We start from the raw sequence: 134,956 nt of genomic DNA on the forward strand, positions 1-134,956 counted from the left end.
CACAGCCAGTGATCAGATGTGTTTCTTTGAAGAGTTATTATATGATTATGACTTTCATAATTTCAGTTACCTATTTGAAGACTTGTGGGAGTGACATGTTGTATCACATGTGGGCTTACTGTAAGTAGGCAGCTGTAATATTGGCCTAATGTTGAGGGAGGCGTTTACAGGGCATCTGGATCTTGTTTGAGCATTTTAGAAGTAGCACACAGCTAAAGTGCAAACAGACATGCGCTACTGTTGATGAAAAACAAAGATAGTAGGCTATCTTTTCTCTAAGAAAATAAGAGCATTTTGGTAATAAAACAACAAATTAGAGAGAAGGAAGGAAGGAGGCCTCAAAATGGGGGGAGCAGAGGAAAGCTAAGAGACACAACTCAAATCATTCATTGTGTGTATTATGTGGCTCTATTTTTACACAGTTGTGTGTGAGTCAGACTTCATCCAGGCTAAAGCGGAACAAAACAAACAAAAAAACCATGAAACTACCAAAGTAGCTTGCTACTGTACCACCTGTCAAACTTACAGCTGAAAACAATGCCCACCTGCTGGCTGTGAGCACCATGCTGAACAACAGTCTCATTAACCAGCCACAAAGTGGCATATTTTTGAAAGCAGCTCATTTTAGTGGCTTTGTGTGTCACTTTATTGTTTTGGCTCTTAGCGTTCAGAACACAATAGTTATGATTAGGGATTAGTTTCCATAGTTTTCAAAATGTATTCCTTTTTCCTGTCATTCTTTTTAGATTATGTGGCCTTGGTTGCCCTGTAAGACAACAAACATCTGATGCATTCATATTATAAGAGCCAAATCCAAAGTTGGAATAATATGGATAATACTTGATAACCTTTCATAGAAATTAAAGAATGTCTATCTATCTATCTATCTATCTATCTATCTATCTATCTATCTATCTATCTATCTATCTATCTATCTATCTATATCTATCTATCTATCTATCTATCTATCTATCTATCTATCTATCTATCTATCTATCTATCTATCTATCTATCTATCTATCTATCTATCTACTAGCTTTCTCAAGCTAACTTAAAAGCTTGTCTAGTTGTATACATCATGCCAGACTCAGAAACATCAGTTTCAATCTCGATAGTATGTCACATATCTGTGTGCTCGTGTGCCTCTTAGTCAGTGCCTCGAAATAACACTGAAAACCAAGTCTGGGTCCTAGACCGGAAACCACTGTCATTCTGAGACCACACCCAGAGGACACTGGGAAGGAAACCCATGCCTTTAAACAGACAGCGTAGGAAGGAAACAAACATACAGTAGTTAAACTGACACAAAACTGTATGCAAATGTAAAACACTAATTATTTATTTTCAAACTAATATTTCTAAAAATCACACTATTCATTTCTCATGTCTCCACATTTTCATCCCAAAATACAGACACATCACTCCACATTATAATCCCACCTCTGTTCCTGTGAGGTTAAACTGGCCTACATCAGTTGCTCTGACACATAATCCTGACTCTACCCAACCTAGTCATCTATTCCTGAGCTCCAGTGAGATCATTTCTGGTGAGAATCAAATGTAATTTTTTACAATAATTTTCAATGTTAGAGCGAAACAATGGAAAGCGAGAAGACCCCCACAGAAGGAGTAGGACAAGCAGTTTGGAGACTATGGATTGATTTCGACATTAATTTTAAACTGGCATTTCTTTGTATTTGATTTAGTGATTGAATGGTATCTTGTTCCATTTTATGAGGAAATTAAAAGACATTGAACTACATAACATAGGGGAGACTGAGCAGTGTTGTGACAAGATGCAAGTCGTAACCAATTAGAAATGAGACAGGAGTAAAATTATTTTTTTCAGACATGACAACCATCCTAATAATTCTATTGAGAAACAATCTGACAAGAAATAATTAAAGTAAATGTTAAGATTGCTTAGCTCTGAATTATCATTCAGAAAATTCAAATTGAAACTGGACTTCTTAAGGACACTTAAAGGCCATTAAACTGCGTCATGAATGGAGATTGAGGTCTCTGCAGAGTAAAAGAGGGCGTTTCTGAATTTGTGGGTGTTTTCAAACTGCTGGGAGTTTCTCAATCATACAAACAAAATGATTCCCTTTACCTAACCCCACCCCTAAACCTACCATCACTATGACGTCAGCCAATCAGGACACATGGTCTAAAAACGCCCCGATCTGGTAACTCCCATTGCTTTGCTGCAGAGACCTATACTTGCATGAATGAGCGAATTCAGTTTCAGAATTTATTGCTAGACGTCTCTTCTCCAATACTTGTGACACAGCGCCATCTAGCGTTCAGCATATGTAACAATCCTGTATTGAATAGTGAATTAAAAAATGTTTAGCATTATAAATTAAAATTCCAATTGAATTTCAAATCATTATGTAGATTCAATAGAAAAAATAACAATCATGTCTGTTAGAATTTTCACTCATTTAATTGTGTAAAATAATTTATTGTGGATCTTTTTCCATTCATGACAAATGTTTACCAGAGAGTGGCTCGCTGACTTTGATAAAGAATTAAACTGAATATTGATGAATATCTGAATATTTATATTATAAAATGTATCAAAATATACTGTGCAAAAAAATCCAGAATATTATATATCCAGATACTATGATTTGCTGTTGGATTTTTTTTTTAAGAATTATAATTATTAATTATTTTTTTTTCAAATTTCAACATTTTGTCTGTCTGTAGGTTATAAACATGACTATTAGGTCTGAATAGTACAGCTAAAAAAAATCAGTTTTCTTTATCAGTTTTAGCATATGCCCTGTTTTCATAACTTACCATTTTATTTCATTTTTATTCTATAATTATAAAAAAATACATTTGTAATATTTAATTTCTTTATTAAAGAATGTGATGTAATAGTCATTTTTCCTTCCCAAACCATCATTCATATGAATAATTGTATTATTTCTCTTTGACAATGTAAAGCAGGGTTGGAATATAAAGTGTCTTGAAACCCATTTAAATGAAGACTGTAGCACTAGAAACATCTGTTTAAAAAAAGCGTCAGGCCTAAGCTAAATTTGTCCACCATAGAGAACATTTATAAGTTAAACATGACTGTTATGACTGAATTTGTGACAGCTAAAATATAATGCAGATTTTTGTTCATTTAAGGTTTGCAGCATCGTCCCTCTTGAACCTTTCAAAAGCTTTTTGTGTATTGTATAGACAACTTGAATTCAAAACCGCTCATAAACACATAGGGAATATTTCGATTTTGACTTTGTTTTGAAATACAATCGAAGCAATAAGGACTTGAGATATGCTGCACCTGCACCTGCTGTTATCTCGTTTTACACCGAACAGGGAAGCAAAGAAGCAGAGCTGAGGAGGGAAGGACACAGAGATAAGAGCAACACGACCCTGACACACATCTGTCACCTCTCACACTCTCCAGCAATAACAAGCTCTTGTTTTGGACGGAGTGTATTACCCACAATTCACGTATAACACTGAAATATTTCAACGAAGTTTACAAGGCTACCAGGGATCCTAATACACAAAAGATGTGCCATATTTTCAAAGTAAACTGTGTATTAATGTTAAGGTTCTTCAATCGTTGTAGTAATTCACGTTATACACTTGAGGGCGTTATACACATAAGGGCTAGTTCTTAGTGAAAAACTATTTATGATCACACTTCCGTGAATATTGCTGTATGTTTTGGGATATTTCAAGATACATTTTCGTTATTATAGTGGACCCAAATCTAACCTTAATCATATAATTTTGCTGTGTTAAGTGTTAACCTCGTTCTAAAATGTCAACAAATGACAGAAAAACAGACACTTATCATTGTTGCTGATAGTGAGAGAACATTAAACTTATTTTATATATATATTTTTTAACAGAAATACTTCACATATTGTTCAATAATTAATATTAGTGGACACTACCACATTTTCTAAGAGGTAACATACATAGAATGTGGAAAATGTTGTGGAGTTGGGTGTAAACTTGCTTTGCTATGAGAAGATTTAGTTTTCAAACCTCTTTGCTTCATAAACCTGTTAACTCAGACACACACACATTAAACATCTTACACCAACTGTCTACTTTTGGCTGAATGGGCTGACTAAACCAAGCCCCATTTTTACACTCCTGTATTTCTTGACCAAAGTTTGTTACCCAGTGTGCTAAACATTTAAGGTGCGGCAAAGTAAAGTATGATGCTAAAACACTAATCAGTCTTAAAGTGCATATTAGAGCTCTTTTTAATGACACTCTTCTCATAGAGAGGGTTTAGTTTAACCATGACAACCTGACTCAAGGGGAAAATCTGCAGAAAGGTGTTAGAGTTTTTAGCCCTATGCTTATGACCCTCGGGTTCTGTCTACTTTTCACAGAGGACTTGGATCTCGAGCAAGCCCTCATCAGTTGGCTCATCGCAAGGTTTTCCAAGTGTTTTTTACTCTGCATTTCTGTGTGAGTTTTATGAACCATATTCTCATACATGTATCATGTGTTCTACACACATATCAGGCACACAGAGGACGGCCCAGATATCATTTACGGTTGCATTCATCATTGAAGTGTTAAAGGCCTCATGTAAGTGTGGTCCTGCTGTCTGCCTTCAACAAATAGACAACATAGTGGAGAATATTCATAGCAAAACCTGCTATAGCTGCAATGAAGGCCTTTGAAAGACACTTATTTTGTCATGTACTGTCACTGACAAATAATAAAATCTCACTTTAAACTTTACAGACTCAGGGAGGATATACTTGATTTTCTTGGATAATGATCATTATCATTACCAAATTTATGCTGGAAATATTCTTTATACATAAGCTAAGCTATTTTTGTTTATGGCTATTAATTTTTGTTTGTTATTCATGTATCTGCTCAGATGTGTAATGTTTTGAATAGTTTTCATTTTAATTGTAGTCAGATTTCTAGTAATCTTGTTGTCTGTCATTTTTATTAGTTGGGGAAGTCGTGGCCTAATGGTTAGAGAGTCGGACTCGTAATCCAAAGGTTGCGGGTTCGAGTCTCAGGCCGGCAGGAATTGTAGGTGAAGGAAGTGAATGTCCAGCGCTCTCTCCACCCTCAATACCACGACTGAGGTGCCCTTGAACAAGGCACCAAACCCCCAACTGCTCCCCGGGCGCTGCAGCATAAATGGCTGCCCACTGCTCTGGGTATGTGTTCACGGTGTGTGTGTGCACTTTGGATGGGTTAAATGCAGAGCACGAATTCTGAGTATGGGTCACTATACTTGGCCATATATCACGTCACTTTTCACTTTAGTTTTTTAAATATATGTCTCTATATAATTTTTATTCATTTTATTTCAGTTTGAGTTATTTTACTACAAGATAATGAAATTGAGAAATGTTGAAATAAAACATGACTTAAAAAGTTTTTAATATTTTATTTTATATAAGTAAACGTTTATTTTATTTAAAGTAATTGATGTTTTTATGGATTAAGTTAAATATAATAACCATTGATGCATTGTTTGTTGTAGGCTACATTTCCAATTTTTGGGAAAAAAATATTCTTGTTTGTCTCATAAAAAACTCAGGTGGTTTGTTGAACTTAAACATGTCTTGCTCTATTTTGAATTGAACCGGACAATGTTGCGCTTTTAAATAAAATGCCATAAAACAGAGCATGAGTTAATTCAATGACTGTCAAGTGAAGATAATCACATTTCGAACGCTGCCTACAAATATAGCAAGCTTTGATACACAACACCAAGTCGTCAATATTTCATCCCTAAAATAGCTACTTCTGAAAAGTGATACCCCAACCTTCTTTTCTCCCAAACATCTGGTAAACTCAAATGAGAAACATTCCTGAAGCGCATACGTACTGGCTCCTCCTCTTTGAAAAATGAGCGATTAGAGTTTATGAAAATTGGGAATGTCTGATTGGTCACGACACCCGTCAATCGGACGCGAGGGGCGGGTTTAGCGGACCTAAGAGGTTGTGCCAGTGTCAGTGGCGTTCCTCATTCTTGACTAACCAAACAACACAGTGAGATGTGGCGAACAACATCCAAACCAGTACCCCGGCGATACATTTGGGGTTGTTTTGATGCTTGATATAATTTGGTGACCCGCAATCCCTTCCGTTCTCCTGCATATCTGTCAGCAAATGTGCATTTTTGCACGTGTTAGATACAGATTGTTTGACGCGCACTGGATCAGTGAGATAAGTTAGAAACCGGCGGTGCTTTTTAACTTGTTGCGCGGTGATGCAAGTGTCCTCTTGCGCAAGAGAATGATTCATGAGCCAGTTTTTATACATATCATATGTTCTTCAAGCTGTGTGACTGGCAAAAGTTGCTTTAGGATGGTTCTCAAGGAACGAGATTATTCTCAATCTGCCGTACTGCCTGCGCAATTAAGTTAAATTGGACTACCGGAGCTACCCACAGACCCTTATCAAGAGTTGGATGTGGATGTTCTTGGGTCCAAATACAGAGTAAAATAATACTGATTTCCTAACCAACTAATTCTGGAGATGTCGGAGTCTTACGAGGACAGGGTGTGCGGGGATGGAGCTCCAGACTTCATCCCACCGCGAGCGATTCGATCAGGCCGGCGGAGTGGACTCAGCGTGCCGCTGGTGGAGCGCGATGAGGCGGCTCTCCTAGAGTCGGTGAAAGCGGCGCCGAGGAGGAGTAGCATCATTAAGGTAAAAGCAGAAACGCACCTGTGAGTTGATAAGAGTTTAGTAGTGTAAATCGTACTCGGTCTTGTCTTTTCAAACTAAAGTATAACTCATTCAGATCGTGGAATAGAGTGCGATAGAGCGCTCACCAAGTAAACAACAGCCTGTGTCTTTGCAGTTCACACAGGTTATGACACATTCAGTTCTCACGGACATGCCTGAGGGTTTGTAACGTGATCAAGGACACAGTTGTGGTACTTTATGGATCCTTGTAACGTTTTACCTACAACCTTTTTAGTTACCAGCCTAGATTACAGGATGCATCAGGGTGTCCACTGGTTTTGCTTCAGGACTCGCTACTCTGTCTATAGTAAAAATGAACAAATATACTTTTTTTACTATAAATTTTTTCTTAAAATCAAACATTGAAACATTTTAATATTATCTTTAGAGATTGAGGGTAGCTGTCCATATGGACATCTGGCCAGATTCTGGTAAACACAAAGCAAAAATTCACAAAAACAATACAGAATTTGATAGCCTATCAACATTTTCTCATCTCTTTTTAGAAGTACTGTGAATTATGATTATTCACATTTTATTATTTGCTTTTTGCATTGTTTTCAGACCTGTGTCCCATTTAAGGTTTAGAGCTTCCGTAGCCTGCATGGTTTGGAACTGATGTAACCATCACTTCAGGATTCTGTTATTCACATTCCTTATGAATTGAAATTATGTTCAGTACATCATATACATAAATAAGCACAACTCTGAGCACACTGGTCTGCATTACAGATCTTTCTGTTGTGCCTTGAATCCTTGAGATTATTTGCTGGATTCATACATGCTCACCTGTGAAATCACCTAAAAGTAGATATTTTTAAAGATGCATTTTTTGGCATTGTTTGCCTTTATTGTGACAGGACAGATTAGAATTAACAGGAAGTGAAGGGTGGGTGGGGGGTCGGGAAAGGTCCTCGAGTTGGGATTCGAACACGGGACGCCCGTAGCGCAATGGCGCTGTATGTCGGCATGCTGCCAACAAGGCTATCGGCGCCGACAGTAATAATTTAATCATAGGAGAAAAGTTTTTGCCTTTAGTGGAATTGTGATCTTGCCAAAAGTTGTCATAGTTTTTCTTATAGACCTTTCTTAATTGAATGAAAGCCAGCAACTACGAGGGGTGTATAGCTATTAGACACCACTCATGTAGAGTTTCTAAGCACAGCACTTGCTAGTGGCTGTTGTTGCAATGTGATGTAAAATGTTAATTGTGCTCATTGTGTTTGCATGGCCGTAATTGAAACCTTTGAGTCTTTTGTTATGTTCTCTTATTTACAGTTCAATTTCTTCTTGTTTAGACATTAGATTTTGCATTTGCGACCATAGGGGCCCCCAGAGAAGTTGGTGCTGTTACTCCTCGCAAGACTGTAATCTGTATTTGGGTGCTGCCCATTACCAAGTTCAGTACTTTCAGTGCTTGAATAGGCTGTCTTAGTTCAGTGAGCAGGAAGTGGCATAGGGTAATTGACAGATGGCAAAGAAGCTGATGATGTCAGTGACAGGCACTGTCGATAGAGCGGAGAGAGGAGGCAGTGTTCATGTGACTCATCCCAGCCTGGGTTCTTGGTTCTATTTGTTTGACATCCAGAATGTGAGTAATGTTTCCTGTCCTCAGCCAAAGTGCGCAGCCCTCCAAGACAATGTTCAGAGCCATCATTGTTTTTAAATGGATGCAGAACTTGTAGCTTATTCTTATTTAATACAGATTTAAGAACTTGTTGCTTGCCTGATATCTACAGAACTCCCTCTGCGCAGTAGTGCATGCACAAGAGCACAGCACATCAGCGTAATAAGCAAATGGAGTTGAACCTGCAGCATCCCTGAGCAGGCAATTACCTAACCTGTCCGCCTGTGACTGTATCATCTTGACTGAGATAATAGTAAAAATAATTGATTTGTGTTCTGGCTGTCCTTGATGAGGGAATGACCTAAAGTTTCCCAGATTAATTTGCTATACATGTGTTCTTGAACTGCTAACACTTGTCGACTTGCTTGTTTGGAAGGTACTTGTGCTCTCATGGTTGAATAAAAGAAATTATAGGCCTATGTACATTTCATTGTATATGGACAGTGGAAAGGTTGTTAATTAGGGCTATGTGTAATGTGTCAATTTTACTCCGTATAGGTCAGAGTATTCAGTCAAAAACATAACTCAGAATACATAAGTGAAGACAAAATGTTTAATTTATTTGTACTTAATTATTTAAAACCAAAATATTTTTGTTAGCTCTAGAAATCAAAGATTTTCCAGAACGTCTGGAGTGTAGATTTAGTTTTATGTAAGTTTAATGTGCAATTATATTTTGAAAAGTACCCTGTTATTCATTGGATTAGATTATTTTAGTAAAATAGAAAAAAAAAAAAGATTTAAGTTATGAAGACCTGTGAATTGTTATTTGTACTCTGAAGATGTAAATTCCATAGATTTTCTTTTTTTTTTTTTTTACAAATATTCAGATTCTGTAATTTAAACAATTCGTAGAAATATATCTTAGATATAGTAAAGTACAGTTACTCAAGTAGTTTATATGTGCGCTGTGTTTTGTTATGATTTAAATGAGGAAATAGGAAACCACTCAAATTTAGTGAGCTTTGACAGTGAGCTTTAGGTTGAGCAGAAAAACAAACTTGGGGAAGCCCGTGCACAGAGCCCTGGGGAACACCTTGCTTGTTTTTTCAGCCTCATGAGCACTTTCTATTTAATCAGTGCTGTCTGACTACAGCTACTATAGTATATCCATTACAATGTTCCACACAATCTCTACCTCACATTTCACCATATTTGCTGTAATCCAAGATACCCTTCCTTTTCTTTCTACTTTGCCATTCTCTGCCAGTCTCTGTCCCACATTTTACTTCCTTTCCCACTCATCTCTTTAGCTGTCCCTCTCCCCTCAGTGTTCTCATGCAAACAAAAACAATATCTAATCTTGCTCATTAAAAATTTGTTCGTTAAAAAATTAAAACTCTCATCACGTCCCCTCATGTTGTTCTAAACCTGTATGACTTTCTTCTAGAACACAAAAGGAGAGGTTTTGAAGAATGTACTAGTCATTCTTTTCAATGTAATTAAAATGAACGAGGAGATGACTGAAGCTTTCAAATTTCAGGGTGAGTAAATTCAGACTTTTTTGGATGTATTGCTGAATGTTATATTTATCATAGCAAAACTGAACCAAAATCCAAATTCTATTATGATATTAAACACTTGCTCTGAAGAAATCCCCAGGTCCTTTCCTAGGATCCATTATTTTTTGTTTTTTACCAGTTTGGTAATATGACATGCTTTTTGATCTTTTTGATCACAGTAAACTTTGTTCTGCAGCGTTGCACTCTGTTCTGGACAGTGATTGTTTAGAATGCGTCACTGGCTGCTGGTCAAAAGCAATAACAATGTAGCTGCTATGACACTGTGTGACTGACTTTGTGGTTAAGTGGGCCTGTGTACAGGGTGTTTATCGGTGTCCTGAAGGCAGACTGGGACCTCTGTCCTCTAGTGTCACTCAGCTACTGGTGCCACAATCCTCTGATTGCGTTATCCTTCCTATCTGACACAAGCGCTCATCGAAACCTCTGGGGCCTCACTTTTGATCAGAGGCCTAGTGCGTGTCTGTATGAAGTTGGTTTATGATCCAAATCTGCTTGGGGAAACTAGATGGGTACAGTGACCACTAAAGGTGTTTTATGACTGTCTGTGTGTCAGTGGGGAAGTATACATATTCTTTTATCAGAGGATGCAAATTTGGACATTTTCATAGCCCTTTTCCTGTGCATATTTCATAAAATTTGGCTCTGTTTCCTAGCAGTACCTCAGGTGACTGCATCTTGAAGACGCTTGCCTCATTAACATTGTTTTTCTTAAAATTTTCTTGCTTTTCAGTGCCAGGGGAAAACTGGACAGCAATTTTGCCTCGTTTGGCCACTCCGTGAGAGTCAAAACTTGTGAAGAAAGGGCAAGCTAATGCCAAACTTTCTTTTTAGACAAATTGACAAAAGCTGACTGAAAGACTTTTATAAGGTTCAAACATTAAACCTAAACCTAAACTGTTAAGCTGCCCCTTTGGTTATTCTGTCAGCCTTCAAATAGCATTTTACGGTTATCATCACCCGTTGGTGTGGCGACAGCTGGAATGCAAAGAAACCAGGAGAGATACAGAAAGTGTGAGTGAGAGAATTTCTGAGGTAAAGGAGTGTGATAACCGAAGGAACTGTCTGTGTATAGCTTCCTGTTTAGTAACACCCAACCCACAGCTGATGTTGTTCTTGCACGCTTTTACTTGTGATCATCTACATGAGAAGTACATCTGATATTGGCACTGTAGTGTATGTGCCCATTGCTGTGACAACAGTATTCAAAAAAGGGACTTTAGGGGATGGAGGAAAGGCAGAAGTACTACAGATGTCAGAGTGTGACTCAGAACAGCAGTGACAAGGGAAAGCCATGCGTGCTTTGGAATAGACAGGAAGTACAATACAAAAGATCATATGATAGCATGAAAATATAAGCAAGTTGAATGAGAGGGAACAGTGTTGAATTGGTTGGTAAACTTCATCACTAGAGCACTTTTTATTTCAGGGCGGAGCTCAGCATGTGGCCGCTCAACTGAGAAGGAGCAGAATTAGAACTGCTCCCTTGGTAGCCCACAGCCCAGAGGGAAGTGATCTCTGGTTGTGTGTGTGTGTGTGTGTGGGGGGGGGGGTAGTAGTGTTAGATGTTTGGGGCTAACACACCGAGACATGCTCACAAACACGTCATCTTCGGTGATGCATTGTAAACAAATGATGGATGATATGACTCGAAAAGGATAAGTATCTGCTCAGGTTCTTTGTATTGTTGTGTATGCTCATCTTGGATGAAGTTCTCACCCTGTCAGGGTGAAATTTACTCTGTTATTCCTGTCTGCAGTTTGTCATAGAGGTTTCCCAGCCCTCCCCGGGCCTGGCACACAAGGTACAGGCAAGAGTCTCGGAAAACTGAGACCCTAGAGACAAATGTTCTCAGAATACTGGATGACATGCTCATCAAATGTTCAGTGTTTGTGGCCTTTGAAGCATGAAAGAAATTTGACAAACTAGAATTCAGCAAAAATTACTGTTGCTTTTGCTGTAGTGATAACCACTGTTCTTATTAAGGCTAGAGTTTAAAGGTGTATATTTGTGTTTATTTGATTTTAAATACAGTAATAACAGTAATATTGTGAAAAATCATTATAATTCAAAAGAACTGTTTTCTGTTTGTAATATAGTGTTAATTTATTCCTATGATGACAAAGCTAAATTTTCAGCTGCCATTACACCAGTCTTCAGTGTTACATGAACCTTCAGAAATCATTCTAATATAGTGATTTGGTTTTTCTTATTGTTATTGCTTATTGCTGCTTATTCACATTTTTTCCAGAAATCTTGAAAGAACAGCATTTATTTGAAATGCAAATCTTTCTTCTGTCACTTTTGAATAATATAATATGTCATTATTTAATACAAATATTAATTTATATTATTTATATTATATTGTCTCCTGCATGTATATTGTATGCAAAAGTGGCAGGTTTTATAGGCTTTATATGGTTTTGAATGGGGAAATTGCATACAATAATATCACAATTCTGCTATACCTATTTCGTGTTAACATTTTGTAATTTTTACAGTGACTGTACTTTTGAAACTGTTTATTTTCTGAACATTTGTGCCGTGCAATGGCATGCTGTTATAAATGCTTACAGTAAAATCCTTTTATTTTTGACTTAATTACCGAAATATATATGTGTTATTTTAACAAGACAGTGTATGAAGTTGATGCTGTTGCTTCATTTACCGATTTAAACTGATTGCTGTGTCTAGAGCAGGCGTTGTACAGTCTTTCAGCCAGTTAAGTTAGGAGTCCAAGAAAATAAAGGGCAGGCCAGCAAGATTGCGATCTTGGATTCTGAATTGCGATGATTTCACTCCAGCTCACCATGGAAATCACTGGCGCACAGTTGGGCTACCATGGCAACCGATGGTCCTGACACAATCCACCTTAGTGTTCACTGACATGCAGAAAGCGGTTTTGTAGTCTGGGGTGTGGTCACAACTCTCAGCTGAGGTCTACCCAACATGCACTCATGTTCCTGTTCCCCTCTTTTAAGCACGGCTTGGCGTGTGCCTCTCGTGAATGTCTGTGGGAATGTGATATTTCACTTTGGAAGAATTACAAGAAACACTTAAGGGTTCCGCCGAGTTTCAACCATCTGCACTCCATCAAAAGAGCTGTCCTGTGAATAAGAACAGACAGAGAGATTCTCCATGCACATGCACTAATTTCCTACTGTAAATTCTTATTTTCATTCCTCCTTCCGCAGATAAAAACAGCTTTTGGTCCTTTGACAGTTGTGTGTTTAGGTAGTGTGAAGGAGGCATGCTATGAGAGAGGTGATTCCTAAACGCAGTTTCTATAACAGGATTACATTTCTAATTGCTTCTGTGGGTAGCGGTGAGAGGGGAAATGAGAGGAAACAAAAGTGGACAACTAGAGGCAGACATTAGAGCATTTGAAAAATAATATTCCAGGTTAAATACAATTTAAATCTTATTGACAGGATCCTTGGCATGCTGTGGACTTATGCAAAAATATGCAAACATGGTGTGTACAGTAATGAACTTACAATGTATTACACGGCATAGAAAAAAAATTCCTGATCAGCCCATTTGACCTTGATAATGATGTGATATCAGTATTTCACTACATGATATTATTGCAATGTATGGAAATTCTGAAAATATGAAACTATCAGTCAAATATACTAACACCCTGTTTTTATTTTGTCAAAAAAGTGTTTGAAGCTAATTTTGTATCACATAACATTTCAAAGTGAACAGAAATTCACAAAAACTCAAAAGTTTATGTACTTGGGCTGAGAAAGATTTTCTGGATTATGAATCAAAATGCACACTATTGTGATGGACCCCCCCCCCCCCCCCCCCCCCCACAAAACGGTGTGTTTTCCTTGTTTTTATCTAACTACACAAGTTTATACAATATATATTTTTTTTAGCTTTATTTTAAATATTCTGAATGAATCTGTGGCGATGTTGTTTTGAGCATAACCCTTGCATTGAGGGCCTTTGGATCTCGACCATTAAATTAAACATCCACTACCTTAGTTTTATGTTGGGTTAAGGCCACTAATTTTGGGTTAAGTTTTGTTTCATACTTGCAAACAAGGCTGTGAAAATTAATCTGCATTGTTAATCCTTTTGATCTTTAATAAAAAAAAATCACAAATCTAACATGTCATCGGATAATAATTTAAAATGGGGGGAAATATCATTATGAAATAAATGTTTTTTTTTTCTCAAATGCATGTTGGACATAATTATTGGCACCCCTAGAAATTCTTATGATTAAAATATATCTGAAATATATTCCCATTCATATTCACAATTTTGAGCACTCTAGGGTGATTGTGAACATGAAATTTTCCAGCCATGGCTTCCTGTTTCACGGAAATATAAATAAGAGGGAAAACAAAGCCCAAATTCCCTTAATCCATCACAATGAGAAAAACCATCCAAGCAAAGCTCATACAAAAACAAACTCCAGCATGTTCAGTTATCAGACACGACTGGAACTTCAAATGGGACTGGCTTCTATGGTCAGATGAAACTAAAAAAATATCTTTTTAGCAGCAAACACTCAAGATGGGTTTGGTTAACACAGGGATAAGAAGTACCCCATGTTGTGGGCCTATATTTCTGCTGGAGGTCCTGGACATCTTGTTTAGACACATGGCATCATGGATTCTATCAAATACCAACAGATAAAAAATCAATAAGTGACTGACTCTGTTAGAAATCTTATAATGGGCCATGTTTGGATCTTCCAACCGGACAATAATCCAAACACAAACCTCAAAAACAACACAAAAATGGGTCACTGAGCACAAAACCAAGCTTCTGCGATGGCCATTCCAGTCCTCTGACCTGAACCCTATAGAAAATGAGTGAGGTGAACTGAAGAGAAGAAGCACCAACATGGAGCTGGGAATCTAAAGGGTCTGGAGTGATACTGGATGAAGGAATAATGATATTTCTCCCCATTTTTTAAATTCTTATTAACCAATGAAAGGTTAGATTTTTGTGAATTTTTTTTTTAAATAAAAGATCAAAAGAATTAACAATGCAGATTAATTTTCACAGCCGCCTTTGATCATATTTACAAAGGGTGCCGATATCTTTGGCCATGACTGTAAGTGCTTTTAATCTTTGAGTATGAAGCCAATCTCAATGTTGCCAAAGCTAAAAAAAAAAAATGCTTAAATATCAAGCATTATTTTACTGAAAATGTTAAGTGTTTAGCAAAATCATGAGCTGCGCATTTGTCTTTTGAACCCACCTGGCCTGTCTGTCCATGTTCCATTATAAGTGCATTACTGTAAACCAATTTTCTGTTTATATAAACACATGAAGGGTGAGTTGAAATTATTTTCTGTGGTAATCAACTGCAGGCCACAGAATATTTGCATTTATCCTGGAATATTCCTTTTAAGGTGAGCCGATCGAGGGAACAGGTTGTTGTTAAATGTGAAAATTTTGTTTCAGTTTGAGAATTTAAAACTAGCCATTGTCTTTATAGCCAGGGGAACTGACAATATAATAAATGACAGTAAAACAGATGGAAAAATTGGGTAGACAAAAGTACAAGCACTTATGCTTGAATACTGAAAGTGTATTTTTTGGTCAAATTTTTTTCCATGTCTTTCCAGACTGCCTCAGTTCGAAACCTCAAACCGAACCCTGTTACAAATCAGTTCTTGTATCCAAAACAAAACTTTGTTGACTATTATATCTGATTACCCATAATTCCACTATCCACATGCATGTCTGATTTTGGCATAAACCTTTTAATTGGCAGTTTTTAGTCTTGAGGCAGTTGTTCTCCCCTCATTTTTCCATTATTTGTTGTTTTGGCTGAAATTAATTTGTTCACTTTCACACTTCTCCATCTCTATCACTGATGCTTGGCAGTCACAGAATAGACACTTCTTGTGCCGCACCAGGAATTACAGCTTTTAAGCTTTATCCGTCTCTCCCTTTAAGTCTTTTTGACTCTGTTGCCTTATTTCCATCTTTGCACACTCCCTGCTGTCCAAGAACACTCCTATGAGAACCGCAGTTCGACACGTTACAAATCGCCGCTGCCAAGAACACAGGCTTATCTCTTTTCATCTCTCTCTTTTGGCCTCCATTTCTCCATCTCTCACTCTGATTTTCTGTCTGTTTTTTTTATCCCTATAGGTTTTTTTTTTTCAGGAGGACATAGACAAATGAACAAACAGGATGAGACCAAAACAGAAATGGCAGAGAGGATCAGGCCTGCAGACAGGCAGAGACTTATCAGATAAACTAGAGAGAGAGGGAGAAAGACAAATGATTGAGGCAGACAGTTTGCCAGTAAGGACATCTTTAAAGAAAGTGAACATTCAAAATCAATACAATCTATTAGATATAGATAAGTTTATTTTATTCAGATATCCATCTACCTCTCTGTCTGTCTGGCATATTGACGACTTTGCATTCTGAGTGAGTGATGATATTATTTAGTTTTTCTTGGTTTTCAAAGGATATGATACAGGTACATCTCAGAAAATTAGAATACCATGAAAAAGGTCAATATTTTTTGTCACTCATTTCAGAAAGTGAAACCCATATATTATATAGATTCATTACACATTGTGTGAAATATTTCAAGCTTTTTTCTTGAAATTTTGATGATTATGGCTTACAGATAATGAAAACCCAAAATTCAGTGTCTCATAAAATTAGAATATTACATAAGATCAATAAAAAAAGGATATTTTAAACAGAAATGTCAGGCTTCTGAAAAGTATCTTAATTTCTATGCACTTAATACTTGGTTGGGCCTCCTTTTGCATGAATTACTGCATCAATGCGGCGTGGCATGGAGTCAATCAGCCTGTGGCACTGCTCAGGTGTAATGGAAGCCCAGGTTGCTTTGATAGTGGCCTTCAGGTCATCTGCATTGTTGGGTCTGGTGTCGCTCATCTTCCTCTTGACAATACCTCATAGATTCTCTATGGGGTTCAGGTCAGGCGAGTTTGCTGGCCAATCAAGCACAATAACACCATGGTCATTGAACCAGCTTTTGGTACCTTTGGCAGTGTGGGCAGGTGTCAAGTACTGCTGGAAAATGAAATCAGAATCTCCATAAAGCTTGCCAGCAAAAGGAAGCATGAAGTGCTCTAAAATTTCCTGGTAGATGGCTGCGTTGACTGTGGACTTCAGAAAACACAGTGGACCAACACCAGCAGATGACACGGCAGCCCAAATCATCACTGACTGTGGAAACTTCACACTGGACTTCAAGCAACATGGATTCTGTGCCTCTCCACTCTTCCTTCAGACTCTGGGAACTTGATTTCCAAATGAAATGCAAAACTTACTTTAATCTGAAAAGAGGACTTTGGACCACTGAGCAACAGTCCAATTCATTTTCTCCACAGCCCAGGTAAAACGCTTCTGACGTTGTCTCGGGTTCAGAAGTGGCTTGGTAGCCCTTTTCCTGAAGACGTCTGAGCGTGCTGACTCTTGATGCACTGACTCCAGCTTCAGTTCACTCCTTGTGAAGCTCTCCCAAGTGTTTGAATCAGCTTTACTTGACCGTATTCTCAAGCTTGCGGTCATCCCTGTTGCATGTGCACCTTTTCCTACCCAAATTCTTCCTTCCAGTCAACTTTGCATTTAATATGCTTTGATACAGCACTCTGTAAACAGCCACACCTTTCAGTAATGACCCTCTGTGACTTGCCCTCTTAGTGGAGGGCATCAATGTTCGTCTTCTGGATCATTTGCAAGTCAGTCAGCTTTATCTTAAATATTCTGAATGAATCTGTGGCGATGTTGTTTTGAGCATAACCCTTCCATTGAGGGCCTTTGGATCTCGACCATTAAATTAAACATCCACTACCTTAGTTTGATGTTGGGTTAAGGCCACTAATTTTGGGTTAAGTTTTGTTTCATACTTGCAAACAAGGCTGTGAAAAATTAATCTGCATTGTTAATCCTTTTGATCTTTAATTAAAAAAAAAATCACAAAAATCTATAGGATATCTATAGGAAATCTATAAAGTGGATCGCCATTCAGGTCGACATTCTACTACACATGTCTGACCGCCTACTTCATTCATTCCATTGGTAAAGTGTACAGATAGGCTTGTGCGCATTTGTGAGTGAAGGCAGTGGAATGACAGTCTCAAAATAATCTGCAAATACAAAAGCACATATTTATAGACATTCTTAAGGCAGAACACTAATTCAAAGGTCTCGCAATTTGAAATAACGGGTACAGATACAATATGAGGATCATTCTGTGAGCAAAGAAACAATAATGCACTTGCCTTTGCCTGGATTGCCGTGTGCGCGCATGTGGATCTCTCCCATGCATTTGTGGATTGCCCTGTGTGTGGATCTTTTGCGTGCATCTCTGGATTGTGTGCGCGCGTGTGGATCTCTCACATGCATTTGTGTACTGTCCGCGAGTGTGGATCTCTCGCGTGTATTTGTGGATCGCCCTGTGGATCTCTCGCGTGCATTTGTGGGAGGATTTGATATTGTTTTCACTGCATATGAAAGACTGTGAATGGGTGCATTGTCACAGGATCAGTACATAAACCTACAGCTGCTGCTTCATTTTTTTTGTACAGTATAGTAATGTCTGTAACAGACTCTGAGCTGCAGGCAAAAACACACATCTATATATACAAAAACAGCACCATACAAATGCCTATACACCACAAAGATGCAGCGAAACAAAACAACTCACGGCCTGCATTCAAATACAAACAGGGACTAATTAAACTAAATAGTGTAAAGAGATCTCTGAAGAGAAGTCAATTTGGTGCTGTGGTTTTACTGCTGTGGCTTTTTTCCTTTGCCCTCAGGCTTCATAGCTTTGTTGGAGTGAGCAAATTATTGTGATCATGGGGATAGAGGTTCACTTCCGGCCTGCTTTCATACCTCTTCACTTCTCTGTATATGCAAAATGCTTATTTAATTTTTTTTTTTAATATTGATATAGATTTCGATTACCAAAACATACACCATACATATGAAGTTGTGGTATACTGTACATATTTCCTGTAGCTCGACTTTTGAGCATGACGCTATAGTGACGACAAGGTAGTTTCTCTGGAATCATTCAAACTGATAAAATGTATACTGTACCTTGAATATACTGTAAATTGCTTTGGATAAATTGTCTACCAGATGATTAAGTATAAATGCATACATTAACATAAAATAAATGTTTATTTCAAAATGGCCTTTTAGTGTAGATTCTTGCTGCTGTCTGCAATTTACCTCCATCAGTGGAATGTAAATGCTTGCTTTTTTTTTTCTCAAGTGAAATCAGGATTTCCATGAATCATGTATTTCCACTAAACAAAACATTTTACATTGAATAATTCAGCAGATGCTTTTAACCAAAGTGATTTACAGATTAGGAATGCACAAGTGATTGTAAAGCAAAAATGTACCAAGTTCAAAAATAACAAATTTGGCCAGAATAGAAAAGGAACACCCCATTATCGTAGCATAGCACTGTAGATTAATCCTGAGCTAATGATGGAATTATAATCTCGTTATTCATAATCCAACCGAAGCACTACAACAAAGAGAGATTAACACCAGCATTCAGCATTAGAGCAAAATGCAGAACAGAGCGCAGTTACAGTTTGAAAATTGCTGTGTGTGTAAATATACACAGTTATATACACATTACACAAGAAAATAAAGTGTCAGTTTATTTTAAGTCTTCATTGAGTTTGATTGTGTATTTATTTATATAGGCTATTTATAAATGCATGCATACATGCATATAATTAAATGATTTGTTTCCAAAAACCCTACAGTTTTATATTTAATAGTTAACATTTGTTTATATTTATATTGCACATTACTCACCAACTGTTTGGTCACACTTGACTGAATTTGTGGTTGTACTTTATTTTACAGGATGTGCACTTTCTTGTACCTGCAGTTCACTTACTTTAGAAAGTAATGGATAATACATGTGTTTGGGGTAGATTCAGGGTTAGTACCTAATTATTACCCAGTTATTGCAACATCAACACTGAATTAAACTGACATTGAACTGACTGGAGCTGAATAATAACATTGCTGCCTTTTGTAGAACTGCGAATTGCTGATTGATGAACATCACACTCTTATTGATCTGAACTAAACCATCTTGAGCGAAATAATTACACTATTGTCTTCTTAGAGCTACTTTACAGTGGAATCCATAGCTGAGTTTCCATGATTGATTCTGCTATTTCCTGTTTATTATTTTGAAAATGCTCTGACAGTCTGTATTGTATAAAACACTTTAGAAATAAAGGTGACTTGATGGAATTTGTTTCTCATAATCTTAAATATTTGCTACAGCTTGTTTATTTGACATTTATTTATATTTATGAACATGCATCATTTGCATCCCAATTTTTCCATAATAACCTTGAAAGAAATCTTGAAAGCAAGCGAGAAAGATGCTTGTAACCATCATCATCAGCACGTTTTCTTTCCTATTTTTCAGTCATGTTCACAGTAGATGAAAAATGTTGTGCTGGAAGTGGCTTTGAGTCAAAGCCAATCACCTTTCACCTGCCCTCCACGATCTCAAATCAGATTAACATTAAAGACTTATATTGATGACTTCCTAATGCACCCACTTCAGTAAACTTCCGGCCTAGTTCAGATGCCAAGTTGTGCAAGTGAGTAGTCCTCCCGGAGAAAATAAATAACAGCAGAAACAAAACTTACACTTACATTTTTATGAACATTTTCAAAGTGTGGCTTACCTGTGCTAAACTGTAGCCATGATATATGGTGTTTTGAGTGTTGCCATGCGGTTCATAAGGTATTCTGAGTGGTCTCTTACTGGCCCAAGTCTTAAGAGCTTCTCATGTCTCTATGAAATTCAGGTCTTTAGTTATAACTCTGAATTGCTTCTTCAATGTAAGTATGTATTTGCATAGGACCCCTTACCCACACATTTCAGTGTTTGTATAGTTACCCAGTATGTCAGTCAAAGTCCCGTACACCGTCGCTGAAAGAGTATCCGCTCTGTATCTATGGTTACCCCAGCTGTCAATCACTCTCTCACTATGAGTCTCCACACGGGTAGAATTGCCGGAAGAGCTCAGGGTAAAAAGTAGGGCAGGTGGTAATATTGGCTCTTCCTGATGGATCTGGTGTGGAGTTTCAGGTTCAGACAGGAGCCTTCTGGAAAGCGTAATCAACCATATGTTGCTCCTGTTATAATTATAAAGTACCTGCAGCCGAGTCTATTATTTGACTCTGTGTGCTTGGTATAATTAAAACGGCATTAATTTGATTGTTATAAAAATGTTCTCATGACATTCATTTACAGTAATTCAACAATGATAATCTTGTGGTAGCCAAAATCAAGAATATTGTAAACTGGTACATTTGCACAAGAAAATGTTTGTAATTTTATGTGTTTGTAGTTATTTTACTGTAGCTTTTAATTTATTTTTATGTTAAATGGACGAGTTGAAGTTTATGGTAAAAGCGAAGCAGCCAAGAAATATTTAGGATACTAGGACACGTGGGAACACCTTCAGTAAATGTTTGTCATATTTATATTTGTGTTTTGATGACTTTATATTTATTCTAAAGCAGGGGTGCCTACTCCTGGCGATCGACTGTCCTGCAAAGTTCAGCTCCAACTCTAATCAAACACACATGAAGCAACTAATTAAGGTCTTCAGGATCGCTTGAAAATTAAAGGCAGGTGTGTTTGATTAGAGTTGGAGCTGAACTTTGCAGGACAGTCGATCGCCAGGAGTAGGATTGGGAGATATATATATATATATAAGAAATAATTTACTCATCTTTTAATTTATCACTAGTGTATTTTTGTGTACATGCTATTTTATGCTTGTTTTGCACAGTTTCTCCCTGAATTATTCTATAGATCCTGAATATTGACACACATTGTATACAATTATATTTTTATCCCTTTTGCCATAGTTAGATGACTTTATCACTGGCTCATGCTCTCTTTCTCTCGGTCTTCCATGATGTCGGCATATCATAAACATTTCAATCATGCTTAGTCACAGTGCAGGCTGATTTATTACATATTCCTGTGTGTCCGCCTGCTCTCTAATCGTCCCGCTCCATCTTAGTCTCTGCCTGTCACTATCTTATTTAATGTGTCTGCACACTCCCTGTCTCTCTCCTTCCCCTTGTTCATCCGTCCTCCTCCTTGCTTCGTCTTATTGCCTGACTGTTGTTTACCGCACTTGATTCATCATCTTTGTGCGTGTGTCCTCGTGTCCCCTCCTTCTTCCAGATCTCCTTCAACATCCGCCCCTCGATTCCATTGAAAACGTTTTGTCACACTTAACTTATGTGTCTTCGATCCTCGAGTGAGTCTGTGTGTTCTCCTGTCATCCATCTCTCTGTCTCTTACACTTTTTCTCTTGTCACCACATCCCATCTGCCATTCCCACTCCTCTATTTTTCTGTGTCCTCTTTGATGTGTCCTTCCTCCTCCTCTTCCTGCTTGCCTCGTTTCATTGAGCCATCTCACACCTGTCCATCCGTCTCCCTCTTTCACTCTCGCTCTCATTTTCTCTTGCTTTCTCTCTCTTTCTCACCCACTCCCACCATTCCTTCCCTCCTTGGCCTCATTTCTTTTCACAGTTTCATCTCTCAGTCATTAATCCTGCTGGTCCCTCTTAGCGAAGTCTGAGAAATTCTCACAAGCTTTTTCAATCTTATAGTTACACAATAGAATAAAACATGAAAGTGAATTGTGCCATTTTTGTGGCATTACAAATAATATTTCTGTCATTTACTCACCCTCATGTCATTTCAAACCTATTACTTTTTTTCTGTGAAGCACAAAAGGACAAATTATCAAGACTCTTTTGTCTAGACTCCAGCCCATACAATTACAATGAATGTTGATTGAAGCTTTCAAGCTTCATAAAGGTCTCCATAAAAGTACAATAAATGCACAATAAAAGTAGTCTATACAACAACTCTATATTGTAAATATATTGAACACCAAATGTATTTTATTTACTCCTCTCTGATGTTAAATGTTTAATTTAGACAACTTTTGTATTTGCATATTTTGTGTGTTGCGTGTATACATATTTAACATCAGTCATTAATAAGTAAATTACACACAAATATGTAAATTTATAGATAATATAGAACAACTTGTGCACTATATTTTAATTATGTAGCACCATATGCATTTATTAACTTGTTGTTAAATATAGTTATGGTTGTTTAGACTACTTTTATATTTATACATTTTATACAGACAGACAGATAGATACAGTTACCATCAAAATTGTAAAAGTCAAACGTCTCTGGGGCCTCATTAAAAGTTAATTTTTGAGCCAGTTTTCCATCCATATTATCAGTTGATATTAGACACACATATTGCCTTTAACAATAATATTAATCATAATGCTAAATGGTAAGTGTTGACGAAGAGCTACTTGAGTCTTAATGATGTGGCTTTGTTGGGACACAAGACAAAAATTTTTAATTATTCAAAGGAATGAAAAATGAATAAAATCTCTCTCTCCTCCTATCTTTTGTCCTAGCTTTGCCCTTGCCCCTCATGCGCTGACTGTGTCTAGACTTCTTATTAATGTCAGTTGGACTGTGCAGCCCACTGTACTAAAATGAGCCTGGAGCATCGGCCAAGAGTAGGTCGTCATTTGTTCTTGGAGGTTCCTTGTAAGTACTTTGTGTACACATGCACACTAAGATTAAGTTCAGGTTAGCTCGTCTTGAATGCAGTCAGCTGAAACCATGACTTTACATGCAGATGCTCATTTGTTTATTTCTATTTGAAAGTATTGTATGAATGCAAAATCAGCGTTAGAGTAACACATTACATGCAGATTGAACTGTCCTCCGTCAGCACATAAATTTCACTGTAATTTGCCATCTGAACCCCTATGACCCTCTGTTTTTCCACTCACGTATGCTTTCAAAAAGAAGTTCAGTTTCACACTTAAATTGTTTGACCTTGTTTACATCTCTGAGAAGATTGTTTTCTATGCAGTAGCTTTGGTTTACTTATTGCAGGGTCAGTCTTCCTTGAGCTTCGACCTTCAGTTGATTGCCTTTCCCATAAGCACAATGGTGAGAGAGGATATCAGTAGTTAATAGATTATCCTACTTAAACTGAAATCTGAACGTTATTTCATCATGTTACATGATCCATAAAACAACTTGCCCAGGAATCACTCCAGAACGTTGCTTCTCATGGTACAAAAGACCATGTCATTTTCCCTTTCTATTTCCCTCTAGATCATTATCTTTTCTATTTCAGATGTTCTTTTTTTCTCAATAAGGGTCCTATCATGTCAGAATGTCCTAAAGCAATCATTCCTTTTCTTCCATTTTTTTTGTCCTTGTTCTCTTCCGTCCTTTTTCAATAATCTGCTGTTTTCAGCCATGGAAGTGCCTCATTGGCTCTCTTCCGAACCCTAGGGAGCTGCCTACCTAGACAGGATTTTAAGTGTCAAGCTCTCCCAAACACTATAGGCAGCAAAATGATGCTCCCCATTTCTGCCAAAAATGATAGCAGCATCTCATGTATCTTTCAAAGATAAGGCAATCCCAGAATGCATTGTGATTAGCTCAGGGAAATTTCATCCAAGATGGTGAGAAGAACAAATAAAATAGTTTTTACAGTCTAATTACAAGTGAACTCGCATGTATGTTCATGAGTATCAAGTTGCTTATGAAATACTAATATCCGACTGACAAAGGGTCTGAATGTTTTGCAAATACCATTAAAATGTTTGGGGTCGGTTAGATTTTTAAAAATCTTTTTGAATGAAGTTTTATGCTCACCGAGGCTGCATTTATCTGATCAAAAACACAGTAAAAACTTTAATAATGTGAAATAATATTATTATAATTTAAAACAGCTGTTTTCTATTTCAATTCATTTTGAGACATAATATATTATTGTGATAGCAAAGCAGCCATTGCTCCCGTCATATAAATATTTCTAATATGCTGAGTTTCTCAAGAAACTTTTCTTATCAAGATTTTTCGTTTCAAGATTTTTTTTGATAAATAGAAGGTTTAAAAGAACAGCGTTTATTTAAAATAGAAATATTTTGCCACATTATAAATATCTTTACATAATTTATTTAACATAATTTAATTAGTATTTTTTAATTATTTCAAACATGCATTAGATTGATAGCTTTGATCGTTGCAGCGTATCTTACGTTTTTTTTTTCAGCCTCTCATTGTTCCATTATGTTCCATTCCCTTTTTTTAATGTAAGAACGTAACGTAACGGTAGCTGCATATTTGAACTGTAAATACGCCTCTCTTGGGGTTTGGAACAGAGCTTTCATTTTCAATCGTCCTGTTGAGTTTGTTTCCTGAGATGATCTAGCACTTTCTCGCCAATTTTGCACCCTGACTGAGAACCTTATTTTCTCTGTATGTCAGACAGTGAGCTGACCTTCACACCTGAGCAGCGGGTCATGGCTGGCTGCTTACGGACTTATCGAGAAAGAGGCATTATGGGACTATTTTTAAGAGGAGCTCGTTGTTCCACCGCCTCCACCACCATCTTCTGCCATCATACAAAAATGATCACTGACAGCAGGTGTATGCAATAATTTGAATTATAAAATTATTGCATAGGCCACGGCAGGTCATCTGTTCACCGGGAGGGTCTTTATTATAAGTTGATAAGCATTTGAAATGGAATAAATTTGCGCTTTGTTTCATTTAGGCCGACCGGAGCATCTGTGCACCCATGTGCCGTGGCCCCCATTGCCATGGTAACCATTACCCAGCAGCACTGATGAAAGCACGTCTCCCGCAGACACCTCTGTAGGTCCTCATTACTTCACCATGTGTGTCTGCCACCGACAGAGAGAGTGTGAGTGAGCATGTTTATGTGCGTAAGAGAGGGAACGAAGTGAAAAGAGAAAAAGATTAGAATATTTATTGCGTTTAGAAGAGCAGAAGGGGAAAGACGGATTTGATTATGGAGCATTATGCCTCCTTAACCTGAGTGCAGGCATATTCCCCAACCCCCTTTTTCTATCTTGCTTATTATTTGTCTTTAAACTGTGTGTACATTGTGTACCGATGTAATTACTCCGCTGTCAATCATTTGATCTTATTTAGTTAAGCTGATAGTGTCCTCATGATCTGTCTGAAATTGTTCATGCCAGGGAAGTATGTTTGAACTTTAACAAAACTGGACAGGAACAGGAAGGAGGAGGACGCAAAGCATTCCTTTCCTCTCTCCCGGTTTGTCTTTAATCATTTCTCTCAAATGACCTCTTTAATTGCCTTGGATGTCACACTGACAGACCACCCATGGAAAGCTCATGTAGCGTCTGTTGCATATTGGTTTAACTATTTTGTTGGAGACAAATAAGCAGGTAAACCTGTTTATTTTTTTTTTAGATTAGATTAGATCTGATTAAATCTGATTGACCGCTGTTATTTTTTATTTATTATTTTTTTTATTTAAAATTGTATTTAATTACATTTTTATTTATTAAATTTGTCCCAGTACCCAAAATCTTACACCTTGTCCTAAGGGTGTTATTGTTAACTAAAATAAAACAGTTAAAAATAGTTTCCATTAATTTAAATAAGGTTGAAATAAAATATAAATATTAGATGAAAAACTTATATTTAACAAACTTAAATGAAAATTAGTAATGTTGGGTTGCAGGTAACTGAAGTAAGTTTAAGTACTAAAATTACTAAAACTAAAACTGAAATAAATTAAAGCTAAATAGATATATTTAAAAAAATAACTGTGATTTAAATTACATTAAATTCCTCAAATTTAAATCAGAATGAAAATCAAAACTGAAAATAGATAAACAAAAAGCTACTGCAAAATATTAATAAATGCTATAATAGTATATAAATAATACTAAAATAAGTGTTTGTCGTCATTTTCTTTCAGGACAGAAAAACTATACGGAAGAGATGAGTGTTTATCACCTGATATTTTGCACTACATAAGAATATGTAGCAATAGTCCATGCAAATAAATCTAACTCCAAGTATAAACACTGTGGTTTGTATGCAAGCAAAGAAAACAGAATTACCATCAGAAATCTTTTACAGAGGACTATTGTGGGATATTTCTGACTGCTTTAGCCTCATGTGGGTTTATGTGCTCCAGTTTCAGGCGTGAGGCAGAGAGACAAGAGTTAATAACACCTGTCAGATTAACACCAGTCTCTATGTGTGTTTTGTGTGTGCTGGCCCAACACCTCTTGTATAGCTGTGAAGATGTCTACATAAGAAATTATTACAAAGCAAAAGCATCAGGAGGTTACTGTTATTATTTGGCACTTTAAAATTCATTACAGTGACATCAATCAATCAATCTCTTCGGCTAACCCCTAAAACCCAACGGAGCCAACAAAATAAACTCAATTCTACCTGCTCTCAGCTCATCCATTGGCCTTTGTGCTCAGTACTTTGTTTTGATACTTGTTTCACCAGCACTGCAGAGACAATGGCTTGTTAGCCAATCATATATCCCGCAGCGACAGTTGTCATCTCGGGTCGATATGGTTACAGTGGTGACCTCACGCTGTGACCATAATCAACAGGACAAACAAGAGATGATTGGACGTTTTTATAAACTCACTGAACAAGAAGCTCTTCAGACTGAATGGTTATTATGAACTTGTCCGATTTGATGTGATTGCACTGGTCTCTGAGGACAGGCGAGTTTATATGTCTGCATGTGTGTGTCTGTATCTTGAATGGTTTCGCTGATCTGGCTGATTGGTCCTGTGGGTGTACTAGCAGGAAACGGCGCAGGAAAACTCCATGCCAGCTGTGTGAACTAGATTCGTTGAGATCATGCTTGGTTGGAGCAGTGAGATCATGTGAAAGAACATAAGAGAGGGAATTGCAGACACAAAGATGCCTGTGCTCAAGATGTGGCTTAGTATGCTGTGGGTTAAATAGGGATTTTGGAGAACTCTAAAATCTTGAAGGGATTCGAAGTTTCACCAAAAAAAGAGGAATCAAAAATCATTGTTTATCTGCTATTGGTATATCTGCTATTCATTTGGCCTGGTTTACTTCATACCTTTCCAACCGTACACAGTTCGTACAACTAAAAAGTTTTCATTCCCATTCCTTTTCTGTTAGATGTGGCATCCCACAAGGTTCTGTCCTAGGTCCTCTGTTGTTCTTAATCTATCTTCTCCCACTTGGTAATATCTTTTCTAAATTTAGTAGGCTTTCTACGAAGCCTGACTCCATTCTTCCAGCTGTCTGCCTTACTAACTGTCAACTTGAAATAAAAACCTGGTTCTCTGCCAATTTTCTTAAACTTAATGGCAGTAAGAATTAAGTATTCCTTATAGGCACTAACTCTATTCTCTCTAGGTCCTGCAGTTTTTCTTTATCTATTGATGGTTCCTCTGTTTCTCCTTCTCACCAGGTTAAGAACTTGGGTCATCTTTGACAGAATCAGAAAGAGCTTTATTGCCAAGTGTGTTTGCACAAAGGAATTTGTCTTGGTGTTATGAGCTTCCAGTACAGAAAGTACAAACATAGTGCAGACAACATATAATTAAGGTGATAAAGAACACTAATGAAGAGAATATACAATAATTAAGAATAACAATAGTAATAAAAATAAAAATATACAGAAAAGAGACATGACCATAGACCGAACTGTGAACGTGCATGTGTCCTATGTACAGATGAAGGTTTGATGGGTTATTTACAGATGTACAGTACCGGGGTGTGTTATGTGTTGTTCAGGTGGGATACGGCCTGGGGGAAAAAACTGTTCTTGTTTCTGGCTGTTCTGGTGCTCAGTGATCTGTAGCGCCAGCCAGAGGGCAACAGTACAAAGAGAGAGTGAGCTGGGTGTGAGGGGTCCAGAGTGACTTTCTTAGCCCTTTTCCTCACTCTGGAGGTGTAAAGTTCTTGGAGGCTGGGCAGAGGGGCACCGATAATTCTCTCAGCAGTCCTAACTGTCCGTTGTAGTCTTCTGATGTCTGTTTTGGTAGCTGAACCAAACCAAACAGTTATAGAAGAACATAGGACAGACTCGATGATTGCAGAGTAGAACTGTTTCAGCAGCTCCTGAGGCAGGTTGAACTTCCTTAGCTGGCGGAGGAAATACAGCCTCTGCTGGGCCTTTTTCGCAATAGAGTCAATGTGATTGTCCCACTTCAGGTCCTGGGAGATGGTGGTTCCCAGGAATCTGAATGACTCTACTGAAGTCACAGTGCTGTTCATGATGGTGAGTGGGGGGAGAGCAGGGGGGTTTCTCCTGAAGTCTACTATCATCTCCACAGTTTTGAGCGTGTTTCATTTGAAGCTCACTTTCATTTGAAGCTCACATTAATAGTATAACCCGGTCTCGTTATGTTCATCTTCGTAATATTGCTCGCCTTCATACATCTCTCACCCCACACAGTATTGCCATTCTTGTTCTCTCACTTGCAGAGGTGGAAAGTGTACGGAAACATTTTACTCAAGTAAAAGTACCATTACATTAATTAAATTTTACTTAAGTACAAGTAAAAGTACCAGTCTAAAAATCTACTCAAGTAAAAGTAAAAAGTAGCTCATTTAAAATTTACTCATTTACTTTTTAACAGTGGGAGGGACGCAAAAATTGGATAGGCCAAGGGTGTCAAACTCAGTTCCTGGAGGGCCACAGTCCTACACAGTATAGGTATAACCCTAATTAAACACACATGATCCAGCTAATCTAATCATTTAGGCTTATTTGAAAACTACATGGTATGTGTGTTGGAACTAAACTCAGCAGGGCTGTGCCTCTCCAGGAACTGAGTTTGACACCCCTGGGATAGGCCTAATCTCAAACTAGTTGTTTTTAATAATAATAATAATAATTCATTACATTTATATAGCGCTTTTCTGCTTTTCTAAGCACTCAAAGCGCTCTACATTGTGAGGGGTGGTGTCTCCTCGTCCACCACCATTAAATTAAATTAAATTCAAGTTTATTTATATAGCACATTTTAATTAAAGGAATCGGTTATTTAGAATAATAAGACATTTGGGCTGTTACAAGGTGTTACGCCCCGTCCAGGGGTAAAGGCGCAACATGAAAGGAGTACGAGAACACAGTAGTTTTGAAAAGCGAATGATCAGTATTTTAATGAGAACAATGGTTTCAACTGTACAATGGGGTAATTTAGCTTCAGGAGCCGACAAGGCCAAAATAACAAACAAAAGCCAACTAATTTTACCCCTCTAAATTCCCTAATTCACAAAACAAAAATAAAATACAGATTACTTACCTAACTCCCTATCCACAAAAATCAACAAAGAAATTCCAACAAAAATAGCATCGGTCTCCCTACCTCCCCAAAATTATTATATACAGTTATTTACAGTGGTTAGCAAACAAGTCCAAACAGGGGCAATCCAGAATCTAGGTCAGAGAACAGGTGGTAGTTAATAGTACAAACAATTGGGCAAAACAAACTAGCAAACAACAACTGAACTCTCTCACGGTCAAACACACACAGATTCTCAGGCTAACTAACCATGTAACTAACTAGCAGAGCAAACAGCAAGCAAGTGCGAAGCTAAACCAGGAAGTGATGACGAAGTCTCTTATAGGCATCCTGGAGTCCGCTGACCAGGCAGGGTGTGGCACCAATTGGACTGCAGGAACCAATCAGACATCCTCCTGCACAGAAACGCACACAAGCACCTCCCAAACAAAAGACAACACACAGAAATAGAACAAAAGGGATGTAACACAAGGCAAATTAAATCAGTATCAACAAAATTCATCTTTGCAATGCAGAGGAAACGGAAGCTTCATCTGAAGTGGAATTTAGATGCATTTACACACTGTTTAATGCAGGACATGAATACATTTAACCTGCAGTTACAAATGCAGATATAATGTTTTGACATATAAGACATAAAATGTTGAATACTCATTTGAAATGATCAATTATTAATTTTATATATATATATATATATCTCAAAAGATACTTTTAAATGTGAAATTAAAACCACCAGTACGTGCCACCAAGTCACTGTTAATAAGTGAGTCATTGCGATTGAACCGAATCATTTAAACAGTTGATTCATTGAGGAACGAAACACCGCCATGTTGCTCAGAGACGCAAAACAGTGCTGTGGCTGTGTTTGGGATTATTTTTGTTGTTGAAATATAGCAAAAACAGGAAATATGGTGTCTAAAACGCAAGTCTCTTATATAACTTCTTGTTTATTGAACTGTTGTAAAACAAATCTATGTTATCATGCTGATTTTTGGAGAAAAACGGCACACTTCGTGTGATATTGAGCTAGTACATGAAATGATATAAATATACATTTTCTGCCCCTATATCTTCAATTTTGTGATAATTTTAAATGCATTTTAACAATCACGCAGTGAAAGAACGCACTCTAAATGCGCGCGCACTAGGCAAGGCAAGTTTATTTATATAGCTCATTTCATACACGGTGGTAATTCAAAGTGCTTTACATAAAATAAAGTGAAATAGACATTAAAAATCAATAAAAACATGGAAATAAAAATAATAAAAACAAGGAATTTTAAAATGATATAGAAATTGATTTAAAATAAATTTAAAGAAAATGATTATACATAAAATTTATTGCAGTCAGTTCGGACATATAGCACAGTGCTCATTCAACAAATGCACAGTTAAACAGATGAGTTTTGAGTCTTGATTTAAATGTGGCTAATGTTTTAGCACATCTGATCTCTTCTGGAAGCTGGTTCCAACTGCGGGCCGCATAATAGCTAAAAGCAGACTCCCCTTGTTTTGTGTGAACCCTTGGTATTTCTAACTGACTCGATCCTAATGATCTGAGTGGTCTGTTCGGTATATATTCAGTGAGCATATCAGCAATATATTTAGGTCCTGGGCCATTGAGTGACTTATAAACAAGTAAAAGTACTTTAAAATCAATCCTAAATGTAACTGGAAGCCAGTGTAAGGACCTGAGGACTGGTGTGATATGCTCAGATTTTCTGGTTCTAGTCAGAATCCTGGCAGCAGCGTTCTGGATGAGCTGCAGCTGTCTAATGGTCTTCTTGGGAAGGCCGGTGAGGAGACTATTACAGTAATCCACCCTGCTGGTGATAAAGGCATGAACAAGTTTCTCCAAGTCTTGACTGGAAACAAAACATCTAATTCTTGCAATGTTTTTGAGATGATAGTATGCTGATTTAGTTACTGCTTTGACATGACTACTGAAACTAAGGTCTGTCTCCAGAATCACCCCAAGATTTCTGACTTGATTTTTAGTTGTTTGACCCCTAGAGTCAAGGTATGCATTCATTAGTCCAATCTACTAGACTTCACGGCACTCTGTAGGAGTGTTTTGTTTGGTTTTTGGCTAAATACTGATAATGTCAAATTGCACATCGTTAAAATAACAATTATGATATTATCGCAGACGATATCGCACACCCTGCACCACTGTCTTTTTGGCTAATTTGTGCAAAACCTTTTGCTAAACTGCTAAAGCTTCATTTTAACCACCAATGCAATGATGCAAGTATTTACCTCTACATGCCTGCGAAGGGTTGATGTCGAGATTTTATAAGCTCCTAGTTTGGTCTCCCTAGGCAAACATGGCTTACACTGCATAATAGAGAGCATAAACATGGCCAGGGGTTCACTTAATTTCCTTCGAGTTCAACTTCAGCAGAATACGACGGGGTTTGGTTTTCAGATGGGTCTGCACCACTAACATCTGTCTTGTCCGTCTGCATCTTTCTTGTGATTTTAGCGCCAGTTTGTTCTCCTGCCCATTATATACTGCAGTAGTTTCCAGGGAGCGATTTTTTATTATTTATTTATTTATTTTTTTTTTTTTTATTTTATTTTTTTTTTTTTTTACAATACGAAGTACAATACTTCAAACAAAATATACTTAAGTAAAAGTAAAATTACAGATTTTAAAAAGTACTTTAAAAAGTAGAAGTACACAAAAAAGCTACTCAATTACAGTAAATGTAATTCGTTACTTTCCACCTCTGCTCACTTGTCACCTCAGGCGTCGACTACTGTAATTCTCCTGTATTTGGTCTACCACACAAGCTTCTCCATAAACTCCAGCTGATTCAGAATTCTGCTGCTCGTATCATAACCCGGACTCCATCTATACAACACATTACTCCTTCTCTTCAACAGCTTCATTGGCTCCCCATCAAATTTTGCATTGAATTTCAAATTCTTCTTCTCACTTATAAAACTGTCCATAACCTCGCTCCAACTTATCTCTCAGATCTCATTCAGCCCTACACTCCTTCTCGAACTCTTCGTTCTTCCTCACTGGGTCTTCTCCATACATCCATGGCTTGTTTAACCACCATGGGTCATAGAGCCTTTGGCCGTGCTGCTTCTCGCCTTTGGAATTCTCTCCCAGCTAACATCCGCAATTTAGACTCGTTATCTCAATTCAAAGCTAAACTCAAAACTCACTATTTCAGAATAGTTTATCCTACATGACTACTGTCTACACTCAAATCCTGTTTTGTTTTGTTTCTCTTTTATGGTTTACTGATATTGCTATTTTTTGCTGTTGTTTTATTTATTGCTCCTGATGTACAGTGACCTTGAGTGATTTGAAAGTATGAAATGTATAAATAAAATGTATTTATTATTATTATTATTATTATTATTATTATAAAAAATTTAACTTAAAATGTGTTTAATTTTGTTGAATTTTTCTCAGTTTAAAATTAAAATGGCACAAAACCACCAGACTAAAAAAGGCAATTACAGTGTAAAAATGTTTCTAATGTTTCTATGACTAAGATGGCGCCGTCACGACTGCTCCGACCAAACTTTGTCTTTTTTTGTTATTTTTTCGTATTGTTAACTATAAACACCGGTTTCTTTTTGTAAGATGGCCATTCTTACATACGACAGGGCCACTCTTATTTCTATTGGTGCACAATGCACTAACCTTTCGCCGATTTTGAACCCGGACCCATCCTGGCCAAGCGAGATCCTGAGGAGGAACAAAGGACGCGACCCGTACCGGCGTCCTCGAGGGAAACGAGCCGGCGTCAGGAACAGGCTGAGGGCTCGCGCACACCGCACTCCCTTACCAAGTGTCCTGCTCGCCAATGTCCAGTCGCTGGATAACAAACTCGATGACCTCAGGGCAAGAGTCAGGTTCCAGAGGGACATTCGGGACTGCAACCTTCTCTGCTTCACCGAGACATGGCTGAACCCAGCGGTACCAGACCACGCCATCCAGCCGGCCGAGTTCTTCTCGGTTTACCGCATGGACAGAACGCTGGACTCGGGGAAGACTAGGGGAGGTGGAGTATGTCTGATGGTGAACAAACACTGGTGCGACAGCGCGAGCATTGTAGCCCTCTCACGCTCCTGCACACCGAATCTTGAACTTCTGACCATCAAATGTCGCCCTTTTTATCTCCCTCTGGAATTTAGCTCGGTCATCGTCAGTGCCGTTTATATTCCACCTCAAGCGGACACGGACACTGCGATATGGGATTTACATGAAACACTACACCTTCACCAGACACAGCACCGGGACGCCGCATTCATTGTTTTGGGAGATTTCAACAGTGCCAACCTCAAGCGTGCACTGCCGAACTTCCATCAGCACATCAGCTGCCCCACCAGGGGCGAAAGGACATTAGATCACTGTTACACCCCATATAAGAACGGCTACAAGGCACAGTCACAACCACCGTTTGGGAAATCGGACCACGCCGCCATCTTCCTCATGCCTGTTTACAAACAGAGGCTGAAACAGGAAGCCCCGGTGCAGAGGGAGGTCCAACGCTGGACGGACCAATCGGTGGCCGCTCTGCAGGACGCGCTAGATGACGCAGACTGGGACATGTTCCGGCGCAGCTCTGATGACGTCAGCTTGTTTACGGAAGCGGTTGTGGGATTTATAGAGAAACTAATGGATGATACGGTGCAGAAAACCATCATCAGGACGTTTCCCAACCAGAAGCCGTGGGTGGATAAAACCATCCGCGACGCCCTGAGATCCCGATCCGCTGCCTACAACACAGGGCTCATCACCGGGAACATGGATGATTACAAGGCTGCATCTTACAGCGTGCGCAGATCGGTGAAGGAGGCGAAGCAGCGCTACGGGAGGAAACTAGAGTCGCAATTCCAACATGGCGACTCTAGGAGCCTGTGGCAGGGACTTAGAACCATCACGGACTATAAAACACCACCCTCCAGATCGGGGAATGCGGACGCCTCTCTGGCTGACGAGCTGAACACTTTTTATGCTCGCTTCGAGGCTGCAGCTAATCACGCTAACGGCGCTAGCAGTGCTAACTGCATGCACGCTGAGGAAGCCGGTGAGGACAACGTATTCACCATCACGGAGCATGACGTGAGGAGGGCATTCAAGAGAGTGAACATCAGGAAGGCAGCAGGACCAGATGGCATCACAGGTCGGGTTCTGAAGGCCTGCGCTGACCAGCTAGCACCGGTGTTCACCGAGATCTTCAACCTCTCCCTGGAACAGTCCATAGTCCCCTCATGCTTTAAGCAGTCCACCATTGTTCCTGTCCCCAAGAAACCGCAGCCCACCTGCCTAAACGACTATCGCCCTGTAGCCCTCACATCAGTGGTGATGAAGTGCTTTGAGAGACTGGTCAGAGACTTCATCATTGCATCACTATCAGACACACTGGATCCACTACAGTTTGCATACAGACATAACCGCTCCACGGAGGATGCCATCTCACACCTCCTCCACACCACAACAAGTCACCTGGACTGCAGAAAAGGGAATTATGTAAAAATGCTGTTTGTGGACTACAGTTCAGCGTTTAACATCATAATTCCCTCCACACTCACCTCCAAGTTGGAGGTCCTTGGTCTCAGCACATCCTTGTGCCAATGGATCTCCAGCTTCCTGAAGGACAGACAGCAAGCCGTACGGATGGGTAAACACACCTCATCCTCCATCACCCTAAGCACTGGAGCCCCTCAAGGTTGTGTTCTGAGCCCCCTGCTGTACTCACTGTACACTTATGACTGCGTGGCCACTTCCAACTCCACCACCATCATCAAGTTTGCTGATGACACTGTTGTGTTGGGCCTGATCTCAGACAACGACGAGACGGCCTACATACAGGAGATTAAGAACCTGGAGAGTTGGTGCCAGGTGAATAGTCTACACCTGAACATCAGCAAAACTAAGGAGCTGATAGTGGACTTCAGTACGAAGCAGGAGCGGTCATACCAGCCGATCACGATCAGCGGGACTCCAGTGGAGAGAGTGGACAGCTTCAGATACCTGGGTGTTCACATCACGCAGGACTTGACTTGGTCCTGTCATACCAGCACCCTGGTGAAGAAGGCCAGGCAGCGTCTGTACCATCTGAGACGCTTAAAGGACTTTAGACTTCCCTCTCGGGTGCTTAAGACTTTTTACACCTGCACCATCGAGAGCGTCCTGACGGGCAGCATCACTTCCTGGTTCGGGAACTGCACTATGCAGGACAGACGAGCCCTCCAGAGGGTGGTGCGTTCAGCGGAACGTACCATTCACACCGAGCTCCCTGACCTGCAGGAGATCTACAGCAAGCGGTGCCTGACCAGGGCCAGGAAGATCGTGAAGGACCTCAGCCATCCCAACAATGGACTCTTTTCTCTGCTGCGTTCAGGGAGACGCTTCCGCTCCATGAAGGCGAACACAGAGAGAATGAGGAGGAGCTTCTTCCCGCAGGCCATTCGGAGTCTTAACCACTCTCCACTATAATCACATCACCCCACACTTCCACTTTGCACATTTTTCAAGTACAATCTGCACTAATTTGTAGAAGGTTACGTAAGGATAAATGAGTGGGACTTACATACCATTTGTCTTTGTCTTTAGTATCCTTTTACTCACTTATACACTTTACTGCACTGCACAGCACAGCACACGGACACTTTATCACTGACATACACTTTACTTTTTATAGAATCTATATAGAATCATATTCTATTTTTTATTCCTCATATCTATTTTTATTCTCATATCTATTTGTTATTTTATTTTATTGCTAGTTTATTTCTGTATATGTTTACTGTACTTTTTCTATTTGTATTTTTGTAAACTTGAGGTTTTTCTTAATTTTGTTGGACAATTTGTTGGACAGTCGTACAATACATTTCACTACATGTCGTACTACGTATGTATATGTATGTGACAAATAAAATTTGAATTTGAATTTGAAAATGTTTCAAAGTTGCAAATAAAACAAATATAATTTGAGTAGATTTTACAAAAAATAAAAAATAAATAACAAATCATAAAAATTAAAAATAAATAGTATTTCTACTTCAGAATCCTAAATTACTTAAATGTTTTACTTGCCATTTTGTTGTAATTATTTGTCAAAATTAGGGGACATTCACACGACACTTTTCAACAGCAACAACAACAAAAAAAAAAACGGAGAACTTTTTTTAATTATTTTTTTTGGCCATTCATTTACAAGAAAACTGTGTTTTGAGGGCCTGAAAATGCGAAGTTTTGAAACTGATTTCACAGTGCAAGAATTTATGTAAACGGTGACGTCTTGCTGTGACATAATTTCTTTGCAGAGTCACATCACCAATTAAGTTCAAGTTTATTTGTATAGCGCTTTTTACGATACAAATCGTTGCAGAGCAACTCTACAGGAAATTAAGTTTCCACAATATATTTATATATTGCAGAACCTTAATATATTTAACTTATGGCAAAATTTGGTCATTCTGTATGTTGTCTGAGCTTTGGCATCCTCTGAGGTCCTCTGAGGGATTGGCATCATCTTTTCTCAGGTGTTCGGTCATCTCAGATCATTTAAGGGTTGGATCCAGACTGAATCCCGTGGCAGAAACAGAGGAACAAATAGAGACATAATTAGCGTAGCTGCTGTTCCATCTAAGCAAAAATGATTTGTTCAACCCAAGCTAAAGAATAATAATAATGTACATTTGATCAGATATAACTGCAGTACAAGATTGTAAGAGGCATTATGTGAATGCGTGGCTGAAGAGATGTGTCTTTAATCTAGATTTAAACAGAGAAAGAGCTGAGCACCGAACGTTATCAGGAAGGCTATTCCAGAGTTTGGGAGCCAAATATGAAAAAGCTCTACCTCCTTTAGTGGACTTTGCCATCCTAGGTACTACCAAAAGTCCAGAGTTTTGCGACCTTAGGAAAATTACTTTGCGACCTTACTTTAATTACTAAGCATTATTTTCATGATTGTGAATTTTTTTTCTTTGAATCGAAGGTGCCAGGACGTCATGCCCAGTTTGACCCCTGTCCGTGACCCATGGTTTTTGAAATTATGCTGACTTGAATGGGGCTTGTGCAGTCTACCCTGAAGCACATGGTCTGTGCGGGTTTGTAGAGCCATCCGGGTTACCGTAGTTTAGTTGACAGTGTGGGAACTCGATGCAGTGTGTCTCCCTCTGCCCTGTTCCCACGTCGATCTCTGAGCACTGCTTCCATAAGCGCGCACACACACACACACACACACACATACACACACACTTGTACTGTAGATACACATCTGGCTTTGGCCCTCAGCTAAACATCGGGCTTTATATATGTGTGCGTGAAAAAGCGTTAGAGGATTTCAGTGCGTGCACAGTATGTTGGTGTGAAGAAGCATATTCATATTTATATTAATAAACTACGGTAATCTGTTAAAATAGGTCATTTTAGCAAATAGCACAGTGTTTAATTACTCAACATGGGCTTACTGTATGTGCATTTATTGTGGAGGTTTGTTTGTGAACTCGCCTTTCACAATATATTAAAAAAACACCATGGTAGTTTTTCGTTAAAGAACCCTGGAATACTATGTTAATAAATAATGGGAAAAAACACTGTACATATACAGTAAATAGCTTTTTAATGCATTACATGAATCATCCAATCTGATTCACTAGAATGAAATGGACTTTTCTGTGCTACAGAGAGAACCAATTGAGATGAACCGATTCACTTGAATGAATCTAGCTAGTCGTTTTTTTGTAAATATGTTCGTTTACAAGATTCATTATGGTTCCATGGGGGGCCTGAATACAATATTTACATTGTTGTGTATTAAACCATTTTGTTTAGATGCGAGTTTGACTACGTGATGGCTGGTGTGTGAGAATAGAATAGTTCATCAGCATCTGTATATATTTGTCTCTGACGGCCCCCCAGAGCTTTTTTGTTGTTCGTTTGTTTGTGTATTTGTGAGGTTTTGTGAATGTCGTGTGCAGAGGAGGTCATCTCTCAGAGGAGCGCGAGGCAGAGCGAACAGGAGCACAGGGTGGGGAAGGATGCTGTGGCTCTTGTATGTTGCATAAGCAGATTATATTATGTAAGAGCTTTTATTCCCCAAAGGGGGACAGACAAATGCTTTTGCTTTCGTTTGTGTGTTGGCTCCTTCCACCATCCTGACTTTCTGCCCCAGTGCCCCCACACACCCTCCAGTTCCCAGAATACATCTGTATAGTGTTGGGGAGTTGCTAACTAAAAGTAGCAATGATGCTAACTTAACTACATTTTTCAGCAGCTTGTCAGTAGCTCAGTTGCTAAAAATAGTTGAGCTTTTACAATAGCGAGCTAGTTTTGACCACAAGTAGCCCTGTGGCGTGACAAAATGCTACATCACTGTTGAATTATTTCAGCTGACTGAGCTGAGCCAGTAATTGAATGTACTGAACTGTTCTCTCTTTGGGAATTTGTTCCTTTTGGTCATTTAGCAGTTAACAAAAATCAATAAAAATTCCATGAAATATATTGTAAATGCTGTTGTTCACCATGTTTTTAGACATTTGCTTGTTTTATTTCATTATTTAATTGGTTAGTTAGTTACTAAACATCTTTTTGACCATAATTAAATAATTATTTTACCATTTAGGCCTAAATACAATACCGTTTATTTTTTTTATGCTTTTGAAAAGGTCTTTCATGCTCACACAAACTCTATTTATTTGACCATTATTATTACAATATTAATTCCTATTATTATTATTATTATTATTATTATTATTACAATATAAAATAACTTTTAAAATAATTTAAATGTATTTTATACGTATGATTGTCACATGATCCTTCAGAAATCATTCTAGTATGCTGATTTGGTGCTCAAGAAACATTTAATATCTTTGTCAATGTTGAAAACACTTGTGCTGCTGAATATTTGTGTGAAAACTATGATATATTTTCAGGATTCTTTGAATAGTATAGAAGAACAGCATTAAGTTTCTTAATTTGTCCTTTATGGCTCTGAAAAAAACCCTTTCCAATAAAGATCTTTAGAGCTTATTTGGATTTTACAAAATTATCTTTGCAATACATCTTGAAAAGAGGATGTTTCTTTTTTCTGCTGAGTTTAGAAATCTTTTGTGCTATTATAAATGACTTTACTGTCACTTTTGCTTTTTTAATTTAAAAAATCGTCTTGTCCCCAAACCTTTTGAACTGTTGTGTATATATATAGTGACTTTATCACTACTTTGTGACTGGTGATTCTAGGCTATTATTTCAGTAGCCTTCCCAACGTTGGTGTTTGTGCTGTCTGTGTGTGAGGTTATATCTGAATACATCTGTATGCTCTGTCAGAAAGCATAGGTTTGAGTTTCACAGCAGGGTACCCCTGCTCTCTGCCGCTCTTGATCTCTTCAATCCTTCCTTGCAGCAATGCTATTCAACATCCACTGTGGACCTGCATGCGTGTGCTATATTGAGCAGCAGAGATATCTGCTTCCGTCCCACTCACACACTCCTCTATACATAGCCCTGGATATTCCACCCTCATGTTCTTCAGTACTCATCCACAGAGTTTCCCTCACCTTTCACTTGCTTTGTTCCCACTGATTGATAAGATACATAAAATACATACATAAAACATAAACAACATAATCCATTTTAGTACAGACTGTTTCAAGAGTTGCAATTAGATGAATATGCTGTGAAGTATGGTACACTTTTAGATGAACTGTTCAGTAGGCTTCACACTCTAAGCTGCACTATGTGTCTTAAAAGATTTTATGATATTTTTTAAATGCATGTGTTGTCTAGTAACTTAATATCATGTAAATAGTGCACTGTGCTATTTCAGCACTCTCAAAGCTCTCCCTCGGCTTTATCTGTAGAAGAGTAAAAAAGTCAAAAAGCCAAAGCAACTCAGTATCAAGATGAAAATTGCCAGTCTCTTAACTTTGGCCACTTTTGTGTCCCAAGTTTGGGGTTGGTAAGATTTTATTTATTTATTTTTTAGTTTTTGAAAAGTGTTTTATGCTCAACAATGCTGCATTTATTCAAAAGTACAGTAAAATACTAGCATTTTAATTTAGCATTTTGCAATTTAATATAACTATTTTCTATTTTAATAGATTTTAATTGTAATTTATTCCTTTAATGGCTGCTGAAAATTCAGCTTTACTCCAGTCTTTTGTGTCACATGATCCTTCAGAAATCATTCTCATATGCTGATTTGGTGTTCAAGAAACATTTGTATTATTATTAGTGCTGTCAAACAATTAATCACAATTAATCACATCCAAAATAAAAGTTTTTGTTTGCATAATATATGCGTGTGTACTGTGTATATTTATATATTTTATGTGTATATATAAAGACACACACATACAGCATATATTTTGAAAATATTTACATCTATTTACATGTGTATATATTTATATTCATATAAATTATATCATATATAAATATATTTAATATATAAAAGTAACATATTTTTCTTAAATATATACATGCATGTGTGTGTATTTTTACAAATACATAATAAATATACACAGTACATGCACATATATTATGTAAACAAAAACTTATTTTGGATGTGATTAATCGACAGCACTAATTATTATCAATGTTGAAAACAGTTGATCTTGTTCTTGTTGATCTTGAGTCGTGATGAATAGAATATTCAAAATATAAGCATTTGTTTGGATTTTTTTCTTTACTGTCACTTTTGAATAGTGTATTAATAAAAGTATTTCTTTAAAATAAAAAAGCACTGACCACAAACGTTTGAACAGCAGTATTTAAATCAACTGTTAATAGACAAATTAATCTAGTAAGAATGTGAAACGTGTGTTTCTGAGTTTGTTTTCTAAACCTTTACAGGACCAAAAGTGCCCATATAGTCACACAAACACCAAGCAGTGAATTGCACGTATGCTCTGAATTAGAATCCATCTGATGAAATCACTGGTATGTTTGAGCGTACAGTGCATATTTCAACACACTGCCCTGTCCTTTTGCATTGCTCTGATGATGATTGTTTCTCTGAACCATGCATGCTTCGCTGACCTCTTCCCTTTGGCAATCTTTCTGCCTCAATTTTCATCTTGATGCTTGCCAAAGCTGGAAAATAATGACATCAGTCATAATCTCTGCCCTTCCCCTCCCTGCTCCATTTCTTTTTTTGTTGTGTTTATGCCTTTGTATATCTGCTTATCAATCAGGGCAACTCCCCTTTCTCTCTTTTGTCCCTTCTCTTGATCTTTTATACCCAAAGTCCTTTTTATAAAGAGTCAGTTCACTCAACGGCCATCTTGGTAACACCCCCAGGCGGTGGTTTCCAGTTATGCGAGTAAAGCTATCGACTTAAACCAAAACCTCGCATTTCAAAAACACGTGACAACTCATCAGTCATTTTCATAAATTTTTTAGCTAACCTTCAGGAAAGAAGATATTCTGTGTCTGTACATTGCTATTTTGAACCCCCAATGAAAAAAAAAAAAAAAGGTTAAAATGTTCTACAACACATCTTGTTTTGTGTTCCACTGAAGAAATTAAAGGGATAGTTCACCAAAAATGTTTAATTGTCATTAATTACTCACCCTCATGTCGTTCCAAACCCGTAAAATTTTCATTCATCTTCGGAACACAAATTAAGATATTCTTGATGAAATCCGAGAGCTTTCTGACCATACATAGAAGGGATATTCAACAATTCTTCTCTTCCGTGTCACCATCCTCCACCATTATCGAGAGCACCACGACGCATGTGCGGAGAAGAATTGTTGAATAAAGTCATTATTTTTATTTTATCTGTGCACAAAAAGTAATCCCGTAGCTTCGTAAAATTACGGTTGAACCATGTCACGTGGAGTATTTTAACAATGTCCTATACTGTTTCTGTGCCAGGGAACATGTCCGTTGCATTGCTGTCTATGCAGGGTCAGAAAGATCTCAGATTTCATCAAAAATATCTTAATTTGTGTTCCGGTGATAACCGAAGGTCTTACATGTTTGCAATGACACGAGGGTGAGTGAGTAATTTAATGAATTTTTGTTTTTGGGTGAACTGTCCCTTTAATTCCATTTCTTCTAGTGTTCCTGAGTCTTTTTAGTCAAACTTGGCTCCACTGGAAGCACAGTTTACCATCCTGGCGCTCTCCATGAGTCATCTTGTTAGCATTTAACCATTTCAGATGTCAACCCCCTTAATGGCCCAGCTCAGCGGAGGCCCACGGTGGTCTTTAGGTGCCCTCCCTCTGGGCTGCCCCAATTCATGCTGGCACCCTGCCATTCACACACAGCTGCCAGTGGCCAGACATTTCCAAACACACAGGCAGAAATAAATACACAGTGTGTGCCCAGTTAAAGTACACATTGACTTTCTCACACACACACACACACACACACACACACACACACACACACACACACACAGAGCTGCGATAGCACAATGTTTTGATGCACAGTATGTATATATCTATTAACACAATGCATCTGTTCGCTATTTGCATAATGCTTTTAATAAACTTCTGTCTGTAGCTATGACTAGTTCCCACTAGGCTTCATGTCTTGCGCCTTTTCCAAGGCCAACTTCTCTTTTCTTTTGGCAAGGTTTGCTCTCCAGACCTCTTGCTTTTCCTTGAGTCCTTTCTTTGTGATTGCCCTCTTCCCCCTGGACTGTTTATTGCTCAGTGTTATTTTTCCCCATTGTTTACGAATAAGCAAAAGATCAATTATGATGCCTGAGAGCTCTTTGTCCCACAGGAGATACTGTGCTCATTGGGGACCAGCCTCCCTTATTGAATGACCTTTCTGTGTGGCTTTCAAGTTGCATTTTAAGTGTCCTTGTTGTACATCTAATTCTCTCTCTTTTATCTGCTTGTCTCTGGTGGTCTTTGCTTTCTTAATTTTAGTTTATGGTTGGCTTAAGGATTAATATGAGGTTAAAAAGCTTTGGCATCATGACCTTTTTTTGACAAATTTAACATGTTTAGGTTGATAATGTATTTATTTGTATGCGTTTTGGCAGTTTAGGGCTGGTCTCTCCATCAACAGGAAAAATTAAGATGTAATGTTTTTTGTTGTTGTTGTTGTACATGCAGTATACATGTATGAATAATTGTATTTGATTGACAGCCCAAAAATAAATGACATTTTACATTGTTAGCAAAAAAATATTTTTCAATAAATGCTGTTCTTTTTAATTTTTCAAGTTAACCAAAAATGCTAAGAAATATATCATGGATATATTTTTTCACAAAAATATGAAGCAGCACAACATTTATCAACATATAATATTAATAAGAAATGTTATTTGAGCATGAAATTTGAATATTAGAATGATTTCTAAAAGAATCTTATCACACTGTAGACTGGAGTCTACAAAATACGTCAAGATGAAGTAATTTTAAAATGTAATAGTATTTCACAAAATTACTGTTTTTGCTGTTTGTGCATTTGTATTATATTTGAATTTCTCAAATTGCAAACCTGAGCTGAAAACATGAAATGCAGACCGAAACTAAAAAAATAAAATGTAAATGTTGACATTAAAAATGACTATATTTCAATGATTAAATCTGTAAAATTTCAAAGACAAACTCTTACATGTGTAAGATTTTTTTTTTAATACTGGCATTCAGTCCTCACTGTTTGCAAAAGCATTTCTTACAAATGATAGGGCTTTGTTCATGGGTGATATTTCAGATGTTTTTGAGACATCTGGGTTTGATGGTCTTGTGGTTTTCATGGATTATGGAAGTTGTATTTTGAGTAGCATATTTCTCCACTCAAGATGTTATTGCTGTGCATAAGATTGAGTCTGAGGTGAAGTCCATTTGAGGTGTCCAGTGGTTTGACTGAACTGTATTAAAAGGTCAGAGGTAAAGAGATGTACTGCAACAAACAAAAGAAGGTACTGCCATGAGGGAAAACACCAGTGTACGTGGTTAAATTGCTTTACACCTCCACAAGTTCATACAGGCCACTTCTGTTTGTTTTGTGTTATGTTGTTTTCACTCCAGCAGTGTGGGTGGCTTTCAAAGAAAGACAAAAAGAACAGACCCGTTGAAAATAAATGGATGATGACCCAAAATAAAGATCCTCAAGAAGTGGGAAAATCAGTTAAGTTTGGAGAAATTTGGCAAGAACAGAGAAATTTGAGAGAGAAAAATTCAAAGGTTTTAAAAAGGATGAGGTTTAGGTCCAGTCATGGAGTGAGAGGGAGAATAAATGAAGTAATTTGATAAACACGGTTTAAAAAAAACAAAAAACAAAATTAAGTTGTCAAAGCAGGAATAAGTTACAATGTAAGAGCACCATGGTGAAAAATAAAATGATAAAAAAGTGTGATAATAATGAAGGTTGAAGATTTTATCTTTGTACTGACTAGGAAATTATTAGCAGTAAATGTTTGTTTTCCATACAAGTGCTTTTTTACATTGCTGGTAGTTATGGATGGAGCCTGAAGTGTCACATTTAGATTTTCATCAACAAATGTCTTCCTCCATACTTCATCTACTCTTCTGCCTCTCTCACACTCCCTTCTGTAGCTTTCACTGTACATCACACTCATAGCCATGATGTGCAGCTGAATTCATAGATCCAAGCGTGCTACTTATGCATGAGTAAGTGCCAGCCAGACAGTTAATTCTCCCCTCTCTCCTCTCTCATTCCCAGCCCCTGGCTTCTCTTTTGCACTTGCTTTGCTGCCTTGTTTGGCATGCTGCGATGGCCCGGATTCGCTCTCTTCACTTTCAGCAGACATAAGATTGCTTCCAGAAAAACAAATCAAACAGGAAATAGGTGTTACCACATTTGGGTGTAAGTTGATTAGAAACAGTCACACAGTCAAACGTATCTCACAGTAGTGTGAACAGTTCTTATTTAAAACTTTCCCTTTTTTATAAGTATGGTAAAACAGTACCTTTTCATTCACTTTATATACAAAAATGCTTAACTTAGAATGATGTAAAATAACACATGTATGTGTATTAAAAAGTGTATGTGTGCATTTATTGAATTTATGCATACATATGCATTTTTTTAGTTCACTCCTTTTTTTATAAAGTATGGGTGATGATGGGACAAAATACAGAAATTAAAAAAAAATTAACGTAAATAGAATTTGATAATTGAAGATTGATTTGGAAGAGATAAAAAACAAACAAACAGTAAATAAATAAATAACCCTACACATGATGTCATTTCCACTTCTATCCACCTTATTTTATATTGCGGAAATAAGCTATTTTCTACTTTTCAACACTATCGAATCATTAACCGTTATAGGTGGATAACTAGAAGAATAACAAACTGAAGTAAAGGGTAAAACTATTTTCACTAGAAACCAATGTGTTCGATTACAATAGTAAAATCTGATAACAAATACCAGTTTACAGTGTGAGGCATAAACTTTTTTTTTTTTTTTCAGGTAAACATAACTGGAACCGAATGACACCAGAAGCCTCTCGTGTTTGAGTTAAGAATGGCCGTACGCACTCTTATGTTAAAAATAAGGTGAATAGCTAAACAAGAAGTGTAAATCCATGGGTTGATCTGTTCTCCAGGCATGGCCTAACCTCTTTCAGCATGTCTGCTGTAATTAACACGAGGGATTGGGACAAGCTTTGCTAATTAACAGCCGGGAACAGCTCTTCAGGGTTTGAGACGCTCAGAGCAATGCTTCTTAGCCACTGAACCACATCTCAGCAAGAAATCTAACAGTTCTTGGGCCGTTCGGGCTGCTAAAACTGCAGCTGCTTGCTAAGACAGGTTTGTGCAATTAAACTTGAATAAACAATGTCAGCCCAGGTGATTGTGAATTTATCATGGAAGGCTTTTTCTACCAAGGTTATGCTGCGGAAAATGCGGTCATTACTTATGTATTATCCAGTTGCATGTCCTTCACCTTGAGTTGCTAGGCAGAAGAGATAAGAGAGTCTAATAGCTATTCTTTTTGTACCGCTAAACATTTTGTCACCATAACTGTCTTGATTTTAATTGTTTAACTGTCTTGTGGCTGAAGAGTCTTTCTCTGATGGACACATTAATGTTTGCCATAGTCAATTATTAAAATTTCCTAGTTCTCTGTCCACAGGGGTGAATAGTAAAAGATTCAGGAACTTGTTTGTACCGTTCCGTCACTCCTACTGTGTTTTGTGCATCCGATGGTTTCCCTCTTTTGTTTTACTACATGGAGAGATGCACCGATTGCAATTTTCTTGGCCAATTCTGATTTATTTTTTATTTTTATTTTTTTTTGGATGTGTGACCTGCCGATACCGATTTTTGTCGATTCCGATTTTCTTTCTAAGAACTATAATTGACAGCATATACAAACAAAAATCTATGCAAATTTCAATGCAAAAAGTTATATAATAAAATAAATTATTGTTATTATATGGACTAAGTTACAGATTTTCTCTCATTTAACTCTCAAAATAAAGTGCTCTGTGACTGGAAAGAGGAAGAAATAGTTAACTTAAAATGAGTTGCTGTATGTAACAAAACAGATGTCATTTCCCACTATGTTTATAAATGGTCATCCCCCCCCCCCAACCTAACCTTATTAAATGTGTCATCTTTCACATCAAATTCTGACTTTGTTTCAATGAATTCAGTTAGCATAATAAGAAACTGTAGAGTTGTTACCATTCAAATGAAATTAGTATTAACAAACTACATCTTTCCACTGCTGAGGAAATCTGAAGTGGCATTAGATGCATTTACACAGACTGTTTGATGAAGCGGAGGTGCCGTAAATGCATTTACGCTGCAAAATTTCAAATGCATAAATAATTTTATAAGATTAATGTTTTGCATATTTTTTTAAACATACAAATAAATGTTGAAAAAATACAATGATACTTTTAAATATGACTAAACCACCAGTAGGTGGCGGCAAGTGTCTGTTTCAATGAGTGAGTCATTTATTCATTCATTCAAATGGCTGATTCATTCAGAAACGAGGCAAGTGACTGTCCTTATGAATGGGCCACTGAATTATTGACTCACTCAATTTGTTCAAAAACATGGATTCATTCAGTAACGAAACACTGCTGTGTGTTACTCGGAGACACACAACAGTTAGCGAAATTGAGCAAAAACAGTCAATATTTTGTCTAAAATCGAAGTCATTTAATTTTAACTTCTTGTTTATTGAAATACTATTGTATAAAATCAGTGTCACATAGCAATCGTTTTGGTATTGATAGGCGGGGAAACATCACGGCCGTATAATGTTGCTTATCTAAATTTGTTTTCTACCGTATGCATCTATAAATTTCTGTGAGTTATTTTGTGTGTGCTGTCTCATCTGGCATGACATAAATACATTATCAGTCGCCGTTTACACTGAATGCGATTAAAATTAGAATCATTCTCAGGCGACTGTGAGTGTGCACGTGGCTGTGACGTCATTGCCTGCGGACTGGCTCGGAATCGGCAAGACATGAGACTGACCGGCTGGTCACCGATCCGGGCCAGTCTTGCGAAAAATCGTCCGATTCCGATCACTGGCCGGTCAATCGGTGCATCTCTAATGGAAAGCCATTCAGATGATCAGGAATTCACAGAGCATGGACGTTGTGGCAGACTCCTTTGCCAGCTTGGAATGGAGCACTAGTTGTTAATAAGGAATGACAGCACTTTTATCCTTTTATTATTAAAGTCTGCTTTCAGCCTGCACTTGCTCTGGGTAAAGACTCTCAGGAGGGTCTAGAAGTGTCTTTGAGGCTCTTTGAATGAATGAAAGAATGAATGAATGATGCATTTACTGTATATAACGCTTTGTGTATTGCTGTACACCCAAAGCGCTTTACAATCATGTGGGGGGGTCTCTCCTCAACCACCACCAGTGTGCAGCATCCACTTGGATAATGCGACGGCAGCCACAGCACAACGGCGCCAGTGCGCTCACCACACACCAGCTACAGGTGGAGAGGAGAGAGAGTCATTAAGCCATTCAAGTGAAGCAGGGTAGCAAGGGGATACAGCAAGTTCAATAGGTGCCTTTTGAATATAAATTAGGATTTATACGCAGAACTGTCATTTTTTTTAAATTAACAATTTTGTAAATGCATAAACAACCGCAGAAGTGTGGTATACCAGCTGAGTAGATGGAAAAGACACTAGGCCAAATATTGTATTAGTATAAGCCATTTTACTAAGCGACAGATGAATGCACTAATACTGTAGTCTGATTGATCCAAGATGATGATTTTTTTTTTTTAGTTTGTATAGGGTAAATATTTATATATAGTATACTTATAGTTAAAATCTGTCAGTAGGTTAGTTGTGTATAGGTTTATTAGTGTATATGTTTATAGTGTTTTTTTATAGGTTTATAGGTTTAAAGTGTTTTTTTACTTCATTGTTGTATGTCTGTATTTATGTAGCACCGTGGTCCTGCGAGGCACGACATTTCATTCCACTGTATGTCCCCACATGTAGCGGAATGACAATAAACCTCAACTTGAACTTGATGTCATCAATAAAAATATAAACATTTTCTTTTCTTTTTGTGAAAAAGTGATAGACATATTTATTTTTACTGTTAGTTAAATTAGCAAAATAATTTAGCTAACTATTAACAACTAACTATTGAATAGTTAGTTGCAGGTTACCTGCAGTTACAGGTTCAGAATGGAACCTGTAAAGCAGCGTAGGCTGATGACTGTGTCGGCTATGTAGGTCGTGAAAAACTTTGATAAGAGGAGCTTGATTGTGGAAATGGCCTTCAATTATTTCAAGTGCTTCACCCTTGATCATGTGAGACCAGCCGTGCTTCATGCCCATCGTCGTGAGCGGCTTTTTTCTACTTCCACAGTTTCTGATTGGCTAGCAGAAAACTCATCTGCTAGATAGAACATAAAATAAAGCAATTTGGATAATAAAACCTGGAAATAACTCTATTGAAACTAAATGTCTTTAAGTAGATATCACAAGGCCAGTGGAGATCACCAAAGTATTGAAGTCAGAGTAAAACAGTTCAAAAGTCAAATTATAAATTGTCAAATAGTGAAAATGACATATCTACACACTTTTACTAGTAGTTATAGTACTTTGAAACAAACACATTTGATAGATTTGATTAAGGCAATGATGCATCTGTGTAGGAATTACTGTAATAAACCTGTTTCTTAATTTCAGGACAGACAGGTATAACAGAAGGTTTAGTGAGTGTAATCATATTAAAGTCCTGTTTAAGTTTTAGAACACACATTTAATTATAAAGCAATTTCCGAGTGATGCATTGAAATCTCCATAGCTGCCAGCTGTTATTAGGCAGGAGTTATTTACATTGTACTGGAACATTTTTCACACTCTGCTGTACTTTATTAAATTATTTTTCAGTATAGCTTTGAAATGTGAAGGGTAACTACTATATGAATTTAATTTGATCCTTAATGCACCACCACCAGTCTTTATACACAGTCTTCTCTATTCTCCTCTATATTTGTCTGTTTTTTGCTCCTGGGAAGAACAGGTGTTTGATAATCTCTCTTTTGCTGTACTCATATTTGCTTTAACAACACATTTCTTCCTTCAAGCTGTTTATAGACAAGCTCAATGTCAGGAGATCAGCTCTGCCTCACATTTTTGCTTGACATAATTCTATTTTGACCCACACATCAGCATTTTCAATTAGTTAGGCGGTAGGATTGATGGCCGGCTAAACTCATTGTCGGTTAATCCATGAGCGTTCCCCTCTAACCCTGCTAAATCACTGGCTCTCCATCCAGCACGGATTACCCTGCAGGTCTCATGGGGTGAGAGCAGCGCGGCGGCACTGATCTACTGCTTTCTCAGAGCTGGGATCATTAGCTAGATTGCAATGCTGTTCCATGGCTTGCCTGGAGGAGGAGTAGATTACGGGCCAGGTGTTGTCCCAGCTGATGAAGTCAGTGGTACGGGGAAGTATTTTGGGGTGTGGTTAGTGGACTCAGTTGTGAGTGGGTTAATGAGCTGATGGACAGAAATGCTGTGTGCTTGAAGGGTTAGTTCACCCAAATATGAAAATTCTGTCATTAATTACTCATCCTCATGTCGTTCCAAAGCCGTAAGACCTTCGTTCATCTTCGGGACACAAATTAAGATATTTTTAATGAAATTTGAGAGCTCTCTGATCCTCCATATACAACAAGAATACTACCACGATCAAGGTCCAAAAATGTAGCAAGGACATTGGTAAAATAGTCCATATGGGACATCAGGGGTTCAACTAACTTTACAAAGCAGTATATTTTTTGTGCGCAAAGAAAACAATAATAACATGATTTACTCAATTCTTCTTGGAGAGTTTCCCAGAATGTAATCAACGTAATTAGCGTTGTATCATGCGCGCACTTTCTACTGAACGTAAACAATGCTGATTACATTGATTACGTTCTGGGGTACTTTACAAAATTCCAAACCTGTATGACTTTTTCTTTTTTCTGGTGAACACAAAAAAAGATTTTTGAAGAACTACTTGCACCCAAGTTACTTTTATTGCATGGACAATTAAAAGGTCTGAGACAGAAAGTTTAAAAATATATATATATTCTTTTGTATTCTGCTGAATAAGTAATATCATATGTTTGAAATGACAGGAGGGAGAGTAAACTATCACAGAATTTCCATTTTTGGGTGAATTAACAATCCCTTTAAACAATCCACTGTGTCTGTCATACTGTTATGAATATCATAATGGCAGTTTTAATTTCTGCAGTGCAGGGTGGCTTGGTTTATTTATTTTTGAAAAAATTATAATCAGCCATTCTTTTTCAGTGTACAGTTACGTTACACTATTACTGTTACTTGGTGGTCTCATAGAAACTTTTTTTCCTCCATGCAAGTCTCAGCAGAATTTCCTCAACATACTGCCATGTGATTAGCTCTTTGTTTGCGTGCCCAGTATTGCTCAAAGCTAATATCTCCTTTCACATAAATACTGTATTTGCAGGCTCGGTTATCCTATGCCCATTTTAATTTAACAGTTTGTTTAGCCTACTAAAACTAGGAATATGCAAAACTACATTTTCTTAAAATGGACAACCAAATACACCCTTCTTATTGTGTTTGGCTGTAAAGATGTTTTTTTTTGTTTTGTTTTTTGAAGAGGGTGAATGTAAATGTGCAGCATTTCCATAAAGCTTTTACTAAACAGTCTAACAGCAACTGTTAACATGCTAATTAAAGAAAAATATTACTGTATATGCAACTGTTCAAATGTTTGGTGTTGATTAGAATTTTTTTCATGTTTTGAAAGTATTTTATGCTCACCATGGCTGCATTTATTTGATCAAAAATATAATACAACTAATATTGTGAATATTTTGCAATGTAAAACTGTTTTATAATATATTTTAAAATGTGATTTATTCATGTTACGGCAAAGCTTAATTTCGCATGGATCTTCAGAAAAATATTGTCTTTTATCACTTTTGTTCTTTTATTCACTTCTAATCAATTTATTACATCCTTGCTAAAGTAGGCCAATTCATTTCTAAACTTTTTACACAAAATCTAGATCTTGCTAGTTGACTTGTTGCTCATCCTTAACTAAGATGCATGTTCTAGCATTTGTCAATATCTGTGAATAAAATATTCTTGCACAGCCTTCAATTTGTGAATTTGCTTTGAGTGATTGTATTGGCTGTAAGCGGATGACAGTAGTAAACACTCTGCTGTGTGAAGGAGTTTAGCCTCAGACAGCATTGAAAAGGTTCAGTGAGGACTCCGTAGTAGAGCCGATGTTGGTTTTAGCTGCCAAATCACTGATGGCTTGAAAATGCCCCTTAAAGGGCAGGGACTCGACTGTTATTAAAACCAGTCAGCTCATGGTAGGAATAGACCAAGGATTATTCCCTCAGTCTGAGCCGTCACCAGTGCCCATACTGGTGCATTTTAGTTCTTATTATATTTTTCCTTGTCACTCTTCATTTTCTCCTCCTTTTCCTCAGTTTCTCCATCCAACCAACCTCCAATTATTATCTCCTCCTTTCTAGTGCCTGTGCTCCCCTTCCATTATCCTCCTCTTTCCCTTGATTAAGTGGAGATGGGAGCATGTCTAAATTTAACCACACTTCATCTCCCAGCTCCCCCCTTGCTGTGTGTGATACTTCTGTTATCCCTCTCTGACTGATGGTGGGAAATTGTTTATAATGTCTGTGTAATTTTATATTATGGAAGAAAGATATGTGTTTTACCTGCCTTCTAGGTTTTCCAGCAGTGTTTGTTTGTGTGTGTGTGTGTGTGTGTTTACACTCATCCCATTCCCTCCATATCATCAACCCTTTTTTCACATTCCTTATCTAACACTCTTATAATCCTTTCCTTTCCTCACTGGTGGACCCTCCATTCTTTGTTCTTTGTTGGAAAAACACAAATAAACCAATCTATGTTTAAAAAAAAAAAGCAAAATGAAGTGCTCTTAGGGGGATTAAGTCTGATAGATGCACTTTTAGGCTAGAATGATACATTAAAAGCTTTGCAGGCTTGTCATCATGGTATCCTGGAGAGCTCTGATTGTTAGGTGGCATAGATGGATGGATGGATGGATGAGCAGCCTGCTTTTCTGCCTCTTTCTCCTGGTGCCCTTGGGCCTCTAACCACTAAAGCTGCGTTTTAGCCTTGCGTGGTCATGCCTGTTAAACTGCGCACTGTACTGCATGGCTCACTGTGATTGCTTTGGCTCCGCTATCACCCAGTCTGCTCAAACACCTGCTGACCTGGATTCACAGCGGCAGGCTGTCGAATCATCAGGCAGGTTCTGATCCAGAAGCACGGCAGCTTTGAGGAATGGAGTCTGCCAGCTGCATAAAAACAGACAAATGAAGACAAATGAACATGTCAGAGTGCTCAGTGGCTGCACACTGTACCCTCTGACCTGACCTCATCCACTGCTTCTGTGGTCTGAATGTCAACTGGGCTTTGCTTGGCTGAGGAATTCCAGAATTGTGGTGTTTTGTGAAAGCTCCAAGTTGTGCTTATTTCGTCCTTGACTCAAAAAGGGTGTGAATTATGATCATAAAGAAGCCGAATGTGAATGTGAAGCTACACTGTTAAAAAAATGAAACCAAACAAGAAAGGCATATTATATCCTGACAATAAAATTACTGTACCAGTATGTATTTTTTTTTTTGGATATTTCTTTCAACCCTAAAACATAACACAATGCAATGTGTATTTCAAAATTCTGGAAAAACATCTGAAAAATCAATATGGAAAATTACCTGACATGGTAAACTGGGCCATATTTAGATTTTTACATTTTCTAAACAAAACATCAGTGGTTCTTCCCTATGACATGATGCCGTGTGTTGTGGATATTTTCAGGGTGAATTCAATAGTGTTGCTAGTTGGTTATTAGGATGTTGGGGGTGGTTGGTATGTAGTTCCTTGCTGGCCACAAAAGCTCACCACCCAAGTTTTTATATGATATTCTGGTCCCTGGACCTATATGAGTCTTTGGAACTTTTTTTCTGCCCATTTTATTGTCTGTCAGGTATAAATTTCATGTCTGATGATTGATTTGAAAAGTTATAGTTATGGCACATGCAGAGAAATTGAAGACTTTCCAATGGGATTATTCATGTCTTGATTGTATAAAGCCCATATTTGATATTTGGTATGTCTGACATTCATTAGCTTCTGCGTGCATACTCTCTGCGTATCTGTTATGTGAGTCAGTCTGATTAGTGCCAAATGGCTTGGGGTGGAAATCCCAGATTACACATTCTAACTACTGCAATGGCATAATGTGTTTCCCTTAGGAGGCTTTGTTGTGGATTCATTTTTAGGTATTAGGACATAGATACTTTAGGCCAGTGCTGCAAGCACATATTTTTAAACCAGCAAAACCAACAGCCCCAACAAACAAACTTTTTATCTCCTTTCCTTTCAGTGGGTCAGACAAGGTGACAGTTAGTTCTGCCATAATTTAACTTTTGCTTTTTTCTGTTAGTCCAAAATGAATTTCATTATCATTTCATCATTCTGCATCTCTGGAGTGAAATGCTTGGAAATGAATGGCTGTTTTTAAAATGTCAATGTGCATGGCTGAATAATTGCTACATAAGCTTTTCAGCAACGTTACTTAATCATTTTATTTGGGAATTCAGCCAAATCTGAATATTTCAAAAGGATTATTTTTTCTTTATGAAGACCAAGATTTTAGGTTTTGCTAGGTAAAATGAACTAGTAGTAATAATTTAAAATTACAAATACAGAATTAAGAATAGCAAAGAAAAAACAGGGATGCTTTAGCAGCTCTGACAATGGCAATACACAGTCCAGTGCTGCTGGTCTGTGATGTAATGTAGGATTGTGTAGTGTACATGTAATGTAATGCTTTCCTGTAGCTCAAATAGTAGATTCGATTCCCAGGGAAAGCAAGAGCTGATAAAATGTAAAAACTGTAACTTAAATGCAATGTAAGGTAAATGTAAATGTAGGATGTGGTTAGTTCATTCTGAATAGGCCAGAGGAAGGGCACCCTAGTTCATTTCCCTTGGATGACATGAAGCTCCATTAATGTCTAAAATGTGCCTGAATGGTTATTTGCAAAAAGTTGTTTCAGGTTGAAACATGTAAACCTACAGACATGCTTGAACACAATTAGCTTTCCGTAATGGATGAGACTATTTCCATCTTGCTTTGTTGCTAAGATGCTTTACTAGAACAGCTTAGAATGACAGAAGTTTTCTTCCTTTGTGGTTCACATAGTGTTTAATTTTTTTCTTCTTTTTTTCTCTCCAAGGATCCCTCAGTGGCCAAGGTCAGTGGTGGGAGAAAGAAAACGGTTTCCTTCAGCAGTATTCCATCAGAAAAGAAGGTGAGCAGTGCTGCAGATTGCCTTGCCTTCATGCAGGGTGGCTGCGAGCTAAAGAAGGTGCGACCCAGCTCACGCATCTACTCGAGATTCTACACTCTGGATCCTGAGCTGGCCTGCCTCCGTTGGGAACCCTCCAAGAAAGATGGTGACCGAGCTCGACTTGACATCTCTGCTATTCGTGAGGTCCGTACAGGGAAAAGCACAGAGACCTTTCTCCACAATGGCCCATCGGATCACCTTGCTGAAGAAGCAGCCTTCTCCATCATTCACGGTGATGACTATCAGTCCTTGGACCTGGTTGCACTCTCTGCCGATGTGGCCAACATCTGGGTGACAGGGTTGCGGTACCTGTTGTCTCACCCTGGTTCCATTGGTGGGGGGGATGGAGGGGTGGGAGAGGGCAGTATTGGAAGCAAGATGAGGCAGAACTGGTTGGCGGCAGAATTTGCTCTCGTTGATGAAGATGGACACGGAATTGTGTCTGAGGACACAGCAGTGGCCACCATCTGTAAACTCTGCCTTGGCATTAGGGAAGCAAAGGTAGGACATTCTTTTATAATACAATTTATTGACCACAAAATCTCGCATTTCATAAGTAAATGGGTTTACTTTAGAAAAAGCCAAGCAATACTGAATGTCTGACTCCCCAAATTGAAAGCAATCAGGAATGCATATACTGCAGCGGTTTTTATGTAGGACGCATAAAATAAGAATCATACTACTGTCCTAGAGCAGTAAGAGATGAAAAACAAACACTAAAAGAGCCATAAATATGAACAGGCAACATTATTGTTGTTCCAGAGATCGTCTCTCTGTATCATTACTTAGCTTGACTTGATAACCAACCCTGCTGAGGCACACAGCAATTGTTTGGTTTTCAATTTGGCAGCTGTGACAGTAGTTTCAACCATGTGTGTTTGTGTGTGGACTGGACAGCTGGGGACAGGAGGAGGACAGACAGAAGCCACAGAGCCAAGTCTCCAAGTCTTTGTGACAGCGGGTGTGAGGCATCTGCTTCATGCGTCTAGAGAGACATGTATAGACAAAAAGGGCAAGCATTGAGGAGCTGACTGTATAGGCATGACTCACTTTGCTCCTGGCTGCATCCTAATCTTGAAAAATGCAGGACATGATCTAGGCCATGTGAAGCGCTGCTGTCCCTAAATTTGTTTGCCTTATGACATTTTGTCTCTCCAGATTCAAAGCACTATCTGCCACAAGCTGCTTATTTGATTTGCCACTGGTTTGTGTAATAGTTTTGTACTGCGATTGCTCATTAAGTTTCAAAGGTCTTTTCAAGGAAGAATATCACCCCCCAGCATTTCTTATTCAAGAAACAAAACCTAAAAACTGATGAGACAGACTTACATTATAAGCAGATGATAATTGCAGTAGACTGCAGAACTCTCAAGGCCTTGGTCATCAATAACCAACCGTCACCTGACCGTAATCCTTATGTTCTTTTGTTTATCATATAGTAAATACTTTAATATCCAAAGCAAGGCATTCCCACTGGAGCAAGTGCCTTGGGCAATAGCACAATGATAATAGTTTGTAGGTTAATCCTCTTCTAATCACGCTTTGAGAAAAAAAGTTTTGCAAGGTTTCTAGCTCAAACTGTTATCCATAAAAGTGCTGCCAACACAAATATGTGTACTAAAAATGTTAATACAACTCTTTATTTTTTATTTTTATCAGGTGCGATTGCGCTTTAAGGAGATTCAGCGGAGCAAAGAGAAGCTAACCTCTCATGTTACGCTGGAAGAATTCCAGGAGGCCTACTGTGAGTTGTGTACGCGACCTGATGTCTATTTCTTGCTAGTGCAACTCTCAAAAGACCGAGAGTGCCTTGACGCCCAAGATCTGCGTCTTTTCCTAGAGAGTGAGCAAGGCCTATCATTGGCCACCACTGAGGGCTGCTTGGAGCTTCTTCACCGCTTTGAGCCCTCTGCAGCTTGTCATGAACGAGGTCTACTGGGCTTGGATGGCTTTACCCGCTACCTACAGTCAGCTGAGTGCCAGTTATTAGACCCTGAGCACCAGAATGTGTGCCAGGACATGAAGATGCCCCTATCTCATTATTTCATCAGTGCCTCCTACCGGTCCTACCTGCTGGATGACCAAGTGCACGGCCGAGCTGATCTTGGGGGTCTCATTCGAGCTCTGCAGGCTGGCTGTCGGTGTCTGGAGCTTGGGGTTACCGATGGGCCAGAAGGGGAGCCACTATTGGGTGTAGACCATGGTACAGATGGAAAGCATCATCACCATCACCACCACCACCACCATCGTGGTTCTGTTACTCTGCGCAGTGCCCTGGAAGTAGTCAACAAGTATGTGTTTCTCACGTCCCAGTATCCTCTGCTGCTGTATCTATGCCAGCGTTGCTCACCCTCCCAGCAACGTACTCTTGCACAACACCTAAAAAAGGTTTTTGGACCCAAACTCTATACCCCTGAATCTCTGCCTGTCAGTCTGGGAGGTCGTGCAACCACTTTGCCCTCTCCAGAGCAGCTGAAGGGAAAGGTGCTTCTTGTCGGAAAGAAGCTGCCCCCCGAAGAGGAAGGTTCTGAAGGAGAGGTATCTGAGGAGGATGAGGAGATTGGTGGTGGTGGTCCTCTGGCTGGCAGAAGGATGACTATCCCTGGGGAAGAGGAACTGGGGGTGGTCCTTGTTGTTCCCCCGCCCCCACAGCCAAGGCGCCTCCGCTTGCGGCGTGAATTGTCTGATCTCGTCGCAGTTGCTCGTACTGGAAGTCGTAACTTTTATGCTCACCGGACGAGTGCACAACCATCCCAACAGCATTCCCCCCCCTCCACTCCATCTACACCAGGTACACCTATGAACCTTGACCCCCCTTACTGGACCTTGTGCTCTCTTGGGGAAGGAGAGGCAGGACGGCTGGCCAGTGAGAGCCCAGAGGAGCTGGTGATCTTTACCAAGCGCAATCTAACTCGTGTGCGGCCCAGCTCTGTTAGGCTAGACTCTAGCAACCCAAACCCACAAGGCTACTGGAAAGGAGGTGTGCAACTGGTGGCACTCAACCAGCAGACGCCAGGTGCCATGCTAGACCTGACCCGTGGCCGTTTTATGCAGAACGGTGGGTGTGGGTATGTTCTTCGTCCAGCGGTCATGCGAGAGGAGGTTTCCTACTTCAGTGCCCAGTCGCAAGGCTGCGTGCCTGGTGTACCACCACAAACACTCAGGGTGAAGGTCATTAGTGCTCATAGTCTACCCAAGCCACAAGGCTCTGGTGCCAAAGGTGAGGTCATTGACCCATATGTGGTGCTGGAGCTGCACGGAGTGCCTGCAGACTGCACAGAGCAGAGAACTCGCACTGCTGCCCAGAACCAGGATGACCCACTGTTTGACGAGACCTTTGAGTTCCAGGTGAGAGAGCGAGAACATCATGAATATAAATCTAATTTATTTCATATGCGATGTTGGAACACTTTATTGAAACTAAAGCCGGCCTTTCCACCATCTATATTTGCATATGGTTTTTGCAATTTGCCCCCTAGTGGCAGTTGCATGTAACTTTCAAATTGGTTGTGAAGTAGCCAGTACTGTAGCCATTACTTTCTACTTTTTAGCATGGTAAAATGAATGAACGATGAATGCACACACAAAAAACAAATGATCACCAGTACATCTAAAAGAAAAATATTTTCTACGTCTACTCAATGTAAATTATTTAACAATTATAAAATCACTGTTTTGGATATAATTATTCATAACTGTCCATTTTAAGGAAATGTTTTTGTATATGACGGTTGACTCTTTGCAAAGACCCGCCCTCCTTAGTTACTGTTGCTATCTCCGACAAACAATGCCGCTCTCAAACTACACAACATGTTCTCACGCAGTAAAAAATACATTGCAGAGTAAAGAGGAAACTGACAACGCACCGACAGACAAGATGGAGCAGGTTACTTTTGGTACAGGTTTTTTCTTCTACATGGGCATGCACACATCAGTATAGTGTAATTTTTTTCACAATGTACAACACAAATGACTGTTTTTGAATTATTGTTTGGGGTTGGGGTAGGTGTAGACGTTAAAAGTGCAGTAGGAGATCTTGGAAAATGTTAACTTTAGCCTGTTATCACTGAAAGAGAACGTCCCACCCTCCCTGCAAATCACCATCCAAAGCCATGCCTTCTGAGCGCATGAACGTGAACAGATCAGACGACCAGAGACATTACTACAATACATCATATGTCATTCACTGGTAAGAAAATTTTATAGTACAGTTAGTTTAAGTACTACAATACAAGGAAGGAAGGTCAGGTTGTTGATGTTTGCCTGCCATTTTCGCTTGCAATGCGTATGTGAACGTGCTGATGACGTATCCTGTCAGCGCGAACTGGGTGCGTAGAGGTATGCAAATACACATTGACAGGCAGGTAGGAAAGTCAATAGAAATGCTCGGAACGAGCGTTTTGATTGGACGAACATTTCTTGGTCCTACATTGTCCACAGAATATATAAATACATATATAAATACATTTAGACCACTTAACTTAATGATTTCTATCTGGATGTGAAGAGAATTTCAACCAGCAAAAAAAAATGTTTCTGAAGACAATCACCTATTGCACCTTTAATAAAACGCTAATTAATAGAAAATTTAATTTATTATTAGTTTCCAGTCTTAGCTGTCAGACAAGATGGTGGATTCGGCGTTATGATTGGTCAGATCGCCTGTCAAAGCTCTTTGCGAATAGTCAGTCCTGCATAAGAATATGAATAGAACACAGCTCCCAAACTGGAAATTGACTTCTGGTCTGTAGTTTGATGTTTTTCTGAGATAGAAAAAGACGGTATAAAACTTTGAAGCATGAGACGTTTTACATGACACCTTGCCTGTGGGTTTTTGACCCTGTGTTCTGTGGTGTGGCCAGTGACGTGCAAGGTTATTCTGAGCTTCTCTGCGTATCAGTCTTGAGGGCAGTGTGCATTCTCATGTGTCTTAATCAGAATGCTGCAGTCCATGAAGCAGCAACTGAGCCATGTCTCACACTGCTTACCTGCTGCATGCAATATTAACAGAGTTCCGACTGAGCTCAGCTATGCCCCATCATTCTAAAACACATACTCATTGACCTTCCTTATAAGATTGTAATGATGACAAGGTGATTCCAAATTAACGTGTTATATTTTTCTCACCATTAGGCAATATTATTGGCTCTGCCTGGGCTTTGCATACATGTATTTCAGAGGACAACAAAATGGCTGAAAGCTAATTCTGCTCTTAGCGCTGATTCAAGACTCTGAGATTTGTTGTGAAAGTTTCAATGTTTTTTTGAAGATATGCTGATTTTCTCTCTGTGTAGTTAGACATAAACATATCCTGATAGAATGCAGCAAGTTTATAAAAGGTTAGCTCTCACTGGTTCACTGGTTGCTCCATTCGCTTTAAGTTTGTAGCATGCGTTAACCTGAGCTGGAAACTATAACAGAAATGTCACATACATAAATAACATGAATGTATAGAGTACTGACCTGTGATCCACAACCAGAATGAGGTTAATGGATGCACTGGGATGATGCAAGAGTCTGCAACTCAACACAACTCTTCTTAGATCTGTAATTAGGGAAGGTCTACATCAAAACTTAATGGCCTGCTAACACTAATGCTCTTGACCTGGATTGTAGTTCAAACCTACAGTCTAGATACCTCATTACACTGCCCTATAAGTGGGTGCCAGTTTCATCCAGCATTTTTTTTTCAGTGATGTGACCTTTCTTTTAGCTGGGCCTAATTACAGTTGCATGCCAAATTTAGACACCTTTAATTACGAGATGCAAATTAAGAGTTTCTCAGTGCAGGTGAGGGATTGTTTTACCTGTGATTTCCAGTGCAATGAAGTAGACACAAACATGCAGCACTCTGGATGTGAAGCAAGACTGCTGAAACCAATCAGTAAATTTTTACAAGGTTCATCTGAGGAGAGTTAGTGTATGTTTGAGGAAATTGTGTTGGTAGCAATTTTTGAAGGCTAAAAAAGTGTTTTTTTTTGTCAAGAATACTAGTTTCTATCAACAAGCAGAGATATGTTCAAGCACTCAATAAACACACTATTGTCACACTACATGCCAGAACTGTTCGTATTGTAAGACAAGATCCAAATCCGATATTGTGCGTATACTATTCTGTGTTATTGTTAAGCCCCACGAAAGCACAAAAACATTAGAAGGCACCATAAAGTCAAAGTCCAAGTGTTCTGAAGCCATTCCATAGTTTAATGTGAGGTACAGATGAATATTTAAGTCGTTAAATTCAAGTTCACGTAAATTCTTCTCTCCGCTGCTTCTGTCTGTCATCCTCCGTTCAGCATTCAAACTGTCACGTTCGGTTAAGACAGTTAAGACAATGAAACTCTCTCCAAGAGCGCTCAATAACTGAGATTTAAAACTGTTAAACGAAAAGGATCAATAAACTATGCACAGATTTAATAAGCTACGCACCAATATCTCTTTCCTTTGTGCTTTGAACTTCTCTATGCAGAGCTGTGCGTTGTGACTCCGTGCTGCTTCAAGCGCATCGTTCTGCGCACGGGAAGCCATAAGCGCTTTGTGCCACTCTCTATTGGAGCTTTTCGTATTATAATGCTTTTGCGCAATGAAAGATTATTCATAGCGTTTCTTGTTCTGTCCTATCAAGGCTATTAATAATCTAATAGCACAGTAATGGAGGCAGCAACATATATGATAGATAGCACTGCTCTATCATATGTCGCTGCCTTCATTGTGCTATACATTTAAAAGAGTCTTTTAAGTCTTTTAATTTTGTAGTTTATATTTATAAATAAATATATTTACTTTGTTTTCATTAATGTATTTTACAACAATATAAAGAGCAATGTGTAACATTTTACCAGATATAGTCCTTCGCATATTCACTTTTATTTGTTCCCCACTAAATAATGTTATCACTAAATGTTTAGATTTTATAAAATTGTGCACTCATGATTTTTCTAGAATAAATTTTGCTGCTAAATTATCCACTAACCTAATTTATAATAATATTTTTTGTCATAGATTATGAATGGGCCTGTTTACACCTGGTCATTTCATGCGTTTTCGCTGATCGGATATCTATCTGATTTGTTACTTAAAACGTTTCAATTTACACATGGCCACAAAATCGCAAAACGGATATGCCACGTGCTCTCCTATTGCGGTCTTTGATCTTGAAATTAGCTGATAATTAATCAAATGCAGCGCTTATCTTTTGATTTCGTTGACGTGAACTTCATTACATTTAAATATAGCGCAGGAATTGAAGATCGGATTTAGCACTGGAAAGATAAGTTTGTCTTATACTTTTAATGAAGAGTATGTGTTGATCGTCTGCGTCTTACTTTCAGTTTCATTCGCGGCAGTTTGCGTGTCTGCTTGTTGAAGAGATACTCAGCTACTCGTCCGCGGCGATGCGTGTTGCATTAGCGCAGTCATATCTGACTATAATGTCATATAGCCTATAATACGGTCTCACACGTTTATTTTTATTTTTTACATTTTGGGGCAAGTAAAATTTACATATGTGGTTTCAACAACCAGATGCGTTTACACACATCCAGTTTCGTTTGGAATGCGGCCCAGACCACCTCCTGAAGTGGTTTGAGCTCGGATTTATATTACAAAACGCATGAAGTGACCAGGTGTAAACAGCCCCTATATATTTTTTTCATGTTATTTTTCATTAAAATGAAGTTGTCTAATAGATTGTGTTTAACACATAAAAGAGTGACACAGAAGTATAGAAATTCGACATTGATTTAAAAAAAAAAAAAAAACTGCACTGGTATCGGATCGGAATTGGCCGGTACTCAGAATTTTCTGGATCGGATCTAAAAAATTGTATCGTTGCATTCCTAATTATAACAAAGCTCCATAAGCCTTGCATTTCATGCTGAAACAAGAGGAAATTGGAGGCTTTAAAATTTAAATATCCTTTATTAGAATATGACAGTGAAGACTTTTACAGGAATATGCAGTAGGCTAAATAAATAATTCTGTATTTAAATACCCTACACAATTTTTGCATTTTTGCATTTGTCGTGTTTAGACCTGATAAATGCTCTGCACCACTGACTAGAAAACAACAGTCTTCCGATATGAATCTCCAGACACTGTACATCCATGTTTGGTATAAAGGTAGATATGGGCCTTTTGGATGGGTTTCTACATCATACACGTATGGCAAGTAGACAGTGATAAAAATTATGGGTGAGACTTTTCCTTAGCGCTTATAAATTTAAATCCCTGCTATTGTTATTTAAACCAAAGACTGTGCCATATGGTTATTTGAAGAGGAGGTTTTGAGAACGATCCAGTGAAATCACAAATATATCTCTCACACAAACACACATACTTATTCTGTCCTGGGGGATTGTGCCTCTTGTTAATTGCATTTGTTTTTCTCTTGTTGCTTGGAGCTCAAGGGCGTCATACAATTTTAAGTCATGGGAGTGGTACACCTATCAGAGTCCTGCTAACACACACACACACACACACACACACACACACACACACACACACACACACATACACGTACACACAGAGGAGCAAATGCACATCCCCTGTTGGGATCTGATAGAATGCTTTTACATCTCTTTCTGTGGCCTTTTTCACTAAACCGATAAGTATCTGAGAGCTCTGTACCCCTAATTATGCCAGTCTCAATGTCAAGTCAAATCATACTTATCTGTTGTATCGCTTTTCACAATTTGCATTGCTTCAAAGCAGCTTTACAGAAAATCATGATGTTGTTTGATAACATTTTAATAACTTCATGCCCAATAGTCACATTTAACAGATTAGAGTTGGGTGATAATGTATTATTATTCTTGCATTTTGCAGTGATGCTAGCAATTCAGCAGGTCTATATGTATATAACTCTTTATATAATGGTCTTTATTTAATGTCTCTGTAGAGTATGCATATGTGTCATACCTAGATGTGTGTATGATCCTTTCTGTACTGTAATTATTTATGTAACATTGTATTTACAATATTTATTTGGTACCCTTTTTATTACAGCAACATACAGCCATGGTCTTAACATGGTATTACCTTGTCCAAAAACATGGTAATATAGTAGAACAGTTTTGTCTGTAGAGTTCATTAAATTTGACCATGTACAGAAGCGTGAAGCAGGTTCTCTGAGATGCTGCATACCTGTCTTGAACTATTTTCTCTTGCATGAGTTGTGTCCAGGCGTCTGCGTGGGTGTCTGCTGCCAGCTGAGGCATTTTATCTCTGTTGTCTGTTTTCCTGCCAGATTTTCTGTTTTTCCTTTTCTTAGTATGAATATGCATATTCACTGTGACATAATTCTTTTGTGTCTCACTTGTTTTGTGTGTGTGTATGTGTTAGTACATACATGCCGTGTATACATCTACATATCATGAATATGCTTACACACACACACCTCTCGATAATGCTTTCTTTTGGAGATGTGCAAATGAGTAATTTAAATGATATTACTCTCAGGTACCATTGTTACTGTTTTTCTGACACAAAGGAAGCAGTGAAATAGACTTCCTGTTATTTTCAATGTATTTGTTACTATGCGAGTATGCTTATTGGTTATGTGAACCTCTAACAATAGTTACATAATCATTTTTGTTTCAGCCTGTAACAGTCCCGCAGTTATTCATGGTGTGCAAGATGTAGGCCAATGATTCAATTGTGTCCTTATATATTAATGTGTGTTTGTCCTACACAGCCAGATGTCCAGGTGATATTGTGTGTGCAAGCTAAATATTTCCATATTTAAATAAATGAGACTGTGGGAATGCGCTTTATGCAAATGATCTTTTAACATATTCTGCGGTGTTACAGTGGCATGTTTGGTTCAGTGGTCCGCACTAAATTTAGCATGCTTCATATTTCAGAATGTCTGCTCATGTGTTAAGTGTCTGTTTACAAACCCAAGATATTCAATTGTCCTTACAGCTGCATCTGTAGAGTGTTGCACACCTGAAGAGGCCAAAAATTACATTCACGGTTTTCTCTTTTCAGGTGAACATGCCTGAACTAGCCCTGCTGCGTTTCGTTGTTCTGGATGATGATTATATAGGTGATGACTTCATTGGCCAGTACACCATAGCTTTTGAGTGTCTACAACCTGGTTACCGCAATGTGCCCCTGCTGGGCCTCGCTGGAGATCCTTTGCCCCACGCCAGCCTGTTTGTACACATCGCCATCACTAACCGCAGAGGTGGGGGAAAGGCCCAGAGACGGGGTCTGTCCATCAGGAGAGGAGCACGGCGTGGACGAGAGTATGTCACTCTGCGTAACACAGGAATCAAAGTGCTGGATGACACTTTCCGTCCAGCCAGCGGACCTCTGCGAGAAGCTACAGACCTGCGAGAGGATACACTGGTAAGGGAGGTTGTGCGTGTTCAGACAACAGTAATACTAGCTATTTGACTTCTTCACTACTTAGCAGCCACACCCTGCTGATAAGACCAAGTTACACATGTAGAAATTTCCATTCTGTTTCAGGTTGGTTTATGTAGATTTGTGCGGTTTGGTGCTGGTCAACCAGCATGTTTTTTTCCCCATGTAATACTGGATGATCAAGGCAATCTTGCTGGTAATAGGGGGATAGTTCACCCCAAAAATTAAAATTTACTCACCCTCATGTTGTTCCAAACCCATAAGACTTTGGTTATTCTGCAAAGACAGACTGATCCAAGGATCCAGAAAGGTCAAAAAGGCATTGTAAAATGAATCCATAAGATTCAAGCGGTTTAATCCAAGTTTTGTGAAGAGATATGATTGTTTCATAAAATGAACAGATTCAAATTAGGCTTGCATGCCTGTACTTTCAAAGGAGAGACAGAAACTTCTCATGTTTCATAAAAAATATCTTAATTTGTGTCTTATGGGTTTGGAATGACATGAGGTTGAGTAAATTATTAGAGGTATTTTTTGGGGGGTGGGGGGTGAACTATAGACCTTAATCAGGTTAGACACTGTTGAATTTAACGCAGATGAAAACAACACTGTGAGGGATAGACTTACGGTCTTTGCAAAATCACACACTGTATAAAGGTCCTCACAACTTTCAAAACTGTTTTATGAAGTTATTATTCTATTGAAAGTTATTTAGAAAGACGTTTCATAAGCTGAACTATCGGTATGTTGTTTAATAACAGTACAGCCCATTGGACCCACTGTACTTCTATCCGTCACAGCCTTGTTTTCATTCCTGTCAAAAATAAGGTTTATCGCTATGCTGGGGACTAGCATCCTGATAAGTTTTCAAAAGTTATCAGTGCACTGCATAGAAACCTGTGATCTAAAAGCTAAATAAATAGTAAATATTTAATTTTATTTTATTGGAATAATTTCTAAACATTTTATAATTAAATGTTTTATTGTATTTCTAAATATTTTATATTCCTACTATCATATTCTATGGGTGCAGCTTTCACTATGTGTTTCATTTTAAATGGATGTATTTGTGATTGGATGAGGCCACATTTGTGTCAAGGTAGCACTGGTCCATCTAGATTGACGGCTGGCTCTCCCAGTCAGAGCTGTCTAAATATAATGGTTTGGAAATAGTGAATAAAACATTTAAGTAGCTTTTCGTCAGTGCTATTCGTGCTCTTCAGTGGGTCGTGCAGATAATTGGTGCTGTTTGTAAATATCTCGCTCACTAATTACATGGCCATGTCAGGCTCTGAAAACAGAAATAATAGTGAGACATTAGGTGGATGAATATATATTTGTTTTCTTTTCATTAAACTTTTGCTTGCAGTGTACACAGAAGTTATAGATTCACATCTTAAATCCACTCACCTGAAGATTCGACCTCACTAGCAATAGCAATGCTTTGATACAGAGTCACTGACAGATTTTTAATAATCAGCTGGCATGAAATTGGAAGTCTCAGTTCTGAACATGTAAAAAAAACAGACACCACCTCACTGGAGTACGGCCATCCATTGTAAAAGCAAACCTCAGTTCACTTGCCATTTCTGGGGTTTAACTTAACTGATGTAAACATGCACATTTCTAGCATCTCAGTGTGTTGATCTGAATTTACAAGCAAGCCCTAAAAATGAAATGAAGAAAAAACAGCTGACCTAGACTCTGAAGTTAAGGTGTGATTTATGGGTGACGGTAAGGGGAGGAGGGATGGAGGGTAGAGTATCTGTAGGGTAAATTTAGCCCAAAGGCATTCTTATCTTTCTTTGAATTGAAAGCCACTTGGTTTGATTTTTCTTTTTTATCTAATGCAATGACATTCATACATTTTCAGTGTCCAAATGCTTCATGGGGTCACTGTACACACTGGTCACTTTTTCTTTTATTTCCATTCCATTTTCCTGTATAATATATCTGAGCCACAACAATATTCCACTTTATTCACAGCATACCCTATAGACTTCTTTCTCATACAAATAAACACAGCTATACAGACTAAGCACCCACATGAAGCCTCCTTAACACACACGTACATCTCCAATGGCTTTGTTAATCACGGTTGTGGGTGTGTGATTCTGTCAGGCGGAAAATAGAAACGGGCTCTCTATCTGCCACAATGTAATGAAGGGAAATGTATGATAAAAAGCTGAAATGTGATTAGCTGAGGCCTTTGACAGTCATGCAGACACAGAAAGCTGTTAAATTGCACAGGTTTATCTGTCTGGATAAAGGAAAGAAGTCATTATTTTGGCTCTGCCTCGTGAGAGTAGCTTTACATAATACAGTCAGTGTCAAACAATATAAATGTCACCATTTTTCAAGTTTTCAGACTCTTAGCTCCTTATTTATTTATATTTTTTGACGAGATCTTGCAGTTGTGATCGTATACTTTTAGAGTACTCTGTACTATACTATTTAAAAGTTTGGGGTCCATTTTTAATAATAAAAAAAGAATATTATAAGAAATTATTACATTTAGCAAGGTTACATAAAATTGATCAATTTTATAATGCAATGTATAATGTTAATAAAGATTTCTAATTCAAATAAATGCTGTTCTTTTAAACTTTCTGTCTTTTAAAGATAAAGTATTCCACAAAAATATTAGCTATGTTGAAAGCAGTTGTGCTGCTTAATAAGAAATATTTATTGTGTATTTATATCAGCATAATCGAAAGACACTGAAGATTGGAGTAATGGGTACTGGAAGTTCAGCTTTTCCATCACAAGTTATATTTTAAAATAAATTGTAAAAACGATTATTTTAAATTGTAATAATATTTCACAATAATTTTTTTACTGTGTTTTTTTTTTTTATCAAATAAACACAGTGAGCACAAGATATTATCTAAAAAACAATGCTACACCAACCCCGGAATTGGAAATATGCACATTTTATGTTTCTTTTGTTTATTAAAATGACATTTTTGTGCTTATCGTATTGTCATCTCTGTCTCTTGGGCTTATTGAAATATTTGTGTTAACCATGTGTGTGCCTATGTGTTCATGTTTTCTTTTTCTGTAGAGCGCCACAGTGGCTTTTAAAGAGCAGTGTGGGCTCCCCCCGATGGCCACATTGAAGCAGTGCATCCAGAGCTTAGCCACGAGGCTGCAGAGTCCAGATGGGCCCCCATGTGCCTTCCTCACTCTGAAGGAAGGTTACCCATGCCTGGAGCCTGTGGGCAACTTGACTGATGCCACTCGTAAACTGCTAAATGGTTATGACACGGTAAGAGATGGCCATTTATGTAGGCCATTTTAATGTCATGCATCATTACCATTTGTTTTTCTGTCAGGCTGTCGGTGGTTCCGTTTCATAGACTATAATTGGCCAACTTTATGCTTATGCTAAATTTCCCAGGCATCACTAATGTGCAGATAAAACCATTTCCTAAATGTTAGGCTAGAGCGACCTCTCTCTTTATGTTGACAAAGCAATTCTTAAAGCATGACATTTCACTGCTGCAAATATAAGCTGCATTAACTCTGCATTACTTGCCATTACAATGACATTTGTCTTTTTAACCATCCCACGTGTATGTGTGTGGGAGTAAGTACAGGCACATCGGAGTAAGACATTTCAGGCTTTAGTCACCATCCTCCTCCTCTCCTTTTGTAGGTTCCCTCATTCTCTGTCTCTCTCTGTGGGTTGACTCTGGGTCCTGTTGTGTGTTTGAGACCCAGAGAATCAGACAGCACTGACTGGCAGGACTACCTTTTATAAATATCTGCACTGTGAGAGAGGGCAGCAAGGGTCTTCTCAGAATTTTATTGCTAATTTTATTGCAGGCAGATTTTTCGCAAGACTGGCCGGTCAGTCTCATGTCTTGCCGATTCCGAGCCGATCCGCAGGCAATGACGTCACAGCCACGTGCACACTCACAGTCGCCTGAGAATGATTCTAATTTTAATTGCATTCAGTGTAAACGGCGATTGATAATGTATTTATGTTGTGGCAGATGAGGCTTGCAAAATATGCAAAACATTAATCTTGTAAAATTATTTATGCATTTGAAATTTTGCAGTGTAAATGCATTTATGGCACCTCTGCTTCATCAAACAGTCTGTGTAAATGCATCTAATGCCACTTCAGATTTCCTCAGCAGTGGAAAGATGGAGTTTGTTAATACTAATGTCATTTGAATGGTAACAACTCTACAGTTTCTTACTATGCTAACTGAATTAATTGAAACAAAGTCAGAATTTGATGTGAAAGATGACACATTTAATAAGGTTAGGTTGGGGGGGAAATTACATCTGTTTTGCTACATACAGCAACTCATTTTAAGTTAACTATTTCTTCCTCTTTCCAGTCACAGATCACTTTATTTTGAGTTAAGTGAGAGAAAATCTGTAACTTAGTCCAGATTGGGGGAATTGTAATGTTTAATAATTTATTTTATTATATAAATAATTTTTGCATTGAAATTTGCATAGATTTTTGTTTGTATATGCTGTCAATCACAGTTCTTAGGAAGAAAATCTGAATCGGCAAAAATCGGTATCGTAGGTCACACATAAAAAAAAAATCGGAACTCAGAATCGAAAAATTTGCAATCACTGCATCTCTAGTATGTGTACAATACTGTTGAATAGTTTTAGGATTGATTAACTGTTTAACTGTGTTTTTGAAATAAGTCGCTCACCAAGGCTGCATTTATGTTTTAATGCAGTAAAAGTTATAGTATGAAGTATCATTACATTTTGAAATAACTGCTTATTTTTTAAAATATATTTAAAAAATGTAATTTATTCCTGTAATGGCAAAGCTGAATTCTCAGCAGCCATTACTCCAGTCACATGATCCTTCAGAAATCATTATAATATGCTGATTTGGTGCTCAAGAAACATTTATTGTTATCAGTGTTGAAAACCGTTGTACTGCTTATGCATTCCCCCCCCAGTAATCATAATCATAATATAGTTCCTTTCTGCATCCTCCTTCAGATAATCTCTGCCAACAAACAGCTGATAGAAAATGCAGACGGAGTGCATGAGAGAATCGCACAAGTGCAGAAGGAAGGTGAGTAGAGGCGTGGGGGGAGAAGATGAGTGGGGATGAATCATCTTTGTATTTTCTTTCCACTGAATGATGTTTTAGTCAGGTCCCAGAGGATGTGAGAATATCTTTAGAAACAATTCACAGATTTTTCAAATTTGCATTCAAAGTAGAAATGATAGTCTACACAGTATCCAGTGTTGATGAGGTAGTTATACTAGTGATGCTATTAATTACATTTTCTAGTAGTGTGACAGCAGGGCTGTTGCTAATAAATCGGGGTCATTGAAACGTCACACACTTCTCACCCCACTATCAATGGCTCTGTTTGTGTAGCTTTTCCAGTAACAAGCTACAAACATTTTTCCAAAGCATATTTGATTTTGTAGCATGACAAACAACAACACCACTGATATGTGAAATTGTATTGGATGCACAGCTTTTTTTTTTTTTTTGTTAACAACTGTTTATTGAAATTTTATTTTGTGGAACAGTAGTACAAAACAAAAATCAGCTGTACAAATTTAAAACCCAACCCATCCCACCCCTTGGTAGACTTAATAAATAAATAAATAAATAAAATAAATAAATAATAATAATAAAAATATATTAATATTAATAGATAAACAACAATAAAATAATTTTTACAAATATTTTAGAACAGAAGACACAACATTAAAAGCTGAATGCCATGAATTAAGAGTTTTCACGTTAGATCCATGTATACGGGAAGTAGAGAGTTCCATCGAGATAATGTCCAACAAATACACAGTCCAGGTTCGTCCGTCCATTGTGTGAGGAGGATTCCAACGGTTGACCAGCAATTTTTTTGCTGCTATGAGAGCAGCTAACAGTAAAGATCTTTGTTGGACGGACAAGGTGAAGTCCCAAAAGTCATTCATGAAAAAATGGCGCGGAGTCAAACATATCTCAGTACCCAACAAATATGATAGGTCCAGTGAGAGCTGAGTCCAAAAAGGTGAGAGAGAGGGGTACTCCACCCAAAAAATGCAAAAACGTGCCTAAAACTCCTTGGGAACAGAGATTACACTTAGGAGAAGATGACAGATTCATATAAAAACGTTTCATTGGAGTCAAGTAAACCCTATGCAGCATTTTCCAATGAATCATTTGGTGATTAGGGTTTTTAGAAGACAATTTAAACATACCTCATACCTGATCGGAAAATAAAACATGCACATCCTCATTAAGATCCTTAGCCCAAACAGTAGTAATAGATAAAGGTTTGTATGAATGCTCAAGAAGAAAGAGATGGATGACTGAAGCAGAGGAGGGAGATTCCTCAGAAGGAAGGATTAGTTTGCGCAAAGGGTGAACAGGCAGAGAGTTCCAAGGCACCCCATATGCCCGTAGGGCCGATCTAATGCGCAAATACATAAAAAAGGAGGTGCCTGGCAGATTATATTGAGTTTTAAGTTTCTGGAAGAATTTTAAACCACTATCATCATAGATATCTCTCAAAGTGTTTACTTTACTATGAGTCCATTGCGGACAATGAAATGGAGTACTGCCTGACAAACGGTTATCATTGTGGAAAATAGACGAATGCCTATGCCATTTTGTAACTAGTTGTGAACGTCTTTCAATATCCCTCCATGTGTAGAGGAGATGGGTTACAATGGGACCAAACCGAGATTTACACTACCTACGTTGAACTCCCAAAAAAACAAGATGCTTCAATTTATACGGATAAACAATAGATTCCTCAATTGCTCTCCCAAGACACAGAAGCGTCAGGATCAAACCAAACTGCTAAAGGGCGGAGGGAAATGGCTTGAGCATACAGTCTAAAATTAGGGAAAGAAAGACCTCCATGTAATATACATCGTTGTGAGGTTTACATTGTTCCCATCCCATATATACCGTGAAACACATGCATCTAGTTTGTTCCATTAGCCAACTGGTGGAGCGAGAGGAATCATGGAAGAAAATAAATTGATACGTGGGAGAACATTCATTTTAAACACCGATATACGGGCCTGAAAAGAAGTAGGAAGACGAGACCAATTTTCCAAATCTGAGGATACTTTGTCTAGAATACCATTATAGTTTTTTTAGACAATTTCCTGCAGGGAAGGAGAAGCATCTATCCCCAAATACTTAATGTCTTGACCAATGGAATAGATATAGAAAGGGACATGGAATCAATTTTAGAATTGAGAGGAAATAAACATGACTTACTCCAATTAATTTTAAACCCTGAGAGAGATCCAAAATGGTCAAATAAATTCAGCACACGAAGAATAGAATGTGACGGCTTCTCCAAAAACAATAAGATATCATCAGCAAACAAAGAAATATGATGATGAGTATTCCGTATATTTATGGGAGAAATAGTTTCAGATTGTCAGACCGCTTGAGCTAAGGGTTCCAAGGATAGGGCAAATAACAGAGGAGACAGCGGGAAACCCTGACGAGTACCTCGATGTATAAAGAATGGGTTTGAGCGAACAGCACCTGTGAGAACAGTGGCTGCTGGATTGGCATACAGAACTTTTATCATATTTATGAAACTCGATCCCAGACCCAGATGCTGTAGAACCGCCCAGAAATAGTTCCATTCTAGCTGATCGAAAGCTTTCATCGCATCTAGAGATAATACTGCGCAAGGGGAGGACAAACTATTCTTTGAATTAATAATATGATATAACCTGCGTAAGTTATCCGAAGCTGAGCGAGATTTAATGAATCCTGTTTGGTCATGATGAACTAGCCTATTCATAAATTTCTCTAGATGACGGGATAGTACTTTAGCATATCATTTAACATCAGTCCCTATCAAAGAAAGTGGCCGGTAACTAGAACAGGAAGTCGGATCTTTATCTTTTTTTAACAAGAGAGAAATAACAGCTATATTAAAAGATGGGTGAAATGAGCCTTGAGTAACTGAAAAATGTATCATATCTAACATGAGGGGGCCTAAATCTGACCAAAAAGTAGTATACAATTCTATTGGAATGCCATCTATGCCTGTTAGACCATCAGGCATATACATAACCATCTATATAGAGGTTAGAGTAAAAGGAGTGAAAGGCGATATTAATTGGGTCTGTCATAATGAGCCCAGATTGGCATAGAGGCATATGAAATTATATGAGTTATTCCTTATAAGCCCTTAAACTGCATTCTAAAGTGTTTGAGGATCATCCACTGAACCTTGGTTAATTTCAATAAACTCAGCAAATTTATTTCTGAATTGACTGCAAAAGTTTTCATCCTGTAACAATTTAGGGTTAAATCGCCATCTAGTGGCACGAGATGGCCGAGGGATCAAAGACAATCTGCACAAATTTCCATCATGATCTGACAAAGATAAGGAACAGATATCAGCATCACAAACAGCTGAAGATAAAGAAGTAGAAATGAAAATATAGTCAATTCGCGAATAGGGTTTATGATTAGCAGAAAAGAAAGTGAAAGACTTAGCAGAAGGGTTTAATAAAGGCCAACTGTCCACCAACGAGGATGAGGTTACACATTGCCGAAGTTTGTCACAAAGCTTGAGAGTATGATTCCTTTGGTCCAGATCTATCTTGGATATGCAACATTACAGAATTCATATCTGCACCCAATACAATTTCAAAATCTGAAAACTTCAAGAGTTAGGTTGACAAAACAGAGAAAAAAGTAGGGTCAGGAGTACAAGGGGCATAAACTGAGAGAAATACAATATTCCTATTCTCCACTATTGTTTTTATATGTGTTATTCTACCATCTGTATCACAACCTTTCTCAAAAATAGTCATATTTAAAGTCCTCCGCACCAATATTAGGACACCCTTCGTTTTAGTATCCGAAGATGAGTGAGATACCACTTCATGAAACTTATTATTACACCTGCGTATATCCTCCTCTTTCAAATGGGATTCTTGAACTAACACTACAACTCAGAATATTAAGGTCAGTCATAGGTATCAAACAGAATTACTGCATAATAAGACAAAATACATATTTGAAAATAAAACCAGTTGAGTCTACCATTAAACCACCCCCCACCCTCCCCGTTACCATTAAAAAAAAAAAAAACACATTCCCATGAACTATGGCAGATCAAACCAAGAACAAACCTTGATCTGCCAGCACTGCTTAATATGGTCCGTGGCGTCAACAAAACCCTGCACATTACTGTAGCACCAACATTTGGCCCCATAGTCACATATTGACTAGGTAGTATTTCTGTTTATAAAAAAAAAAAAAGAGAAGAGAGAAAAAGAATACAACTAAAACAAATAAAATATCATAATCAGTAAGCGATACTGTAAGCACAATAAACTATGAATTAAGAAGTGAACATTAAAGTGAACAGTGAAAGACAGTCACCTAACCATTTAGAGCATCTCTTCTCCGATTAGACAGCAAATGTCCAGCTGGAGTTCACTGAGAGTTGGTGGATGAAAGGGATCTGAGAAAATCTCTTGCTTCTTCTGGGGAGTGTAGCATTTTAGGTTCACCTTGATTGAGAATAACCTTCAGCGTTGCAGAATAAAGGAGAAATTTCTGGATGCCAGCATCTCTCATCTCCTTCCTAATTGGTGCAAATACACTTCTTCTTTTTGCGGTGACCGGAGAAAAATCTGGAAAGAAAGACAGCATTGCTCCGTCGGAAGTTTTCACCAGGGCATGAAGTCTGGCGGCCCGCAGAATGAGCTCCCTGTCCGTGTACCGCAGCAGTTTAAAGATGAAAACCTGTGGTTTACTGCAATCTGAGGAGAGCCTTGTGTACACGCGATGCGCTCGCTCCACTTCAATCTCTTTGCCCAGCAGAGATGGGAGCCACGTCGGTAGCGATCTTTTCAAGAAGCCCATAGTCATCCTTTTCAGAATCTTCAGGCAATCCGACCAGACGCAGATTGCTGCGCCTATTGCGATCCTGTAAGTCCACAACCTGTTGCTCGAGCGCGACTACTTTCTTTTGTTCTCTCATCTCCCCTGCAAGAAGATCCAGTTTAGAGCATAGCGACATGTGAGAAGCGAACTCGTTCCGCATCGCCATCAACTCGGTTTTTAGAATGTCCTCAAAGTGTGTAACAGTGTTCGCCATCTTGTCCATCATATCGCTCGCAGTCGGTGGCTTGGATTTCTTCTCAATCGGAGAAGCCGACGGAGACAACTCCTGCTGTTTACGACTGCATGCCATCAGGTGAAACACCACCAATGAATAAAACTTAAAACAAAATGAAAAGAATCAGTAAAAAGAGGCCAAACATACTGAGCTCTACTCGAGTGCGACTAGGTTCATGAGCACATCACGTGACTCCCCTTGGACGCGCAGCTTTATAACCAAGTTAGTTGACGCAATATTCAAAGAATGTAACTGTGGGAAGTTTGATTCATTTTGTGACTCTTTTCATTCTGGCGGTGTCATGTAAATAAACAATTCACCATTTAAATAAGTCATTCACAGTCCCTGCATGGAGCTTTCTGTCTTCCTTTTTATATTTAATGTAGAAAATGGTGCCTTTTATCACTGTGTTTGCGACCCAGTTTTTTAAATTTGGGTGTTTTTAAAAGTGCGTAATCTGTTCAGGTATGATCTGTCACCCTAATTGCCATTCATTAATTAAAAACCCCTGTTGTGTTGTTTTTATGCTAAAAAAAAAAGATCAATTAACTATTAATAAATTAAAATATTATTATAATAATAATAGTAGAAGTAAGAATACATAAAACAGTTTATTTGAAAATTGTATTTTGTTACTATTTTTTACTAGCTTGTAATACAGCCACAGTAAGTACTATTTCAAAAGAGTAGCTTGACTGTTGTTAAAGTACTTTAAATTATGATAGCTCAACAAATTACAGTTTTACCATGGTAACTACCAAAATACTGCAGTTATACAGTAAGTGTAAACTGTAAAATCTTAAGAAATGGATATGACAAGATCATTAAATGCTTTCTACAAGTACTTTAAAATCCTCATTGTCTGTTTCTAGCCTCATTATCTCTCACACAAATATTTTTACCCCCAGTTACACACATCCGAGGCACTTAGTTTCAAAATACTGTGTTCTTATATCCTTATGAGGGTATATTGATGAAATAAGAGCGAGCGAATACAGACAACACAGCAGATTAGGAATGAAAGGGCAGTTTACAGAGGCCATGCCAAGATTCATCACGGGAAGCACAATATTATCTAACCAGAGGATGAATGAGTACATATCATCCATTATTTGGCAGCTCAGTTCCCGCAGAAGCGTGTTTGCACCATAAATGGCAAAAAATAAAAAATAAACTGATACACGTTAGGTATGTGTTTGTTTTCTGTTATATTTCCTCTTAGGAATGGTGTTTCATGAAGACCTGCCCAGGTTGGGAGAAAAGGAAAATCTAAAAGACCGTAAACAAAGTAAAGCTGTGGAAAGTTTCACTTGGAACATCACTGTGCTGAAGGTAAATAGCGTGAGCTTCTCTTTCCGTCCCTCAAATAGCCTTGAATTTTTGGATAATGTTCTCACTCTGCTTTTAGACGAAAGGGAGAAAGATTTCTGTTGTTTTGAAATTCTATCTTGCAAACTTAAGTTGTTTGTCCTTATAAATATAGCGTGTGTGCGGTGGATTTTTGAAATGAGCAGGTCCTAGTGGGTTTTCGTCAGTTGGAAATTCATGTTTCAGCTCCATTTGATGTTTATGCAGTTTATGGGTTAAAAGATTATGCAACAGCATTTACCTTACACTTGGGACTATAAACAAGAGACATAGCTATGAAAAGGTCTGTATTTTTTAGAGCTTTAGTCAATAAATCTTCTATGTCCTTAAAAGAGGACATCTGTTTTTAATTCATTTGTTTTACCCACTGAGGTCCACTTATAAAATGTTTTTGTTTAAAAAAATCAGTTTTCATGATCATTTCCCAACAGGCCAATTTTTGCTGCTGTGACTTGTATATTAAATACTTTGCAATGAAGTACATCCAAGTGTAACAAAATATTGGAAAATAAAATAATTATGGCAGGGATTAGAGTTCTAACATTTTGATTAAAAATCTTAGTTTTTGTATAGACAGATGAATTGTTCACAGTAAAATCTATGAAAATAAGATTTATGAAATAGATAGGGTGGTTTATTGACATAGTGAATGATGAATGATTGAATGAATGATGCATTTATATAGCGCCTTATTGTGTATTGCTGTACACCCAAAGCGCTTTACAATCATGTGGGGGGTCTCTCCTCAACCACCACCAGTGTGCAGCATCCACTTGGAATGATTCAGTTACTGACTTGTAAAGAATCAGTCATGAATCAGTGCTTTTGAACAAAATCGGTTTGAATGAATGATTCAGTGGTGCAATGATTCACTCAAAAAGATAGTCACTTGTCGCCACCTACTGGTGTAAATATGTAACCTGCATAAGTCCCTGAAAAATCCCACTGCTAATGCAGACTGTGAGCCTAATCAAATTCATGCACCAGAGCTAACTGATGTATAATATAACTTCATAACCAACCCGGTTCATGTAATTCATGTCTCTCTCTTTTTAGGGTCAGTGTGACCTCCTGCGGAGTGCTAAGCTAGATGCTTTGGATACGTTGAGGCAACTGGCTTTGGCCTGTGAGGTGTCCGGCCTGATCTTGACCTCTGATGGTCACTACACCCCTCACGGCCAGTCCTCCAGACGGGGCAGTAGCCATGGCAATGGTCGCATCTGAGCCCCAGAGACACGCATTTATTCATAGGTGAATGAATGGTTGCATGTTGAACAGACAGAAAGACAGAGGTATAGGTGTCTCAGATGGACAGATGCTAGTCGGGACATTTGTCCTTCATTGACGTGGGTGCTTGTTCTAGCTCAGCATTGACCAGATGTTATTTGAGGACAAAATAAGGAATGTTCTTATCAAGACATACTGAATGAAGGACGTACAAGGAATTACAGCGAATTCTTCAGCGACATTAAATGACTGGTCAACAATGTAGATGAAAAACGTTCCTGTAATATTTAAGAGGACTTTAGTGTTGAACTCCTTGCAGTTCACAGACTAGTTCTTTTCAAGCAGAAAAAAAAATGTGTAGATCTAAAACTGCAACTAATGTTGAATACAGAAGACGCATTAGTCTTTCCCCTAGTTCATGACAAAACCACCAAAGTGTGAGGTTTGTTTACTCAGGTTAGCACATCTCAGAAATGCTTTTAGAAGGTCTGACATTAGTCTGCATCATCTTCAGGGCCGTATTAACATATGTGCTATCACTCAAATTGACTGACAGGTGATGCCCACCAGCAGGACAGCACCGTTTCTGCCCCTAAGTCCTATCCAGTCCAAAGTGTATGGGATATAACTGGTGCCTCTCCGTTGAAGGCAACCATATCCTCATCTTCCAGTGACACAGATCGTCTTCAGCTCATTAACAATGCAGAACGAACTCAAGAAGGCTTTGTTAAAATATTCCTCAGTGCTCTCTAACTGTGTTAACTGAGCCAGTTACTCAATGGGATGACAAGTAGCCTACTGCATAACCATGTAATGCAAATGGAGTTCAACACCTGGGATTGGAACAATGCTACAAAATAATGAACTACAGTTTGGGTGAAAAGTGACTTTATTTCTAACATGCATTCCTTGGCTCGATTGGATGAAGGCTTCCAATGAATCCGCTGGCATGGTCATCGTCACTTTTTTTTGTGTCATAACAGAGACAAAAATGCTACTAAACATGGCTAGAATTGCTGCCGGCTGTTTGATTAAAAAACCCCCAAAAAACCTAACTATTATAAACAGCTTTAAGCGCTGAGAGGAATAAAGTAGATACAAATCTAAAGTATAAACTGTTTTACAACTTTCATTGTGTAATATTTGACAGTGTTGTGATAGACCAGGAAAACATTGGCAGTTTTTTGTATACTGCCGTCAAAGACACTTACAATAGACTAGTTTTTGAAGTTTGCACCTTTTCTTTTCATGTTAACAGAGTAACAGAAATTAGATATGTGAGATGGGAAAACTATATATATTATATAATATTTTTTCTTATTGTAGACAAGTAGAAGTGTTGGTACGTTGTGTGCGTATGTGAACGTACGTGTGCAAGGTGCTAATGTAAATGTGTGTGAGATGTTTCAGTGGTACATGTTCTGAATGTGACCAGTCTGATGCCTGATCGGTTTGGACAGTTGTTTTTAAACGAAACCTTTACTGTTGGTTGATGTCAGACATTTTACAACAGTGAATATGTAGAAATCGATAATGAATGGGATGAGAAAAGGCATAACATTTCCACGTGAGCAAATGTCCTGTTTTCTGTCTTTTCTCTCCTTTTTAACACTTTTACTCTACTTTTGTATTGTTCTTTACTACTTTTTATGTATTTACTTTTCTCTTCCTTTGTCTGTGCCATTGTTCTTTTCCTATTCTCTGTTTTTGACTGAAGGGCGAGCGATTCATGCCTGTTCTGTGACAGTTTTTGTGCTTGTTCACGTCTTAAATGAATGTGTACTGATTCCTAAAGTGTTCCTTAAAAACAAATTGTTTGCTAAAGACTGAACAAAAATGTTTTGTGAATTATATAAGAAAATTGTAGATATGATATCTTTAATTGCCCCCTTTATAATGCGTCTGTGCGTTTGTAACACGTAACCCTTGTTCCTCCGGCCCCTGGACCTGTAACCCAGAGGATCTGTGTACCTGTATTGGGGCCAAAATCTAAATAATGAATACCCATTCACAGTATTAGCTTTCCGTTTCAGTTGAGATGGCTCTTGAGACCAATCAGACATGTGAAGTGAGTTGTCTCACTTTAGAAGGGTACAATTACTCTTATGGGCAATCATATACAAATACAATGTGTCACTGTCCGTAAGGGTCAATGACGAGCAAAATTACTCCATTGAGGTGCACTTTAAACTAAACAGAGCAATCCATTTGGACCGGTCTATTGATTCCTGCAGTATTAGGTAGTGGTCAACATCTCAGACGGTGCAATATTACTCTGCTCTTTGACGTTAAACACAATGACTAGTTTAATGAGGAGCATTAATCCAGCTGTCCTAATTTGTCGTTTCTGTTTTTTTCCCATGTGTGGTTTACCGTGCGTTTGTTGTGTCTGCCTTTCCTCTGACTCTGAAAAATGAAATATATTGTTTAAAATATTGTTTTGTCGCATTCTTGTTGTTGTCCTTGTATAAATGGAGAGTATTTATTAAAGGTGACAAGCGTGCGTTAAACAAAGTAAACTTCAAAGCTACGTTGCTTTTATTTTGAAATGATGGTTTGTATTTTATAACATTAACAAGTTGATGTAACACAGATGTGCCCCAGACTAAATAAAGCTATCTTTTACTGACTGCTGTCTCTTCTGTTAACCGTAATTGTTGTGTCTTATCAATACCGCTGGAGCTCTTTAGCCATTTAATGGCTTGTGTTTGGGTATGTTTGTTAATAGGACGCTTATCCAGTCTACTTAACATTATTTTGGGGGGGAAACGGTAGCTATCAATAATGACCATGGGAAAATATTCAAAGTAACCAGAAGGTGGAGTTGTTTCCAGTCTTTAAAATCAGAGGATTATTGCAGGCCTGTTGCTACTACAGAAGTTATCTCATGCCTGTCAAGCTTATTGTAATTATTTATTCAAATATTTCTTCTGTGTACCAGAGGCTTATTTTGACTTAACTGCAGTATAGAATCTAATCAAGTATTTAAAGTATTTGTGCTTTATTAATATATGCAAGCACTTAAAGGGATACTCCACCCCAAAATGAAAATTTTGTCATTAATCTCACACCCCCATGTCGTTCCAAACCCGTAAAAGCTTTGTTCATCCTCGGAACACAATTTAAGATATTTTGGATGAAAACCGGGAGGCTTGTGACTGTCCCATTGACTTTGCGTCCATCAGATGCTCTCCAAAATGGCACTACACTGACACAGAGAGACAGAGAATTTCTTTGCGTACAAAAAGTATTCTCGTCGCTTCATAAAATTCAGATTGAACCACTGATGGCAGATGGACTATTTTGACAATGTTTCTTTATTTATATATATATATATATATATACATATACATATATATACTTTTCGGTGCCCTGACAGTGTTATTTACTTGGCAGTCAATGGGACAGTCACAAGCCTCCCGGTTTTCATCCAAAATATGTTAAATTGTGTTCCGAGGACGAACGAAGCTTTTACGGGTTTGGAACGACATGGGGGTGTGAGATAATGACAATTTTCATTTTGGGGTGGAGTAACCCTTTAACGTAAACTATGATGAACAGATACAGTCTAGTTTTGCCTAAATGCAGTGCACTGTATGTATTTCCCCACCACTATATTTAATATTATTATTGTTGTTATTATCATCATATTCTTTCTCATATAGGTTGGCTGCTATCAACAGGGAAACACCTTTTGTTCTTTATGACCAACTGTCTCCTGTTGTTAGCAAAATTACCTCTTGGTGGAGACAGTGACATAGAATTACAGTGAGAAATGAATATCCACACCACTCTCTGGTAGGCTACTCATTTGAAAAGGCAGAAAAGCAATTCAAAATTATGAGTCAAATATATTAATAAAAATATTCATTTGATTATTATTGTTAATTTATTATCATTACTATTTATTACTAATTTAGTATCATTACTATCATTACTTTTCTTTAGTTTATCCAATCAGTGATATTTTAATTTATTTATTTGTCTTTGTCACAATTAAAAATGTGTATTTTATTCCAAGTTGTTGCTAAAAAAATCCAACCCCAAGTGCTCTGATTGTGACCCAAAGCATGGCTGTGGAGTCTCTGCCCATTACACACAGCACTGGGTTTTTATAGACACGCGCCCCACAGGAACAGATGTAAGATGATGTGACATTGTGCCAAGCGGACAGGTGAAATGACAGGCTGACAGCCTCTAATGCAGCGAACATCTGCCTGCTTTTGGTTTATGTCAAGAGCATGAGCAGATCTGCCCTCCGATCCCGCCCGAGGCCATGAGAGTCAGAGTGCATCTACAAAGACATTTTTCACTTTTAAAACACTTTTAAGATCAATAATGGCCAGAGTGCAGTCAAAATATTTATTTGAAACCTTCATTTTAGATGTTTAGCTACCATAAACCTTAGATCTTCAGAGATGTTCATTTGTGCTTTATAATATCTCAGAACTATTTTTTAGAGGTATAGATGTGTTTGTATTGATGTACAGTATCTTAAGCAGCACAGTTAATTTAAACCTCGAAGAAAAGTTTAAGTAACACTCGATTTCTTCGGTGTGACTTTTACTTAACAGCGGTGAGAGCAATCAAATCCTTGTCACAGCTAGTGTTAAAACGGCTCGCTATTAGCAGCTGGAGCTCTTCGTGTTTTTGTCAGGATTCTCACAGCAAGTCACATCGCTGGGGCGTTTCTTTTGCCAAAGGCCCTCACCAACGATGACGCTGTACTTCCCAACGCTAATAGGGCCCTGTTAATTTTAGCCTGGCGTGCGCCTCAGAGAGCCACTTTGAGTTTAATTACAGTCTTCCTGAGGCAGCAATTTCACTATGATTTTGGCAGAGAAGAGGAAAAAAAGCGCGAGAAATGATCACCTCTTAAAAGTGTCTAAATTGCATCTTATTTTTCCCCTCTTTTTAACCGCAACAAAAGGGACGGGCACAATAGCGCGGCATGTTTCCTCCCAATCTAGCGCGCTGTGACCAATTACCAACGCCATTATCTGAGCTGTATTAAAGATGGCACAGAAGGACTGATGAGGCGTGATTTGAAAAGTTTGTCATGTAAAGTTTCTTTCCGGCATGTTGCGCTTCCTCTCTGAGCTACAGCACAACATTAGCTGCCTATATAAATTTGATTCCTTTCATAACTGTCCTTTCATTATGCTTTAAGCTGCATCAAGTATGACTGTTTTGAATGTAAAAATGCACTCTTGACTTCATGATGTGTTCCAGGTTTGGAAATATCCTGGACTTCACCATAAGTAACATTCAATTGTGACACATTCAACACACATTGTGATTGGGTTTGGCAGAATTACACTAGGAAATATGAATGATCTGACATGTGACAGAATCTTAATTAGAATCTCAGAAATTAACCAGGGATCAGGATGAAAATGCAAAATATGAATTATTGTATCTAACATCGACTATTTAAATCTTGGCCTATTTAAATTGAGACACTTTAAAGACATTCAATTATTTGCTTTTAATTTTAATTGATATAAATCAATCAAAACACACACAACACAAATATATGTTAGAAATAAGAGAGATGTTCCTCATAAAGGTAGAAAAGGCCCATTAAAATCAATTTCGGGGGCATATGTTAGGAAATAATTCAATGATTACTAAAATAACTGATGCTATAAATTATACATTGAATTTAAGAACTGACCGATGAACAAATCTTTCAGAACAGTTTTGTAAAACAAGTCAACCGAATCATTGAAAAGATTTGTCTCAAAAGAATTAGTAAGTGAAGGCCTACCTCAGGATCCATTTCCATTAATAATGGCGCACAGTTATTGTACGGTATGTGTTTAGAAACTTGCAAAATGACGTACAATTCATACGGCTAATTTTTACATTCTTTTTTAAGCCTTGAAAGCGTTCTTATTGAATATCTTATTTTGGGATTCACAGAAGTCATAAAGGTTCAGAACAGCATGAGGGTGAGTAAATAATGACAGAATTTTACCTCTTTAATAGATAATTATTGTTTATTTTTAATTAAATTACACTGCCTTTACACTAAAAATGTATATTTCAAACAGAAACATTATTTATATATTATGAAACCCATTATTTATATTTATACCCATTATTTATATTATTTATATATTATGATACCCAGGTATCTGGCAACATTCTGTATTACTTTGTGAAGTTGAGAGCTGACTGATGGGTCAAGCTTTGACCTCTATAAAACAGCAGTTAGACTTAAAGAGCTACATTTCTTCCTTCAGCTTTTGAAGCAGAGAGACGATGCCTGATGATCTGAAATCATTGCCTATTGTTTAAGCGTAAGGCAGAGTTGAGTTGTTTGATATGTGTAATTGTCTCTCAGTATCATACTGTATGTGTGAGAGTGAGCCCTGTGGACTGAGCACCACCCCCACTGATGAGAGGATACCTGAGCAATCAGACAACCCACCGAGAGCCATTGTATCATAATCACTCTCATTCACACACTTCAGCTTTCATCCTCATGATTCATTATCCTTCTGTCAAAGTCATTTACCTTTTCTTCTCTTCTGGCCCTTCACTTCTGTTACTTCTCATGAGTCTCAGTTACTCTGTTGTTGTTTCTGACTCTTCTCTTCTCTTCTCTTCTCTTCTCTTCTCTTCTCTTCTCTTCTCTTCTCTTCTCTTCTCTTCTCTTCTCTTCTCTTCTCGTCTCGTCTCGTCTCGTCTCGTCTCGTCTTCTCTTTTTCTCCATATTGTTCCTTATCCTTCTTCTTTCCTCTGTGTAGTACCATCCTTTTTTCTCTTTTGCATCTCAGCATCACTTGCTGGGATAAAGAAGAGGCCTGTGTGATTAACACACAATGTCTTTCTGCCATTTATCTTTCATCATTATGGTGACTCCTCTTCGTTCTTTCTTCCCCGCTCTCCGTCTCTTATAGTGCAGGAGTTGTTAATGGCCCGCGTTGCTTCAATTGGTTTCTAAATGCTTATGAGCGAGGGTCCAACTGTGCGCTTAATGAACAGGTATGACTGGGTAATTACAGCAATCTCAGCCCCCTCCCAAACACACACATGCTAGCCTGGACCACACAAAGCCCAACAGGACTGAAGAAACCAGGCCCTGCAGGAGTCTGCAGAGGCGGAAAGAAAGGGCAGGAATATAGAGAGAAACTGAACAGGAAAACAAAGGAGACTGAACAGAGAGATTTAAATGTAGTAACTGTCTATTATCGGTCATTTAGATAAATGCGTGAGACGCTGGAAAGCGTAAATGCTGGAGATGCATTTGGTACACAAGTTTGTTGATGCTAGAGAAAAACATGGACGCTTCACTAAAATGTTCGAATTCTACAGATCCTGAGCACTTCAAATGTAATATTTTGTTTTTTTTCAGATAAAACTTTTATGTATATGTTCTTGCCAGAAAAAAAACTTGCTTAGTACAATTTTGCGTGGCTTATTGAGGAGAGGTGATTTTTGCCTGCTTGAATCCCAGGAGTGATTTGAGCCATATAGAGAGATGAGAATAGCAGACAGTGGGATTTTTTTTTACGTGGATGAACTAACACCCACCTAGCAAAGCCGTATCAACCTAGTCTAGCATCTTGGCATTGAGTTTTGAATATCTCAGCGTCACATTTTATTCAGAGAATGTAAACTCTAGACTAAAAAGTGACCTACAGTCATGGCCAAAAATATTGGCACCCTTGGTAAATATGATCAAAGAAGGCTGTGAAAATGAATCAGCATTATTAATCCTTTCGATATTTTATTTAAAAAATTCACAAAAATCTAACCTTTCATTGGAGAATAAGAATTTAAAATGGGGAGAAATATCATTATAAAATAAATGTTCATCTCTAATACACATTGGCCACAATTAACGGCACCCTTTTATTCAATACTTTTTGAAACCTCCATTTGCCAGTTTAACAGCTCTAAGTTTTTCTCCTATAATGCCTGATGAGGTTAGAGAACACCTGACAAGAGATCAGAGACCATTTCTTCATCCAGAATCACTTCAGATCCTTCAGATTCCCAGCTCCATGTTGGTGGTGCTTCTCTTCAGTTCACCCCACGCTTTTTCTATAGGATTCAGGTCAGAGGACTGGAATGGCCATAGCAGAAGCTTGGTTTTGTGCTCAGTGACCCATTTTTGTGTTGTTTTTGAGATTTGTGTTTGGATTATTGTCCGGTTGGAAGATCCAAACGTGGCCCGTTATAAGATTTCTAACAGAGTCAGTCACTTATTGATTTTTTTATCTGTTGGTATTTGATAGAATCCATGATGCCATGTGTCTAAACAAGATGTCCAGGACCTCCAACAGAAATATAGGCCCACAACATCAAAAATACAGCAGTATATTTCATTGTACACATGGGGTACATTTTTCCCTGTGTTCACCAAACCCATCTTGAGTGTTTGCTGGTAAAAAGGTCATTTTTTAGTTTCATCTGACCATAGAAGCCAGTCCCATTTGAAGTTCCAGTTGTGTCTGATAACTGAATATTCTGGAGTTTGTTTTTGTATGAGCTAGGAGAATTTTTCTTGAAACCCTCCCGAACAACATGTGGTGATGTAGGTGCTGTTTGACCATTTTTTTTAAAGGTTTTCTGACTATTAAGGTTTTAAACTATTTTCTGCAATTGTACAGCTGTGGTCCTTGGAGAGTCTTTGTCCACTCAAACTCTCCTCCTCACCGTGCATTAGGATGATATAGACACACATCCTCTTCCAGGCAGTTTCGTAACATTTTATGTTGATTGGAAATTCTTAATTATTGCCCTGATGGTGGAAATGAGAATCGTCACTGCTCTAGCTCTTTTCTTAAAGCCACTTCACTAATTTGTGAAGCTCAATTATCTTTTGCTGCACATCAGAAATATATTCTTTGGTTTTTCTCATTGTGATGGATGATTAAGTGAATTTGGGCTTTGTTTTCCCTCCTATTTATATTTCTGTGAAACAGGAAGCCATGGCTGGATGATTTCATGTTCATAATCACCTTGGAGTGCTCAAAATTGTGAATATGAATGGGAATATACTTCAGAGATATTTTACTCAGAAGAATTTCTAGGGGTGCCAATAATTGTGTCCAACGTGTATTTGAGAAAAACATTTATTTCATAATGATACTTCCCCCATTTTAAATTCTTATATTTTATCTTAGATTTTTGTGAATTTTTAAAATAAAAGTTCAAAAGGATTAACAATGCAGATTAATTTTCGCAGCCTTCTTTGATCATATTTACCAAGGTGCCGATATTTTTGGCCATGACTGTAAATGATTTCCAAAGTTTTTGCAACTGCTTAAAAAATAAAAACTTCACACTCTCTTCTCTGAAACATCTCTCCTTTCTGGTGAGTCCCTTCCATTCTCTCTCCATCTGTTTGCTCCTGTCTGTCTTCAGGCAATGAGTGAAGTTGTGCTCCCTATGGCCTTCTGTCACATCCACTATTCACACACACCCCAACTAGGGATATTTATCATGGACTTTAATGGAGTGAAGACAAGTGAGTTACGGAAGGAAAGGGTAGAGATCACATTAGTGTGGCAAAGTTCTCTAAGAAAGAAGGAGAGAGGAAGAGGGTGGACAACGGAGAACACCTTAAATTTGTGCAAATAACAGAGCCAGTCATGGGACTCCCACTGCTTGTATACATTTGTTTAAACGTGCCAATTTCTGAAAAATGGAGGCACGCGCACAGGCAAACAGAGAGAGGCAGAGGCAGAAAACTGCGGTAGTGATGGGGCTAAGAGTGGGGCGACACTTTGCCAGATGCCTTCTTCTAAATGAAGGAAAATCCTCGAAGGGGCGTTGGGCATCTTGTTTTCGCCGGTCCCCGAGGACGCAATCACGGTGCGCTACTGTCTGGAGGGAGAGCAAGCAGAGGTAAAGGGGCTCGGTGCAGGGTGTCTGTTCTGTATGAGCCCCTGGTTTGACACGGCCAGGCAGCTGGTTAATTCATTAAACCAAGGCTCTAATATAAACAGCCATTCATTTCACTCCCTGACAGTGTGCCGTCTGGACAATGTGAAGCACCCAAATATAACTGCCATACTGTGTTTATGTGTGTGTGTATGTGTTCGGGGGGAAATATGAATGTTTATGTGTACATGATGTTGTATCGGAGCAGTCAGTGAATACTTGGGAGAGGGGCCAGCCAGCGCTTTTCATTCTAAACACAGGACGTTTTGAGAGACGCATGGAGAGGTTTGGCTAATTGGCAGGGCTTACTACATTGCTATGGCATTTCTCTGTACAATGCAATGGAACCGCAGATCTGTATGTAGGTATAACCACTTTGACATGTTTCTACAATGCAGACAGAATTTTTGACATAAACGAGGCCATTTTGTATTTTTTAAATCTGCATTTGTGTAAATGTTAAATTTTGGCAGACTGATTTACTGAGTCGCAAAAGAGATGGTTACAAATGATTAATTATTTAAAATTGAAATTCATTATCTATAATTCTAAATGTTTAATCAAATGATGTTTAAAATTATTATAAATTTATTATAAAAAAAATTGTTACTTCTGGTTTATCTATCACAAAGAAACTGAATGGCCAAATCAGATGCGTTGCATTGTGGGATACAATAATTTGTGCATTCTGCAATTTGTACCGCACATTTTCGGCTATTCTGTGCATACAGAAAATTGTTATTCACTGTACATACTGCAAACTGCAGATATAATACTGGTATGCTAGTATGCTATACTGAACATACCATGCATAGTGATGTAAATATTTCTACATATAGTCCTTCATACAACTGCAGTAACAATAAATGTAACTTTTTTTTTTTTATTAATAGTGTGACAAAATTCAACACTGGGTCAGGAAGTGTTTTAGTTTTATTCTGTATATTTATAGAAATAGAGGTCATTTGCTGATTATTACTTTTCAAAGGCCTATTTATTGAGGTGTACAGAGGCATTTGAAACCGTACAACACATACACGGCTGAACATAGACACAAGCACAGCGGAGTGAATGACAGAGGCCTCCTGCTGCGCCCGCACTGTGTTGAATTGTTTAGTAGATCACTCTCCTACTGGAGCTTTTAGCTCCATGTCTCCATTTCACCTTACAAAGACTGAGAGAGAGAGAAAAAATATGGAAAGTGCCTCGCTTATGTGTTCTTAAGGTAAAATGAAAGTGATTTCAAAAATGGGAGGACAAACGAGTGCTTAAAAAACTGGAAAGCCACACACTTCTCAGCTGTTTTGCTCTCTGCATATTTCGCAATCTTTAAATTGGCAACTGCATATTCAATACAAATTGTCTGTAAATCATTTCCGAGGACTCACATAGGAAAGAATTGTTTTCCTCAACTATTTCTCTCAGACAGAAATTATATTAAAGGAAGAACAAATGGAGTCTTAACTATCCTACTTATCTTCCTTTAGATGTCTCCTCAAGTGTTACAGAAGAAATATTATTCATTGAATATTCCAGAATAACTTTATAGTTCTTACTGTATGGCAGTAATCCTCTCGTTTGCCTTATAAGACAATGAAAAATCTGTAAATAAAACATAACTAGGAACTCAAAAAACGCATTCGTTTTGAAAGCAGCTGTAAGGTTTTTAGTAATGCAACTTGTTGTCGGAACACAGACAAACATACACACTCAGGTGCGAGTGTAACCTCGGACCGACTGGTTTGGGTTGCGAGCAGACGGATTGTCTGGTGTTAAGGAGCACTGCCTTATGTGGTTAGCCTGCTAAACACTGGCTTTTCATGGCCCTGTCATTACCTCTCCACCACCGTTCCTCTCTCCATCTTCATCCCCTCAGACGTGGCTGCATTCTCCCTCTCTCTCACTGCAGCACGGCCCTGCATTCCACGGCACGAAGGGCAAAATAAGTGGCGGGTTGAACAAACACAACACCAGCAATTAATGGTTGCAGTCAACAGTCTGTACAGAGACAAATGACTGGGCCAGACCCAGTCAGCGTCCCTTTGACCTGGTCCCAACATCTAGTGTTTTCTCGTCTTTCAGTCGGAATCCATTAATTTACTCATTCTTGTCTCTTAAAAGGAATATTTCGGGTTAAATACAGTGTGGATTGCCACAAAAAATAATTTTTAGCTTTGAACAAAAATATGTACGTGGGCCCTTTCCTACTGTGCAGAATATTTTTATATAAAGTAATTAAAAAAATTACAGTTAACTGGCATATTTTGGTAAAAGACTAAGTGATCATACAATTAATTTTAATGAATTTTATTAATTTGATTTGAATGTTTGCTGTCAAATTTGCCATGTTCCCAAGGGCTGTGCATGAACAACACAGAAAACTAGCAATTTTGAAAGAAACTTTTTTTTTTTTTTAAATTTCTGTTTCTCCTCTTTCTCTAATTAAAAAATAAATAAACTTTGAGAATATTATTTTAGTTTTAGACATCCATCCATCCATCCATCCATCCATCCATCCATCCATCCATCCATCCATCCATCCATCCATCCATCCATCCATCCATCCATCCATCCATCCATCCATCCATCCATCCATCCATCCATCCATCCATCCATCCATCCAATTTAAATGGACAAGTACGTAAGCCAACTCTCCATCCCTCACCAAACATTAACAAACTTTAATTCTTTATTTACTATTAATTGTTATGTCCTGTTGTCTAAATAATCCGCTTATAATCAATACATAAAAATGTCCAATTCAAATTATGAATACTTAATTAAAATGAGTGCTGCCCAAACGATTAATCGCGATTAAACGCATCCAAAATAAAAGTTTTTGTTTATACAATATATGTGTGTGTACTGTGTATATTTATTATGTATATATAAATACACATACATGCATGTATATATTTGAGAAAAATTTTATGTTTATATATTTATATATCATATAAATTATATGAATATAAATATATACATGTAAATATTTTCAAAATATATATGGTAAGTGTGTGTTTGTACTGTATATAAATAAATATACACGGTACACACACATTATGTAAACAATTGTTTTTATTTTGGATGCGATTAATCGTGATTAATCATTTGACAGCACTAATTAAAATAATTAAAACACATGTATATTCATTGTTTAAAAGTTCTGAAGGTTCTGCATAACAGGAATGATGCATGAAATGCACATAAAATGCAAGAAAGTCAACCAATGTTTGCAACATAGGCTTCCATTGTAAATGCACAGCTGTCAATAGCGTTCAACATGTATTTAACTTGAAATATGGCATAATAGTGCATGGATTCCCTGTCCAGGCTGTTTTGATTATAAATAATGTTGTTTATCTGTTTAGATTTTACATTTAATCACCGTGTGTGTTGTTTGGCTGAGACAGACACCTTTCCTAGCAGATTCCTGACAACAGTTTGACCACCAACAGTGCTGGGCTCTGGTCTTAATGCAAAGCCAGTCAGCCAGTCAGCAGCATACAGGGGTCTACGAGCAGCATGTGTGCACTGCATCCAGATGTGAGCCACTGGCTTCTGACACGGGCCTCCTCGCTCCTATGGCTCCATTCTGCAGCCCCAAATAGAGGATGAAAGCTCTGCCCTTTCTCCTTTGCCCCCTCCCTCTCCTCCCTCGCTTCTGTCTCCTATATGTTTATCTTATCATCAGAGCTCTTTATTGGTAAATAAGGGTAGGCTGCCCGGCTGGTCTCTCCCGATGTTAACTGCTGCTGATGTGCCTGTGTAACCATAGCGCCCAGTGTTTAGGCTATTAGAGCTGCCTATTTACAATCTGGAGTTTCCTATTGATTATGTCTGCCTTGAATTCTGTTTACCCGGGAAATAAATAACACATGTGTCTCTTCCTCTCTCTCTTTTTCTCTCTCTCTATCTTTCTCCCTTTACCAGTGTTTTCTTATATTATTTGTCTCTACCTTCCCCATATTGTGTCCTCTTCATCTACCTCAAGCTTTTGTGCTCGGTTTTTGTTCTTCCTCTTCTAACAATGATTCTATTTATTCAGTGGTCATCTCTTAAATTCTTGTATCCTTTTTTTTATTTGAAATGCGGTTAGAGGACAGTTTGTGAGTCATTATGTTTTACACAAGGCCAACAAAATTCTGAATCTTAAAGGAATATTTTGGGTTCAGTAAGTGAAGATTAATCAACAGCATTTGTGGCATAATGGTAAAAATTACTCTACCGTTCAAAAGTTTGGGGTTGGTAAGATTTTAATGTCTTTTATGCTCACCAAGGCAGCATTATATTTCATTAAAAATGCAGTAATGTTTTACAGTAATTTATTCCTATGGCAAAGCGGAATTTTCTGAAGCCATTACTCCAGGATTCGGTGTCTCATGATCCTAAAGAAATCATTCTAATATGCAGATTTGCTGAAGAAACATTGTTGTGCTTAATGTTTTTGTGGAAATCATGACACATTTTCTTTTGGGATTCTTTAAGTAAACAGAAGGATCAAATTTATTTGTAGGGCATTTATTTTCAATAGAATATTTTAATAAAATTTTAAATGTCGTTTATTGTAACTTTTGATCAATTTATTGCATCCTTGCTGAATAGAAGTATTTTTTTTTTAATGAATAAAAACAGAACTAGTGTAACTATCTTTTTTTCTTTGATTAATAACCTTTTCTGTGTAAAGTTATATCCAATTTAACAGTTTTATGCTTTGACAACACAAAGCCATAAACACTAAAACAACTGTAAAAATTGTTTACACAGCTTTGTCTAAAAATTTAATGTGTTTTAACAGAATAATTAATTTGAGTGCTTTTTATAAAAAAGCTTTACATTTATGATTTTAAATCCTAGCAATTGCCCCCATTCACTTTCATTGTTAATTCTTCATTGCAACATTACATTTTTTTTTTTTTTTTTTAAGGAAATAAGGGAAGAGTTTTTGGACTATTTTTGGACTAATCATACTTCATATGCTGTCGACTTAGCTTAAATTGTATTAAACCTGAAATATTCCTTTCTTGTCACATAAGCATATACTGTATACTTTACCCATACTTTGACCCAGTTGCACTGCGATCAAGGTAGACATGGACAAAATGTCACCACTGGGGAGAGAATACATAGATCACAAACAAGCATAGACTCACTCAAATTCCCTTTAATGCACTTGTATTGCTGTATTCATGTACTGTATGCTTTTAAACAGACGCACACACATACCCGCTACCACTCAGTCTGCTTTGCTGTGTCTCCTCTCATTGGTAACAGAACCCTGTGTTAGAGGGGTGAAGGCCTATGGATGTGTCATTCGTTCCATCCCTCTCTCTCCCCCTTCCCTGATCACACAGATAGAGACGCAGATAAGGAAGCAGTTCATGTTCATATGTTTGTGTAGCGCTGCACGCCACACTGCTCACACCAGTGTCTCATTCAGAAAGACTGCATTAACCTACTCTGTGCTACCCAATCCCATGTGCCTTAATCAAGCGCTCTGAGTTAACCCTTTGTACGCCAAAGCTGAATTTTCCAGGCCTGAACTTTGACTACAATGGTGTAAGAGAAGGAGGTTGAATTACGTGATTTACTTGATTCATGAGACTGGGACATTTTTCTTAGGAAACGCATTAACCCTTACTATCCGCTCAGCCTCGGAATGCTTCTCTGAAAGACTGTCACAGACCTCTAGTGAAAAGGCTATGTGAGTGGCTGACTGAGAGCAGCTTATGTTTGTTCTGCCTTTGACCATTATTTGGAGCTATTTAGAGTGACCTCACCGGGCTGGCAGTACCGTCATGCTAATAAAGTTTTTCTTGATTTGAATCAGACTGACATTGGAGAAAAGGAGTGGACCAAAAGACCAAAAAAAAAAAAAACCTGTATCAGGCACTGTTGAGATCTGTCATAATATAAACACGAATAGTGTGTTTATGTGTATACAGTTTGATTACTGTGTGTGTTCCGTTGTTAGTGCTTATTGCTTAAGCCATCATGGGATTCCACAAAGCTCTGTTCTAGGACCTCCTGTTTTTTTATGTTGAATGCATGGCTACACCATGTTCTCTGCTTATGTTCTCTGCTTAAATGGAGCGCAGAAGGAGGAAAACAAAACTAGAGGTATTTCATATAGCCTGGCGGGTAAATACCTTATCCTACAGAAAAGATGGAATAGGGTCACATAATAAGAAGAATGGCATCTACGCTAATATTTGTCTGTTTCTATTCTGTTTCTCAGTCTGTGTCCGGATCAGATGGTGGATCGGCGCCGGGAGATGATGTATGTGGCCCTGATCGTTGGCGGAGGCCGGACACCTGGATGAGCCCCAGGGTCATATCCCCAGTCACCGTAGCCACCCGATCCGGTCCGTATCCAGCCCAGAGTGCCACTGCAGTCACCAGATCCAGTCCGTATCCAGATCAGATGGTGGATCAGCTCCCAGAGATGACCTCTACAGCCCTGAACGTCAGCAGAGACCAGGACACCGAAATGAGCGCCAGAGACAGATCCCCAGTGACGACCCCGCCACTTAGACAGCCATCAGGAAAGACCACTGGAACCAGTTGAGCCCTTACAATCTGACTTTGCTGCAGTTGGAATTGAACTGCTGGTTCGTTTAGCCAGAGGAGAACTGGCCCCCCGACTGAGCCTGGTTTCTCCCAAGGTTTTTTTTCTCCATTCTGTCACCGATGGAGTTTTGGTTCCTTGCCGCTGTCGCCTCTGGCTTGCTTAGTTGGGGACACTTCATTTCCAGCGATTTCGTCGACCTGATTGCAAAGACACTATTTAAACTGAACTGAGCTGGATGATGACATCACTGAATTCAATAATGAAATTCCTTTAACTGAACATCTTTTTTTTATCTTTTCATTTTACAATATTGACACACTATTTTCCTTTTTTAATATTGTGCAGTTGCTTTTACACAATTTACATTGTTAAAAGCGCTATATAAATAAAGGTGACTTGACTTGACTATGTATGAGTACACACTCAAATATTTGTATAACAGCACTTTGCTATTAACTTTGTAGAGCAGAATGTCTTGAAGTGATTAATATCACCACTAGATCCTGTCTTCTTTTGATCGTCGTCTTTGCCACCCTGTTGGAAGTCTTTCATTTATGTGCTGCACACTTCAGAGAAGGCTGGCCTGTTTACAAGTTCAAGGCTCTAGTTTATCTCAACCAAGAAAGACAATAGTAATTATATGTGTGAAGTGAATTGTGTGTTTGTATTGGGCCGTTGGTGGGTGGATGGGGAGCGCTGTAATCTTAGCAAACTGAGTACACAACAGCATAAACAGCAAACAGATGAGATCTCGTTTGGTTTATCAAAGCCTCATATCCAAGTCTTGAATGAATGAATGATGCATTTATATAGCGCATTTATTGTGTATTGCCGTACAAGCGCTTTACAATCATGTGGGGGGGGGTCTCTCCTCAACCACCACCAGTGTGCAGCATCCACTTGGATGATGCGACGGCAGCCACAGGACAACGGCGCCAGTGCGCTCACCACACACCAGCTACAGGTGGAGAGGAGAGTGTGATAGAGCCAATCAAGTGGATGGGGATTACTAGGAGGCCATGATTGACAAGGGCCAGTGGAGGGAATTTGGCCAAGTCTTAGAGGTATAAGTTATGAGGCCTGGATCAGTCAGCGCTCTGCATTATAGCTGTTTTGTTTGTAACCTCTAGAGGGAGCTAGAGACTTACCTAAAGGTCCTTAACACAATATTAAAAACTCCAGTACTGCGTGGTGGAGTATTTAAAACGAAGATGCACCAATTTATAGATTAAAATGTACTCGTTTAATTGGATCATAAAATAGTTGCTATATTAAATGTTTGGGTAAATTAGATAACTTTTTGATGGTGGTGGGTGGTGATGGCACAGTGGATAAGACACATGCCTTTGGTGTGAGAGACCCGGGTTCGAATCCACTGTGAGACACCAATGTGTCCCTGAGCAAGACACTTAACCCCCTAGTTGCTCCAGAGGCGTGCGACCTCTGACATATATAGCAATTGTAAGTCGCTTTGGATAAAAGCGTCAGCTAAATGAATAAATGTAAATGTAAATAAATGTAAACTTTTTATATACATTTTCAAATTACTATTTGTATGTGTGGGCATACAGTAGAATGTATATTTAATTATTAATAAGTGATTTTTATATAATATTTAATTTTATTATAATTATTAATTATCAATATATTTATTTTTTACTAAAGTAAAATTATCAAGTTTTATGTACATTTTACATTTGGATTATTCTCATATGTTGATCATATAATTTGTTAAAGGGAAAAAAAAAAAGACTAGGTCTATAGCATTTTGTTCCTCGCTGTATATATTCAAGCAGTTTGGGGTTGAGTTGAGTGTTTATGAATTTGTCCCTGGTTTGGACACTGACCCAACATGGACATGAAGATGTAGAGGTGCATGCAAATTTGTGTGGGTTACAGACTGTGTGTGTGTGTTTGTGTGTATGAGTCTCTGGCTATTTTTACTGGCAGAGTGTGAGGTGTTGTACTGTGAAGGATCCATCAGCAGTGCTGAGCACCACTCAGGAAACCAGCCTTGACAGACACACACCACTGAAGGAACTGCATATGTGTGTGTGTTCAATACAGAGAAAGAAAAGATAAAATCTTGTTTCTGCTAACTTCGATCAAAATTGTGCTATTAGAATATATTACAGATAAAAGCTTTTGAATGGTAGCCTTCATTGGTGTGAATTTGTTAGTTTTATTTTAGTGTGATGAACAGGAAATCACACGTTTTGCTAAATTCAATTTTCTTCAGCGGGTTAATATTTAAGTTACAATGAGAGAAACCCAGTGTGGGTCCTGTAGTTTTCTACTATCTCTCAGCCCTGTCACAGCCACGCAAGAACAGCAACCCTTCAAATTATAGACAAATCAAAATACACTCTGTTTCCATGTAAAATAGCAGCAGTAATTGCTATCTTAAGTATAGGGGAACCTTTTGGAATGCATTTTTATGAGTACACAAATGTGCTGTGAAAGTGTTTCAGCAGTTTGTGTGTGTTTGGGTTGGTCTGCATGTGTGGCTCATGAGAGAAAGTGGGAAAGGCATCGAAGGTGACACTTTGCGACCATAATCAGAACGCCACAAAAACCACTGATGCTCCACACTAAAGCAAAAACCCCAACCTGTTACGCTGACCCTGGGCCAGTTTGATCACCCTGGTTACAACAACCATGAATGAAAATGTTGCACAGAGAGCTGATCTGGAGTCTGCGGTTAGGCACTGGGAGTGTGCAGTCGCCGTAATGATGCACTTCCTCTAAAAAAAACCTTCAGCCTCTCAAAATCCAGCCTAGCTTTTCCAGTTCCACTCCATTACAGAGTTGAGCGAACATCCCGAACGCTCATCCAAGAGCTTCTGCCTCCATGTAAACAACACAATCCCCATGATTACAGCAGGGTTGAGGAGAAGGGAAGAGAAGACAGTGAAAAAAATCTAATCAGTGGCCGCACATAATTGGGCAGGCTGACCATTTCACGCAACTTTGAAAAAAAATCATTACCTTTTGTTCGACTAGATATAGGTTGGGATCAAGAGAAGTTGTGAAGAAATGATGGCGGCGAGCTGCTTTTCCTCAGGCATGTGCCTCCCTGGCCTGTGCGGTCTACACGCCCTGGTGACAATGACCAGTGGCCCCTGATTGTCTGGTTTCAGAGGGGCAGGGCAGGCGCTGTGGGCCATAGTGACCACGCCGAGTTCACGCTGGCCCCACACAGGCGCCTGCTCTCTGGGCCAGCTAAGGTCATAAACAGTGGACAGAGCAGGGCTCACGAAGGACACAAGACACAGAATGGATCTTTCTGACCACATAAAGAGTAGGCACGATTCACTCGGTGCCCTCAGGGAATACACATTCCCACGGACATTTGCTTATCATGTTTGGAAAAACTTCATATGTGGCGTATTGATAGTCAATATATTAATAATAATATTTTTGAAAGAAGTCTTTTATGCTCACCAGGGCTGCATTTATTTGATTAAAAATACAGTAAAGTTGTGAAATGTTTTTTATAACTGAATATAAAAATCTATATTTTAATATATTGTATAAAATATAATAGTGTAAAATAATATAATATAAAACTTTATTCCTGTGATCACAAAGCTGAATTTTTAGCTAACATTACTCCAGTTTTCTGTGGCACATGATCCTTTATAAATCATTTTAAAATGCTCAATTGCTGTTCAATTATTAATAATGTATTATCATTATACATTAATAATAATAATTATTATTATTATAAATACTATGATCAATGTTGAAAACAGTTTTTGCTGCTTAATATAGGTGCTTTACATTTTTAAGATTCTTTGATGAATAAAAAGTTCATTGTACAGAATTTTTTGGAAGTGCAAAAATGATTTGCAACATTATAAATGCCTTTACTGTCGACTTTGATTTTGAATAAAATTATTGTTGTTATTATTTTGAATCTTTTTTTGTTTGTTTCCACAAAAATATTAAATAGCTAAATATTTTTCAACAGTTTTTCAACATTGATAATAATTAGAAATATTCCTTGAGCAACAAATCAGCATATTAGAATGATTTCTAAAGGATCATAAGAAATCCAGCTCTGCCATCACAAGAAGAATTAGATTTTGAAATATATTAAAATAGAAAATAGTATTAACAGCATAACACTTCTTTAAAAAGAAAGAAAATTCGAATCAGTAGTATATATGTATATTTGAGCATTTTTGAGATGTATTTTGCTGGACACAATATTTTAAAGAGATTCAAAATTTCAAAAATTCATGTTGTTTTGGGCCTCACTAACTTTCATTATTAAGAAAGAAAAAATGTTAAAAACTGTTAAAAACCATATAGGTTTGGAATGACCTACGGATGAGTAAATGATGACGACAGAATTTAAGTTTTTGGGTAAACTGTAGTGTAAGTCTAAATATACTGTTTCAGACTGAAGCGTGAGTGCTGTGTTTGGTGGATGGCGAGAGCGACAGCACTATATCATTCCTTAATTAATGCAAGCATGACAGAGATGCTTGTGTGGCTCTAAATCTTTTTAAGCAGTCACAGTTCACTCCCAGCTACAAAATTTGTGTTTGAGAGAGGATGCATGTATTGTGTCATAATCCAAATGTGTCACTTTTTTCAAGACTGTCTAAGGCACCTGTCTGTATAATCATAGTGTAAAAGGTGAGCGAATCAGGTAATCCGACATGTTATCATGGATACGACGACTGCACCCTAGTGCCACAAGAAGAAACTTGATTGTAAATTTGGCATTAGAGAAGTTTTGAGATCAATGTTTGTAAGCTTGAGCAAGCTCATTGTTGAGTCTGAGAGAAAGAGAGGAAAAATCATGTGTGGTACAGGAAAATCTCATGCGCTGCAAAAGTTTATGAAAAATGATTGCCTCTACTCAATGTTTAACTTAATTTAGTTGTGTATCTTGTAATATGGGCCTTGTGTTTCGGATAAACAAGGCAAAAATAAATTAACTCTTGCGACTTGAACGAGCCAAGGTAAAGTGGTTTCCATAAACAATTCAAGTAAACTCAACAAATGGAAAGTGTGTGTGCGTGTAAAATACTGGCGAAGAGGGGGAGGTCTTATGGGAGTTTTATGATGTCATAAATACTTGTTCTGATCCTTGCAGATAAGCTATTGTAGGAGGATGATGAGGAACAGAGCGATGAAGATAACCACAGCCATTAATGATGGCCTTTGCACTAGATCTCTAAGAAAACAGCCAATGTGAAAAGCTGTGAGCAGCTGTTAAATGGATGAATGCTTCTGGTTTTATGCAGTCTGATGGCCAACCTCTATCTCTCCTATCTGTGCACTATTTCACTTTATCTCTCTGCTCATCCATTCATCGGCTCACCTGCTCGCCTGTTTTTGGCTGTTGTTCCACTCATTCTCGCATGAATATCGGTTGCTTTTAATTTGCCTTTTTATAATTGAAATGGTTATGAATAACTTAATAGCAATTAATACTTTCCTTATGAATTCAGCTTTTGATCACTGATGCTGGTGATTTATTCATGTGAATTTTAATATGTGGCTATTTGCGTTGGCTAATTTACACCAATAAATCACTAAATCGTGGACGAAAGTGACCGATTAATAAATGCAGTTATTATATTTGACAGTAAACATTGATAAATAATTCTGTGTCTTCAAGACAGACCCACCGACCAATAAATCCAGTCCTTAATTGATATTTAATTTCCATCCTCGCTTTGAAGATCAGGTCAGTTGCAAAATGGCATTTGATATTTGAAAGGCTCTATTGATAAAGGCATTAATCGTGAAGGGTATTTCAGTCACATATCGCAGTAACTTTATTTGTGATGTCCCCGTTTGAGCTCTGTCATCAGTCCCACTGTTTTATGACCATCAGACCCAAGGCCATGGCAGGTGAGGACAGAGGTTGGGCGTTAATGTTTGTTAAGCCCTGTATAGGGTGGGGGTGGATTAAACGCTGTTCCTCATCAGGCAGCATATCCTTGATCGCTTTAAGAGGTCGTTAAAATCATTAAAAGCACAACTCATCAGCACTTTTTGACAGCCCTAGCGTGAGAATGAGCTTTCTTACCCCATCATCTCAAAAATGACATCCATAAAATATTCAGTTCACCTTTAGCATTACCTCTTTTCAGGGTCTGTTTAAAAACAATAATGCTGTAAACCGCTCGTTAGGTTTACAGTCACCGTAAAAAAGCAGCGGTAAAAGACTGGGCTGGCTCTCCGTCTTAATGAGAGCATTGTTTTATTGTGATGAGACGTATGACTGTCATCAATAGATGGGGTGGATAGCGCACATGATGCTCTCCCACACATTACAGCTTTAATAGAGAATTAAACAACAGACAGGTAGCACAACAGGCCAACAGGCACCGCACTGCGAAGCCATCGATTTTCATTGCCTCGTTTCCTCATTGACTTTCATGCTAAAACAAATGGCTAATTGAGGACTATGAGGGAGGTCTGGTCATTGTTTATTCAATTATATATGACTTGTATAATAACAGGTGATGCGGTTTGTCTTAATAATGCGCTTAACGATTATGATACCTCATTGCCTGCTTCTATATGGGGACTGGAGCAGTTGCTTTACGTAGAAACATGTTTAATTTAATGTGAAAGACGTTTGCGGAAGTAGATTTGTATATTGATTTGCTTATTCCAAAGACACAGCGTCTGACCTTGACTTGATCATTATGGTGGCACCTGATGAAGACGGACATCCAAAAGATGCTTCTTTTTATTTTACAGCCTGACCATAATAATTTACACTTTATGAAATTGCAGGCCCTAAAAATACGTTATCCCAGTAATCATTTATAAATCATAGCATTCCATAATCCCACACTGTAATGGAGACTCGACAAATGTTTGCAGTAGACATATGAAGTACACACAAGATGTGGAATCAGTGTTGTAAAAATACATAAAATAAATTTATTATGTTGTCTACGTGCACAAGGAAGTGATTTAATGCTGGTGCATTATATAGCCAGCCGGGCACCTAAAAAACATCGATGAGAGCGGTATATTTGTCATATCGATTTGACAAAATGTATTTATTTTATTGATTGAAGATCATCAGGCATTTGACAAAATCATTTTAATGGATGGTGACATCATAATGTATTTGCTGGAATTGTTTTGATGCTGTTATCATTGGATGACAGAGGTCAAAATGCCAGTCACCGACACTGCCAATAAAACAGGATGTTTATTAAGTGAGACGTACCTCATTACGTTGCTCCATATGGTAATAAAACCAAACATGCACTAACCGGCCACTTATTACATACAGGTAAACTTTGAACACCCAATAAACATTGAGGAGCTACAAATGCTATCAGCATTTTTTAAACACGATTTTACACCCAGTATGTCTAATAAAAATCCTTTTCCAAAGTCATACTTTGTTCTCATTAACTTAAGCTAGGTGGGACTGTTAGTGCACCTTTTAACAGGCTGACCTTTGATTGCACTTCAGGACAGTTAAAACATTGTCCATCACAGTCCTATTAAAATAAATTGACATTATGCATTTCTGTGTATTATGCTGTTTGAATCCCATTTATTGATTGTTTGCGTAGATTGAGTTAGATTAATACATAGCCGCTGCATTTATTATTTAGACGAATGGCACTGGATGTGCCCTTCTGAATCAATTCTAATTGAATGCTTCTGTGGTTATATGGTGCAACAGGTTCGCAGTCAAACCACAGGGTGTTCAGGCTCTGTGGAACACGGCACTATATTATTGCTCACTATATTACTGATGGGAAAACCATTTCCACCAGTGGTGAGGACTGTGGCTAAACTGTACATGTATCCCAGTGGCATGTGGTACTGGGTGTCTCTGGCTTCCCTCATTCATCCAAAGTGGAAAGCCAATGGATGTTTTCATTCGACCTTTGCCAGCTGAACTGTGTTACTATGGCAACATGCAATCAATGACAAGAAATTCTTAGTTTAGTGACCACTCAAATCCTTAAACCGTTACTGACCAATCCCACCTTCATCACTGTTGTCATTTTCTGAAAGGTGTTTTATATTTCAAAGTTGATCTGTGTGTTTGAATGGTTTAAAACACAGTTTTACAGAAATTATCAAAAATTTTGATCTGACATTGTTTGAGAGGATACAAGTGCTAATTTTTCACATTCCAGATATTTATATAAATGTTGAGAAGTGCATGCTATACATTTACATTTAGTCATTTAGCAGATGCTGTTATCCAAAGCGACTTACAAATGAGGACAATAGAAGCAATCCAAACCAACAAAAGAGCAACAATATGCAAGTTCTATGACAAGTCTCGGTTAGCCTAACGTAGTACATGTACGCGATAGATTAAACTGTCATTCTTATTCTAGATAAAAGATTTGTATTTGTTCCAGTGTAATTTTAAAGTGACTAACTTATCAAATACATATTGATTCAGATTATGTTACTGTCACTCACTGATCTCTTAATGTTATCATTTGTAATAATCTAATTGTGCCTTTTGCTTTTCAGTTTACTGTGATAAATGTTTCTATGGAAGTTTGTTTCCACCAAGGTATCAAAAAATAAAATAAAAAGGCATTTGAGATTTTTTATCTCATAATTTCCCCCCCTCACAATTCCAAGTTTACATCTCACAATTCTAAATTTATATCTCAAAATTCTTACTTTCCCCCTTCAGAATTCTGACTTTACATCTTGCAATTCAATTTATTTATTTTTTTTCTGCCACAAAATTAAAAATGTCTTTCTTGTCATAATTGCAAGATTATACGTCACAATTCTGACTTCCTCAGAGTGGCAAAAATAAATAAATAAACAAATAAATAAAATAATAATAATAAAAAAATAAAAATAAAATAAAAAGTCACAATTCCTATCTAAACTCATTCCTATTAAACTTTTTGCATGGCTTGTCAACAGTGACCAAGGAGGGCAGATCTCAGTAAAGGCATTAGAGGTCATTTAATATACTATCTTCAAAACATTTTGTACTCTTGTGTAGTGGGTTGAACCCAGTGCGACCAGTAAGATAAATATCCCCTTATGGAACCCTTGTGTGGTTTGGAGGTTTGTTTTAGACATAAAAACACACAATGACTGCATTCACCCTTCATAAGTAGCTGGTATTTAAGTATAGGCAGACATGCACACACAAAAATACATAACAAATCACTATATTGCCCTGCCAGTATTGTGGTCATCTGCACACAAGGTTATGTTCAGACAAGATTCTGAAGGCATTACATTAAACTGTCTTTCTGACCAACTGACAAGATTAGTCCTTTTAACATGTTTAATGTTAAACCTATCGACATCTGTTGTATGCTTCCATATACTGTATCTAAAATCCTAAATATATCATTGACACCACTCTGAAACAGCACACTCTCATTAAAATGTTTGGTAATTAGTGACCACAACAAGAGCGACCAGCTACAACACAGCTACTCATTACAGGCACTCTAAATTAATGAGGTACAATCAGTAGGCTTTCCACATGGAGTACAATAAAAAACAACATTAAAACCACAGAGACTATGAGTCCAAATGTATTAAAATTAACAAAACCAATCACACCCTTTTGCACTATGGGAAATCACATTTAAAGCATGCTATTTTAACTTTTCTCTGTGGCAAACCATGCCTATGGCATGTTTGATCCAGCAAATATCACAGTAAATCAGAGAATATTAAACATAAAGCTGCACCAAATGTGTAGAAAATAGCCTTGCTACTCAAAAGTGCATGCTAGTTGCTCCACACAAGACCTTCATCAACTTAAAGATGTAAAATGAAGATTAACCTCAATTGATCCTGGTTTTATGTAGCTTAAACCTGGAATATAGTATGTCTATAGATAAATCAAGATAATTCAGCCCTACTTTATACAAAAGGCACTTTTCCCAAAGGGAAAAAAGGGTCTGCTGGGAATTTGAGCCCTAATTCTCATCTGCTGTGTACATACTCATGCAGTTGTTTTGCAAGTGCACGTACCATTGCTAATTGAATGAGCTTTAAACTAGTATCAAAAGTCAACCAAGCAAGAGGAAATGGGAACAATTAAGAAGCCATAAGCAGATATAAAGACACGGCCATCACCTCTCGTTAGGTGCGGCCCCTAGGGTCCCGGCGGTGGGGGGTGTCCGTGCGGATTGCCTGCACAGTTTAATTAAGAGCCCAGTAAATGTGGCGCCCCCACACCATTGAGTCACGTGGTGGAATGTGTGATGGTAACAGATGCTGAACTAATGACAACCTGGTGACACCCAACCGCATCCTACCGCCTTCTCAAACTGTCTGTGGGCCAGACCCCCCACAAGTTTCTGTGTGTGTAAGTCTGTTCTTCTATCTGCTGATGGAGTATAATGGTGGGGAAGATGGTGACTGGGATGACGGGTTGAATGCACATTTATGGTTGAGACAGGAACAATACTGTCCCTTGTATCTAAACTGCAAACCTCTGTGGAACTCTGGTTCACCATAGGAAAATACAAAGCAGAGGAAATATATGTTTTGAGGATGGAGGAAGGGAGAGAACCGGGCTTCAATGATGGATCTCTCTGAGTAGTTGAGGTGAACTAACCTCTTTGAGTTTCAGAATCAGAATCAGAATCAGAATGAGCTTTATTGCCAGGTATGTTTGCACATACGAGGAATTTGTTTTAGTGACAGTAGCTCCACAGTGCGACAGAATGACAGCAAATGGACAGGACACAGATAATAAAAAATAAAAAATTAAAATAAAATAATGTACAAATATACAAAAATGGACAATATGCCAAATAGCACAAACACAATATACAAAATAGACAATTCGGTATGTACAGGTATGTTAGGTGCAAATTTGAAATGTAATAAGTATGTGTGTAATATAAAATAAGTATGATAGTGTTGTGTGTTTCATGTTTATTGTTAAGAGTTCAAGTGTTCATGAGATGGATTGCCTGAGGGAAGAAACTGTTCCTGTGTCTGGTCATTCTGATGCACAGAGCTCTGTAGCGTCGACCAGACGGCAACAGTTCAAAGAGGGAGTGTGCTGGATGTGAGGGGTCCAGAGTGATTTTACCAGCCCTTTTGCTCACTCTGGATAAGTACAGTTCTTGGAGAGTGGGGAGGGTTGTACCAATGATTCACTCAGCAGTCCCGACTACCCTCTGTAGTCATCTGAGGTCAGATTTGGTAGCTGAGCTGAACCAGGCAGTTATTGAAGTGCAGAGGACGGATTCAATGATGGCAGAGTAGAACTGTTTCAGCAGCTCCTGTGGCAGGTTGAACTTCCTCAGCTGGCGAAGGAAGTACAACCTCTGCTGGGCCATTTTCACAATAGAGTCAGTGTGAATGTCCCACTTCAGGTCCTGAGAAATAGTGGTGCCCAGGAATCTGAATGACTCCACTGCAGTTGCAGTGCTGTTCATGATGGTGAGTGGGGGGAGAGCAGGGGGGTTTCTCCTGAAGCCCACAATCATCTCCACAGTTTTGAGCGTGTTGAGCTCCAGGTTGTTAAGAATGCACCAGACAGTCAGCTCCTTAACCTCCTGTCTGTAAGCTGAGTCGTCACCGTCCTGAATGAGGCCAATCAGTGTGGTGTCATCTGCAAATTTCAGGAGCTTGACAGAGGGGTCTTTAGATGTGCAGTCGTTGTTGTAGAGGGAGAAGAGCAGTGGGGAGAGAACACAGCCCTGAGGAGCTCCAGTGCTGATGGTGCGGGTGCTGGATGTGTATTTTCCCAGCCTCACTAGCTGCTGCCTGTCTGTCAAGAAGCTGTTGATCCACTGACAGACGGAGGTGGGCATGGAAAGCTGAGTTAGTTTGGGCAGGAGGAGGTCTGGAATGATAGCGTTAAAGGCCGAGCTGAAGTTCACAAACAGCATCCTCACATAAGTCCCTGGTCTGTCTAGGTGTTGCAGTGTGTAATGCAGTCCCATGTTGACTGCATCATCCACAGACCTGTTTGCTCTGTAGACAAACTGCAGGGGGTCCAGTAAGGGTCCAGTGATGTCCTTCAGATAAGCCAAAACCAGTTTTTCAAATGACTTCATGACCACAGATGTTAGAGCCACAGGTCTGTAGTCGTTAAATCCTGTAATCTTGGGTTTCTTTGGGATGGGGATTACGGTGGATCGTTTGAAGCATGAGGGGACTTCATACAGCTCCAGTGATCTGTTGAAGATCTGTGTGAAGATGAGGGCCAGCTGGTCAGCACAGGATTTCACATAGGCTGGTGTCACACCGTCTGGGCCTTGTGCCTTCCTTCTTTTGTTCTTTTTGAAGACCTGGCGCACGTCATCTTCTCTTCCTGCAGTTCAGGTGTGGGGGAGAGGGGGTTGCAGGAGGTGTGAATGGTGTTTTTTCAAACCTAATATAGAACTCATTAAGATCGTCTGCCAGTTGTTGATTCTCCACAGTGCTGGGGGATGGTGTCTTGTAATTGGTGATGTCTTTCAGACCTTTCCACACTGAAGCCGTGTCACTGGAAGAGAGCTGGATCCTTAACTTATCGGAATAATTCCTCTTTGCCACTCTGATCTCCTTTTCCAATGTGTATTTGGCCTGTTTATACAAGACTCTGTCCCCATTCCTGTAAGCATCTTCTTTGGCCTGACGGAGCTGAGTTTTGCAGTGAACCACGGTTTGTCGTTGTTATAAGTTAGATGAGTCCTGGTAGGAATGCACATATCCTCACAGAAACTGATATATGATGTTACAGTCTCTGTGAGCTCGTCCATATCATCAGCATCTTCAAAAACACCCCAATCAGTAAGGTTTAAATGTATTTCTATTACCTTGTTGTTCTCTCTTGGTCCAGGTTAATGCAGTGCAAACACAGTCAGGAGCAGTTCATGATGCCACATCTTGCAAACAGAAGTGCTACCCTGTGCCCTGATGCCCTGTGCCAGTCATAAGTGGCTCTCCCACCATTCCTATCTCTCAGAATGGCACATTCAAGCCAAATGATCCAGCTTTATCTGTTATTTTGGACACAAACTCTGTGCTTGTTTCTTATTAAGCTCTCTGTTTGAGTCTTTCAGAAAATAAGGTAGTAAAATCTCACATATAGCAACATTGTATCAACCAATTTTGGGCAGGATTACCTGTTGGTGAACAATGGCAGGTTGGGGAAGTATTTGGGAAACTCATCAATTTATATTTTGAAACGGCTTCCTGAATTGCTGTATTTCTTTTGCACTGACCTGTGTGCAGGCCTTCGATATCCAATACACACAGATATGGGTTTGGCTATTTGACCTTAAACACAATTTGAGACACTATCATGTGGCAATAATAATATGTTTTATGATGTGCATAAAACTATTAAAACAATGTATGGGCAGACTAGAGCAGGGCTGTCCAAGTCACTCAAACACAGTAACAGTACAACACTTCTTTTTGATATACTACACAATAGTAGGCTGATAGAGATAAAGCTGATGTGTGTAATTTTCTCAGTTAAAATACTTTCTTAAATCTTAGGTTAATATGCATAAACAACTCTAAACATTTGTAGGTTTACTTCCCAAAGAGCGTAAAGTCTATAGCACTTTTTGAAAATTGCCCAGTTCGTTTAAATGAATTGACATGTCAACTTCTGCCTCAACCAATGAAGTGACTTTGGGGGTGAGGTTACCGGTTTGTCTGAACAATGTTCACGTTGTGTTTAAGAAAGCTGCAAATCTTTTAAAGGGATAGTTCACCCAAAAATGTAAATTCTGTCAATAATTACTCACCCTCATGTCATTCCAAACCCGTAAGACCTTCGTTCATCTTAGGAACACAAATTAAGATATTTTTGATGAAATCCGAGAGCTCTCGGACCCTCCATAGACAGCAACACAACTGCAATGTTCCCAGGTCCAGAAACGTAGCAAGGACATCGGTAAAAGAGTCCATGTGACATCAGAGGTTCAATCTTAATTTTACGAAGCTACGAGACTACTATCATGCATCGTGACACTCTTTCCACAATGGCGGCGCACTGCTGCAGACGGGATGAGGAGGAGAAGAATTGTTTAATAAAGTCGTTATTTTTGTTTTCTTTGCGCACAAAAAGTATACTTGTAGCTTCGTAAAATTACAGTTGAACCCCTGATGTCACATGGATTATTTTACCGATGTCCTTGCTACTTTTCTGGACCTGGGAACATTACAGTTGTGTTACTCTCTACATAGGGTCAGAGAGCTCTCAGATTTCATCAAAAATATCTTAATTTGTGTTCTGAAGATGAACGATGGTCTTACGGGTTTGGAATGAGATGAGGGTGAGTAATTAATGACAGAATTTTCATTTTTGGGTAAACTATCCCTTCAAGTTCCATTTGGGAAAAAAAGTAGTATGTGCTTGGGTGAGTGTAAAAAGGCACAAAACAAATTTGAATTATTTATTTATTTTACATTTGATTAAAAACCTCAAAGTATTTTTGGATATATAGTTTGAAGCTTCACTGCTTGTAAAGAATAAAGCAAGTGAATTTAGTCTTGTATCTGTGCAGTCCTGATGACCTGTAACCAACTGGACAACAGAAAATCTGGAACGTGTTTTTTTGTTCTCCCCATATAAATTAATTGTTTGCCTCTAATTTTCTCTTATTTAGTCAGAAAAAATGTACTGTAGCCTAATCCTTTTTTATACAGCAAGAAATGGAGTGTAGTTTCACAGATAATCGATGACATGCATGTGTCCTTTTTATCCTCAGTGTAATGCTGCATGTTTATCCTAGTGGGGCTGAAATGTGTAACTTTGATTCTCGTGTTGAGTGACTGAAGGCTTCCTGATTGATGAGACACAGACTTAGAGAGAGACAATCAAACATATGACAGGAAAGGGGCACATACTTACACACGTATCCTCTCACAAATGCCCATGGGTAGATTGAAGTAACCACTCATTGATACTGATCCAAATACCGCAATAGCCTTTGACACATTTTTATCTAACCTTAAGAGATCTGTGCCGTTGAGTCTCATTTGGCAGCCACTTTTTAATGGAACAGCCTTTATTTGTGGCTGTCAGGCCAGCTACGAGGGACAGACGACGTTTGGCAGCTTGTCGCCTTGCTTGGCCCTGATCAGTCTCTCAGGGTCTGCTAGCAGAGTGCAAAATCATGTTGCCTAACACCGTGCTGTTTACTGCCCGGCCCACCAGCAGCCCTGCTAACATGCCGAACATCTAATAAATAATACAGCGCAACAGATGGGAGGGGGAGGCCACCAGTGTTTGTGAGTAAATAAAGAAGTAGGAATGGGTTTGGTAGAGAAGAGTGTCTATTTATTTGCGAAGATGCAAAATGCAACCCTAATGCTGTTCACGTGCATGGCTGTCATTTTGAATTTATGACTAAATAAGCAAACATGTTGTCTGGTCAGTGAGTAAGATACTGCTCTACTGGAAAATAAGACCATATTCTAACACAATGATTCACTCTGGTGTACTTGGAAATACTTTGCTTTGTTAAACCTGTGAAACAGAAAACATATTGTGCTTAAACTCATCATTTTTTTTTCTGTTCACTTTTAAGGAAAAAATAATAATGTATGTAATGAGTGCAACATTTTTTGATTTATTAAATGGTATTTATTTATTTATTTGTAATGATACCACTAAAATAGTACGCCTGTGCAGTAATATAAACAAATGTCTCTTTTACAAAAAAAAAAGAAAAAAAGGTATCTTGAGTCATAGCATGTAATAATTTGTACAGTATGGTGAAATCTTTAAGAAAAAGACTTAGTTCATATAAAAACATACAACCCAAACCTAAATACTACCATAAAGCCCAAACCCTAAACCTTACCATGTTTGTGATCTGAAAATAAATAACTGAATAAATAAATAAATACAACACTAGAAAACGGTAAGGATTGTACCTGCCATTATCACTTTTTTAGAATTTAAACATTATGAATTGCCATGAGAGTGTTTAAGAAACAATGTAGTGCAATATGATTGCAATATGAAAAATTCAAATAGGCCTAGTTACTTTTTTAAAAATATATATTTTTTTATTTATTTAAAGCATAAATTAATTGACAGCTATTTTTTCTTTCCCTTTTTCTTCGCTTAATATGTTTCACTGTTTCTTTAAAAATATTTAAACATGTTTGTCATTGATTAAGTGTCATATTCCTAATTCACATTACTGCACCAGTGCTCCATAATTTCCAGCACCTGCACAGAGCTCAAATACATTCAGCATTGCCATTCATGCTCAAACTAAATCAGCTAGCATGTTTTAAAACAGTTTCTTACATGTTAAAGACATGGCAAATAAAAAATGACTGCATGTCGTATAAAAGAGAAATATAGATTCCCAACGGAGAGGGGTAAGAGTTGACTAAATCAAGCCATAGGGACTGAGTGGGGAAAAGCGAATGAAAAACTAGCTATGGTCTCTTTTATTGTTGGGTTTAATTAAATTTTCAGCTCTAATTACAATTAAGCCACTTAGTATGTATAATAATGTTTGCATCACAGAGCAGCACAGATGCAGTCCATCAGCGCAATTAAATATTAAACCGGTGGAGGCTGCACTAATAGTGGCACAGCAAGAAGCCGTACTGTCTGCGTGCCAACCGATGCAACCGGGACTCCCCGTACGGTCGCTCGGAGACCCGCAGAGCATCGTTGCCATTCCCTGCCGCTGAGCTGTTTAGCTGTGCGTAGGTATTTTTGGCCTTTTTTCAGTTAGTAATGCTTTTACACCAAATGCTCCTTGAGGTGAATATAGGTCATTTTGAGGTGCATCCAGTGGAAAACGCATTACTAACTAGGAAAAAGGCGGAAAAAATACCGACACATGGGTAAACAGCCCTGGAGAGTTGGGGAAAGTGTTTCTGAGCTGTGAATCGGTGGTCTAATGCAAAATTAGTGTTGTGTTGCCAAATTATTCATGAGCCAGGAATGAGTGCATTTTAAGGCCAAATGATAAATTTCTTGACTCATCCCTCTCCGCTTCTTTCCGTGTGTGTGCTAATGTCCTGTCCTCTATTTCCAGCGATAAAGCCTCGCTCATCAAGGTGTTTTGCATTATTTAGGATATGGTGACCGCCAACAACACTAAACAAGGTTTTATTTGGTTCCGCTTTGTCAAGCGCTTTGACAGCAAGTATGTTTCCTCTCAAGCATTTAACAATAAAGAGCAAACTTGGTTTGGGTCACACTGGTGTTCTTTACAGTGACGGACCTTCTGCCACGACCCAAGTTGTAGTCGGAATACCTTTCATCTGCAGTATTTATTTAAAGTTCAGCCTCAACATTTAAAATGAGCAGCAGCTGATCAAACAGTATTGTTGTGATACATATCAGTTGTTTTAGCTCAGTTCGTACATCGTGCTGATTGTTGGAGTCAGTGAATCCTTTGGCAAGCATCCTTGGACAGAGAGGAATGTGTAAGGGTGCAGGATCTTTGAACTGTAAAGTTTGGCTTTTGGCTCGGCCGGCATCAAGACATGCCTGGATAAATTTAGCAGCCATAGAATAAACCTAAATAGAAGGCTCCTCTTGGGGTAATAATTGGGTGTTGCTGCCCTACATTACAAACACTGTTGATTCCGGGGAAATATTTCTGCACTGAGACACACACACAAAGCATAAACACAAACTATAGGAGAGAGCAAAAAAGACCGACATGATCAACCAGTGGTGGCTTGGGTATGGGTGAAGGTTATTATAGTTTTATATTTTACTTTAGTATTAGTTTGTTTTAAAAGTGCTTAGTTTTTATTTTGTTTACTTTTTGTGAAAATGTCTAAATTTGGTTATTATTTAGTTTTAGATTTCAATATTGCATCACATCACAATTTGTTCCATCTGCCCACGATGACACACCCTACACAAGGCCTGGCTTCACAGGGCCTGGCCCACCTAATCATGAACTTGGCCCACCCTGGAAACCACCAAACCTCCCACAACCTCAACTGTCTGGCCCACCTTATGTTAGAGTCTACTCGGACAGGATACACTGATAATCAGAAGTCGGGCTTGGTAGACTTATTTAATCAGACCAATCAGCATTGACTGAAAATGAAAAACTGAAAAATTCGAAAAAAGTTATTTTCATTTAAATTTTATTTTTTGTTTGCATAGTTTTTGTTTATTTAAAGTTTTTTTTTTCCTGCACATTTTCAGTTAGTTAAGTAGGTAGTTTTTAGTTAACAAAAATAATGTTTTAGTCTTTAAAATAGTTTTTATTAGCAATAATAACCTTGGTGTGTATGACAGAAATATGATTCCTGATTAGTGGAAAATAGAAATTAGCCTAAATAAATCTGTTTTCCCCATATTTCATTTAATGAAAAAATAAAAAATGGAATAAAAATTTGCTGTTTTTATTCAGCAAAAATGCCTTAAGTTGATCAAAAGTAACAGCAACGATCTTAAAGCTTTCTATTTCAAATAAATGCTGTTCTTTTGAATTTTCATCAAAAAATACTGAAAAAAATGTATCAATGGTCTGAACAAAAATATTAAGCAGCACAAGCATTATTAGCATAATTATAAAAATGTTTTTTGAAGACCAACAGATTTCAAAAGGATCATGTGACAGTGAAGACTGCTGCTGAAAAGTGAGCTTTGCCGTCACATGAATTAATTACATTTTAAAATATAGAAAACAGTCATTTAATATTTAATGACTGTTTTTGGTTTTGTATTTTTGATCAAATAAATGCAGCTTTTTGACAATAAGAGACTTCTTTTAAAAGCATTACAATTTTTTTTACTGACCTCAAACTTTGGACAGTAGTGTACTTACGTATGTGAGTGGATATTTCTGTATACACATTTAAATGTTGGAATAGAACTTTGTGCATGAGATGAAAAATTTGAGATGTTTAGGTTACAGAGTCAATCTAGGGGTAACTATTACACACAAACACACACCCTTCACAACAACCAAATAACATGTGGTACCTTCTGACAAACAGAGCGTGGCACACACAAACATATTCAGAGAGCCCTGGTGTCCCATGAAACACTATACCGGCACGTCAGACTTGCTCAATGCAACTCCCTTTGACTCATTACCGCAAACAGCAAGCTCATGGGTGAATATCTGTCAATAAATTATGATATTCCCTTGTTTTTGTGTGGTTTGCATGTGATTGTCCTAAAATGTCTTGTATTTATTCAAATATGAAGCTTAGGTTGCATTTATTCAGCAATCAGTATTTTTTTTATCAGTTAAGGTGTGATAAGCTGCTGTTTTTTGATTCCTTTAAAAATGGTATCTATCTTGCAATCCATCTGTGTGTGTGTGTGTGCATGTGTGTCGGTGGGTGTGGGTTAGATGGAGATGTTTATGACCAGGGATTATCCAGCAGTCCAAAGGGCACATGGCTGCTGTCTTTGAGTTTCATCCCCACTGGTTCATCACCCTGCAAAGCCAAACTAAAACCTTTCATAAGATGATCAGCAGGGGTCGTCAGTTAGAACAACACTCAATAGTTGTTTAGTAGGCCTGTTTCTATTGCAGTGATATAACATACCTTTATGATTATCAGAAATATACATGTGTGTTTTCTCAGTGGAATAAAAAAAAAGTAAAGCATGAAAAATGGTGTGCAATAATGTCGTGTCTCTATGATTGCAAAAGATAATTTACAGTCATTGAGACAGGGCATTATACACTCACTCAAATCTATAGTGACGCAGGTAATGCGCAAATGTAAATATGAAAGGCCCTACTTGTTTTCATCTTATCTGAAATGGTCATAAATGGAACTGGCACATGCATAAAGTAATTCACAATATAAACAATATTAATTTGAAAGAACGATGCGAATACAAAACTTTTCTCTCATTTGATGTAAAGACATATGTAGTGTTTTAGCAACTAAAGCAAAACTGTCAATCATGAAACAACCAGCACAGTTAGGCTATTATGACATGAAACGAGAAAAGTTCCGTTTTGGATTTAAGAAGGGTTCCTCTGCAGTTTCTTAATAACCTCTAGGGGCAGTGCACACACAAATGCCATGTCTGTTTTATTACCATTAGAGGCTTTGTATTCATTGCGTGACATTCCCTCAACTCATAATTTTTATTGCTCTATTTGCTTTTATGCTTGTAAATCTCTTTAATATTTTGTAAATGAAATGGTCCTGACAGAATTTGGCATTCTGGTATGAGCAAAATTAACAGACTAATTGTTTGGTTTCAGTCTAATAAAATAAGGCTTACTGGATGAAAATTGATATAAATAATAGTATGATTTTTGTAAACATTACAAAGGAGCCATTTTGCTGTTAATTAGAACCAACAAGCATTGAACACCTATGATGACACTCTGATGGTTCCCATGGATCGTGTCCCTTTGCAAAATCCTATTCATTTCATATCTGCTTATCAAAGGAATAAATTACATTGTTAAATTAGAAAAACAGTTTAATAATATTTCACAATATTACAGTTTTTTTCTGTATTTTTAATCAAATACATGCAGCCTTCACTCTTAAAAATAAAGGTGCTTCAAAAGGTTCTTCAAGCGATGCCACAGAAGAACCATTTTTGGTTCCACAAAGAACCATTCAGTCAAAGGTTCTTTAAAGAACCATCTCTTTCTTACCTTTTTATAATCTGAAGAACCTTCTTTCACCACAAAGAACCTTTTGTGAAACAGAAAGGTTCTTCAGATGTTAATGGTTCTTTATGGAAACATTTAGACAAAAAGGTTCTTCTATGGCATTGTGAAGCATCTTTATTTTTAAGAGACTTTTTTAAGAATCTTACTGATCCCAAACGTTTTTAAAAGTTGGTTTCAGATTAATATAATTAGGCCTAATGGATGAAAAGTAATATAAATTATTTTGGCTGAGATATTATGATTTTTATAAACATTACAAAGTAACCATTTTACAGCCTTATGATTAACAAGCATTGAACACCTGTGATGAAACTGTGATGGTTTGCAGACCCCCTCCCTTTGTAAGACCCTATATTTCATTAAAGGTCAGTAATTGTTCATCCTATACTCACATGTGCTCCTTTGTAACTACAGCAACAAAACAAACAAACAAAAAACTAAAAAACTTTAGCTTAAAGCTTTAAATCTTTTTGATCTTTTTCTTTTTAATTTTACCCCAAATAATTATTTGATGTGTACTGTACATGTTGTTAGTTGATAGAAGAAAAAAAACATCCTCAGTCAAATACATTTAAATAAACACACAGCAATCTAGACAAACAGATGTACTGAAAATTCATCTTACAATAAAATGTAGGCCATCTCTTAAATGCCCAACAATCTTCAGTGAAATACAACTGTAGTTTCTCATCCATACTTTCATATTAACAATTAATATTAATGATGGTTTTATAGTTGCTTGCCTAGAGACATTTATTCATACATTCATACTGACAAAAATAATGCGCTTAAGAAATGCGCTGTTTAAAAAGATCTATGACTCGATCCACTGTAAGTAAAATTATGACCTTAAAACTGTCACCGCGAGTGCATTGTTAATTAAGTTAATACCAATGTTACATTTATTGAGCGTTACAATTATCCCTGCTCCTGGCAAGATGGTGGTAGATTGAGAGGTAGTTAATGAATGAATGGAACTACAGATTATAGTCACTCTGGCGCTTGCTCTGTACAGACTGCTTGTTAGTGGCTTGGTGTGGCCATCATGTCATGCCATCATCTTCAACCTCCAAGGTCACAGCGTCTCAGTTCTCACCATCAATGGCCACATTTTTTCCCCTCTGATGTTCCCTGCTCTCTCTGTCTCTCTCTCTCTCTCTCTCTCTCTCTCTCCAGTCTCCATCTTGCCTGCTTTCCTCGCACCCTCATTGTGCTGTATCATAATTTGCCTAACTGAAAGCAGGTGGGAAAATCATTTGACGGTGAGTGGGCCAGATGTGCTGCTCCCAAGATGTTGTCAGATTTGAAATAATTTTTCTCAGCGCTATTCAAACTTCACCAACTGACATGGCTCCAGCCCATATGCTGTCTTTCTCTCTCTCTCATTGTTTCTCACACATCTCATCAACTGCATGGCCCAACAGTGATTACGGGGCAGCTGTGAGTGGAGAGGACGATGTGAAGCAGTTTACACACACACAATTGCTATTAATGTCCAAGAAACATTTCTTTATCTCCCACAATGCCGTTGTGTGGACGTGAAGCGCGACTGATTGGGTGCTGTTGTGTGCAGCAGGAGGCAGCTAACTGTGAGGGTATCTATCTATCTATCTATCTATCTATCTATCTATCTATCTATCTATCTATCTATCTATCTATCTATCTATCTATCTATCTATCTATCTATCTATCTATCTATCTATCTATCATCTATCTATCTATCTATCTATCTATCTATCTATCTATCTATCTATCTATCTATCTATCCATCTATCCATCCATCCATCCATCAGTATGTCTAGACAGTGCAGTTTAACCATGGCTAATGGGTTTTAAGACTAAGTGCCTTCAGCATTTCAGAAACTTCACAACCGTTTTTTGGTTTGAATCCTGATCTTTAGTCTGTGGATACTCTCAGACAATGGGCTGTTCTGAGTTGGTTTTTATGGTTTTAGTAATATCAACCATACACCACTCTAGACAAAGAATGGGGACGTGATCTCATAGTCGGCCTCTCTCATCCACTAATGACAAGGACAGCGCTCTCTAATCCCTCTATCTTTCTCTTTCTTTTCTCATTCCTTGTCTACTCTCTTGTCTAACCTCTTCAGTTCCCCCCTGCACTGCGGACCAGATGCCAGTGTTGGCCAGGAGTCTCTGGAGGCTTCCAGTAACATATTGGTTTATAATTAATGAAATTAGCGCTGTTATCTGTTGTGAAGTTCCCAGCTCTGGAATTAAACACTCTGCAGAAAGAGAGAGGGAGAAAAGGCAGGGGAAGGAGGAGAAGGGATGGTGGTCGAGAATGTGGGATACCAAAATGAACAGAATGTCACTAATGAGGAAAAGGAATAGAGGAAAAGTGGAGTTGACACAACAAATGATTCTCCAACATAGCAAGAAGGACAAAAACAAGGCAACGGGGACGAGCAGGAGGACAAAACCATCTTGAGCAGAGGAGAAATATTTTAGAACATACTTGAAACTTATATATGCATTATGTATGTTAACACAACGGTCAAAAACTCAACCAGCCTCAGATCACATCTTTTAGATGCTCCAGAAATGTTCCTGTACTTTTTTGTACATTCCAGACCACATTGACCATAGCTTAAATATATTTATGAGCTTTGAAAAGCTCTAAAATTATTTTATTTGGTTTAGATAAATATCTGTTAGTTTCACTGAAAGACAAGTTTGCATAATTATTCAGCAGTTGATTTTTCAATGGAAATCTTTTAGAGGTGAAGTAAACACAAATGACTTTGTGCTGTTCTGAAACATCAATCATTTGAATATACGTAGAATTTCATATAACATATTATATTATATATCACAGAGTAATATATACAGTAGATGGTTCTTCAAATCAGAGCTACTGTTTTACTAGTCTATATCAGTGTTATGAATTGAAAATTACTGCTTTAGGTCAAGTTGTTTTCTATAGTAGTATTTTTTTTTTTTTTTTTTACAAATAATTCAAATTTGTTGGTAACACATTACAATAAGGTTAGGGTTAGCAGTGCTGGGGGTAAAGCATTACAAGTAATGTGAGTTACGTAATCAGATTACTTTTTTCAAGTAACTAGTAAAGTAACGCATTACTTTTTAATTTACAAGAAAATATCTGAGTTACTTTTTCAAAAAAGTAAAGCCAGTTACTTTGTTTTCCCATTTATTGACTGACAAGTCTCCTGTCCCCATGTTGGGAGAAGTCGTAAGTACAGAGGTGTTGTGTGCGCTGTGTGAACATGATGTTACTGTAGTTCTAGACTAAATGTGAATGTGCATTAATTCATCTCACTCGCAAAAAAAAATAAAAAAAATTTTTTAGTATTCATCAACATTAATTAAAACAGTGAAATGCAAACTCAGAATATGACGCAAACCTGCAATAATTAAATATGTTAAATAACACAGCTGTATCTAATCCCAGTTTATTAACCAATGTCTTTGCTGCTGACCTATGATTATCCAGTTTGACCATACTAATAAGGAAAAATGACTTTAGATAAACTAACAGTTCTGCTTCATTGTTTTTTAATTGCTGAAGAGTGTTGAACCTTCTCCTGCATTCTATACGTTACAGACGTGAATTTACTTTTCCTAAAGCCTGAAGTTTAATCTTTACAATTTTTGGTGTGAAAGGGCTTTTACATTTGCTATAAATATAACTTTTTACATGAAAAACAAACAATCAAGCACTGCTCATATTTAAAAAGTAACGTGAACGGAACGCAAAAGTAATGTAATGCATTACTTTCCATAAAAAGTAACTAAGTAACGCAATTAGTTACTTTTTTAGGGAGTAACGCAACATTGTAATGCATTACTTTTAAAAGTAACTTTCCCCAAGACTGAGGGTTAGTTGTTAACTTTAGTTAATGCATTAGTTAATAAGGTATAATTACAGCATTTATTAATCTAGGTTGTCTATTTATAAATATACTGTTGTCCTTTGTTAAATCATGTTTGTTTATGATAAATTAACTAAAGTTAATTTGTACTATTTAAAATGTTAAAAATGTATGTTAGTATATTTAAATTAAAATTAACTTACATTATGTTAACAAATTGAACCTAAGTGTAAAAAGTTACCATTTATTTCTACATTATAAAATCTGCATTGTAAATCAATTAATCTATTTGTCAAAAATGCAGATTTACATGAATACAGGGACCAAACCATTAAGGGCAGGCTGCATTTTTCACATAATCTATTAGTCCTGGTTTGGGTGGACAGTGTTTCGTCCTGGAGGAGTTGCGGTAATGACAGGGAACAGCACACGCTCGGCACTGAATGAGACACGGCCGCGTCTGCAGACACGTCGGCCCACAGGCAGCCCTCCAACATTCAACCTCAACTGCTCCTTAGGGTCACTTTAGCCAGAGTGCGTGGTTCCTGTTCCGCCCTGTGCCGATCACTGTTCACACATACACAAACACACACGCACACATGCCAGCGAAGCATTGTTCTGCCTCATAGGCACATAAATGGACAGTCGGTGTGTTTTTAGGGGAATGTGATTAGTATATTCATAGGGAGGAACAAATCATGGGACAACACGGGAACAATTGCCACATGTATTGTTGCGCGCACACACACAATAGAGGTTTGTTTAGACGGGGTGGGTAAATTGTTCCTGTTTGGAGGATATTTATCATACATGGCATGGCCCTGTGGTCCAGTGGCTTCTGTAATGGCTCTGATTAATGGAGCCTTATTAACAAAAGGTGGTTTGTTCAGACCCCGCAGGCGCCATGTAATGCTGCCACTCAACACGGCTGTAATGGGCTGTTTGAGGAACTCTGTGATTAAACACCATTACACGCTTACTAAACTCTTTAACTACACTCAACAGAACTGAGTTAGCAAACACAGTGAGGGATGGACGGATCAATCGACTGATATACAGACAGCTGGCTAGGAAAGTGAATGAATGGATAGATATGTTGGTATGTAATGACTGGAACAGATAAGCAATAAATGACAATAGTAAATAACACGTTTTAAATACATTCGACTATAATCTAATATTTGCATTTGAGGAGGAGTCATTGATGCGTGTTGGCACACTTCCAAACGTTCTCCCTGGACAGACTCCTAATTACGGCCGCTGGAGCGTGTGCTGCCGCTAACCTCATTCCGCACTATCTAGTCCTCGCCGTTAACTAATCCAATCAGAGCTCATTTCAAACTTCACACTGGAGCACTAATAGAATAATACCATCATATCAGCTCTGCACTGAAGGGGGAGGCACGTATGACGACCTCGCACACACACACACACACACACACACACAGATCAGCCGTATTTCTGGCCCTCCCCCTCTACATCCTCTGGCACCACAGGGCTGGCAATAATAATTATTATGTAAATAAATACGCCAGCAGTAATCACATTCGTGCCACTGATCCAATTAGAGTGCTGATACTGGTGGGCTCTGTGCAGACCTGTGCCTGATAGGTAGAGTCTATATGTCTGTCTGGGCCCCTAATGCTGGAGCCAAACTTCTGAGCTCACCTGCTCCATAAACATCCATCTACCAACTGAACACAACAATCAGTATCGCCAGTAGTATCTGGATTATATTCCCTTCAAGGCTGTGTTTTTAATGAAAGGAAACATAAAAATTAAGCGTTTCTTTTTTTGTTTTGCTTGTTCTTGTTATTTTGATTAGAATGTCACTTTACAGGCCAGCAGGCCAAATTCTGAGAATAAATAATTACCACTTTAAAAAGCCCTGTGAAAATATGAGACCTTTCAAGTGATAATAATTTATTCTTAAATCTGGCCCACAAAACAATTTTAAATTATTGAAATAATTAGAATAATTATGTAAATAATTATGATATAAAAATGAATTAATAATGTAATTAAACTGACAGCACCTTTATATTGTTGCAAATAAAATAAAAACAAATACATTTCACATAAAGGCTGTTGTTTTAAACTTTCTGTTCATCAAAGAATCCGGAAAACGTTTCTAAAAAAACTTGATAATACATATTATTGATAATAATAAGAAATGATTCTAGAGCATAAAATCAGTATAATGGAAGGATTTCTGAGAGATCATGTGACACTAAAGAATGGAGTAATTGCTCACCAGAATAAATAGCATTTTAAAATGTATATTTCTTTTTATTTTAAAGAATATTTTAATAATTTTTCACGAAAATGGCACAAATAATTTTGTAATTTTTTTGTTTTTTTTTTCAAATAAATGCCCCCTTAACAATCTTCATGAGCCCAACATTTTGAACAATAGTGTACACACAATTTTTATCATATATATTGTTTTTATACTTTTACATATAACAAGCCTCTTGTACATAATTGAGGTAATAATTTTATTGGCATTTGAGTTTTAGATTCCTGCTTTATTGTGTATTGTATACACTGCTGTAAAAACAGATGCTGTTTTTATAATATTATTCTATCAGCGTTGCTACAACATGTCAGTCTCGTTTTTTTAAGAAGCTCAACGTTGAAGGTACTTGCTTTTGCCATCACATCTGCTTATAATTTTTGTGATTTTTAGTTATGTTTATAGTGACTCTGAATTGTGCCATTGCATGTGTTTCATGTATACGAGGAAACTGCTGTATTGAGTTACTCACAGAGACGTTCTGCAGTTGAGGAGGCCGAGTGTTGCTGCAATGGTGCTACTTATGGCACATCACTAGTAGGTGGCAAAGTCACTTATCAGCACAACAATCCACAAGTAAACAAGAAACAGCACAAGCGCTTTTGTTCCTCCAGAATGAATATGTAGTAATGGGAAAGGCCTATTAGTTTAAGCGATCCCTGTTTAGTGTGCATAATGCTATTGGCCCTGCTGAGAACACTATGGTTAATGCATCATTCTAACGAATGGCTCCCAGAGCCGAGTCCCTGCCTTTTACATCTCAATCAGGTCATTCCTGTTTATTTATGTATTGTACAGGAGGAGGGGGAGGGGACGAGCCCGATGAATAGTGCTTATTTTTTCTCTCTATTTAGCAAAAAGCTTTTACAATGACTGTGTGCATCCGTACGGATCCAAGGTCTGAAATTGCCCATGCCCTCAGACAGAGAACGCATGCACACATATACAGAAAAGAGGGCAGAGGGGTTAAACAGATAAAAGAAATCTTCTATACAGATGTGGAAAATGTCTGCATGTATTTTTCCCATATGTATTCTTTATATCTACTCTCTCTCTCTCTCTCTCTCTCTCTCTCTGCCTCTCTTTTTTCTCTTATATCCTTCTTTTTCCCAGTTGGTCGCACGCTATTAAACAAACACTCTTAATATTTGGGCTGGCTGGCAGTTTGAATTTCATCTCATGGACGCATCTTGTTTCTTTCAAACCTTGACTGTTTTGACATTCGCTTCAATTAAGATATAAACAAGCAGGCCTCTTGATGGTGATGGCGGAGCCACTAATTTGCCTAATTGTTTGCAGTTGTCTGGGAAGCAGGGGCCTGATCGGCTGAACCAGAGAAGGGGAGACGAGGAAGGAGAGAAGGAGAGAGAGAGAAAAAGGAGGAGGAGGGGAGACGTAAGAGAGAGAGAAAGCGCGAGAGGGAGGGACTGAGTGATTAAGGCTCTAAAGACTTCCTTTGCCTGTTTATGTGCTAGATCGGCTTCAAACACGGCCATTAGACCACAATTACAGATTTGGACAACGCAAGAGGGGCTCTGGGGAGGCAGTGGAGTGAGGATGTGGCCCTGGAGGGTGGGCATCACAGACCCAAGGGACTAAAACAGCCATCCAGATAAGCACCTCCAGTAAAGTGCTGATAAGAATTATCATCTGCTTGAACAGGCGAAAGAGTCGAACGACAGAACTGAAACATTTTGAAGGACTGGTTCTGAGACCTTTAGTGTGCTCTGATTTTGAGTCAAGTGGATTTTGAAAACAAAAAACACTATTTAACTGTTTAACACTGTCGGCACAATCTGTATTGGATAAAGCACTATATACAAATTTTTCACACAAAGAACAACTAAATATGCAACATATTTTCATGTATACAGACGAATGTATATTGTGTGGAGAAAATAGTAATATTGTAAAGACACCATGTTTACAAAATTAAATGATTAACTTCTATTTGTCATTGTACTAAATCCAAAATAAATGATTGAAATATTATCTGGAAAATATTAACTTTGTGTGAAGTTCACACTGTATCTTTTTTCTACCCAGTATGAGTGAGTGAAGTGACATTCAGCCAAGTATGGTGACCCATTCTCTTGTATTGGCATATAAGAGAAACGTTTTCAGGTTGTAACATAACTTTTCACAGTAAATATCAGTTTAAAACAGGTTTAGAGAAAACTGTGGGAAAACTAGTGAGCAGATTGATGGTAAAAGGTACAACACAAATATAAACTTTGCTTGAACATATGTACTATATATTGCCATAACATAGAGAGGAACTATTATTTCACCCCACTAGTAAGCACTCCTACAATTTTCTTGTAGTTAAATGTCTTGTTGGTAGTAGCTCATGTAGCTTATTTTTTGCATTGTCTAAATCAGCAACCTTCCAGTTACCAGCCTTAAGCTTTGTCTACTATGCCACACCACCTAACAATTAAAGATGCAAGTATAAGGTGTCAAGTTGACCAGATGAGAAGAACAGAAGTCAATCGTGAGAGACAGTGGTGACCTTTGGCTGAATTTGTCACCTCATCCCTGGTGAAAGTGTTCTTAATGAATAAACCAATGATTCATTCACAGATAATGATGTGTGTTGAGTGAGTGATGACTGTTTGAGTGGTCATCTATTAGGGAGAAGGTCGTTGCCCTTAAAAGCCATTCAATGGCACTCAAGTGTGGAGTCAGATTCATCATTAACACACACACTTGAGCTGTAAGTGAGAAGAATCAGTACCCTGAACTGTTGATAATGCAAGTTACTTTTCTGGCCTATTTACTACACTGTAAAATGTTTTTGTATAAGTTGTAAATAAAGCAAATATTAGTGGAGCATGTTTTACTATTTCAGTGTGTCTACTTCAAAATTTCATGTTTAATACAATGTGTTACATGCTGTTTCTTTCTGATTATGTATGATGATTACTTGAAACTTTTTATTGAAATTGATTCAAAGTAAATTCCAAACCATTTTTATTCACTATACCAGAAAAGGCAAGAAAAATCTCATCCTAAATTGAAACCTGTGTCTCCAAAATGAGCATTTTGGCTCAATGTACTGTATCTAAACACTAATGCTGACTAGGTTTTAGTGCCAACAATATTTATATAGACAATTTAATATAATATTGTATTTCACATTATAAGCCATTAAGCCTAAATAAATGAATAACATATGAGAGGAAGCATTTGCATTTAAATCCATGACGTTGTTATTCTGAGAAAAACACTCTTTTCAGCCTTTTCTCTTAGCAATGTATTCTTAAGATACCTTATACCAGTTAAACTGTCTGCTCTGATTAAGTATCAAGTTAAAAATATGGTAAAGTTTAGTTGTGGTCAGACTTACAATATCCAAAAAGCAACATACAAAACAATTTACATTTCACAGTGGATAAATGATAACCTTCGAAACTTTGGATGAGGCATACACCATAAGTACTAGAAGCAAATCATGATCCTGGTGCTTTACAGAATATTAGAAGATAATTCTTTCCTTTCACTCTTCTGTTGATTAGCCCTAGTTAGCACTGTTTACATTGTGACCAAAGTTTGTCTTCCCCCTATTGTGACTATTTCATGCAACCCTAACCTGTGTGACCTCTGCTTTGGACAGGCCATAGTAAGGCAGTGGGTGGCCGGATACAGTTCGTGCCCTTACTTGCTTGTGCCTGGCATCAGGCCGGGAGATGTGCAGCAGATGAAAGTGTCCCGGTGCAGCTGTGAATGCTATCATCGCAGCCATCTGCAGACAGAACGCTGCATGCTGGGGCTGGAGAGGAGACAGCAGCTCAATGCTATCACCGGGGCCATCAGCCAATGGCAGCAAACAAGAGAGGCAGCCCTACACGCGCTCAGTGGTGGCTAATTGAGTCTGACCGCTGAGATATGAGGCATTGTGCTGCACAGGTGAGCTAATACAGCCGCCCACATGGGGTAATGCAAAGACACACACTGCATATACCCAAGACTTAAAATAGTGTACAATTTAAAATATCTCAGCCTGAATCGTAGCATGAATATGAATAAGCTCTCTTCTCTGGTTATCATTCTCTTTTTTTCCATGATGGAAGATCTCCGTGATTCCTTTGGGCATCTTTATGTAACCCATACAGAGAGTGGAAAGTTAATATCAAGTGCACTGTCTTAATGACTGACATTTAGCCATTAACTACTGAGGGGTCAGAAATCAGTGGTGTTTCTCATACATACCAGCCTGAAGCTTGCTTGTCTTTCACTAGTTTTGACAGTTCTGGGGGTAATCATGGAGAAATGTTTGGATGAGCAAAAAGACAGAAGCCCCTTTCATATATATGAACTTATATATTATAACTTACAACTTATATCATTCAAATGGTAGATAGGTATAACAAATCATACAAATGACTAAACAAAAAACAGGTGTTTTGTTTTCTCTCCTCAAAAAAACAAACAAAACAAAAACATAAAAAAAACAAAGCCCTTGATGCACAGACAGCATGACCCCATTTATTATTAAACTGATAAACTGAGCATTGCATTTTGAGCCTGGCCTATAATATAATGTGTATAGTGTTATGTATTTACATACCTCATGATGCTTGCATTGTTTGCATGGGTGATCTAATTTTTTAGTCAAAGAATTGTGTTTTCTAGTTTACTTTTTAGGCACTTCAATACAGCTTTTTTGTTCTGAATAATTTTCTGTTATAAAGACTCTACAATTTTCAAGTCAAACTAACAAGCACATCAAGTTAGCTGGATTTTTTCTTCTCCAAATAGGCTTATACTGAAAATGTTTTTGTGGTTCAGTCCCATTCACCCTCTTCCCAGCATGCACTGGGGCATCGGCCATTTATGTGGTTTCTTTGTCTGAATAATATTTGATGGTTTTATTTTTAAAATTTTAAGTTTTTTAAATTATTTATTTATTATTTTGTAGTCTCAGTTACGTTATATTGTTGTGTTGAATTTGTTGCTCTATTGAAAATGATCAGTAACTGAGTTTACTCAACCTTTGTCATGTTTCACAAACAAAATGTTGAGCTCTGTGTGTGGCATCTCAAGTGGTTTTGTGTTAATGTGATGTGATGATTTTTAGAAAACAGGTTCTTTGCACATCACTCAAAGAAATATAAAGTTATTATATCAAACACTTGAAAAGTATGTACACACAGGGAGCAGTTTGCATACATCTCTTTTAAACTGATATAATTTAATGTTTCAGTTGGTTATTGTTACATAATGGTAGTTTTTATGACATGGCAACTTGAAATTTTAAAACAGTAACTTAAAATAATTAAGTGAAAGTGACTTAAGCAGCATCCATGCAAACCTTCACCCCTCTTTTTTTTTAACAGAGCTTTGTATCAGGGAGAGCCGCCCTTCTCTCCCTTACTGGACTTGGGCTATTCTGAGCCCTGTTTACGAGCTCTGTGTCTTTTGCTCGGCATTCAGTGCTGACCTTTAATACCATGAAGAGGCACAATAAGCACCAAGCCCATCATTATTTCCTATTTTTTACGCAGACGTTCCTGACCAACAATCACTGGAGCCCACAGATTGTAAACGGCACCATCCGCCTCAAGTGTCCACAGAATGTGGTCTCACGGTCAATGTTTGAGACAGCTATACATAGAGCCCCTCCAAAAAAAAAAAAACCCATTCCACAGTGGCTGGGTTAACGGGAGGGGGAGATCGGAGACATGGTGGGCTCTTGGGGTTGGTCTGCTCTGTCAGATGTTAACCAGCGTAGGGTGATTGAGTTGGCGGAAGAAGTGTATTATGTGACAGCTTGCTGATGAATACTGAATAATGTGTGTAAAGTTACATTAGTGTGGGATTGTGTAGTAATGTGACAAGCATGTGCGGCACACATATACAAAAGAGGGTTCAAATATTTTGTGTGGATCTGTGCATGTAGTGTAAAGACAAGTTGACCACATAGCCTGGTACATGATGGCTAGAATTTTAGACTGTTCAAATGCTTAGCAAGCAATATTATATGCAAATATGACTCTTTCTGCAAGTTACATTGTCACACCAGTAGGTGGCAACAAGTGACTTTATGAGTCTTTATGAGTGAGTCATTGAATTATTCACTCAACCAATTTCTACAGAACACTGATGCATTCAGGAATGAAACAAGTGACTGTAATTATGAGTGAATCATTGCATCATTCACTCAACGGATTTCTTCAAAATCACAAACTCATTCAGAAACAAATCAAGTGACTCTCTTTAGTAAATCACTTAAACATCTATTTTTACTCAGCGGTTCAAAAACTCAGATTCATTCAGAAACAAAACAAATAATTTTATGAGTGACTCATTGAATCTTTTACTCAACTGATTGGTTCTGAAACACTAATTCAATCAGTAATAAAACAGGATTTTTTTCAGAGTGAATCATTCATTCAAGTGTTTCGCTCTAATGCATAGAGCATAAAAAGACAAAGTAACTGACAATATTATGTGTAAAATGTATGATACTTTATGTTACCTTCTTGTTTATTGAGATGTTATATTGAGCAATATCACACTTGCACCAGGAATGCTATTATTTCACTGATCAAAGCTTATTATCTTTTACCCTGATTTGGTGCTTGGCGAGTTCTGTTTTGTCCCTCATCATATTCCTTTACCACAAATGTGTTAATAGTAACCATTAACAGATTTCAAGCAACCCTAGCGCTGCCCTAATTATGTGTTCATGCAAGATGTCACACTTTAGTTCTTGGTATAGTTATTTTTGCATAGTAAATCTTTACAAGTTTCTGCTTACTTTGGCTACAAAGGAACATATTAAGTATAATATCAGTCTATGGAAGAAACACTCTGATAGATAAAAGAATGACAGCCATCAGTCAGGCTTTAATAAGATAAACAGTAAAGGGACAATCAGTGACGGGGAGATGGGCTGCTCAGTCACGTCTGGTACTGTGGTTAATGTCTGAAGTGAGTCCAGCACTTGCCAATGTCACGTCTGAATGGGTCAATCATTCATGGATGATGTGTCACTGCATAAGGAGGATATTAGAGGGGGTATATGAAAATCCATTGAGAAAATGTTAATGGACAGCCCTTTTTTTTATATACATTTTGTAGCTTTGTTTGTTTGTTGGTGTGCTGATAGGAACTACTGTAAGCTAAACGGGGAGAAGTATGTTGATCTTTCATGCTGTCTCAAACTGAACAGTATTAATTTTAGTATCATTATCATACTTTTATAGTTTTTAATAATAATACAATTATTAGTTTTTATTTTCATTCAAATTTTTATGTTTTAGGAATTTGATATTTTTGACATTTCGATATTTATTTTTTGGATATTTATTTCAATAACACAAAAAGAAATGGCGACAAAGTACTATGTTTTGAACTGTGATAAATTTTGCAACTCTGTCTCCATAAGACTGTCAGAAAGCATCAGCTATAGATGGGGCAGAGGCACTTCACCCCGGGACCCCCTCGGGCAGGCCTGCTCCAAACACCTGTCATCATGCCCTGGGCGGCATGATGACATCTAAGATGCGGCTGTGATGGCATCTTAGAAGAATCCTGTGAAATGCATTCCTTTAACAGTGTCATTCACATATACAGTATTCCTATTGATTTTAACTTGGGATAGGTTCATAAACTAATCTGATAAAAAGACATGAATGTTTAATAAAAGGTTTTTATATATTATGTGGGTAAGCATTTAATTTTCAGATTTTTCTTAAAGCTGAAAAATGTTGGCCTAAATTCTATGCCACTAATGGCACCAAACAGAATGGCAAAAATAGTTTTTCCAAACAGTTTTCCGAACACTCATACTGTCTGCTTTCTGAACTATCTAATCAGCAACCAATTTGCTAATATCTAAGATCTAGCCACTGTCCTCTTTTCTTCTTCTTCTTCTTCTCTGTAATCTGGAATAGTTTTCTTAGCAACTGTATAGATAGGGATTATAGTTATTATAAAAATAACTCCAGAATTTAGGTCAGTTTAACAAAACCTCCCTTTGGGTTAGGGTTGCATGGAATCCACTTTTTGTCCACTGTTGGAAAAGTGTTTTAAAATATTTCAATCAATCAATCAATCAATCAATCAATCAATCAATCAAATCAATCATCTCTTTGCATCTTAACGATTACACCGAGCTGTATTTTTTACTGATGTTTTGCATTTTAAAAGTGGTTAATATTATTTAATTCTGTAGTTTTAATAGCAACTTGTCTTGCTCAATCTAATCATAAAGCCTTGTTTTATGATGCTTTTAACTGACTAACATTGCGATTAAGTTGTCTTTTTAAAAAGATTTTATTTAAGTCACCCCCATTTAATATGTTGACTTTGTAAATGAATCAAAATATTGCAATGTTCTTCTTACTGTCAATGTATATTTTTTTGCAATATTTTTTAATACTGTATCCTTTTGAATTACAGGAAAACTGCATATTCTGAAAAGTTAAAAGACCCCATCACCTGTAAAACTGGGTGGAAAGTGGGTAGCGCAGGATAACGCACAGATAGTATGTGACCATCTAATGTGTGAGTTGATGTGTTTGTTCAGGTTTTTGATGGATGAAATCATTACATTTCTTCTCATGTTTTATTCATGTTACAGAGGAGATTAGTTATTCTGGGATTTAGAGAAATGTGGTGCATTATACATTTTTAATTGCAGCAGCTGTTTGGCCTCTTATATTGAATATTGTGCTTGACGGGTATACTGATTAAATCAGACAAATCAAACCCACTGCAATCCTTGTTGTTATTTTTTTTAACACAAATAGCTTTTTTTGCCACAGAGACCTGTCCCTCCTATGTGGACTTGCTAAACCCACCAAATCTTAATATCCTAAACAAGGTATCCCATCAGATCCCTGCTTTTGAGGTTAGATTCAATATCTAACTTTACGAAACACAGAATAAAAGTATTCTTGTGTTTGTCAGAAGCCATCTCTATTTTTGCTTTCAAGCTAATTAGGGGCACCAATCAAACGGAGACAGTTTTGATTTTCATGTTCGGTTGAGGTAATTGAATGTTTGTTCATGAGAGCTGATTGGGTTGTGCTCATGTGAATGTTGTTGTTTGGTGCATTAGTGTCGTTGTATGACACTCTGATACGGGCCAGTGACAGATGCCCTGCTTTAGCCCGATCTCCCTCGGGACGTCATCATGACAGCTCACATTTCCTCCCATCCTCAATCTCTCACTCAAATGATGAGCAGGAACTCCACTGAGCTTCTCTGACACTTGTTCCAGCTTCAGAGATCTTTTTGTTCATCTTAATATCCATTCTTAAAGGCAAAGTTTATTCAAAAATGAAAATTTCTGTTAAAATTTCTTTCCAAACCTGTACGGTTTTTGTTTTTATTCTACAGAAACACCAAATATTTTTTGTCCCCCAACTACATTTAAGGGGCAAAACAGTTAAAACATTCTTAAAAATATATTCTTTTGTGTTCCACTGAACAAAGACATTCATGTGGTTTTGGAACAACATGAGGGCACGTAAATGAATCAGTGTTATTTTATTTATATACTGTTATAGAATTTATTAATATTTTGAATTAGCATTTTATTGTTTTAGTTTTCAATCAAATTTTTGTTTAAGATTTAGTCAATTTTTACTATTTGTATTTAGCTTTTTTATATTTTATTATATTTTAGTTTTAGTGCTTTAGTGCTTTTTTGTGCTTCAACTTATTTTAATTCAGTTAGTTATCAGGACAATATACATTATACTATATATGTAGAATGTATATATGTTTGTTTTTCATCTAATAACATATACATATATATATATATATATATATATATATATATATATATATATATATATATATATATATATACAGTGGGGCAAATAAGTATTTGATACACTGCCGATTTTTTTAATTTTACCACTTACAAAGAATGGAGAAACCTGTAATTTTCATCGTAGGTACACCTCAACTGTGAGAGACAGAATATATTTAAAAACAAAATCCAGAAAATCACATTGTATGATTTTTAAATAATTAACTTCCATTTTATTGCATGAAATAAGTATTTGATCACCTACCAACCAGCAAGAATTCTGGCTCTCACAGACCTGTATTAATTGCACCTGTTTGAACTCGTTACCTGAATAAAAGACACCTGTTCACACAATCAATCAGACTCCAACTTCTCCACTATGGGCAAGACCAAAGAGCTGTCTAAGGACAATAGAGACAAAAGTGTAGACCTGCACAAGGCTGGGATGGGCTACAGGACAATAGGCAAACAGCTTGGTGTGAAGGCAACAACTGTTGGCACAATTATTAGAAAATGGAAGAAATTCAAGATGACTGTCAATCTCCCTCGGACTGGGGCTCCATGCAAGATCTCGCCTCGTGGTGTATCAGTGATCCTGAGAAAGGTGAGGGATCAGCCTAGAACTACACGGGAGGACCTGGTCAATGACCTGAAGAGAGCTGGGACCACAGTCTCAACGGTTACCATTAGTAACACACTACACCATCATGGATTAAAATCCTGCAGCGCGTGCAAGGTCCCCCTGCTCAAGCCAGCGCATGTCCAGGCCCATCTGAAGTTTGCCAAAGACCATCTGGATGATCCAGAGGAGGCATGGGAGAAGGTCATGTGGTCAGATAAGAGCAAAATAGAACTTTTTGGAATAAACTCCACTCGCCGTGTTTGGAGGAATAGGAAGGATGAGTACAATCCCAAGAACACCATCCCAACCGTGAAGCATGGGGGTGGAAACATCATGCTTTGGGGGTGCTTTTCTGCAAAGGGGACAGGACGACTGCACCGTATTGATGGGAGGATGGAAGGGGCCATGTATCGTGAGATTTTGGGCAACAAAACTTCCCTCAGTAAGAGCATTGAAGATGGGTCGTGGCTGGGTCTTCCAGCATGACAATGACCCCAAACACACAGCAAGGGCAACTAAGGAGTAGCTCCGTAAGAAGCATTTCAAGGTCAGGGAGTGGCCTAGCCAGTCTCCAGACCTGAACCCAATAGAAAATCTATGGAGGGAGCTGAAACTCTGTGTTGCCCAGCGACAGCCCCAAAACCTGAAAGATCTGAAGAAGACCTGTATGGAGGAGTGGGCCAAAATCCCTGCTGCAGTGTGTGCAAACCTGGTCAAGAACTACAGGAAACGTCTGACCTCTGTAATTGTAAACAAAGGTTTCTGTACCAAATATTAAGTTCTATTTTTCTATTGTATCAAATACTTATTTCATGCAATAAAATGGAAATTTATTATTCAACAATCATACAATGTGATTTTTCTGGATTTTTTTTTAAATATACTGTCTCTCACAGTTGAGGTGTACCTACGATGAAAATTACAGATCTCTGCATTCTTTGTAAGTGGGAAAACTTGAAAAATCGGCAGTGTATCAAATACTTATTTGCCCCACTGTATGTATGTATGTGTGTGTGTGTGTGTGTATATATATATATAGTGAAAAAATAAAAGCCTATATATTTTTTCATTTATTTATATTTTACTTATTTATTTATCAGCTATTTTGATTTTTAATAGTTTTATTTGTAGTTTTAGTGAACAAAAACACTTGGCAGAATTATCTATTTAACCTTGTAAGTAAACAGCATCCTATTAACATTGAACCAGCAAATGGGTTGTTTAATATAGTTATAACTTTACTATATATAAATATTAATTTGAAAAGCAATGCATATGAAAAACTGTATTTATAAATGTCAAAAAATCTGTTTTAGAGACAAAAAAGCCAAACGGTTTGAGAGGAAGAAGCCGCTCATATGAAAGCGTGCTCTGGGTATTAGCGTGTTTATCAGTGTGTGTATTAATGTGCGGGAATGAGATTAGGGGGGTGGGTAGCGAGCATGCCAACGGGAGACCACAGGTGTGTGTTTGCGCTTCACCCCGCTGAATTCTGGGTAATAACAGGCATTGGTGCACCTGCGCCCTGTGCCGTCCCCTCTCTCTCACCTCTAATGGCCCCTAATCATGGTGCCATCAGGCCCTAATACCCCAGCAGCACTGCCCTGGCAGCTGCCCCCTCTCCCCTGGCAGAGAGCTGTCAATCTCAGTTCATCTGTTCTCTGTCCATCACCCTCCATTCTGTGTCTAACCACTCAGTTCCCATCTAAGACACACAACATCAAAAGTCCATAAATTTCCAGAGCCGAATCGAGGCTAGATGTGTATTTGATGTCATGCAATCCCACAGTGTTGCAAACCATTGTTTTCCAGGATGTTTTTGTCACTTAATCAGGAAATACGAGTCCCTGGCACAATTTAAAAAGCATTAATGAGGGCTGATACAACAAACAGAATCAAAGTATTTGTCAAAAAGGCCACACACAGACCTGCTCGCAGACACATTGATGTAAACACAAAGCAACACAGGGAAACCGCATACAGCCACGACCTCACAGCTCTCCGTCACATGGAGTGCGACATCTAAACCTTTCCCACAGAAACAATGATGCCTTTTATTGTGTCCGCTTAAAGCCCTTGGCCACATGGGCCCCTTGAATTTCCTCACACGCACTTCTTCTGTGGTTTGATAATTACAAACAGACAGCACAGTGTTAGAAATTTTAGATGGTGCTTTGGTGGGCCAGTATTTATTCCAAGGTGCGTGCTTCGCTCATGCCCAAGTGATGCCCACTTACCCAGAGGCCCTGACCTGATTATCATATTCACCTGTCAAACCGAAGAAGTTGCTGTGATCCCCCAAAACAGTGTTCATATGAGTGTTCTGTAGATGAGGTTTCATAGACATTCATCTCAGTATTTTTCATTTGTTAAAGATATTTCATTGCTTGTCTTTGTGGCTT

At 37.9% G+C, this 134,956-nt stretch overlaps 1 protein-coding gene across 1 annotated transcript; it reads left to right on the top strand.

Annotated features, from left to right (window-relative positions):
* Positions 1-5,991: 5,991 nt before the first annotated feature.
* LOC306877369 (inactive phospholipase C-like protein 1) lies at positions 5,992-80,018 on the top strand. Its single transcript, XM_079429099.1, has 8 exons — positions 5,992-6,678; positions 55,781-56,395; positions 57,554-59,242; positions 65,885-66,247; positions 69,330-69,533; positions 71,252-71,327; positions 77,609-77,718; positions 78,811-80,018. Exons 1-8 carry the CDS (start codon positions 6,505-6,507, stop codon positions 78,976-78,978), a joined length of 3,399 nt encoding a protein of 1,132 aa, XP_079285225.1. The 5' UTR covers positions 5,992-6,504; the 3' UTR covers positions 78,979-80,018.
* The last annotated feature ends 54,938 nt before the right edge of the window (positions 80,019-134,956 follow it).

This window comes from Barbus barbus (assembly GCF_936440315.1).
Source record: "Barbus barbus genome assembly, chromosome: 11".
NCBI lineage: Eukaryota > Metazoa > Chordata > Actinopteri > Cypriniformes > Cyprinidae > Barbus > Barbus barbus.

Bases quoted from the DNA above. Each gene is read 5' to 3' on its own strand.
- LOC306877369 (XM_079429099.1), top strand. From the start codon at position 6,505: ATGTCGGAGTCTTACGAGGACAGGGTGTGCGGGGATGGAGCTCCAGAC. The intron at 59,243-65,884 runs GTGAGAGAGCGA...TTCTCTTTTCAG, and splicing joins ACGAGACCTTTGAGTTCCAG to GTGAACATGCCTGAACTAGC. The intron at 71,328-77,608 runs GTGAGTAGAGGC...ATTTCCTCTTAG, and splicing joins CGCACAAGTGCAGAAGGAAG to GAATGGTGTTTCATGAAGAC.